The sequence below is a fragment of the Grus americana genome, chromosome 2 (genome assembly GCF_028858705.1).
Source record: "Grus americana isolate bGruAme1 chromosome 2, bGruAme1.mat, whole genome shotgun sequence".
Classification (NCBI taxonomy): Eukaryota; Metazoa; Chordata; class Aves; order Gruiformes; family Gruidae; genus Grus; species Grus americana.
Genome location: NC_072853.1, coordinates 115977917 through 116122095, shown reverse-complemented (window position 1 = coordinate 116122095; position 144179 = coordinate 115977917). Strand labels below are relative to the sequence as shown.

At 40.2% G+C, this 144179-nt stretch overlaps 2 protein-coding genes across 3 annotated transcripts in view; one reads left to right on the top strand and one right to left on the bottom strand.

Annotated features, from left to right (window-relative positions):
- DPY19L1 (dpy-19 like C-mannosyltransferase 1) overlaps positions 1 to 42443 on the top strand; it is a 50536-nt gene extending 8093 nt beyond the window's left edge. For both annotated transcript variants that reach the window (XM_054816812.1, XM_054816813.1), the window contains 19 exons: positions 543 to 680; positions 5537 to 5657; positions 7352 to 7445; positions 11464 to 11521; positions 15129 to 15220; positions 17269 to 17368; positions 18653 to 18730; positions 20709 to 20795; positions 22676 to 22735; positions 25108 to 25188; positions 25967 to 26068; positions 26813 to 26884; positions 28319 to 28368; positions 29446 to 29470; positions 30620 to 30739; positions 37093 to 37267; positions 38085 to 38184; positions 39359 to 39484; positions 40478 to 42443. In XM_054816812.1, coding sequence (XP_054672787.1) covers positions 543 to 680; positions 5537 to 5657; positions 7352 to 7445; positions 11464 to 11521; positions 15129 to 15220; positions 17269 to 17368; positions 18653 to 18730; positions 20709 to 20795; positions 22676 to 22735; positions 25108 to 25188; positions 25967 to 26068; positions 26813 to 26884; positions 28319 to 28368; positions 29446 to 29470; positions 30620 to 30739; positions 37093 to 37267; positions 38085 to 38184; positions 39359 to 39484; positions 40478 to 40634 — 1836 coding nt within the window. In that variant the 3' untranslated portion in view covers positions 40635 to 42443. The remainder of the gene's footprint in view (positions 1 to 542; positions 681 to 5536; positions 5658 to 7351; positions 7446 to 11463; positions 11522 to 15128; positions 15221 to 17268; positions 17369 to 18652; positions 18731 to 20708; positions 20796 to 22675; positions 22736 to 25107; positions 25189 to 25966; positions 26069 to 26812; positions 26885 to 28318; positions 28369 to 29445; positions 29471 to 30619; positions 30740 to 37092; positions 37268 to 38084; positions 38185 to 39358; positions 39485 to 40477) is intronic.
- Positions 42444 to 72281: 29838 nt separating this feature from the next.
- Positions 72282 to 132440, bottom strand: NPSR1 (neuropeptide S receptor 1). The gene is made up of 9 exons (XM_054815048.1): positions 132294 to 132440; positions 119352 to 119484; positions 91549 to 91652; positions 91125 to 91218; positions 85868 to 86069; positions 76789 to 76865; positions 74758 to 74847; positions 72499 to 72679; positions 72282 to 72375 (listed from the first exon to the last, which is right to left on the bottom strand). Exons 1-9 carry the CDS (start codon positions 132438 to 132440, stop codon positions 72282 to 72284), a joined length of 1122 nt encoding a protein of 373 aa, XP_054671023.1.
- Between the last annotated feature and the right edge of the window lie 11739 nt (positions 132441 to 144179).

Genomic DNA, 144179 nt, shown 5'->3' with positions numbered 1-144179 from the left:
ATAAGTAAACATACTGATATCTTGCAACTAACATGCATTAGACTTTTACACGCAGAGCTTTTTGTGTCTTGCAGCTGATCACTATGAATGTATCTCTTCACAGTTCACTTAAAATACAATTTAAAAATACGATTCTAGAGGACCTAAAATATAAAACTACAAGAACCTTTTACCATACTTTCAATTACAATCTCGTTATGCATCTTTTTTTAAAAATATTTTTTTAATTAATAAATGTTTGCGTACATATACACCTTTTGGCTGCTTTAATTTTGAGAGTAGTGAAATACTATGCTAGTGCATAGTTACCAGCCCAAATGAGAGATTTCCAGATGTCCTGTGAAACAAGGTTGAAGGAAACCCATGTTGCCTGTTTCAGTGGCACTAATAGAAGAAATTTGAAAAACTGGATAGTCATCTTGCATAGTTTTGTCCTATTTGTTATATTAGAAGATTTGATTTAAAAATGAAGCTTGTATATGGCAGTTCATGAAGCAACAGTGACCTTTTTAATCATAAATAATGACTCTGCTCTCCTGTAGGGTCTTTATTATTCCTACTTCAAGATCATTATTGAGGCACCATCGTTTTGGAATGGAGTATGGGCAATTATGAATGACAGACTAACTGAATATCCTTTAGTGATTAACACCTTACAAAGGTTCAATCTTTACCCAGAGGTGAGCTATGTTTTAAAAATAATACCTTCTGATAAATCTTTGATTTCTTTAGATTTGACTATGAAAGTGTGAGAAATGTTACTCTGGAAAATGTGGTTGTAAAGATATAGTGACAAATGAATTGTTGCTTAAATACCTTATTTTAGTCCCAGATTTAAAATGAGAAAGTTATTTCGTACATTGTGATCAATTCTCAGACTTCAAGTACATCAAATCAAATGTGAATATTCTCTAGATCTTAGTATTTCATGCTCTGAAGTTGCAATCCAATTCTGTACTTCTTGTCATCTTTTATTCTTTTCACTGACAGCAAGTAAATTGCAGACGTTGTGTACTTCAGGAAGTATGATATGGGAAGTATCAGTAGTATGTGACAATAATGTCTGCAGTGATACAGCTACTGAGAGGTTATTTTTACTTGCGTTTTGTGTAGGACAATGTACTAACGAATCATGACAGTTCACTGTGGCCCTAAAATCCATGAATGGTAATAGCTTGCTTACATGTTGCAGAAGAAATTCCTTTGTAGAATACTGACTGTGGTTGTCTTGTACGTACTTGATGTTAGACTTGTTACCTGATTAGATTATGCTCCTACTCTGCTTTTTTGTCACTAAAAAGAACATGTCTTTAAGTACAGAAATGTTTGGTTTTCTCTCTCTCACGTTTTTGCCAGTGTCTCTCAAACATTTTGCAAAGGGAAAACTCCTTTGGTTAATGTATGTTTCGGTAACTCCAAGTGTCAGCAACAGTTTATTTTTTGGAGAACCAAGGACTAATAATGACTGTAATTGTTGGATACTAGCATTTATACTCATTTACCTGCTCTGTCGTAGCAGAGCTGCTTTATGGAACTACATGTGTTAAGAGTTCTCGGCATGCATGTATCTATACAACTCGCATGTAGTGGTTTCGTTTCTTAATTTCTTGCTCCAAATGCTATAGATGAGTGCTTTTTGTTACCCTCTTACTGATTTTGGGTTTTTTGGGGGTTTGGTGGCTTTGTTTTTTTAACTCCAAAGGGATTGCAGTTCAGTTCTAGAAATGCAACGTTAGGAGCGTGTGCCTTACTTAAATACTATAAAGATATTTTCTTTAGCTAAGAGATTTATTGACTTCAGCTGTAGTCTGACTTGCAAAAATCAAAGGTGACGGGTTAAGCGAATTTGCTCTTAGAGAATCATCAGTATCATCAGGAAAGATGACTTAAGTAAACTGGATGATGAAATCAAAACAAGAGTAATCAGATATAGTAGATGACTTCTGTAAGAACATTAGGTAGATTACTCTGCAAAATGTGTAGGCTTGTCTGTTCATTCACAGTTTTCTAGGATCTTACTGGCTCATAGAACTTGGTGCTAAGGTATGAATTCATTCATCTTTTCTGTGCCTGTGTGGGCATGCAAAGCATACAGTCTACTCCTTTCAGTCATTTACTGCTTGGTGTTTAGCCATCCTGTAAATAGTTGGGGTTTTTAAAGTGTATTTCTTGAATAATCTTGTTTTCACATAACTGCATCTATAAAACTGTCAATAGGTGCAACTTTACATTTGAAGTATGTTCTCCAAATTTATCTAATTTTACTTAAGATTATACTGGGGCTGGGTGGTGGGAAGATGCTTGTGGATTTATTTGTTGGCAGTGAAATTTTTTCTTCTGATACTCAATATCCAGTTGTGTTTTCTGAAAGTGTTTCATTTCCTCTTTCAGCCCAATAGTAGCATTAAGGCTGAATTCTAATAAAATTTTTGTTTGTTTAGTGGATTTAAAAATTAATTGCATCAAAAATAGCCTTGAAATGCAGTTACTAAACAGGATGTTAAACCCATTAAGAAAAGTAGAACAATTCACCTTCATGTGCAGCTGGTACTAGTCATGAAAACTTCAAAAGAAAGAAAAAAAACAGGTAAAGAGAGTCTATAGAAATCATTACATCGTCTGTGTAAATTGTAAATATAAGTAGGAAAAAAAAATCAGAAGCAGCAAGTCAGTCTTTGTAGTTGTACAACATTATAGTCCCAATAAAGTCTTGATTTTCCAGGTATTTACTGCATAGTCAGGCTGTTCCAGTAGTTGTGGTGTTTTCATCTGTGATCCCTGACGCAAAATGGCAGAGAGATAATGTGTTAAGTTTACACTCTGGCTGTTCATCGTTACAGAACAGTTGATACTTCTCTGTGTGGCAGCGATGATGAAAATTTGAGTTGGAGTGATGAGTGGTGGGCATTAAAGTGCTTACTCAAAGGCAACTAGTAAAAGAGATTGACTTCTCTGTATGTTCTTTTACAGCAAAGAACTGGCCCAGCCCACACAGATCTCCTGAGTCTGACAGCCAGTCCTCTGGTTTTTAAGTTTTTGCCTGTACTGCCTGATCTGATATGGGACAGTCGAAATGCTGAAAATGCCATTATGCTCTAATTGACCCTGCAATTTAGTACTACCGATTTGAACTGTTTCATGTAAAGTAGCTTTTGGCAAAAATTGTTTGTGTTTTGCATGAAATACCTAACCTGGTACCTTTTTAGGGAGTATTCATGTGTGGTAACATCTGCAGCAGGCAAACACTTGTGACGTAAAAAGGTTAAGTGGATAAATCAATAACATTTTTTTGTGCAACATTAGTTCAGCAAGAATGTTTTATGTGCTTAGGCTAATGTCAGCTTCAGGGCTGGTGATGCAAATATGCTAGATAGATGTCTGTAAGCTGCCATATGCATTCTTTTGGCAGCGTGCAAACCACATTCAGGTGATAAGAGGAAAGATGTGAATTTAGTTCCCTGGTCCTATTGCTGCCTATTTGGAGATGGGGCAAGTGTCTGGTTCATGTATGCACGCATGCACAGTAAGACGTGCCAGGGCACAGGTGTTCGGAAAGTCTCCAGGAATTCAGGATAGTGTACTATGCAGGACAGAATATTGAGGCAGGGAGTCTTGGTCTAGAAAGATGTAGTTGTATTTTAAAGGTGTGAGATTTACATTGTGAGAGTGTGAAGGCCACAGATGAAGAGACCCACGATGATTGGAGCCCTGGTATTAAAAATTAATGAATTACAGAATCACAGAGCAATTGAGGTTGGAAAGAATGTCTGAAGATCATCTAGTCTCAACACTCTGCTTGAAGCAGGGTGAAGTAGCGCAGGTTGTTCAAGGCCATCTCCAGTTTCGTTTTGAAGATCTCCACCTCTGGGCAATGTGTTCCAATGTTTGACCATCCTCAAAGTAAAAGATTTTTTTCATATGAATTTCCTGTATTTCAATTTGTACTTCTTGTCAACCGAAAAGAGTCTGTCTCAGTTATCTTTACTTTCTGTCATTCTTGTCTTGGGCAGCCCAGAGCTGGACTCAGCACTGGAGGTAGGTCTTAGCAGTGCGGAGTAGAGGGAAAGAATCCGCCTCTCTTGTCCTGGTGACACTGAGACAAGGATACATACATCTGGCTTTCTTTGCAACGGGCTTATCGCTGGTTCAAATACCACTTGTCCACCAGGACTCACACATCCTTTTCTGCAAAACTGCTTTCTAGCTGGCCAACTCCAGTCTGTACTGGTGCATGGTGGTGCTCCTCTCCAGTGCAGGACTTTGCATTTCTCTTTTGTGAGATTCCTGTTGGCCCGTTTATCTAGCCTGTTGAGAGCCTTCCAAAGGGCAACACAAGCATCACCCTCTCCTTCTGATTTTGTACTGTGTGCAGACTTGCTGAGGATGTTCTCTTATGTCATCATCTAGTCTGAATAAAGACATAGAACGGAAGGGACACCAGATAAAAAAAAAAAATACATCACTGTCCCCTCATCTACCAAGACAGTAATTTTGGAAGGTTGTGAAGTTGGGCAGGTGTGATTTCCCCTTTTTAAATCCATGCTAACTGCTTCCAATCCATTTTTTTGTCCTTAGTATGGTTGGAAGTGGTTTCCAGGCATATTTACTCCATCATGTTCTCAGAGATCGAGGTGTAATTTCCTGTGTTTCCTTCTTGCCCTTCTTGGAGATAGAAGTGACATAAGGAGTTTTATTAATTGTATGAGGAAAGAAAAGAGGGAATCATCCTTCTTGTACATGTCTTCTGTGACCCAGGGCTGAGACAGCTAATACTGCAGTGGTGAAACATATTTTCAGTCTGGAAACCCCTGGGTTATAACTTTCAAAGCAGCTCAACTGGAATGGTCACATTACTCATTTATGAACTCTATAAAGTCAGTTATATCCTCACAGAATAGCTTGGTAATGTTAACTAGTGACTTTGCTGTGAGGCGATTCGTCATTCTTCTGTGTAAAATACTGATGTTTTTTGTGTCAAGTGTTGAAGATTTAATTTGGTGGTTGTTATAAGAACATTACGACCTTGCATCAAAAATGGAAATGCTGTCTTACATTGCATCTGGAAGCCCTTTCTAATGCATGCTTAAATTTAACCTATTAAAGTCTATCTGAGTAAAAAACCTTAAGATTTGGTCCATCAATATTCTTGCCAGGTGGAAAAAAATTAATTAGTTTTAATGGATTTGATTTGACTAACTGTCCTCTGTCAACACAATCTGGGATTTTAATATCTGATAAACAAAAATAGTTAAATGGGGAACCTTCCAGACAATATTGAAATATGTAACTTTTTCAAATATTGTAGTTTGATGCATGAAAATATTTTTGTTCTAAAGCAGGCATAATTTTAGTCTATTAATGAACACTTGGTGTTGGATGCCTTTAGGAAATCATGGTCAAAAATGCTAAGTAGTTGAGAAATTCCGAGTTGAAAAAAAGTCCTGCATGAGGGCCAGTTGTTGTGAGAGGTTGCCTTGGGCATTGAGCTAATTTCAGAGTTCCTTTTCAGCAACTTCAAATCCTGTTTTCCACCTAGGTGGTCCTCGCCAGCTGGTACCGCATGTATACTGCCACTATGGATTTCCTTGGTGTACCGACAAAGACGTGTTGGACTGTAAACAGAGGAAAAGGTCTTAGTCCTGTTGAGAGCTGCGAGGGTGAGTTGTGGTTTATTCTAGTTTCTTCCTGGAAGCATATAGTTGTGGCTTTACATATCTCAGAAGTAAAATATTCCTGTGTCTTTATCACTGACATGCTTTCATTTGGCTAAGCCTGTGTTTTTTGGCAGATTCACAACATAAGTGAGAAGCATGAAAAAAAGATACTTTTAAGAACACCAGGGGTGAGAATTTGGGCTTTGCTTATTAGATAGCTCCTCCCACCTAGGTTGAATTCCTATACTGCACTTCAAAACTTCACAGTTGTAGTCTGAGCCTTCATAACGTTGGACTGTTATAAAGAATAAGATGTCCTAAATGTAATTGGAGGCCACTGTACATGTATTAAATTTTCATAGCTTCTGTAGAATCCCCGATACATTCCAAGTTCCTACATTTCAAAAACTTACCCTCTGTATTTGCTCCCCTAACTACAACTTGAGGAGTGGGGAGGAAGGGGAAAAGGTAACCACAGGGCTCCCTTCTGGAGAAATCTTGTGCTGTGATTCTGCTGGGAAGAATCCTCTTCCTCTTGTGACCTACTATTCAGCATAAGAATTTCATTCTTATACCTTGATTTTGATACCAAAGCTTGGACGCTGCCACTTCTTTGCATATTTTTTCCACGCTTAAAATATTGGCTTGTCAAGTAGGTATTATATGATAAAACTGCCTTGCTGAGAAGTGCTTTTGAGATGTTCTGTAGTCAGTTAAAGCTGAATGATAGACGGTAGCTTGTGAAGTTGTTTCATTTTATCATTTAAAATGTCTTTGTGTGGTGACAAGTTAGTATTTTTCCTTTGCACAAAGGCTATAAGAACTTTCTTCAGAGCTTGAATGATTCGCTTTCTCTAATTTTGTCAGAAGCAATAAACAGTGAATAAATGTATAACTTTTCACTCCTGTTTTTTGTAAAAACAAAACCAAACTGAACCATCAAAACCACCAACTATTGAGACTACCATGTTTGGTGAGCATATCATTTTACTTTGGAGAACTGTCTTGCTGTATTTTCAGCAATGGTGAATAATCATTTCTGCGTACAAAACTATGAAGTTTTGCTACCTTCTCTATAATGAATAAGGCTTTTTATGCTGTACTGCTGAAATGAATAGAGCCAGGAGGGTTTAAAGAAATAATGGGAAAGAGAATAACAACAGAAGTGTGAACACACAGAGGTGTTTGTGAATGAATAGATTGAAAGACTTGCATTATTGGAAAATCTCTTGGCTTCTAATGAAACAAAGAAAGCAAAGAGCATTGTGTGTGATATGTTTAGTGATGGATTTACTCCTGCAAGAGATGGAAAGTGAGAGTATAGGGAGCACAAACCTGTTCTAAAAAGCTCTATGAAGTCAAAAACGTAGTCTGTAGAGAACATTCATAGTGATGCTTATGCCTTCTATGTATTGCAGGCTTTTTCTTCACAGGTAATGCTTGCCTCTTGGCTTATTCTGTTGCTGACTGCTCCAATTCTGTGTCCACCCCCTCCTTTTTTTTTTTTTGTCCCCAGAAGTGTAGTCTTCCAATTGAATCACCACAATAATCTTGGTGATGTTAACGTTTTTTTTGTTGTTTCTTTCTATAGATATATTAAGGTAGTATGCTGTGTGCTGTATTATACTGATTGTGTGGTGAATTATAAGCAACATGATCTTCTATATTTGACAACATGTTAACTGTTTGTTTGTTAGGTTTGGGAGACCCTGCTTCCTTTTATGTTGCTGTGATTTTTCTTTTGAATGGATTAATGATGACACTGTTCTTCATATATGGTACATACCTCAGGTAAGGCAGTTAAGACTGAGCTATTTAGTTAGTACTAGCTGTCAGGTTTTATACGAAATTTGAAAAAGTGAATGCTAAAATATTTTTATGGGATATTGCTTATTTGTTTGTACAGTAGTAGTGCTTTTTGTTACATATACATTGTCACTAAAAATTACTGGAGCAGAGAAGCATTTTGCTTAAAATAAATGATGATGGTGGAAAAAGTTGTGGAAAATTTCAGTGAAGTGGTATTTCATTTATACCACTGAGTTGTGGATAAAACTAAATGCCGTACAGGTTTTAAACAGTTTTTGACAAGCTTCTGCTCTTAAAATTGTCAGTGTAACTCATTTTTAAACAAAGTTTGAACTTTTAACCAAGATTTGAGTTTTCCCGATGTTTTGCATCAAATCACCTTGCATGTCTTTCAGTTTTAACTGAGATAATGTATTCTTTTGGAGATATGTATACACTTCCCTTTTTCTATGAATTTCTGTTTTCTGTATCTGTCATTAAATTTCAGGAACTGTAATACTTTCATTCAAAAATAGACTCCACATTCAGCAGAAAAACAGAAATGGAAGTATTTTTCTGTTTACTTCTATTTTAATTTGTCAGTGTTGTAAGAAAGCAAAAGGCTGCTACGTTTTCCTCAGAGATGTGATTATTTTTCCCTCCTCATTCCCTGGGTTCACTGTCTTGTGGTTTTTTTTTTTCTTGTTCTCTCTGAAGAATGTGCTGGTAGTTCAAATAAAGAATAGCGCAGGGCAGGGGCTGACAGTGAAAAGAGGAAGTTGCCTAGAGTAACTATTAAGTGTTTGGGGGTAAAGCGTATATGTTTGTATGCCTTAACATAGGAAATTTAATGTCTCATGTTTTGAGGAAGTAGATAACCTTTGAATATTTGTGTCATTAACTTGTAATGTTTCTCTTATGGGAGGTGTGTGGAAACCCATATTTTATATATTAATGTCATTGGAAAATCAGTAAGGTCTTACTTTCTCAGTACTTTCCTTAGACTTGGGCTGTGTTGAATGTGAATAACTATAAAGTATTGATAGCAATTCAGTTTTTAATATAAATGATCTACAGTGTAGGTAGTCAAGATGACTAGAATATAAATGCAGTTCTTTCCAGGTGTAAGCCAGTAGCTGTCTGGGGTTATGAAAAATAACAAGTGACTATGAAATTTCCTGCAGTTAGGATTTTGGTCTTACTTATTTATTCTGGATAATATTCATAGTAGGATACCAGATCGAGATGACTGCTTAGTCATTATGGCTGTTCCAAGGTTCCTCTTAGTCAAATCAAACCAGAACATTTAGGCTTTTCCATAAGGTGTGAAAAATAAAAGAACTGAGTCTGCAGTAGTGCAGTTCTACTACACTGAAGTAGGTAATCTTGTGAATTGGCATAAGTCTCCTTCATAAAGCCAATTTGTTTCTGCTATGCATTTTGAAAGGCTTTTTCATAGCCCGACTTGTTTGATGGTGGGAAACCATGCTCTAATATTTTCTCTATCTTTTCATTCCTGAATTTCTTAGCAGTAATCATCTCAAGCTTATGCACTTGTTTTTTTCCTAGGGTGTTCAGAATGTGTAATCTTTTTATTTCAGCCTTTATTTGCTTTTAGTCTCTTTGCAACTTTGACTAGTGATGGCAGGTGATAAGATAGTGGAAGACCACTTTCTTATCATTATTTCACAAGCTAGTATGTATTCTCACATCTGTACTTTCTGTATTCTATAATGAGCTTGTTCGGAGTTAAGCTAGCAGAATGCTAGTTGCTATTGTAAGACTGGTTTTTGCTGTTTAGTTCCCTTTACCAGTATCCCCACATGGTTAGAAGATTGCCAGATGTAGTATGTCCCTGCCGTAGCGCTCTGTGTATGGTCCCTGGTTATGCAAACACACTTGGGAATCTTCTTATATGATGCAAGTTACTCTCAAGCTCTGGAGCATTCTCTGTTAACTGAAGTGATATGGTGAGAACTCGTGCCATTTTTAGGGGTTTTTTTAAGGACAACGGAGTGGCATTTGGATGATAAGTACTTTATGCAATTGTAAGATTCTGCCTTCCTCCAGCCTTCCACGCCTCTGTTCTTGTAGTCAAGGGACAGAATACTTAAGCTGATTGTCAAAGACTGTGTCTTGAGGAGCTACCAGTAAATTTCCCATATCTCCTTCTGACAGTACTTTTTCAGTATTTTGTTTCTTGCATATTAATCAACAATGAATTACAGCATTTCCCCAGATGACTTTAAGCTTCAGCTTATTGTACCCAGGGAGTCAAAAGATTAGATATTTTTTTTATTATTCCAGAGATGAGTCTACCAGGGAAAGTATAACTGTTTGGGTCATCTGCAGTTCTTTAAAAATTACTTATTATTTATTAAATTTAGATTATACTATATTAAACATGGGAAAAGTAGGTTCCAACTGAAGGGCATGTACTTTACCAATTGTAGTATGGTATGGGAATTTCAGTGGAAAGAGTTACCCTTTATTTTTTATATTGGCATAGAAAGGCTTAACTATTGTATCTCCCATGTGATAGCATTGCATTGTTAGAAGATAACCAGTCTAACTCAACACTATACATAACCCTGTGTGAAGTAGGGTCTGTTCACTTCCTTTTCCAGAAAAGATGCTGATAAAGGTACATTTCCCTATTCTGTGCTACAGATTTAATGATCTTTTCTCATGTGGTAAAATAGTGATCTCTTATAGAGACTGATAGCTCTAAAGCATTCATAATACAATTAAGACCTTTATATTCTAGACTTTAAGGTTTTATCATAATGTTAACCTTTAGCATAGACCTTGATTTTTTTTTTTTCTTTCTTCTGGTTTTGGGTGTGGTTTTTGCAAATTTTTAGTTTGCTTTGTTTCTAAGACTAACACTTTTAAATATTAAGCACATTCTTTTAGACATTTTGGGTTTCAGTTTTGATGCTTTTAGAATTTATGGAATGAAAGGTTGAGTTTTATGTGCAAGAATGCACAATTCCTGGAGATTGTTTTAGCACTCAGTTGGTATCTTTAATCCTCAGATTTTGTAGCCAGAACTCACTGATTTTGTTCGACTCGTGTATTAGTGATGGGTGGAGGATCTGAGGTTTGTTTGGTTTTGTTTTTTTTAAAAGAATCTTAACAGCTGGCTTTTGCTTTTGCTTAGTAGCAAAAATGGTATATTCTGTCATTCGTAGTAGTGCATTTGCGTGCACAAAGATGTTCTTTGCTTTATATCACAGGACATGAGAAATTAGAAATCTAATTAAACAAATAGGTACCTTATCTATTGCTGTTTTGAGATGGGATAAATCTAAGTAATATTCTTGGGTTTAGTGTTGACTCTATGGTGCTAATTATTCCATAGATGAATTTGGTTTAGAAACGTATAAAAATCCTTAAAGTCAAGGGCTTAAAAAAACTTTCTCATGTTAACATCACAGTATTTCACGTAAGAATTAAATTGTATCTTGCATTGACCATGTCACAAATTCATTTCTAAATATGGTTTTTGAACGTGCTTGATTTGATTACCCTAACATAGTCTTAGATTGAGATCAAAATTACCTGTTTGGTGATTGAACATGCAATGTTTCTGATCAACAGCCTAGGGAAGAAATACTCCATTTATATTGCCTGGTGTCTTTCTTTTTAAAAGAAAAAAAAAAAAGTTTGGCACTTCTAAAGACCAAGCTCTGGGTACAGCAGGTGAAGCACCAGATGTCACGATCGAAACTGAAGTTTGTGAGGAGTGGAATAACTGTTTTCCAAGTTATTTATGTTAAAATTGGTGTTCTGCAGAAAAAAGCTGATAGATAAAGAGTGGTCTGCTCTGAAAAAAACATGAGCCGACTAACTTGTATTTTACTATTTTATGTACACTGTAGATTGCTTTCCCTTGATGCTTGAAAGCATTCCCCCCCCCCCCCCAAACTGAGCTGTACATGAGTGCTGTTTCACATTTTTTAAGCAGCATTGACCATTATGAGATTCTGTTGTACCCATTTCTTCCTGTTCTTTTCAGTGGGAGCCGTCTAGGAGGCCTTGTTACCGTGATGTGTTTCTTTTTCAACCATGGAGAGGTAGGTCTCCCTCCCCCCCCCCCTTTTTTTTTTTTTTTACAGTTTAGGCTAATTCTCATTTCATTAAAGATAGTGATGTTGCTTATCTATTAGGGGATGGATTTAAAGGGAATAAGACATTATTGAAAGCAAAATTCTGTGACTTGAAAACATATAGCACAATCTAATGTTTCACCTTTGACATTAAAAAAAAAATTGTAAAGTGGACCTGAGATTGAAATCTTAGTAGCACAATGACTTCAAGTTTCAAAACATAAAAATATTCTATTTCTGTGCCCATTGCAGCCATAACTGGGCTATGTGTATCATACGAACAATCTTCAGAAGTGGAGGAAGTTTTCTTTAAATTGATATGTATTTTACTGGAAATTCATGAATACACATACACACACAAAAAAAAAAGGCAAAGAAACCTCTGTTATACTGATATGCTATAGCCAGGATACGCAGAATTCAGAAACTGTCTATGTATGTAGAGAATTCCAATGCTAAACTTCTTCAGTAAGCTGCACTACAGAAAAGAAAGAAGGAAAAGAAAAAAAAAAAACAAACCAAAAACTGTCACTTAAAACATCTCCCTGTGTCCCCAGGTAATGCTGTTTATGTCATTGTTTCATGTTTCGGAAGAAAACTCATGGCTTTTATTCTGATTCCCTTGGGCAGTGTTTCTGGTTTTTAATGTTCATTTTATGCATATAAATATATATAAATATTTGTTTTATTTTACTTAAAATGCAGCTGTACTGTAAAGATTTTCTAAATGGAATGATTTTGTTAAGGGTTAAAGTTATGTTTTGTTTTCTTATTGTACTGAGCTGAACTTGATAGAAAACTCTGAGTAGTAAGAATATGTGGTTGCACATAACACAATCAAAGATGCTTCTATTCATAGTGAGCTTTGATAGTTTTCTTAAAAATAAAACAGCTATTTCATCACACAGATTTTTGTTTTATAAGTTTCATTTGACATGTTTTTCTCTAAATATACGCCATGAAGAATTTTCACCCATGGATGTTAAGTGCCTGGTCCAGACCTGGTAAATGTTACAGACTTTCTAAACTTTTTTTGGTGCTATAAGAGGCTAAATACAAAGTTTTGTGTAGGTTTCCATTCTTCTTAATGGTGCTCTGAAGTGAAGTGAATGTTTAATCTTTTGCTAGAAAATACTGATAAGAGTACGCACTATTTTGCCAAGTCTGTGGAGGTAATGAAGTGTAACTTCAGAAAGGAACAAGTTGAAAACTTCAAAGACAGTAATAGCAATAATGAAAAGAAGCATTTATTTCACTATGGCAAAGGCAGTTGACCTATCTATAGGAGACTGTAGGAGAGCTCATCTCTCTACGTGGATGATTTGTCTTGGGGGAAAAACACAGATAATGTGTGTATATTGGAGAATGACATGAAATTAGGTCTGCAATAGCTCTACACAGACGTAGTCTCGGCTTAGGTACAGCTTAAGTAGGGTGACCTTGATTCAGGCTCAACTGTATGGATTTCTGGAGAGCTATAGGACTGACTTACAGAGGTGCAGTGTTAGATCTCAGCTGGCTCTTTGTGTTTGTACTGTACTTAATGAAATAACTGAGATTTGATACTGTTGTGTATATAGAGTTATGGTATTATATATAGTTACATGTATGTAGGTCATCTAGCTTCACTGTGTGTACTGTTGAGTCACATGCAAGGGGTGTGCACGCACGTGTGTGTGTGTAAAAAAAAAAAAAAAAAAAAAAAAAAAGGCAAAAACCCCCCCTTTTATTTAACTCTGATGTGCCTTTGTTTCTCTGGAAGTCATCTTGCATGTGGTTCAAAAGTACATACAGTGGAGCTAGAACAGTTGCTAAAAATCTGCTTTCCTTTTCCGGAAGGATAGGGACTGAGCTACCTGAGTAAGCCTGATCTGCAAGTCTTGGTACCTCAGATCTAATGCTGTGTAAAAGTGGTTAGCCTGCTGGCACTGAGCTGAGGATCTCAAGGCAGTATGTTTTTATTTGTGCTGTGCTTGTGCTCCTATGTTTTAATGATTTCAAGCTTAGACAGATCTGATTAATTTATACCTGCAGCAAAGTTAGTTTACAGCGTTGATAAGTCATCCACAGATGACTGAGTTTAGTATTACATTCCAAATATAGAAAAATAGCATGAACTACATTAGTCAATCCACTTTTAAGGTAATGCTTCTTTTTTATGGTTGTATATGCTCATCATTTTGTTCCTATCTTTATCTCCTCCGGTATCAAAAGATTTGGTAAATCAAATGTTGCTGTAGTGTTGAAAAATAATCAAAAAGACTATACTGCCTTAGAATAATCATGATTATATTTATTGCTAATAATTTTAAATAATCACATCTGTGCAGTCAGCTGAAGACAACACATTACTGTGTATATATATTTCTGAAAGGTTTATTTTACTGGTAATCAGGGTGCAGCTTTTACAGAGAGTGCTTTTAGACAGCAAGTGCTGTGTTTCATTAATGTGATCGGCTTCTGTACTTTGCATTTATTTTACACTATTTCTACACATTTATTTTACACTATTAATTTAACATATTTGTGAAATGGCAAGATAATAAGCAAGGAATTGTATAATGTTGATTCTAGTGACTTCCTTGGTAAAACAGTATTTTAAAAAACAGTTTTAAGATCCTAGGAAGCGAAGGAGAAGGAACATCCTGGCATCAACATCCTTTAAGCTTTCATAGATTCATTATGGTCCATGTTAAGATGAACTATATTTTTCTCCTGTAGTTGTAAAGAACTGACTTGTAATTTTTTGTGCAAATCTATTGATAGCCATTTTGAACTCATTTGTTTTTATGTCAAAGTTGTCCTGTAAAGTTGTAATTATTTTTTGATGGTCAGTGCCATCTGCAAGCACTTTATAAAGAGCTGAATATAAACATTGGAGATGAAGGTTATAGCTGAGCCATTTGCCATGAACCCCAAGAAATGAATAAAAAAGCTATTCAGTTGACTTCATTGTATTATGCTTTGCTTTATTAGGGTTAAAGAGCGAAGTACATAAGTTAGCATAAGCTCTGTAAGAGCTTGATTCCATGTGTTCAATTTTACTGGCCTGTTTTGGAGGGCAGCTTTGGATTTTATACTTTCTGTGCTGTTGCTAGTAGAAATGTGAAATGTTTATAACCTAGAGAACTCTAGCATAATGAAGAGTATGTTGGTTTATCCTTCAGATTCTCTCCCCACACACATTCTCCATCTAAATGTGGCAAGTCACTGCCTGAATTTGAGAACGGGTTTAGTTACCCGAATGAGTTCTTAATTTCAGCAGAAGCAGGGACAAGCAGCTGCTGTCCTGGCTTTTTTTCTTGGATGTTCTCTAGCTGCCACATTTAATTTTGGAAAAGCAGTGATCTATTTTAATTAAACAGTTTATCATAGACCTCAAGTCTGAAAGCCGCTTCCTTTTTCTTCCTCTTTTCTGCTTCCTGGCTTATTTTTTTTTGTTTGTGAGTAACTCGATATAGCTTGGTTTTTGCTTTATTGAAGTATCTGTGGTTATTCATTTTGAAATACAAATTTATTGTTTTATGGAAATGTAGCAGCAAATGTTATCATCTAACCCAGTTCTTATTTTTAGTGCACGCGTGTCATGTGGACTCCACCTCTTCGTGAAAGTTTCTCATACCCATTCCTTGTGCTTCAGATGTTGCTTTTGACCTATATTCTCAGGTACCTCTCAATTTATACTTAATTCTTTACAATGAATTTAAAAAACTGACTGTAACAGGACATTTATTTAAATGCATTTATTTATTTCAGTGCCTCTGCTGTAGTGATGATATCATTAACATAGAAACTTTCCTGTGGCTGTTACATTGCAGACGCTGCACCAGTAGAACTGCAGTCATATTACTTATTAAAAAGAAAAAATTTGCAACTTGAAGACATGATTAAAATAAAAATCAGAATTACTGTGTTGGCAAATACATATCTAAACTAAAAAAATCAGAATTTTTGGTTGATGTCATTTCCTTCCCATGAGAAACAAGCTGATGCTCCATCAATTGGTTTTGTCCCTCTTGGAGAGTGGTATGTTGGTTGCACTTAGACTAAGCCTATGCTATGCAACAGAGGATGCTATAGGCACCCATAAGCTAGTATGTTCTTGCAGTTTTCTATGACTAATTAACTAGTCTAATTAACCAGTTCAATGATTTAGAGCAGTGTAATTACATTAATGCAGGGATGTTCTTGAGTTCATTAGCCCTGCTTTTCAGTGGTTGTTTCTGGCTTGCAACTTGATTGCGTTACTGTCTTGCCTCTGTTTTGAAAAATAAGCATGATCATTAATACTTGAGGGCTTTTCTATCAACTCCATTGCATCAGATTTGCAGTCATTTATGATTTAGCTGAACTTTGTGCTTGTAACCCCAGATTTTCCTTTACTAGGTCATACTGATTTGTAGCTATTGATGATTAAACCAAAAATGTTTTGTGCTCATCACTAGGTTGTGGGTTTTAGGTGAGGAGAAGATACATACTGTCTAGAAAAGTATTTTGAAGATTAGTTTGTAGAGTCATTGCTAGATTTCATATTAGAAAGACACCTGTTCATTTAATGCTAAATTGTGAAGTCAAACAAAAACCGAGGAAATTACACTTTAAGTTACGGTGATCAGAGCACATGTATTCTGTACCTATAATTATGACGCTTCTTGATTAGATAGATTCACTCCTGTTCTTCAGATCTTGGTACATAAAATAGTACTTGAGCTTGCTTGCAATGAGAAGTAGGTATTTAATGTAAGCATTTCAGAGCAAGGTTCCAGAAAGAGGATAAAACATTTTAACTTTCTGTGTCTCAGTTATAGTTCCTGCTTCAAGAGCAGCTCTGTTTTATGTATAGCAATATTCCAATGAAATATAGGAACCATTTGAAATGGAGACTAGAACTTAAATTCTCCATTATTTGTATTGCTTGTATCACATTTGTATAATATATTACTTAATACATTTGACTCATGCTCAGCATGACTTCCAATAGAAGTTAATCTTAAGGCTTTGTAAAAGAAGCTGAAGAAAATTTTACAGAATTTGGTGAGACTGCTGTAATCTGTTGGGTTTGGGTTTTACAGCAGAATATTTATGGTGTCTTCATGTGTTGGAGGCCACAGTGAAATTTGAAACATGACATGTTTCTGAAGTGAGCTCGAAGCTAACACAGGATTAAATAAATAACACTTACAGCAGGGCATAGAGAATGGGCAGATTTCAGTTAAAGATGTTTCGTGTCTCCTGCCCTGAAAATTCTATTGGGATTGCTAGCAAAAAGTTACAGAAAGTAATTGTGGAAGAAATGTGAGAGAAGAGTGAAACCACCTTCAAATGCTGACTGTTTTGAGAATAGTTGTGATCCCAGCTGAAATGGAAATGGTTGTGACCTGACTGTAGAGTTGTTACAAGGAGGTGAACCACTGCAAGTGACATCGGTTTGCCTGCTATGTGTATTACATGTTGCCAGGAGAAGACTTGTTTGGTAATGAGTGACTCATCAAATAGTTAAGAAACATTAAGCATCAGAACTATTAGTTTTGGAAACTGATGGAAAATGGATATTAAATTTACTTGAGCAATGTTATCTGTAGTTGATCAATATTGCTAGCTAACTTCCAAGGTAACTTTTGTTTTTTATTGCATTCTCTATTGTACTTTTCAATAATATGCAAGCACTGGTATAATTTTACTTACTGATGCCTATTCTGTTTCTTTTTCCCAAGGATTCCGAATATTAATACAGGAAGCTTGATTGCACTGTGTGTTTCTAATATCTTTTTCATGCTTCCCTGGCAGTTTGCTCAGTTTGTTCTTCTAACGCAGGTAAGACCATATTAATCTCTAAATAGCCTCTTTGTCTTATCTAGGCAAATTGACTGCTTTGTGTAGGCAGCCACTGAATTCACAGCTATGCCAATCCTTTCCTTTTAGCTAGATTTCACTCTTGCTCTCAGGAAAGATTCACACCATTTATCACATAAATATTTTTCTAGTTTTAAATTTAAAAGTTGACCATTTACACCATGCAGTCTTCTGTTTCCAGGACTAAAAAAATTACTTTTCTCTTAAAAGCAGCCCCTAGCCTAAGATCAGTACATTACAACAAGTGCAGAACAAGAAAAAAAGCCTTTGTATATTGAAGTAAAAAACAAAAGAGGCATTGATCTTGCATCTCTTTAGGCTATTCCAGATTTTAAATGGAGCAATGTTTGCATGGCATGAAATATCTGGCATGATTTTGCATGAATTCTTATTTAATTTTGATGAGCCTGTGAGTAGTGGCATAATCTTACTGTCTGAGAGTTTGGACAGTTAAGGTAACTTTTACTAGTGTTGAAATATAGTAAATGCTAATGTGAGCAATAGGATGCTGTCACACAGCATACTTTCTTAGTGTTTTACCTGATTGAATTGTAGCCTATTGATTGAAATCCATCTATGTCTCCATACCTTTTCACTTGTCTGTCCTACTTGAAGCAGATATTGCTTGGTTTGAGTTGATAGTTTTGAACAATCGATATATGCTGTGATATGCAAATTTTCTAACTGCAGAAGAGGAAGCCATTAAATTCTGTAAAATATTGTGAGAAACTCATTGCTATAACCTGTTTAAGATGCTGGGCCTGAAATTTGAAATTACAGGTTCAATTCGTAATTTCATTAATTTCCCATGTGACTTTTAGGAAGCTGCCTGATCAATGAATCTCACTTTCCTCAGCGGCAAATTATGGATGTTCCCATACTTTGCTGAAAAGTTAAGGTTAAATAATGTTAATGAATGATTTTTTTGTTGTTTTTTTGTTTGTTTTAAAAATCTGAGGGTGAAAGATGATGTGTTAGTCTTATGTTTTGATGACTTGCGTTTCTGTAAAGCTGAATACGTATTTCTTAAATATTTGAATTTGTTTGATAATTGCTATTCAGAGCACCATGATAGGTTTTTTGAAAGAAACCATTATGAAATGACTAAGTATTTACTTAGCAAAAAAAGTAGCAATAAAAGTTAGTTTATGATTGAGTTACCAGTTTTTTGTATGAATGTGTATTCTGCTGGAAAGAGTACACCACTACAAATTGTTTTAACTTATCTTTCACTTTTGATTCTAGATAGCTTCATTATTTGCTGTGTGTATTATGGGTTATATTGACTCCTGCAAATTACAGAAGATACTCACTGCTCATATGGTAATACTTTTTTTAAAAAAAAAATTAAATCCCCTCAAACAGGTCAGAACATAAAAAGAGGCCATTTGTCTGAAGTGTTTTCCTTAGTTGCAAGATGGTTGAAAAGGTGGAATAATAAGGGATGGAGGGACCTGGATTTGAATATTTGTTCTTATGTATATTTATATCACAGTGTCAGAAACTAGGATCCCTCTGGCGCACAAGAATTTCTGAACTGCAGAAAATTTATCAACCTAAAGATTTGTAGAAATATTTGCCTCTCCTTTCTGTCACTACTCATTCCATGGACTTGAAGATACTGTCTCAAACAACAGACTAGAAAACATACCAAGTAATAGAGGATGAGCAATAAAAAGTTGAAAAGGCAGCATTCATCTCATGCCATAGGTTAGTAGAAACAAAAAAAAAAAGAGATGTTAGTGAGTCAAAACTTACTGTTAGTAAGTCTAACTGAAGGAGAAGAACCCCAACTAAAATTGAGTTTTGAAGACTACAGTAGTCTTCAGTGTGCAAAGATGTTGTGGTTGAACTATTTGGGGAGATAGTTAGAAAGGAGGACAAAGAAAATAAATTATTAGTCTGAGGAAAAACTACTTTTTCAATAATGGTTGAGAAAGTCAACAAAGGAAGGAGATGATATATATCAAAGACATGTAAATTTCTGCTTAATATATCTGATTTTAATTTTTAAAGTTAAGATAATGATGAAGTTTTGCTCCCAAGAGTTTTGCTCTTTGAAGCGAGATTACAGTTTTAGATACACAGGAAGATGTAAACAACTGTTTTGAAGAAATACGGTTGTCTTCAAAAATACATTTTTGCTCAAAGCGTGCCATGCAAACTCAGTGGGCAAAAAGAGAATGTTTACCACAGGAAAGAAGCTTTGAGCTAAATTGTGTTTCATATGTTTTCAAACATATTTTGAAATACTGTAAACAATAAATTAAAGACAGTAGTAAGTTCTATGCAGCTCATTTCTGATATAAACCCAGGACACCAAATGCTTGTTCCCAGTCAGATTTACAGGAAAATTTGCAAATAAGCATCTTGGTTCAGTAATTTCTTGACAGAAGTAGGATAAAATACTTAAGCCTTTTGGCTTATGTCAATAGCTTTATCATAATTTTGGTGCCAAAGTGTCATAAAAAGCTTATTTTCAGATAGATAATCAATCATGTTCTATTACAGAGAAAGCTTAATGAGGCTGGCTAAACTGCCAGTCTTTTTTTTGCAGTGTTTCAATTTGTGCTCCCCGCTACTTTTCTGTGAAAGTCTGTGTGAGGGTGGAGTACAAAAGTCTGCATATTTTAAAAATGACTACTTTATTTTTCCTCATTCCTGTGTATAGAAGGCGGCAGAGATTGATCATTAATTTAGCTCTCCAAGTTAGAGTATGTAATTCAGTTTGCTTTCTATTAAAAACAAAGCACAGCAGGAGATCAGGATGGTGGATAAAAGTTACATTTCAGCCTTGACTTTCAACCTCATGTAGTTAAGTGCATATGATCAAACAATTAGAGTTCTGCTTCCTTGACTTTAGTGATGATTTTATTTTAAATATATACTTCTCAGTTTGGAAGAAAGAAGACAACAAACATCTTAGTTTTTATGTTTGTCCAGGATTCTGAAAGATAATGCATATGGAGAAATAATACAATAATTTGGGGGAAAAAAATGTTAGGAATAACTTCAAAAATGTACCTAGTATATCATGTAACATGAGTTAGTCCTATGATCAAGTTTATTTCTCTGCAAGTACTTTTAAAATATAAATTAACATAATAACACTTGGCTACCTGTTGCTATTAAGTCCTTAACAGTCAGTGTTTTCAGAACAATTCTGTAAGCTGAGTAGCAAGCTTGCACTCGCTGTGAAGTAGGTGTCTTTTAAATTTAAAGCTCTTGATACAAGGTAATTTCTATACTTGGGCAATTCTTTTCTATTTCAAATTAAATTACTTTTATTTTCTTCTTTCAGGTATCTCTTGTAGTGTGTTTTATTCTGATGTTTGGTAATTCAATGTTATTGACATCATATTATGCTGCATCTTTAGTAGTTATCTGGGTAAGTAATTTAAGAAAACAAAAAGACATCACATGCTAAGACTAATGCTGTACTGTTATATATGTATTGATGTAAAATGTGAAACTGCTGTATTACCAGATAGTTGAGAAGTCTTTCACGTGACAAACAGAATTAGACCTTAAAGATATTTGGAGAATGGGTAAATAGTAATTTAAAAAATTCATGTTGTTAACACCAGGACCTCTTCATAAGAGAAATTCAGTTAATGCTCAGTTCTCTTGTTTTTATAAAAATACAAGATTTACCACGTATGTTTTTTTGACAAGAATAATTGTAAAACAAGAACATGAGCAAGGAGGAGTTTGTTTTAAATGCCTCTCTATTGATTGTGAAACTGCAAATGCAGAACAAATGACTAAAACATATGTAACAATAGGCTTAGACTATTTGAACCTGCTGAGTCATGCTGCCATGTTAGTGAAAGTATTCACTGAAGACTCATTGTCTCATCATTCACTATCTTAATTTTTCCTTAAATAGGAAAAACAACCACCAACTTCTTTCAGTTTCATACAATTTCTCTTAAGGGAATTATGTACATAAGAAATAGGAGATAAGATTGTGTGAGCAGATCTAGTTTAGCATACTACAAATCATCTCAATTTCTGATTCTTTTTGCCTCTCCCAGAAGCTTGGGGCAGGCTCAGTGATTTTTTTGTGTGCATGTGTGTTTATATTTTGTCCATTAGTAAAAGAGTGGTAATCTCCCACTTAACACAAAGAATAAGCTGCCTTGGCTACTGCTATTTGCTACAATATAGTTTGCTTGTTATAAGCCCACTCTAGTTTCTTGTAGCAGCTTTTGTAATTACATAGTTAGTAAAGGTACATTAAATTTCTTGCCTGTTTTCTGCTTTGGAAGAAATATTTATTATTTGTCTGTTATTTGGGTGCTTATAGTGGCCTCAGTCTTAGTGTCACATACTGACTGGGTTTCTGAAAGCTTTTAAGTTTACTCTCAGTTTGTCTTAATTACTTTGTTCATCAAAGTAGCTTAAAGTGAGGCTTCCTTTTGTCAGAATATGAGGAACATAATGTGAAACAGAAAAATACTAGTAACATGCACCCACCTCCCTCCCACGCTCCCCAGTATTCTGTTGCCTTGTTTGAAAATTATTTGTATTATGCTGTCAGTAATTTATTTATTGCCTCAGATGTGTATTGTCATTTGTGGAAGCAGAAGTAATTCAGTTTCCCATTGGTTTTGATTTAAAGAAGCTTAGAACTGTATAATACAGTTTCTTACTTATTAAGGAGAAGAGTAGTCTTCCATTAATTGTATATAAACTGAAAAGAAGGCTCCGGGGAGATCTAATTGCGGCCTTCCAGTACCTGAAGGGACCTACAGGAAAGCTGGTGAGGGACTGTTTATCAGGGAGTGTAGTGACAGGACAAGGGGTAATGGGTTTAAGCTGAAGGAGGGTCGATTTAGATTAGATGTTAGGAAGAAATTCTTTGCTGTGAGGGTGATGAGGCACTGGAACAGGTTGCCCAGAGAGGCTGTGGATGCCCCATCCCTGGAAGTGTTTAAGACCAGGTTGGATGAGGCTTTGGGCAATGTGGTCTAGTGGAGAGTGTCCCTGCCCATGGCAGGGGGGTTGGAACTAGATGATCTTTGAGGTCCCTTCCAACCCAAACCATTCTGTGATTCTATGATTCTACGTTTTCCCAGTGCAGGATGAAATCACAATATTATACAATCATTCATATTTCAGGTTGTATTAATTATGGAGTGTTTTTTAATAAATAGCTGTGTGGTACAATAGGCGCTTGCCAAAAGAACAAAAAACCCTCATCTAGGGTACTGGAATATCTTGTTACTATATGTTACTGAAAATATATATTCATTTTATTATTAGGGAATTCTTGAATTGAGTCCAAAAGTCTTGAAAAGCATCAGAAGAGAAGTCTATCTATGGGTAAGGAATTTAATATATTTTGATCTTCACAAAAGAACTATGACTTTTTTTTCTGCTTATTTGTTTTAATGAAATACAGAAATAACTTCTGGTTTACTTTCTAATAGTTGAAAATCAAGAAATATAGCTGCACTACTCTCTTTCAGTAAATTGTCCATATTCCTAGAAATTAATCTTAAATTACTGAAGGAAGAAAAGGGGCATAAGCATACATTTATATCAGAAAATTGAAATAGCCTTCAAGTGGCAACACATTTCATTTTAAATTATCAACTTATACATATTGCAGGTTTTGTAAACATGTTTAAAAATCCATTTAAAATAAAGGACAATTTAGAAAATGCAAGTGAAAAGCTAACAGTGCTTGCAGAAGTGGAGATTAAGGTACTGCATTAGATACTCACTAAAATGTGTCCTATATAATTTTTTTAGGATAATTTTTATAACAGCAAGCAACTTATAAACTAAGTAAGGGAAGCAAGTCAGAGTAAAACACTGTCAGGTGGGTGGGTGGGGTTTGAGGGCAGTAGAGGCCATGTCCAAACATGGAGGATACCCCCAAAACTACAACAAATAAAATATAACAGTGTAGAAGACATGAGAAGCAACTTGCTGCTTACAACATAACATTAGCTTGTAAAAACACCTGAAATCAGAGCCTACCAAGACTTAAGTGTGGCTTAATTCTTAAATGAAGGGTGGCCTGTTAGCAAAACTGGATAGAATTCATACAAAGGAATTAGAATATAAAGGAGTTAAAAAATATATTTATAACAAAGCGTAGTGCATGTATAACCTGCCAGTGTAGTTAGCTGTGGTACCAGGGAAAATGGGAGTGTAGGCAAATCTCATGTCAGTTTTTAAAAAGGAGATCCAATGCATTTGTGGAACTGAAGACCAATAAGTCTTAACTTTCGTAAAAGAATAAAAACTTCAACAGTGATGAAGTTAGGGTTATATGTACATGCAATATAATGAGATAGGTCTGATACAGCCTCTATGAAAGGAAGTCATGCCTTGCAGATAGATTTGAAGGATGTAGATAAGGGTGTGTGGGTGAAAGTAATGCACTTAAATTTCAGAAGTCTTTTTGGGAAGATATCTAACTGGAATTATAAAAGAAACTAAGCTCCATGGGATAAGGTGTGAATGTTTGAAGGTAAGAAGCAAAGGGTGGGATTAAATGGTAAGTTTTCTAAAGAAAACCACCACCACCCTAAGTATGTTATGTAAAATAATTGATCCTAAATAAGTCCTTGCCACTCAGCAGAGAAATCTTGGTATTCTTATGAAAAGTTCTCTGAACACATCAATTCATTACTGAGCAGGCATCAAATAGGAAAATACAGAATGCTTCCCTGAAAAAGTACTACCATCAAATTTAAGTAGAAAGAGTATGAAGTTAATTATTAATGTATAATTGCTAAATACCTGAGATTTTAAAATAGGGAAGAGTTCCACATCTTGTAAAGTAAAGGTAAATATGACAAAGCCAGTGAATAGAAGTAGGATATAATTATAGTTTATTTAGTGCCCCTTATGCTAGTAGCAATAAGCTTATAAGAGAGCAAGATACTGTGGAAGAAAAAAAAAAAAGGCATTCAGAAAAGGATTAGGTGCCTTCTAGGTATTTAGGCTTCATTGCAGCCATTAAATGGGATGATTGACTGCAACCCATGGTCATATAAAAATCCTGGTTACATTAGAGATCAATTTGTATTTTGCTATTACATTCTCTCTGAAAGCAGCTGCTGCTGGTCCCATATACAAGCTACTGAGCCAGGTTGTCCTATTCAGTTGATCAGGTTTTATAAAGAATTAGATAGATTAAGCTAGATAGCCAATAATTTAATCTTTCTGGTACAGGGATAAACATATGTAACTAAAAGGAGTAATTGTACATACTTTCTTTGTATTTCCTTCAGTTCTAATTTGAGATTATCTTGAGAAGGTACTATAAATCAGCAAATTCTTCCAAAGATTTGAATTATGAGAGTAGTACAACCTGATAACATGAAGAGGCTGTTGGTGGGAAATAATCACTACACACTGGTGTATGCAGAACAGATGGAATCGGCAGTGAGGCTGCCCCTGTTTAAAGTTAACTTTGGTACCTCAGCCACAATGTCATCTGCAGCCATAATAAACATCACATCAAGTTATTTCAGCTGTAATAGAAAATAGAAAAATACTTAAAACACCCCAGTGTACTGAAATTTGGGAAGTGTAATTGGTTAGAAATTACTGTACTTACTGGTGATAATGTAGGAGAGTTTGTAACTACTAGCTAAATTTAATAAGCCTTTTAAAAAAGAAAAGGTTTCTTTAAAAATTTGTTAAAACGTGTTTAATTCTGAATATATTTTTTTAAGGTCATTGAAGGATGTGCCTGGTTATTTGGGACAGTCACCTTGAAATACCTAACTTCTTTAGTGTTTGGAATAGCTGATGATGTAAGTTCTCTTGTCTGAGTATCTGGTTGGTGTCTTTCAAATTTTTTTAAATTTTTAATATTTTGATTTTTGGCATCTTACTGATATACTTCCCTGAAATTCCAAGTTTTGTTTTGCAGAAGTGGGAGAGGGATTGCATATTTGCTTTCTCATTCATTATGTGTTATCACTTTGAGGTATTATTACTGAAGTTTGTGAAAAGACAAATGTTTTTGCTATTGAGTTAGTAAATGCTCTATGTGTTTGTTTTTAAATGTGGATTTATATATCTTTGTTTATTTTGGTTATCTTCTACCTACATCTTTTCTTTATTTACTCAATTGCTTAATTCACTTTCCTCTGAAGCTAATTTTTAAGATGGTTTTGAAATGCTTGTTGTAACTAGGACTCCTTGCTTCACTTCAGACCCTTTATTGTCAGATTCTACTGTTAAAGGCCTATCTGCAGATGTGCATCAAGGAGAAAAAGATGGGAAGTTCATATGTTAAAATATGAGTATGCAAAACTATACTCTTGTTAAACCCAATTGCAATGGTAACACCCTTTCTCTGCTGCTTTTTGCTTTTTATTTAACACAGTCCAATCTGTGTTACACTCAAAGATGTCATTTAATATACCTGAAATAGATTTTTGATTTTTTTTTTGTGCTCTTGTCGTAAATCATATAAACTTCTGTTCTAATTAAAAATATTGCTCATATACATTTAAACTACTTTGATGTGAAAACCAGGACAGTTTTTGCTTACTACACCTTTTTTTCCCCTGTATATCCTACCAGGCTCATATAGGAAATATATTAAAATCTAAATTTATTGGCTACAAGGATTTTGATACATTAATGTATACCTGTGCTGCAGAGTTTGACTTCATGGAAAAAGAGGTAATTTGATCACATTAGATGATTACGGAAAATGGCACTTTTTGGTTTATCTTAATTTATAATTTAAAACATCTGGGAGCCATAACCTCCTACTGTTATGATAAATTCAAGTGCTTACTCATGAAGTTAGACACATTAATGAACTTAAGCTAAATCTAACTGGTTTTATTGCTTTTAAATTAACTAAAAACAAAACAGTGTTTTGATTTTGGATCTAAGAAATGTGCTTGCTTGAATGAAAGAAGTGCTTGCTCAGGGATAAATGAAAGATTACAGTTCTGTAAACTTAAGATTTTATGTGGCTGTGAGTAACTGGTTTTGCGTATATGGAAAATGTACTGAGAGCTGTAAAAGTCTTGTGTGGTAGATTTAGACCACAGAAGAGCATCTAAGTGTCTTAATGTGGTGTTAGTAGACTTTTTTTAGTTCATCAGTATCTAGATATGCATTTAGGTTACTCAACCCATAGTACTCAAATTCAGATTAGATTCAATCTAATTTTAGTCTTTGGGTGGCTTGCCAAAGAACTGGGAATAATTTACTGATGACCCTAATATGATAACCTCTGGTGTGATTGCTGGGTGTGGTTTTCAATTCGAGTTTGTTTGTTTGCTTTGTTCTTGTTGAATGTTTAAATTTACATTTTACTCAAGGAAGAACTGTTTATATTGTTGTCTTTAAAATGATCATTGAAGTAATTATAGGTGAATGGAAAGCAATTAATGCAGTTTATTTCCATTGTAGACTCCAGTAAGATACACAAAGACTCTGCTATTACCAGTTGTTCTGGTGGTTTTTGGGGTAATCATCAAAAGGGTAAGTGATTGATTTAGTGAATCACCTTTACCTTTTTAGTTTTTTTGAAGGGATCACTATTTATTTTGAGGTGGGAAGAAGTTAGTGTTGTGGGTTAATCGCGGGTTAACCTTGGCTGGTTGCCAGGCACCTGGCAAAGCCATGCTCTCATTCCCTGTCCTCAGCGGGACAGAGTGGATAGAGTTGAAAACTCTGATGAGTCAACATAAGGACAGGGAGATCACTCACCAATTTACTGTCATGAGCAAAACAGACTTGAATTGGGGAAGATTAATTTAATTTGTTGTCAATTAAAAATAGAGTAGGATTGTGAGAAACAAAAACAAAACTAAAACCATCTTCCCTTCATCCCCACCACCTTCTTTCCAGGCTCAATGGGTCCCTCCCACAGGCTGCAGTTCTTCAAGAACTGCTCCAGCATGGATCCTTTCCATGGGGTACAGTCCTTCAAGGTCACAGATCATGCCAGAAAACCTGCTCTGTGGGTTCCTCTCCACGAGCTGCATTTCCTGCCAGGGGCTTGCTCCTGTGTGAGCTCTCCATGGACTGCAGCTTCCTTCAGGGCATGTCCACCTGCTCTGGCATGGGTCCTCCGTGGGTTGATATCTGCTCCACCATGCTCCTCCATGGGCTATAGAGGGAAAACCTACATCACCATGGTCTTCTCCACAAGCACAAGGGGAATCTCTCTGCTCCAGTACCTGGAGTGCCTCTTCCCCCTCCTTCACTGACCTTAGTGTCTGCAGAGTTGTTCCTCTCCCACTTTTCTCACTACTCTCTCTTAAAATTGCTGCACACTCTTTTTTACCTTTTCTTAAACATGTTATCAACAGGGGCACCACCGTCATCACTGATGTGCTCAGCTTTGGCCAGTGGTAGATCTGTTTGGAGCTGGCTGGAACTGGCTCTGTCTGACATGGGGGCAGCCCCTGGTGTCTTCTCACAGAAGCCACCCCTGCAGCCCCCCCCCCCCCCGCCTGCTGCCAGAACCTTGCCACATAAAAGTTAGATAAAACACAAGTTTTCAAAAATATTTGCTTAAAATTCTGTATTCTACTTACATAGATTTTTGCAAAGGTCCAGTCCTGAGTCAGTGGTAAAACTTGCTTTGATGTTAAGCACCAAAAAAATTTCTGTCACTTAGCTGATAAGTACTATAACTGAAGTTTATAACTGTTTTCGTAAATTTGATTATGTATAATTTGTGTAAAAACAACTTACAGTTTACACAGGAACAGATGGGATTACTGCTAACTGCCTGGCTAATTAAACATCCTCAAAAAAAATTTTTAGCTAAAACATTTCATGTCTTTATCTTAGCATTATCTCAAAATGATATTACCCAGGTGTAATTTAATCTAGCAAATGTTAAAAATGCTTTAGAATGCTTTTGAAAGTTTATTCATGCTTTTTGTTGGCTCTTGTTTTCTTCAGGCAATTAAATATCTTATATGGGCCTTATCTCAGGCAGGCCAATATGAAAGGTAAATATTGTTGTCTTTTTTAATGTAAAACTGACTTTTCTGCTGGAAGTTTATTTGATTTGCTATATGCTAAATAATTCAGAATTCTACTTTGTATTGGCCCTTTTTGATAGGTAAATTAGTTCAGTAACTGAATGACTTGGATGTACTATATGTGGTATTTTTATAGGATGTCTAAAACTAAGTTTAGCTGCTTTTAACCCTCTTACCCCCAAATTTTCTATTTAATCATTTATTTTTCTGCTCTGTTCCTAAACCAATATTTATTTATGTGTCTATTTGCTTTTCACCTATGAATAGTGAATGCAAATTCTTTCTTCCCCATTATGTTTTTTCTAGGTTATAAAGATACTTGAGTTTTTCATCTTTAGGAAGGGATCCTAACTGTATTAATTTTGTTTTCTAAATATCTGTAATACATACTCTACCTGTCACAGCCATTTGGCATCACTTTTTGATGCTGTGCTCCAGAGCAGTCAGTTTGTCCAATTGAATATTGTCATTTCCCTAACATATCTTTTTGTTTTTGCCCCCTGCTTTTTTTTTTTTTTTTTTTTCAATTTACCACTAAACATTTCAGTGATCTCTACTAATGGCTGTTATCGAAATTTCAACAGATGTGAGCAGGATTCAGCATCCTGTCTTCGCAAATGTTTTTGGAGAGCAACAAGTATACATGACTTTCACTCTTTTCACATTTGTATTTCCTTCTGAGAATCCAAAGCCAATCTATGCAGTACCTGAGTAAATTACTGCCCTTCCCCCCCCTTTTTTTGCCTTTTACGTTACTGAAGTTTCATTCTCTGAATAAGCTGTTCTATATATGAAATAATTCATGGAAGTAATCAAAAAACTGCTAAAATTAACTTTCAGATTTCCAAATAGATATAGAGATTGAGTAGGATAGTTACTGATTTGCCATATATTTCAAAGCTTGTTATAGAGGGGGAAAAAAATCTGTGCAGGAGCACTGTATTAGTTCAGTTGTCTAGAGCCACTATAGATGACTTCAAAGTAAAACCAGTGCTTCTGTAGTACATAAACAAACAATGTAATTTTCTGGGTTTTTTTATGCAGAGAGGAACGTTTTAACCATGGTGAGGTAAGATTCTTTTTCTGTGCAATTTTATTTGTATGTTAATGTGAATACTCAATATTGAAGCAGAGGTTGCAATGTTCTGATCCTGATACGTGTTTTATCTGAAGGTAAGTATTTGCATCTTTTATTCCCTCGCCTTTAAATTGGGTCCTGTACATCACCAGAATAACTCTGGAATGTTGAACAAAAAAAATATGCTAGCTATTGGTGGGGTTGCAGTGCAAGAGAGGAGTCTTCGGGGCTTTTGCTGTAGCAGTACAGAAAAACACTGAAATTATGCTGGACCTTCCATTTTCCCTGTATAGACTGAGAAGGAGACTGGTTCCTTTACTGGGGCTTCACATGACAGATAATGTTAAAATTCTGATTTGAAATACGCCATAATGAAAGTAATTCTATGTGTCATTCTTTTATTAAAATTATGCAAAAATTATAATTGAATGGCAGCTTTCTTACGTGATTTCTTTATTTGCTGTAAAGTCAGCAAGGACAGTGCAAAACTTTCTTAACAGCAATTTATTTGTGATTTGTGCTATGAGAGAAATCTCATGCCATTCAAAATATGATATTCAATCAGTTAGATAAAAGCACTGATTGCAAAAATGCCTCTATGGTTTACCAGAGCACTTCCACAGGTAACATAGATTCAATGTTATGAGTGGTGAGTGATATATCTGCTTTTTAACCTTTTCTGAGAATACTGAAGCAAGCCGTCTGTGGTTGTGTGAATACCAAGGATGACTTTATTTGCTTCTTTCATTTTACGCTCAGGTATTTTAGGTATTAAATAGCAAGGTCTCAGATCTCCTTACTTCTCTAAAGAGGTTATACAAGAACTTTTATTACGTATGTTATTGCCTGTTTATGTTTCAGGATCTCTTACATAGCTCGACATTTCTCCAGCTCTTTTTGATTTTATTGTTAATGTTTGTCCTTCCTGTTGTTCTATACCTTAGCATAATACATACACTTTAGGAAAAAAGATAACAATGTCCTTATCACTATCTGAAATGTGAAGATCTTTACTTTGACTTCAACTCTCTTTCAGACAAGCTCGTCATTTAACCTATACTAAAAATGAATTCGTATGTTTAAGCCACAAATGAAAATGCAAATAGTATGCTCTTGTATGGTGGTTTGTTTCTTTTGCAGCTGGTATACCATGCGTTGCAGCTGTTGGCATACAGTGTCCTAGCGATTTTAATTATGAGACTAAAACTGTTTTTGACACCACATCTATGTGTTATGGCTTCCTTGGTGTGTTCAAAACAGGTAAGAGGTTTTTTTAATCCTGTAGCTATCATGTCAGTACTTACAGTATTGCCCAGATATTTGTTCTAAAGCAGTTTTCTCTGTGTGTGTAATTGCTGAATCTGAGTGTACCAGTTAAAAATAAACTAGATTATATTTCCTGTTGAAAGTAAATGAAAAATATGGTTACACAAGTTCCATTCTCCCCTCCTCCCAAATAAAGCAAGTGTCTTGTTTTATGTGACTTGTCCATTTGCATTATTATACGAGATTATATGCTGTGTATTGAGTTTGAGCATAGGGAGACATGCACTGGATTTTACTGTGTTCACGCACTTATATGCCATTGCAGGTTTTCTATTGGCTACTGATTTTATCCAAACAGTGTTTGACTTTGTTTTAGAGCTTATTGCCTTGCATATTTTTTGTGTATTAATTCTTTCCAGAAGTATAGTTTTGAAGTCTTGCATTTTGAAAAGATTTCAGCCTTTAAAGTCAAAAGTCATATGCCTAACTCAGATTTAATTTTCCTAGCTTGAAATCATCCATAGCATAAAATGTTCCTAGATTTTCTCCAGATATAAAAGATCTTAGAATTGGCTTTTCATGTTTCGTTATCTGTATTTTTGAGAAGTGAACTTGATTGAATCTCTATCTAAACAGCTGTTTTAGAAGCTTTGCAGTTGCAGCAAAAGTAGGATAAGCAGTCCTTTGGCTGGGAAGCAGACAGGGGGGTAGATTGAAAGATGGCCGAACAGCTGGGACCAGAGAGAGGCGATCAATGGTACGAAGTCTGATTGAAGGCCAGTAACTAATGATGTGCCCCAGGGGTCAATACTGGGTCCAGTCCTGTTCCAACATCTTTGTTAATAGTCTGGATGATGGGGCAGAGTGTACCCTCAGCAAGTTTGCTGATGCTACAAAACTGGGAGGAGTGGCTGGTACACCAGATGGGTGTGCTGACATCCAGAAGGAGCTCAACAGGCTGGAGAAATGGCCTGACAGGAACCTCATGCAGTTCAACAAAGGAAAGTCCTGCACCTGGGGAGGAACAACTGCAGGCACTAGTACATGGTGGGGGCTGACCAGCCGGAAAGCTGCTTTGCAGAAAAGGACCAGGGCTTCTGATGGGCGCCAAGTTGAACATGAGGCAGCAATGTGCCCTTGCTACAAAGAAGGCCAATGGTATCCTGGGCTGCATTAGGAGTGCTGCCAGCAGGTCAAGGGAGGTGATACTTCCCCTCTATTCAGCACTGTTGAGGCCACAGCTGGAGTGCTGGGTTACGTACTGGGCTCCCCAGGACAAGAGAGGCATGGACATACTGGAGAGAGTCCAGGAGAGACCTGTGAGGGTGATGTAAGTAGCATCTCCTATGAGGAAAGGCTAAGAGAGCTGGGACTGTGCAGACTGCAGAAGTCTCAGGGGAATCTTAGCAATTTGTACAAATATCTGAAGGGAGAGTGTAAAGAGGACAGAGCCAGGCTCTTTTCAGTGGTGCCCGGTGACAGGACAGGCAATGTGCACACACTGAAACACAGGAGGTTCCCTCTGAACATCAGGAAACTTTTTTTTTATTTCCCCTCTGTGAAGGTGACCAAGCCCTGGCACAGGCTGCCCAGGTAGGTTGCGGAGTCTCTATCCTTGGAGATACTCAAAAGCCATCTGGACATGGTCCTGGGCAACTGGCTCTAGGTGGCCCTGCTTGAGCAGGGGGGCTGGACCAGATGACCTTCAGAGGTCCCTTCCAACCTCAACCCGTCTGTGATTTTGTAGAAAGCGTTATTTACATCACACAAAGTAACCCACCTTGAGAGAGTGAAAGATGGTGATTAATAGCAAGCTGGGCTTAGTAAGAAGAAAACAAATTGGGAAGGTGAGATGGGGAACTCATGAAAATGTCTATATGGAGAACATCACCATGAGGATGAGTGGGAGAAAGAATCCAGTGCTAAGAACTGTTGCAGACATGATACAGAAGAAGGAAAAGAGAAAAATGTTTGACAGAGTGGGGAAACTAGCAATGGCTGGGGAAGAAAATCAGGATTTTAGTAAGAAACGTGAGTTATTAGGTTTGCTGTTCTTGAAAATTAAATAAATACAAGAATAACATTACAAAGTTCAGTATTTCAAAATCTGGAGTGCCACTACTGATGGTGTACGTACAACCTTTTTCTGGCTGCCTTGTGCATATGCATGTGATACAGACTATAATGCCTTATAGACATTGTTTTTCCCACAGTATCTGTGGTTGGAGCCTGTCCTAAGAGTGAATTAGGGTTGTATGGTGAAGGCAGTTACTGTCTGCGGAACATCTGATGCATGTCTCATACAAGTGAAAGATGAGTGAATGAGACAGAATTATGGAAAGAGGAGAAAGCTGTCCCTTGTTAAGGCAGCTGAACAAAGGATTGTTTCCCAGAAAACAGGATTGCTTCCCTGGATGTTCTTTCAGGGAAGGACAGTTTTTGATAATGTTGGACAAGCTACATAGTATCAGTCTGCTTAAATGTTGTGCTCATTACTTTCTTGATGCCTGTTTTGTTACTTGTCATAGGTAAAAGTGCTGAGTGTTCGGCAACATCACATGAATATGTACAGTGAACATATAGAATGCTAAAAATGTGTCAAAAACTCTTTAAAAAAGTAACTTTATCCACCTTGTAACTGAGTATTGGGACTTAAGAGAAATTTAATTTCCTCTGCACTTTTGCTATTCTGTAAGGTTCACAGGTGTTCTTACGATATTTCCCAGCTTTTAGCTAGTTGTTGTTGAAGTACTGGTATCCTCTTAGGTGGTCTGGTTGTATAAGTAATAACAGTTACACTGTGGTTAAATTTTTCTAAATGAAATTTCAGGAGGTGTTTCTGAGTAATTTGAAATGAAGTTGCTATTCACAGGTCAAAAAAGAAAAAATAGCGTATTTTCTTATAGCATATGATTTCTAGAGAGCAATTACAATATAAATGAATTCTGTCCAAAGTTAATTTGTTCTTAATTCTTCTTGTTTTAACTGTGTGTTCCTAGAATAAAATTAATGGGCTTTACTGCCCTGTTATTGAAAAATTTTTGTAGAATTTTCCAGTGGGTGAAGTTCAGAACTAGAAATATTTCTGTATTTTGTGTCACAGGAAAAGGCCTCTCAGCCTTCTGAGGATTGAAAAACAAAAAAATCTGAACTGTAATTTGTTTGTTTGTTTCTGTATGGAGAGAAGTATTCTCTGAAAGACAGGAAAAAGTACCTTGTAACTGGTAATGACTGAAAGATGAGCTGCTAGGAATGGTTTCTATTAATATGTAGCCTCATTTGCTTTTTTCCACATATTAAGTTAGCCGCTGCACAGCAAATTAGTAAAAGTGATCTGCTAGTGATCTTATTATTATTTTTTTAAGTCACCTGAGTAATGGCACTGTGGTAATTCATCCTGGATTGCTGTGATTTTTGTTTTAGTACTGCAGCTAAGGTCATCAGGCCAGTTAATGTGCATTTGGTAGTCATTGCATTTTGGTTCTTAGAGGATGCCACACATTAAGACTGTGTAAATATTGGCAGAAGAACAGGTTCAGAGTATTTCATCAATATGTTCTTTTGTCTGCTTCCAACTGCGTTTTGGCCCTTTGGTTGTTTTGCTGTTTCCTATGGTTGTAGAGCACGAGTAAGCTTCCCGGGAAGCTACAAATACAGATGATAACCTATTCTGGGAGCTGCCCCTGTTGGACCAGATGGCTCAGGTCCAGTGACTTTTTCTTCCTCCTTTGCAAAATCATGGAGTCGTAGTTAGCTTGAAAGAAATACATCTTGAATGCTAGGGAAGATAAGACTTTAGATGATTGCAGTTTGGACAGTTGTTCTGTGCAGAAGATGATAAATGAGCAGCTAACCCATAGAATAAGGCCTGTGATTATTCTGGCCCTGGCTTGGGCCTTAGGAGAAATATGTACCCGTGTTCAAGAGTGCCCAACTTTAGGTGAACAATGTAAGTAAAAATAAAATTAATTCCCTTGTATTATCAGAAGAGGTTCTTTTGCCTGTTTGGCGTGTTCCCGAGGTTGATGCTGATGGATGCCTGTAAAAGACAAGCCAGATTTTTCTGGTCTGATTGATGTACACTTTCTTTAGTAGGGAGCAGCTGGTAATCTTCCAGGTAATATGACTGGCTTCAGCATGAGAGAGAAACACTGGCCCATAAGGCTGTTGAGCCGCTATCAATCAGACCATTTCTAAGACTGCTGTGGCTTAAGCAAGCGAAGGGATAAGAAAACTTTTTTTTTTTTTGGTAGGGTCAGGAAAATATCAAGTGGGTTCTAGTGAGCTTTTTCTGTCCTACTGGCTGCTGAGCAGAAGTAGTATTTTGAGGTTGAAAATACTTTTTAATATCGATTCAGAAGAATTGCTGCAATGGAGGGAGATGAGAAGGGGAAGATGGGACTTGTGACCAAATGATTGATTAACAGTACATTTATCATTATATAGAGTTTTAGATGTTTGCATAAAGGATAAGTTAATAAGCAACAATTTGTTTTTATAGATGAAAGAAAAAATAAGCAAATTTAATATATGTAATTATCTCATTGTAATTGAGGTCAACACTATCCTTTCCTCTAGCAGACTATGAAAGTTTACCTGCAGTGGTATGTTAGTAGAACTAATTATTTTTGAGGCTGTAGATAGATAACTTGTTAATCAGCTGCCTTTCAAAATATATCCTTTTATTAGTGAACAGTCAGCCTGAGATGGACATTTGTAACATAAACCAAAAACGAACAAACAGGCAAAAGACATACTACAATTATTATTATGCAAATGGCAAAGTAATTTTGTATGTTGTGTTCTTTCAGCCCATTGCATGAATCTGTGTACTTTCAGTTTACCTCAGTGTTGCAGCTTCTGGCACCTGATAGACAATAAAAATGATAACTGTTTACATCCACACATTTCTTCTTTCTGGGGGGGGGGGAACTATACTATCCTGAGTGAAACTTTTGAAAACAAAGGAAAATAGCTGGAGAAAGACTTAGTGTATTCATTTGACAAAAACAAATTAAAACCCTTGACTCTATAAAAACCACATGAGAAACAGCATCCCATCAAAGAAATGCTTCTTTTGCATTGCATATATGTTCAACTGTTCTAGGCTCTTTATGTAAAGAAAATAGTGGTAAATTTAGATACTTTGAACATTAATGAGGTTTTTTATAAAAACATGATAGGAATATGATTTTCTTTGGTTTGAAAAAAGCCATGTAACTCAATAAAGAATTCCAAAGTTCTAAGATGTTCTTGAAGTGAGATTTTTGTGACTGTGGGTAAAAAGGTTTGCTCATGTAGAGCAGCATACAAATCAGTTCATTTCCCTTCATCCTTCCAGACCTACACAGTGGTCAGGCATATTTGGTATATTGTTTCCCTGGATTTTATTGCTGCTCTTGCTAGAGTGTTTAGCAAGTCTTTGAGGATGAGAGTACACTGTATTTTTGGAGAGGTGACTTGAGAGTTTTAATAATCTAAAGTAGTTTACGGTTAGTTTATAACAAAGATAACATACACTACCTTGTTGGTGTAGTCAGCCTAGTGGGAGGTTTTACTGTGAAACTTTATTTTATCATTTCATGATTTAATTAAAAAAAAAAAGGGTAAAGATACTCTGAATGAAATGTATTTTTAGTGCAGGTTTGATGGTTTTTGAAATGCAAAGCCTTACTTCTAATTAACAATAGCTTGAAAAAAAATTAAAATTCATACTTTGTCTTATTTAAGGTTTAGGTCAGATATGGATGAGATGGTGTTCTTGCTCAAACTAAACTTCAGCATAACAAATTTGGTACTTCTTTTTTCTTAACTACCAATTTCACTTATGAGTATTTGCTTAGAGCCTCTGGCAATCTATCTTTAGGAAAAATGCAAGGGCCATCTTTTTCAGTTCAAGAAAGGGAAGAGTAGGATATAAAGCTAATATTAACCTTATATCCAAAGTCTGCTGCTCTTATATGTTTTCAGAAGTTTGCAGTACAATCTCTAAGCCATATACAACAGCTAGAAACTCTTGATGTAAATAGGAGACAAAACACTGTAAAAAGTGCAGTTAGCATTATTGAATCATCTTTACTTGCAGAATTTGACATTTGTACTACAACTTTAAAAGCTGCATTAATGTCAATTTTCTTTTTATTGTAGAAATACCAATATAATGCCCTACATGTGGTAAACATGAATACTACTTATGAGGTCTCACTGAAGTTTAGCAGAGAAGCAATAGCAGAGATGTTTCATATTGTAATATATGTTAGGCTTCTTACAGAGAAATAAAAATGAATTGTGCTGCATACAACATTACAGAATTGTTGTCTAGAAATTAATTGATTCTTGCATTTCAGTTGTTTGGATGGCTCTTCTGTAAAATCCAGCCCAAAACATTGGTGTTTGCTATTTTAGCATTGATGGCAATAGAGGGATCAGCAAACCTTCAAACTCAGTGGAACATCATGGGAGAATTTAGCAATTTGCCACAGGAGGAACTTTTAGAGTGGATAAAAGTCAATACCAGACAAGGTAAACTATTTAATAATGTATAGTGTTCCCCATTACTGTGAGATGTAACTGTAGAACTTGGTATGAATGACTGCAGAGGTATTGCTACTATCAGTGGTTTTGTCTTGGGACTATCCTAACGCCATGGTTTAGTCACATATACTTACCCATACAGAAGCTATCTCAAATGAAAAAAACACTGAAAGCTTGCTTTGTTAGACTAGCAGTCTGGAGGTTCTAGCCACTGGTGTAGAATTTCTACAACTAAAGTGGTTTTTTTGCAAAGTCCAATTAAAATAGTTTTTTACTTAAATGACACAGGGTCCTGTATGTGAGTCCATGATCATCATTTTGCTCATAAAGAATTTGTGTGTGTGTTGTGGTTGCGGCTGTCCTTTTACTAAAATGAGTAAAAGTGATCAGAAAACTAGCTGGAAGCAAAGAAGTTACCTTTTTAGCAAGAAAATACTTTCAAGCTGAAGTGGACTGAGGTTTTATTGCTCATTTAACAGTGGTGTAAGAAGTGACAAATACAAAATTCTTGTCATAATGAACATGTTATTCTACTTATTCAAGAAAAATAAGATGTATTAAGTCTCCATTATTAGATGTTTCATTATTTAATGACTTCTATTGAGTTGAAGGGTTTTTTCTTTTTTAAAAAGAAAAAATGATTTTGTGCATCTGCTGTTCGTGCTATGTAAGGCCTTTTCAAGAAGAGTACCCTACCTTCTTTATGTTTTTCTGCAGGATGACTGTTTAGGTATTTGAAGATTGCTTCTCTGCTTTTACTGCTTGATTCTTCATTTCAAACATGCCTTTCATTTTGGTGTTTCAGATGCAGTTTTTGCAGGAGCAATGCCTACAATGGCAAGTGTTAAATTGTCTACGCTTCGTCCTATTGTAAATCATCCTCACTATGAAGATGCAGGATTAAGGTAAATTTTGAAGTTGAGGATTTATTTGTATTTGCTACTACTTCTCTTAATGTTGGTAATGTACAGTAGGAATGGCATCACATTACGTTGTAAAATTTGTTAAAACCCTGTAGGACTTGATTTGTTATTTTAGATTAAAAACATATGCAGGATTTCTTCAGGACTTGTGTTTATTAGAAAGGATATAATATTAAAGACTAGTTGAGACTGAATTTTCAGTTCCAATTTCAGTAATGGAATTACTGAGTTGTGTACTTTGTTATTTTCAAAATCAGGATATTTTTCTAAACTGAAATGATGTATCTGAAAAGGTCTTTAATTTCCTTTTTTTAATTTTAATATCATAGCATCATTTTTTTTGTAATTTGGTAAAACTGTTTGAAAAAAAAAAAAACAAACCATGAGAAGAAAGCAACAAGATAGAGAGGGATAAAGGAGAAAAGGAGGGGATTCATTTTACATGCCTTATGTCCTTAGTTCTGTTTCAGAACTTTTGGTCAGCCCTGAATTGGTCAGGCAGTTGGTCTAGATGATTATTGTAGTTCCTTTCCAACTGAAATGTTCTAGCCTATCTACAAAAAGACAGGACAGGGCATGTTTGGGGAAAATAAGCTAGAGATGATTCAGTATCAGAAAATGAACAGGAGTTAACAAAGTCATGCTTTGCACAAACAAAGGAGGATATTACTGCGTAATATAAACAGGATCATGGTTTACACATGATGATTTTGCTTTATTTGGCATAGAAAGACATGAGGTCTTGCACTCCGCATTTTAAAGAGTCTGAACGAGGGCAATGAGTATGACCTTTTGCAGAGAGACTGGGCAGGTGATTTCTTCTGATCACCTCCAGTCCAAGCAAGGTCATTTCTAGCCTTCAGTATGATGTGGTGAATGCATTGCTTTGACATCTTTACATTTTCTGTTCACAGTAGCCATGGAGCTTATTACAAAGTTGTCTCCTGCTACAGAAAAATCAAAGGGCTCTATACATTGGTCTTGGAATCATTATATTTGTGAAGAAATAATCACATGAAAGCAAATGGTACTATTAATTTAAACTTTGTTTTAGCCAGGTTGTCTCATGAAAGAAAAAGCCTTCCTGTCCAGTCTAAAGTAAAGCTTACATTTTCATGCTATGTTGCTAGCTAACATTTATATTTCTCTTTTGAAGGGCCAGAACTAAAGTAGTGTATTCCATGTACAGTCGAAAACCTGCAAAAGAAGTAAAAAGAGAATTGATAAAACTAGGAGTGAATTACTACATTCTGGAAGAGTCATTGTGTGTAAGCAGAAAAAAGTGAGTAATCTCTCACAAGAATGATATGCTGCTCAAATATGTAGTCTAAGATTCATATCAAGTTGTAATTTTAAAATGTTGATCTGCGCTTTATTAAAAGTGTCCAAAATACATTTTTGTCCAGTGTCTCCACATATTAATAAGTATAATTAACTTTACCGACATTACCAACTTTGTGGTCTTTGTGTGCACCTGAAAAGCTGTGTTGTATGTATTTTTAAAAATCACTGTAAAATACAGAAGAGATTTACAAAGGAAACAAGTCATTATTCTGTGATGGCAAGAACAGGTGTGTGTGTATAATGAAAGGCTAGTATGAATAAAAGGTGCAGAGAAAAAGATAGTTTGAGTGCCAAAATATTATGATATGCTGCTTTTTTCTTTCCCTCTTCTCTCTTCTTAGCCTTTAGAACATGATTAGTTTGGGATTTTTTAATTTTATTTTCTTTGCATTTAGAATAAAATTAAATTAATCTGTTCTATTTCTTTGCTATTATCTTTGACAAAATTAAGAAATTCTAAGTAATTTCAGCTTTGAAAGATAACTGTACAGGGAATTGATGTTGGTTATGTGCCTTAGTAAAAAAGCAAGGAGTGACTACTTTTTTTTTTTAAAACATGTTTTATTTCCTGAGTTTTCTTTAGAAATGCTAGGACTGTGAACATCACCCTCTATTTTATAGGAAGTTTTATAGGTAGGGTCCCTGGTAATGTATATTGTATAATTTGAGTTGGTTTATATGCTTCCTCCTCCAAATTAGTTTTTATTAATTATGTAATCACAAAACCGGACAAATTTTACACATTCTCAATACTATTTTTTAAATTACTACTATATTTATTCGTTATCTGATAGAATTTCTAGTGTAAAGACAAACTTAAAAAAATATAGATGGCACAATTCATAGGGGGGTTATAAAACTGAGTTCAACAAGCTGTATGTTTTTTGGTGGCATTTCTTAATTTCTCTTTTTGTATTCATATGTTTTCTAGGCCTGGTTGCAGTATGCCTGAAATTTGGGATGTTGAAGATCCCGCTAATAGCGGCAAAATTCCTTTATGTACCCTTATGAGCAAGGATTCCAGGCCATATTTCATCACAGTATTTGAAAATAGCAATTACAGAGTCTTGAAGATTCCAAAGGAATAACATTTCAATGCAAAGAACCATCAGTCTTTCAACTTTTTAAACTAATAACCATAAGAATTCTAAATCAGAAATACATTTTCTACTAGACTTAAAATGGAAATGTGTATTTTATTTTTTACCATTTTAAGTGAATTCTGATTATAGAAATATCTTAAACCTAACAGTTTGGATTTCTATTTCAGGGTCAGTCCCTTGAGATTTGCTATGCAAATGATTATATGTTTGCACATTTTATTTAACACTGATCCAAAAAGAGTTAAAAGTAGCTATGGAAAGTAACTCCATTCTCAGAACCAATGATGATGTGAAATGGGACTGTCAGAATGTCTTAGCAAAGCAAGTTTGTTTAAAGCTTTGGTGCTAGCAGCTAGGAACAAAGGAATGGTGCTATAGCATCTGGCATCACGTTTCTCATGTCACTTTCATTACCCACCTCCTTTCTGGACAAGATGATAATAGAAATTCTCTTAAAAGTCACGTAGTTTCACTAGTCATGTCTGAGAGAAATAATTTTTTTCTTTGAGAGGATTAAGAGCATTCGTCATTTTGGATCACTTAACACATACTTTTAAGCTTGCTTTTGAAATGGAAAAGTGTGTAGACAGACTTGAAACTTCATTATTTAGGTGCATGTTCTTGGAATCTTACTGATATTAAAAAAGAAGACTAATAAGGGTAATATTTGCAGTGAGCAATAGTTTAGCTTCTCAGTGTCCAAGGATTTTTAGCATTCTTATGCATTCAGTATGAGCTGGCATAATATACATTAAATTTTTAAGGGGAAATGCTTTATTCAGGAAAAATCTGTCATAGCCTTAGAAAGATACTAAAACAAATCCTTCACTGCCTTAACTAGACCTTCAGCGCCTAACTTGATAAGAAATTCCTTTCAAAATTTATGCCCTATTTTCTTTCCCCATGTATTAGATCCTGCCTGGATTTTATCATCAGCATTAAACAAAAATGAAATTTAACCCAATTGTGATATGGCTATAGTCAGTTGTGTGGATATAATTGCTCCAACAATATTAGACTGGTTCTGCAATTTTTTTCTGTCATCTTGATGTCACACCAATATTACAGGTAATAAAGAATTTAGAGAATTCGCTTTCCGAGATACCCAGTGCAAGGCGACCCTTTGGTCATTTAACTGACTTGATAGAATTATTGTATGTCTATTGCCATTGGGAAGCATCACAATGTGATTCTACAGCATAAGACTTCTGAAGTCTGATGTTTCTCTGTGTATCATTCATGTTTTGTTTTTGTTTAGGGTTGGTTGTTGGGTTTGGGGTTTTTTTGGTTTCGTTGTTTTGTTTGTTTTTTTTTTTTGGGGGGGGGGGGGAATATAGTTGTTCAGGCATCAGTCTATTGATATGACTGGTCTTTTTAGCCCTAATAGCATCTAGCAATATTAGATGCTATAGGAATAGCATCCATCACGCCTATAACAGTATCAATTAAATGGGAACCTATGATAAAGTAGTAGTGTAACAACTGGTCAGTATTCTAAGACTTCTTATTTTTTTAAAATCTGTTTTATTGAGAGGGTGAGGGAGAATGGCTGAAAATGCATTAGCTTTTTAACTTTTACAGAATAGATTTTGGAAAAATTTCTATAAGGAAACTATCACAAAAAGGGCTTTTGGGAAGTCACTTTTTAAAATGTTAATTGAATTCAAGGAAGCAGGAAAAAAATCTTTATATAAACATTGTGACTAGTGTTACAGCACAAAAAGGTACTGTATTTTTATGAAGTTTATGCCAACTGTTGACATGTACTTATGTGGTTAAATAAAAAAGAAAAAAGATGAAAATTGTTCTCGTGTTTCTGAAGGATGTTACATTTCTGCTCTTACGTTTATTAAACTCAAGTTTAATACAGTTGCCACAGCAGATGTGATTGAAGCTGAACTCTCAACTAAAAAATGCACGGAAGTGCTTCAGATAATTAAGCCAAACTCACGCACCTCTTTCCGGCCTCCTTTTTATTTGGAATATCAATGCAGGAATATGTGAAAAGACAGAAAATGTTAAATATCTATTTACAAGCAAATTGGACTTGGAAGGCAGTTCAAAATTACTCTTTTTGTTCTTAGTTTCTACACTCAGGTAATCAAGAGTGAAGCCCAAATACTAGCAGAATGAAGAAATATTTGAAAATTAAAGTTGAATGATGTAATTTAATAAAAGCGTTCCTCATTTGATGAGGAGGCTGTTGTTACTGACTACATGGCCAGACACTCTTTGTAAATGTTCAGCTTATGTTGAGGGATACGATACTGTCCCTCTCTCTGAACTGGCCTTAAACCCAAATAATTATTGTCATCTAATGTTAAGATGATAAAATCTAGTAATGGAAAAATATGAAATAAAAAAATGCAGTATATGATTGTGGGGAAAAAACATGGGAATACTTGAAATGGGTGTATCATGTTATGAATTTCTTCTCATCTCAGTAATTTGCTTTCAATTCCAAAGGAAAGAATTTGAGTTTAAATAATACATCATCTTACACATAGGAGCACCATGTTAACATTATGCTTATCACTGCAGCTTGAAACAGAGTATGACAGTTTGAGATTTCTTAGCTCTCACTGAAGTTGTTTTTCCCTTTGCAAGATCCTAATCAATAAATCTGTAACTCAAGGAAATTAAATTTTAAAGATGGGCCGGCCTTGATGTAATTTAGGCACAGGACTGGTATACTTCAGTACCTGAAAACAGTTTCTATTACATTCTGGTAATATTGGACCATATAGATTTGTCTGTTGGAATCTGAAATATTGCTAGCTTTGAATGCAATAAATTTCTTCAGTACAATTGCAATTCGGTATCAAACTTTTGATAATTGTGCAAACTGTGATATTTAGTACGGAGACCAAATGAGGCTCCTTTGTGAAACAAAGATGCTAAGCCCTATTCGGTACTGCCTTGCACTTCGTCATTCTCATGTACTGTTTAAAAAAATGCCTTTGCTTTTGTCCTTTTTTGCAAGTCAGCTTAAACAGTGAAACTAAATCCGGCAGTGTCTCTTGGAATTTTAAGACACTGAGTTTCACAACACAGGACTTGCTGCAAGTGAAGTAAAGAAAACTTCGGCAAAAGCAACTATGTACGGATGAGTATAAACACGGGGTTGTCAGAAATCAGCATTGTTGAAAGCAATTACGCAATGCTAATTATGGCTTGGGACTTGTGTTTTCAGATTGCATTGTTGTGTAGTTTATAGAAATGCTGTTTCACCCAAGTTACATAACATGAAGGACTGCACTAAAAGAACATGGTATTTTTTAAACCCAAAAGAATAAGGTGCTGCTCAGTCGTTTCAGCAGCTGGACAAAGGGATCCAAATCCTAAGGGATAGTAGTGCTTTTCTGTGTAAGCTTTATTGTACTACAAGGAAAGAGTAGGATGGCAGATGGGGTGTCAAAGGAAGACTTTACTGTTTGAATATTAATAGAGTTTAGATGTTAAGGAATAATTATACTTTGAAATTAAGACTGGGGACACAAAATGGCGTGCAGAACTTCTGCGAACTGGTCAGCTGTGCAGGAATCGCTTGGGCAGTGAAACCTCACGGTGCCATGATAAATTCTCAGCTGTAGCTATATGACATAAGCACTTCTATTTCAGTACAAAGTTAAACGTTATGATAAACTGTCTGTAGCAGAGCTTTAAGCTGATGTGTTGGGTTAGAGCAGAGGAGTAGAAGGATTTACAAGGTTAGGCAGAATCTCCTTCCTTCCTCAGCAAATTGGCTTGTTTCTGATCTTGTGCTGTAATTCTCCATTATTGAAAAAAAATTCATATAGTGTCTGAAACCGTCAGTTGTTTGAGTGGGTTCATCATGTAGTTCAGCAACTTTATTACTTCCTCTTACAGCATGTATAGAACATTTATTGCCAGTAGATCATGAGATATGGATAGAACACACGGAGTGAATGAATAGTATTGGTTTCATACCTGGCTGAGGACTTGGGCAGGATTGCTGTGGCCAGTCTTCCACCCTATCAAGATTATTGATGTATTAATTGATTCTTAAGTGCAAGCAGCACTTGTTTTGCCTGTTTGGCAGGAAGGATGAGATCTAGCTTTTAGCCTGAAGAATATGAAAACGCTTACCGAATCTCATTTAAAGGTGATAGTAGGCCTGAAACAGGACAACTTCTAAAGGGAAAACCTCTGTGCTTTTGATGTTCATCTGAAAGGAAACAAGTCACTTGAGTTCATTCTTCAGGCCTGACCAAGCTGACTTTCAAAGCCAGTGCATGCAATTCTTAGTTTCATTACTAATTATTGCTGTGTTTAGACACCTGAGCAGTATCATCTTCATGTTACTGCGCAACTGGTTGCTCAGCTTCTCTGACGACAAGTCCCTAGAGTGCCTTAGGATGCAGTTAGCAAACCTTATTTGCAAGCAGTTAGTGTTTTGCTGTAGATATCTCTGCATGAGTTCTGAAAAAAAAAAAAAAAAGAAAAACAAAAATACCTTAGTGTCTTCTTAAGTATTGGCTTTTATAATTTAACTATTTCTAAAAATCCAGCATTTTCTTTCTCTTAACTAAAGAAAGGTAACAAAGGCTGAAAATACCCCAGAGTAGGATGTCTCCTTTTTTTTTTTTTTTCCTGAATTAGCTTTATGATGGTGCTTGAATTACTGCCTTGCTTTTCTTTGATTTTGATTATGACAATATAATGCATCTGTATTTGGAGAAGTTTATCTTCCACTGCTCATAAAAATAAGCTAAAGTTAGAATCAGGCTTAGTAGCTGGGCAGAGTAGAAATTTTCATATTCCTGAAGTATTTCAAAGGCCATTCAACTCAAAACACGAGTTGCATAAAAGTGCTAGGAGTAGATGTTTTCCTTAACCTTAGTTTTCTTTGGTTTAGATCCTTGCTGGATTTAGCTGCAGTTATGCTACAGGCTGCTGCATACAGGATCTTTGATTTTATACATTTTGGCTACTTTTGTGTTATTACATAATTTAAAAGGAATAAATATTTTGAGAAGGGAGAACTAGTAACAAGATCAAAAGTAAGTTGTGTGCCACGACTTCTTTATTCAGTGCTTAAAATCAATCAAATGTTACTCAGCAAGTGGTGCTGCAGAATCTAATTTTTAAACTAATGAGGTCTTGGCTATTTACTTGAATAGTTGCAGGTTTGTTTCATCCAGTAGGTTTTTGCCCAAATTAAAAAGGGATTGTAAAAATGCCTTTGAATTGGAAGTCTGTGACATGTATTCCCTTCCTTTGAACCCTCCATGTGCAACTGAACTGATAATTCAATTTAGAAAGAAACCTGTCAGCACTGATGGTTTGTTTTGTAAGATTGTCCTTACACACGAGGAAGTAGTGAAACAATAAAGTCTGAATTGAAATAAATTGAAAAGCGTAAATATTTGCAATGTCAAGGTGCAGCAGGATTGCCGAAAGGAAACATGGTTTCAATAAAGTCAGAGTGTATTTGGAATGTGGTTTTCTGGGTTTTTTTCTGTGTTCTATTTCATCTTATTCTGTTTCACTTCAATGTTGGGAAAGGGGATAAAACTGAACAGAATAGAATTGAGCAAAATTGAATAGCTGTCAAACCGAGAAGGTGCTTGTGTCTTCCAAATGTGACCTGTTTTTTTCTAAACCTTGTCAAAATGCTCGGCCAGGGTAGTCTGTCATCACTCTCCATTGTTCTGCAATTCATTTATTCATGAGTTAAAAAGTGCCTGGTCCTTTTACAAGGCTAAACCCGGAGTACGCATCATCATCGGGACCTCACAGAAAGGGTAACAAGCACAGTTGGAGAAACCCCCCCACACACATCATTTGCGTTTGTTTATATGGTCTGAAAATAACTTTCTTGGCTACAAGTTCCATATGTAGCAGATCTCAACTCATTTCTGTGACACAGGTGCTCACCACAGTAAACCACCAAGAGCAGGCTCTGCTGTGCTCTAATGATGGGAACTGACGTGGATGTATTGTGGCTATGATCAGACCATGTTGTCTTCTGTGTGGTCTTGAACTAGTTAGTGACCTAGTAGAGGCTGGTTTAATTTTAGTGAAGACTAAGCTTGTCACTACTGAACTAATCAGTAAATCCAGAAGTGTATTTTACTGAAGAATTAATTCAAGCTACTATGAATCAGAATGACATCCGTGTTACGTCGGGGTGGTGATTTAATCAAGTTTCCCATACTTTGCCTGCAACTTCAGAGCCCTTTGGACAAATGTCATATACTGTATCATGGTGTAATCCTTTGAAAGGAGTGTAATCTGTCTAATGTATTTAGCCAAGTAGAAGAGCACAGAAGAGGCACACTAGAGATCAAGGAACTTTCTGTCATAATACTCAAAATACTCTTATTTATTACCAATTTTATAGAAACTAGAATTGGGATGCTTCTCGAGGTTACAGCAGAAAAATGAGGGATTATCGGGATTGCTAATCACTGGGAACATAACAAATTTAAGCACAAAAGAGGTGAAGGACTGGCTTTTCAAAAGTAGTGAATCAGTTTGTGTACCTTCATTCTAGGGTGTGCAGTCCTGGCACAACTTCCAGAAAGAAATGTTGGTTGGGTCAGTCACTCAGAATTGGCTACTTAAAGGAAAACTTTAACCCCCAGATCTTGTTTAAAAGAAAGGGAGAGAAACTGATAGCCTGGAGTAAGCCACTAGCAGGATATTTGTATAACTGTAGTTACAGTAAATTTTGGAAGTGTTTCAAAGAAATAAATTCTTAGTTTTAAAAAAGATTGTCTGATCCTCAATGAGCACTTTTTCAAGCTGCTCTTCTTTGAATGTAGGACTAGAGCTTGTTAATTGTTTTTTGCTGCCACACGAAGAATTACACAGTCCTGTTCTGAGGCCTTTTTTTTTTTTTCTTTCAAAGACTGATGTTAAAGCACATTGAGACAAGTCACAAGAAGAAACAGGAGGATGTTGTTCTGCTATGCTAAGTAGTTCAGTTAGAAAGCTTTCATGAAGAGCTGTGCTTAATGAACATGTTACATATGCAGTCACCCCTCCTGGTCTCAGAGTTTTTGAAGCAGAAGATTACATGTCTGGAGTGCTTAAAACCACAAAATTTGAGTTATTTGTGGTTGGTGATGTTATTTAATGGCACTGTTGTTTGCCAGTTTAACAGTTTCATTTATCTTTGCACTGGTGTGCTTTCTGAATTGTTTCAAATCATTTGGACCCTCCTAGGCAGCACATGGGTGCCATCATCTTTGTTGTCAGTGTGGTGAGACCTTGGTGTTCCCTATTACCTCACACTGTGTTCCCCCCCTTTTTTCATTACCTTATTACCATCATGCTTCATCGAATGCCTTGGTGTTGTAGATATCACTCCACTCTGTGCGACTGAAGGGATTTAAACACCATCTGTGCAGAGCAATCAACTACAACGGAAAGTTATCTGCTCTGTGCTCCCCTATTTACGTTCCACAAATAGATAACAACAGTGATGTACTTTTGGATGCTGATGCTGCTGCCACTCTGTAAATGTCTACATTTCCTTCTGAAACTTGCTCCTGCAAATTCAGTACAACTTGCATCTATATTTTCTGTAAGTTTCACAAATCAAGACGATTTCCTCTGCTAAAGTGTCCAAAGAGCCAAACGATGTTGTCTGACAATGCTACAGAATCACACCGATCTGGTTTTGATGGGTCATATTGCACTCGGTAAGAACCAAGGATGAGGGAAGCACACAATTTGGAACTGCAGCTCAGGGTGAGCAGTACAGACTCTCTTCATCGGTTTCTGGTCTCTTGGTACTGTTTCATATTTTTTTCCTTATGGCACAGGGTGACTGCAGGCTGCCCTTGGCTTTTGCCAACTGAGCTGATAGCAGAGGGTAAGTGAGCAGCGAGACCATTTTAAGATAAAAAGTGAAGGAGCCAAATTCTCTTACTGGCTCACACTTATTGAACTTGCTGTATCTATTATTTCTGTGCAGTCAGTGGCAGATGTCCATTGCGGCAAATCCTTCTGAACGTTACTTGTATTCTTGGAAGCAGATGCTGTAAATGAACTTCATTGATTCCCGTGTGACTACCTGACTCACAGCTGTGAGAAAAAGATGGGTGTCAAGGAACAACCAGTAAGGCCCATCCAAAAGACACACTCAAAGCTGGGAAGATCACCTACTATGCTGTGGGCCATCACCATGGAGCACGCTGACCTGCATATCAATCAGATTTCATCTACAGCAGGTATCACTGCTGGGTAAGATGCCATACACGTGCCACTCCAGTGACTTTGGGGAGCTTACCCTTGGTTTTAGTCCACTTTTCCAGCAGCCAGGAGCCCATTTTCCTCAGGCTTTGTTTTGTGAATGGTTAAATTTAGTCTCATCACTGGGTGGCACTTTGTTGTCCATGTACTAGCACGTGTTTGATTTTGGAAGAATTTAGAGGAACATAAATTAAACTTTCCCTGAGGTAGAAATTTTCTAATTCCCCAGGATTACTGAAGCCTAAATCCCGTAATTTGTACAAGCTGAGAAAGATTGAAAGACTGGGGGGAAACAGTGATCACATTCACTTAAAGAAAACATTCATAAATTATTCTTTTTTATAAACTCAATGAAAAAGAAAAATAAAATTAATGGCAAACATTTGAAGGAAAAAAATTTAATTTAACTCCAAGGGAATGGCTAATGCAAAATACAGGTATGAGAATGTTAAATACAATCTTCTTCTGAAGGCTTTTCCCGCTCAATGATTTTAAAATAGTGGAAGGATTTAGTCTGGCTAAAGCTGTAATTCCACATATGTGGCAGACCAGCATAAACTAGAGTGCCACTGAAGAAGTCATTCTCTTCCAGACAGCTCACATGCTAGCATGAACTTCCATGCAGTCAATGCAGTAAACCAGATCAGGAATTGGTCCAGATGAAACTCATGTGGCAAAATAAATTGGTTTTTATGTCAGCTGAGTACGTAATCTCATTCATCACACAGCTACAGGAAACCTTGGAATGACCAAGGAGAAAAAGCATCGTGCAGAAAGACACAGACAGTCAACATCAACTTTTTTCAGGGGCTGGGTCACCCTATACTGGTTGAAGGTGCCTGTGATGCTGGACTTTCAGGAGGGCCCCCTCTCTGTCAGTCCCTACCCAAAAGCTTTTGAGCTCCTGCTTAAGTTCAATGACATTTGATGGGGAGGTAGAGCTCCCAGAGATAATTTTTTACAGGCTTTGATGAAACTGGTAGACAGGAGGAGGAAGGCAAGAGAGATCAGCATTATCTCCCCACTGCAAAACCTGCAGAACCTGGCTGCCTGAGTACCTCTGCCCCAACCGCAATGCTACTACTGTCTCTTGCCTGTGCGGGTGTAGTGAGGCTACATGGAAAAGGGGGTTATCATAGTAAAGAAAAGGGGAGGGGAAGCTAAGGAGAACAGGCTTCACTGTGCATAGGGATACCAGGCTTTTCCTTTAGCAAGTGCTTGTATTTCAGAGCTTTTACCCACAGCTCTACACATAGGAAGAAGAGAGAGATCTTTCATCAGAAGGTATCAAGATGCCTACAAGGTATCCATACGGCATAATTGTTGCACTAGCCTAAACTGGAGATGATACTATACCCCTCCAGAAAAAAGGCCTTCTCCTGCCTTATATCCACAGGCCATGCTGGAGAAATGGATGCATCCCCCTGCCCCTTCCATGGCATCCACCATGCCTCAGGGGCTCGGAGGTAATTGCTGCAGCTGCAGCCCTTGCAGAGCACACCCATCCCTTGCTGAGCAGTGCTGAGTCAGCACAGGTGGGGTGAGCACCTGCTGCAGGGAGGTCCAAGACAGTGACAACGTTACTTGAAGAGCTGTGGAAAACTCTGGCAAATCATCATCTGGCTTGTGGGGACTGCAGTTCTCCCTTCACGGGCACAGCAGAAAACCAGAGGTGACTGCAGGTAGGTCTAGCCCCAGGTCCTGCAATCGGTGGCTTTCCTCTGGGCTGGCTGAGGGTGGGGAGCAAGACTGGTCAATGGGGCAGGAGGCACTCGGAGGGAGCTGTGGGATTTGCAGCCACGTGTCAAGCCATAGGCCTCGTTACAGGATTGAAAGGCAAGCTGTGGAGCCGAGGGATTTCTGTGGGTCTTGTGTGGTGCACAGGTTCAAGGGGACTGGGCTGGGGACAGTGAGGATGTGAGGTGTGGGGCTGTGTCTGCATTTGTGTCCCCATTTGACCTGAGGAGTCCCACAGTTCTGGGGGAGACAGCAATGCGTGCTTCTGTAACGTAGCAGGTTATCTCCTAAGATGTAGAGCTGCTGATAGTTTAACTAAGTCAACCAAAGGGGTTAACAAGGCTTCTCCAGCCTTGACCCCCTTCACCAATGCAAGTGGAATCTGCTTTAAACAGTGCTGAGCACTCACAGCTGCCTGTCAAGCCATTAGGAGGTTTGGTTTGAAAATATAAATTTAGACCAGATGATGCAAAACTCCTCTTCTGTGTCCATAGGGCTGGAAGGATGGGCTTCCTCACAAGGGTGTCACGGAGATAATTTCATGGATGCCTCTGATGCAAGCTCATGGTGCAATGGTGGGTATGAAATAAAAACCTAAGGCAGCACATCTGAAAAGCATGGGGTAAAGAAGGTATGTGTGGCCACACACTGAACACTTGGGATAAGGAAAACTAATGAAATAGAATTAATCAGAATAGCCTATTCCATGTACTATATAAAACAAATATACTTTGTGGTAGTAATTCTGTTCTATATTGTGTTATATCCACATGCAGGAAGAAAAAGTAAATTAACTGTCACACACAACCTTAATTTTGACTTGTGCTAGTTTTGGAGGGATTAACTTTGACACGTTAGTGGGTTTTCCGGTGTCTAGACATGCATCCAACTGCATTCACGTGCTGTGCAGAGTGTGTGTGTGTATCTAAATAGTGGGTCACTGCCAGACATAACACTGGCTCAGACTTTTCATCCATAGTACCCTCGCATGCTTTGTCCTCAGAGTACATTCCACCAGACAATTATTTTGTAAGGCTTTGACAATTTGTGCCTGCTTTCTGGGTACAAAGCCAACATCAGGGGTCCACAAGCAGCTCCATGAGCTGCTGTTGCTGCCAGAAAGCACGGTCTGCTGGCTCTCCCCTTCCACTGCCCTCTCCTCTGGTTAGCTGAGATGTTCGTGCAGCCACACTGGGAAATGGACACAGGAACTGACCGAGATAATACTTACTGTGTTGCCGAAAGTAAAGAGAACTTAAAGTGGTTGTGCAACGCAAGCACAGGAGTGGACACGTGCAGCCAACAGCTGAGAGCTGAGGGAAACGTGAGTGCTGGAAACCTTTAGCAAGCCCTCTGATGAGATTGCTGTACATTACAAAGTCACACCGTAAAGCCTGAAGTGTTAGACTTGTTGTGAAACGTGAGGTCTGGTTTTGGTGTCGAAGTTGAGCATCTGTGAGACTAAGCAGTGCGAGGTTCTGAAGGTCTCCTGGGTAGAGAACTGACCATGGCTGAATACCTCCCCCACCAGAACCTGAGAGGTCTCCTGTTGCAGAGAGAGAAATTCCACATTAAAGCTGCAGAATTTTTTTTTCCATCATCATTTAAAAAATGATGAATGTTTCATGACAACTGTTCAAGCTTATATTCAGATTTTCTTGATTAAGAGGGGAAGGGGAAGTGCATGCTAAACATGATAAATATGGGTACACATGATAAATAAGGTACGTGATAACTAAAGGTCATCACCTGAGCTGTCACTAGCTTTGTGTGTGCATGTACGGGGGCGGGGGGGGAGTGTATGACATGACCTTGTTTTGTAGGGTGAAGCTGTAACTGTGTCTGAGATACTATGTGTGCTGTAAAAGTTTTGTTAGTTTTATTTAGCCTCCTCCCACACTCTTCCTCAGATATGAAGATAATATAACAATTGTATGATATGTTAAGGAAAACCTCAGAGTGCACAAATGGCTCAAAAGAGTGAGAACAAAGGTATCCCATCTCGTGTGTTGCCAACAGTTAACAGTGATGCAGCTCTGAAAATCCAGGAGGAAAAAAAAAAAGCAGAGTGGTTGAGTGGTGCCAAATAGAAGAAGAGCAAAGTTCTCTCGCTGAGTTAGCTCGTCTTCACCCTGAACAGCCAGAGATTTGGAGAGAGTTCAGGATAAAATTGCTAGGAACTATAGGTCTCGATTGTAGTATCTAGTTGCATCTGGCAATCAAAGCAAGCAGGCTTTGCACTGCTGTAGGCAGGTGGCACCTATATCACCCAGGGGGACAGATACTGGATCCAGACTGTCCTCCCTGGCACTGCTCAGCAATGTCTATCCTGGGACAAAAAGTTTTTTAACTCAATCCCAGAGCTTGTAGGCTTTTAGCAGTTGTTGTCTTGGGCATTGAAGTGCTGAAGAGTTAACAGGCGATGCATTGAGCACGGCTCAGTACCCAACAGCAGCCCATATCGAGGGGGCCAGATCCAGCACCCTCCTGTTTCGTTGGAGGGACACAGGGAGCCGAAGGAGCCTTGCGCATCCAGGACACTTGGCACCTAGATATCCTGAATTGCAGTGGTCTGGCTGAAAGATCGTGTAGATGCTAACTGAGATCAGTTTGCTGTCTGGCAGCACAGCGTAGTATCTGCTAATCGATCGGGAGTGAAGCTCAGCCCAACAAGGAATTCGGAAATACTGGATTGACTGAACGCACATTGTCAGCTTCAATCAAAAGGTAGTCAGTCACAGTCCAAAATGGCTGGGGTTGGCTTTCAGTTCAATGTTTGATATGCTGTTATCTCTATAAATTGTGCATGCTGGAGCTCTAGAAAATTACGCTCAGCTTTTCTTGCCTTTTCGTATTCTCTATATGGTTTTTCCCGAGGTAGACTTCAGAAACGTAGCTCATTTAAGTGTAAAAGTTCCTGTGTCAAAATACTGTACTTTTTATGCTGTATCACTAAATGAGATGCTAATATATAACCCAGAAAAGAATTCTTACTTTAAATGGAAATGCAAAAATAATAGATTTCTATAGTCTACTTTGGGGTTAGGCTTATTTTAAATCTTTTCTCTCTCTGATTTTTAAATGCTTACTATAAGGAACTACATAACTTAAAAGCTAGCTATAAGGAATTTTTTTGTCTATAGTTTTGAGTAAGCAACTCTTCCTGTATCCATTCTATTGCACATACCATTTAACTTGGATACCGACAGTGAGTCACAGCCTCAGCTGATAGATAAGCAAATAGCAAAACAGGAGTTTTCTTTAGAGAAAAAAAATTAAAACACACACACACACATACATTCCCCCAATTATTTCCACAGGGTTTTGAACGGAAATTCGGTACACTTACAGTTTTTGTCCATAGTCCAGAAAAACCTCTTCTTTTCTCAAGCACTGGCTTACAGGTTGGAACAAGGGGGTCTTTCAGGGGTAAGCCTGAAACCTGCAGCACTACAGTGGCCCTTGGCACAATGTTACTGCCTATGTACAAAGGAGGATGGGGTGGTTAAAAGGTTGAGAGCGTATCGACTCTGCAGTCAGGGATTTAAAGATTGTAGCTAGTGTAAAAGCAGAGATGCAAAGGTTTTGTCTCAATATCACAGATGACAAAAGCAAAGTAGCTGCATCGGCTCTGGTCCTGAATGTTTAGGCAGATATGCCTCCGAGTAGGGGAGGTCTTGGGATCCTGCCCGGTCAGATGAAAAGCCACCTTGCGTGCATCTGCGCAGCCGTATTTGTATCCGTGATATTGCACCGTCAGTGCGCTGGAGAGCAGACAGACACCCAGGCACGGCTAAGCTGTGCCATGACAACCTGCAGCCCAGAGGATGCCTGGGGACATTGTGGGACCGTGGTGCTCTCATCTGAATTGCGAGAGGGCTGGGAAGCACAGCCCTGACTCCTACCTCCAGACAGCTATATTTCAAAGAAGGTAAAGAAACAGTCTCAGAGACCTGCAGCAAACTTGGTGCAGTGTGAAGTCTTGCAGCAATGCAATTAAAGAGGAATTCAAAGTGTAGTCAAAGGTTACACACTTTGCTTTCAGTAATACAGTAAAATAGAATTAACAAGAGGCATATAAATAAAAAATGTGTGCCTCGATGAATATAACGGCATTTTGAAAAGGGCAAAGGATTCTTCTGAATAATATTTAAAATTTAGTATTGCAAATTGCTTGAATGAATAAAAATGACATTTTTAAAAGGTCAGAAATTGCTTCAGAAAGGTATCTAATATTTAAAGTTGAGTAAAGGAATCCGCTTCTTACAGCCACGCTTCTGCTGGTGTTGCCTGGAACTCGCTTCCAGCTGAGGTCGGGGCGGTGGGACCGACCCTCTTGCTCTGTGGGTTCAGGTGCACCAACCTGGATGATGGCCCTTTTTGTATGCTTCTCACTAACGTGTATGACTGTGTGAGCTACTTGGCGAGCTGAACAAGCCTCTGGGAAAATCCATCACTGCCCCAAGGAAAAGCAAGAGGGAAAATCTGAGCATCCCATGTGAATCTCAGTCTATATTTTCTGTAGACATCTGGTTGGCATCCTTTTTTCTTCAGACCTACATGGAGCCTCTTAATGAGGTGCCTGGCATTTCCCTCCCCCTGCTTTTATGCTTGTGGTCTCAGATTAGGGTTTTCCCTTGCTTTCTGGGGGCTGTTTTGCATGGGTGCAGGGCCACGCTGCAGCTGTGGGGCTGGCAGGGCGCAGGAGAAACAGAGGCTGCCCCAGCGCAGGTGGCTCAGTGTCCTGTGCCTGGAACTGATGGGCTGAACGGGCATCTCGGCGCTCAGCCTGTCTCCATTCAAATGCTCGCACGTTTAAACATGGTTTTGGTATCGATGGTGTTATAGACAGCTCAGTTAATCGCATGCCACCACATTAAGGTAGCTTCCCTGTGTTTCTGCTCTTAAAGCTTTTCCCCCTGAAGCAAATGTCCCGGGAATGCAGGAGGATGGGGTCTCAGAGATGGTAGCACAACCTTTTGTAGAAAGGGTAATTGGTGGGATAAAGTTGTATTTTGAAGCACCCCTCTGAATTAGAGCTCTGGTGGTGGTGGAGATTGACCTGATGTTCAGAGGGGCAATGTCTGGCTCGCTTTGCAGAATGCAAACAGTGAGAAGCAATGTTGTCCTCTTGGAAATGTGCTCACGCTCTTTCCTCCTCTCCCTCCTTGCCTGGCAGCTGAGGAGAGCAGGAGAGCGGGGGATCAACCACATTGCCATCGTTTGTACCAGGTCAGACAAGGTCCATGGGAGTTTTGAGCTGCCAAACTCAAACTCAGAGTTTCCAACCCGGGAGAGGAGCAGCCAAGTAGTTGTGGCACAGACCCACGTCCTCTGGGGTACAACCTCCCCATGGCAAATTCTCCAACTTTCTTGGACCGTCATATTAGTCTTGCACAGTAAGGGACTATGTCGTCTGGAAACTGCATATGTTGCAATGACCCTTTACTTGGTGTTTTCTTTTTATCAGTTTTCTGAAATTCCAAGGCACAGTTACAGTGAGGGCTGAATAATTATGTTGCTGCTTTAAGTGCCTATTAAGTAATTATAGTTACAGAGACAATATCAGCCTCTTTTCCTCTAAAGCTGTTACCCTGGTAAGGCTGTTTTATCGCTATCGTATTTTTGTTAATAGACTTGGTCTTCTTAGGTCAGTGCTGACTTTAAAAAAAAAAAATAATTTTTTTTTTCTATGCTATCACAAGAGAGGAGCAGGCATCATCTACATGCTTGTCCTTCAGCAGAGAGTCCCTGAGGAACATATATGGATGGAACAAGCTACGGTGATATGCGTGGTTAGCACTAGACCAAGGAACTGAGTGAACAGGAAGGCTTTGCCTGAGCTCATCGGCAAATTAGATAAAATAGCCTTTGCAGGCTGATTGAAACACTAGTTGTCACGGTGTCAATGAACCCTCATTCGTGAGCTGATTGGAAAATTGCGGTTTTCCTTCTGGTAACTTTGAATGCCTTCCCCCCTCCTCCCGCCTCCTGCTATTGTTTCATTCCAGTATTTCAGAGCTCACTTATTGTGGCTGGTATTTCCAAATAAAACAAAGTCACATTCTGCAACAAAAGAAATATTGTTTGGAAATTTGCTGTGGGAAGAGTTGTCAGAATCGAGTTTTTCTGGAAAATATGTAAATAACTGAAACTTGGAGCTTGACTGACTCTCCTCATCTGTTTCAGGCGGGCTGACTTGGGTACGCCCTTGGATGGATCCTGACAATGTGTCAGGGAGGTGACTCCATTTCGCTCTTCTCCCCACTCCGTGCTGAGTAAGAAGTCAGCTTGAGGTCACCATATAACCTGGTGTCCCGTCCCACTCAGGGGGTGAGGGTGAGGTTAACTTGTTAATTCTACGCGGTAATCAGAAGTAACGACAATTAGAGGTTCAAACCAATCATAAATCTACTTAAAACTCAGTGGAACTACAAAAGATAGAGGCTTGGCAAAAGTCATAACAATGCTCAAAGCTTAGCAGAACTATGAAAGGTAAGGGTTTAGCAAAATGTGTGACAATATTACCCTAATGTGCCGAAAATTAAGTTAGAGACAAAGAGAGCGATAGGGAGGAAAAGAAAGAGAGAAAGAAAAGAGAGAGAGAGAAAAAAGATATCACCACCCTTGGATCCAGCGATGTTCTCTGCTCATAGTTGTCGTCTTCAGGTGGTGGGCGTGTGCCGACAACTTGTTTTCCCTTTTTATAACCCGATGTGCCCGCCCGATAGGCGGGGGTCTGTCATCACTGAGCAGGCACAGTATGTGCTCAGGAACGTTCAGAAATGTTCTAGAAATGAGCTGGTGGGTTGTGGGGGTCCTGGGGGTCTCACTGTCGTCGTCCCCCCCCCGCCCTTCAGGGCTGACCAAGTGAGTGGTGATCTGTCACAGGCACATGGTGCACAGGGCACAGATGGTCTTTGTTTACGTGTTTCAGGAATAGAGGAGTGGTCTCACAAGACGTTATCCTGCCTCCGCAGGCTCCGTTCTTGGTCAACACTCCCTGGTCATCATCAGCGCATCCCTGCCCATGTCAAGACGGGTGTTTGCGACATTCACTTGTTATCAGGGCCTTACACCTGGTAAGGCTGGCACTTTTTTTTTTTTTTCCCTCTTGTAATGGCGATAACCTGCCGTTGTTTGACTATGAAAGGTGTAAAATGGCAAGCATGGTAACAGTTGAATTGTGGGGCACAGAGGTTTCACAAACCTCTGGACCAAACCATCCTCAGTGGTGGTTCATCAGCAGTGAATTCGTTCTTCAGGGTTCACAGTGGGAAGTTCTGGTTAGGTCAAAGCAGTAAAGCCACCAGCTAATTTGATGTCTTGTGCACTGGTCCGGTAACAGATGCACACTGTGCAAAGTGAGATGGCTCACTCTGGGGAAATGTGAAGTGGCTTTGGGGCCTGACTCTGCCTCTGTTTTGCAAGTTAGCCAGGGACAGATCTTACCTGGAGCACCCATGTCTTGGTGCATTTTGTGTCTCTAACAGGTTGAGGCCTTGGCAGGATACCCCTGACATGTGAGGGGGGCAGGAATTTGGGTAGCGTGAAGAGTTTGCTCCTGGTGCCTCCAGTTTTGTGTTAGGTGGAGGTGTCATTGGGCTTGCCAGGGTGCAGGCAATTTCGCACAGGGATTTGTGCACTTTTGCAGTGATCCTGGTGCAGATTTGATCTGTCAGGGCTGCTGCAGTTTGGACTCCCACCGTCCTCCACAGCGTGTCCACACCACGTCCCCGCGTGCTAACGCTAGCAGTTCTCAGAAATGATCTGGCTAGGAACAACCCTAATAAAAGTAAATAGTTATTTTTCTGCCAGCCTGGTGGCCGTGGCACCTCAGATTCAGATCGGCTTCAGCAGCTGTGAGAAAATCTATTGGCTTTAAACCCCATGGAGTGTTGCTACCCAAAGGACCTAACAAGCCGTCAGCCTAAAAGCTATGTTACAGGGTGCCCAACCCTTCTTTATCAGCGTCCTTGCCTGGTAAGTGCATGGAAGTGTAGGTGGAATTGGCTGCCCTGTTGCTGTCTTCTGTGGAAATAACGAAGCTGAAGAAACCAAAGAAACCCGAGGAAGTGGGATTTATTCTAGCATGACCAAGACCTCAGCTCGTGCTTTCAGATGCTTTCCGTTTGTAGAGATTATGGCCCAGAGAATTGTTAAGTGAGTACATTGCTAACAGTTTGTTGTGACAGAGGATGAAAAAGAAATTAGATAAACTTTATCATTCAGAGTTTGGGTGACATTTGAGAAATGCTAAATTAACCTTCAAAATGTCTCCAAATGTCTTGTTTAGGGGGAAAAAAAAAAAAAAAAAAAAAAGGAAAGTCAAAGACATTCAGTCTGGTTAACACTGACAATGAATGAGTGCATGTAAACAAATTCCCTCAAGCATTCGTGAATGCATTTCCTTAGCTGCTAGTATTTCACCAGGTAATGAATAATTTCCACATATGTCTTATTGAACTAAAAAATACCATCGTCTGAGCTTGAAGGTGAAGAGGGAGTGATATATTTAAACTAAGCCTGGATGCGGTTGGACACAGAGAGGTTATTAAAAAAAAAAAAACCAAACCCAAACCAAAACCCCAGGGTGCTCACAATATTACCTTCCTGTTCAAATTAGAAGAAATGAAAACAGCCTTCATTCTGGTTTTTTGTTGATAGTACAACTTTGCCATTAGTTTGTGGGATTCCAATTTCAGGCCTTAAAAAAGTGAAATGAAAATTGAATGAAAAAATGGCATAGGTTACCTGCTGTGAAGACCCTTACCAGCCTGTCTTGTGCTTGTAGGTCCTGTGCTTGCACTCCCATGGGCGAGATGCTGATGCACATATTTGTCCTTTCAAAGACAGACTGTCTCTTGAGGATGGCTCAAGTACGTTGAAGTCCCAGCGTCGCTGGTGGAGCCATAGAAGGAATGGATTTTTCTTTGCTGCCCAGGGTCCCGCGTGCTGAGGTTCTCCCAAGGGGCAGCCTGGCCCATTGCTGCTTGGCTACGGGCATCCTGGTATTTAGACAAGGGCAGTTGTCAAGTTTCTCTGAAGCAGAACATCTCAATAGTCACAGTGGACGATGCGTCCCATGGGAATCTGCTGAATATACTGCCTTCAGGAAGGATTAATGCCCACTAATCCTCCATTCAGGAGGAAAAGACTCTGGTGTTTGCCAAGCACCAACAAGCCAGTTTAGTCTTTTTTTTTTTTCCCCCTCCCTTGCTGCTTTTTTTTTTTTTAATAAATCCTTCTCAAAATTAGAAACACAGATCCAAGCCATCACAGTGACTCAGCTGTAGAGCTATAAGCAGTCCACATTGCAGATTAAATTTGCAATTGGTAATATCTTTGTGCTGCACTGTGAAAATGAAAAATTACTCTCTTTCTACTTGCTACATGCAAAGTACCACATGCAAAGATTTACATCAAGCCGGAACAGTTGCTAGAAGAGGAAAGGGGGGAACTGACATTCTCAAACAGGTTAGAGACCATTCCCCCAGTGTTCTGTTTTACCAGTAGAGTGATTTTTGGCTGTGTTGGTTTATCAGCAGAGGAAAAAGAGATGACCCAAAAGCAATATATTCACAGCTATATGTTACAGGGAATGGAAGTTTATTTCTGGTCCCACCAGTGATATTTTTTTATCTGCAAATACAGCAATCATGATATTTTTAAGCTGAAACCCACCCAGAGCTACAGTAACTGCAGGTGCTGCCCTTTTCAGTCAAGCATTGAAGAGTTTACAAAGATTTAAACTGATTAAGTGTTAGCATGGAGTAATGAATTCCAAATACCGATGTGCTAATTATAATATTGCATTTACAGTGATTGCTTACAAGTGTGATTGCCTTCCTAATTGAATCTAATGCTCACTCTTTTTTTTGGTTATGGGGCAAAATAGATAGAAGCATCCAGTCTGTTCTATATCTCTGTTTTAGATACCATATTCCTATCCTTTTAAGGCAACTGTCCCAGCAGTCCATAAATGACATCACATTGTCCAGATTCTGACTCTTTCCCAGATAAACTAAGCAATGCTTGCATGCAATCCCGGTTTATGTTTTGAACTCAAAGGCGGAATTTCCATTGACGGCAGTAGGGCCAGGAGATCTTGTTCACAGTCCTGCAAGTTCCTTCCTGCTACCCAGCTGTGGTCTTGTTCACCCCTTGCTCTGTTTTTCCTGTGTCCTGCTGGGATGAGGTTAGGAGTCTGCTTTACCCAGGCTGAAAGTCCATTCTGCTGGTTTCCCTGTGATGCTTCAACGTGTTCTAAAAGATACCTGGGCATTTTATTCCTTTTGATTAGATATAAACAATTCAATGTTTTGAGTTCGCTCCTATCCAAAACCAAGGATGCAAAAATCAGGTTGGAAGCTGGCCAACCAATTTAACTTGAGTTATTACATTACCCAATATGGCTAACTATTGCTAGAAGAGATGATGCAAAGCCATGCAGAAGATTTCAAAGATTTTTAAACTGTTGAATTGTGTTTATAAAAGATAAACTTCTCAACTTTGATTAGAAGACAACAAAGATAAAAAATCCAGTATTTCTCATGGTAATACCCTCCACTAGTTAAGCATTTTCACTGTTAAAATGTGATGCTAATGTCTGACTTGATTTGTAGTCCAGCTTTATACCACTGATGTGTAATGTCTTGCTCCACTAAACTTAATTTTTTGGCACTGTGCTTTTTCTCCGCATGAGAGTTCTTAGGTGCTTTTATTGGTAATTTTGTTCTAAGCAAAAGAGATTGATCTTTACTTTCTCACTGTAGGAGATTTCCTTCCATCCTCAGATTCATTTATGGTTCTTTTCTGGCAGAGTACCCAAGTTTTGTGAATGTTTTTTGAAAAAGGTTTGATGTCCACGTCTGACATTCCCATCGGGTGTGGAAGGGTATCGAACAACCTGACGTGGTTTAGCCCCAGCCCCAGCTGAGCACCACGCGCCGCTCGCTCACCCCTCCCCCCGGCGGGCTGGGGAGGAGAACGGAGAAACAACGGCAAAGCCTCGAGGGTTGGGGTAAGGGCAGGTTACTGGGACGGCAAGGGAGAGGGGAACAACCAACAACAGTACTGATAACAGATATTCACAATGGGTGATAACAGACAACAATTTACCGATCCAACCACCGACCAACCAGACGCTCAGCCCATCCCGAAACTGCGCTAAACCCACCCCTGCCCGACCAGCCCCCTTTTACGCTGAGCATGACGTCACATGGTCTGGAATAGCCCCCGGCCAGCTTGGCTCACCTGTCCTGGCTCCTTGTGAAATTAACTCTGTCCTCACCAGAACCAGGACACAAGCCCATGTTTCTTTTCCCAGATCTCCTTTGATGCCCTGATCACACTGGGAGCTCATGTCATGTTGTTTATTCATTATTATTCTCTAGTTCCTTTCTAGTCTTGGGCTTTCCAGCCACAGCACCGCTCTCTGTAGATAGAGGTGACTTTTTTTTTTTTTCCCCTCTCGATGGATAGCTTGGTGTTTGACTGTTCTAATACTCCTTTTGTGTAGGACTAATTACTGAATGTCCTTGTCCTGCTTTTGCGAACACTCAACCCTCATCCACGTTTATCTGTTTGCCATCTGCACAGTTTAGCAGAAGTTATTTCCTTTATGTTTCCAAATCGGTGATAAGCGTACTGACTCAGACCAATACGATATTACTCCACACTCTTTTTGGTCTGCCTACAGGCTTCAGACTGTATAACGCTTGGTAGCAAAGTGATTGCAAGAGCCCTGGCGAAAGGACCTTCAGTGGAAGGCGATTACTCAAAGCCATCTTTGCCTGCACCGTTCTGGCAGAGGGCACCTGCTGCCAGCCCTGCCTGTCCCCCGCTAATCCCCGCATTTCCTCCCGTCCCTTGCCCGCATAGCGAGTGGAGCTGAAGGATTAGATGGAAAGGGGATCCTGCCATCAGTAGGATATTGTGCGCTCCGGGTTTCCAATACACTGCAACATGGTGATGGGAGGGTTTCTCATGCACCGTAAGGGATTTAAGGGGCTGCAACAAGGTGGCAGGAGAAAGCCCTAAATGAGGGGGTTTGCTACGCCGAAATGCCATGCTGCTGTTCTGATGGTAGCTGTGGGTTGCAGTAAACAAACTTTCCTGAGAGTGACTCTCTGCTAGAAAAGTCTTCTCCCCCCCCCCCCACCTCCCCACCCCCTTCAGCAATGCTTTAAAGGACGTAAAAGCAGCTTTAGAGCAGAAGTGCCACTTCTGTCTCTGCGGGTATGCCACCTGAAATAGTATGAACCATAAATCACTCTAATAGATAGCAGCAGAAGCTTCACAAATCCTTGTGATTCAAACTTCAGAGGAGGCTAATGTAGCCATTCAGAAGAGGAGAGCTGGGAAACTGCAGTCACGCGTGTTGTGCTGGTGACTGATTGAGAAGATCATGAACTGAATTCCGCTGATCACATAAAGATTGTCAGTCAATAGAGCAATGGTTATATGTTTAAAGGGTTTAATGATTCTGCTGGTGAATGTCCTGTAGCTTGATAATCATTTGTCCTTGAGTTAATTATCTGAGTCATATTAGCTTTGTGAAGCAGAGATGGAGTGGTGGGTGGGTTTTATACACCATAAAAATATTAAAATCAGATTGCTATATCATGAATCTTAAAAAAGAATGTCTTTGCAGGGCAAACACTTTTACTCTGAAGCTCACCTTTTGCTTGTGTCTCTTGGACAAACAGCAAAGCAATCAGGCATGCTGAGTCTTTTATCCAAAAGCCTTTACTTCTTTATTAGAAAGACAGCTGTCAGATTTGGTGTGGCTGTGCCCTAGACATAAGGGTGGCACGTATGCAGAGGCAGTGTCCAAGGATGCAGCTGGCTGCGGCAGCATACAGAGGTGTCCAGCCCTGCTCTGAGTACGAAGCAGAGTGATCAGGGTGCTGTGGCCCCTGACTTCTTGCCCATAACCCCACACGGGCACAGGAGTGCCACGCGGAGGGCTACTCAAATGATGGGCTTGCACGTGGCTTTTGACTGCAAGGAAATTTTTCCTGGACTTTTTCCAACCTGATGCCTTCACCCTCCAGCATGGGGTTCAGGCTGCAGCCACTGGCACGTGTTACCAGTTACCTTGCAGACAGCAGGGTTTCCCCAGGGTGCAAAGAGAAGATGACAGTGACTCCCCAAACTCTTTGTGAAGACGCCTGCACCTGTGAAATACTCCAGACCCGATTTTGAAAGTCTGTGAATTTTGGTCACACTCTGAGGGCAGGGTAGCAAATTTTATTGAGTATAAGATTTTTTTTTTTTTTTTGGTCTATCAGGACCTCTGAAATAGGTACCATGGACTTTTGTGCTGCTTAATCCCAGTTTGGGGTGGGAAGGACTGAAATTCAGCAGAGTTCTGATCTCAAGTAGGGAGAGGCTTACGTTATCCCTTAGATTACCTTTAGTTCCTATAGATGTGACTCTAAACGTACCCAGTGATCCAGAAAATATGGTATACCACCACTGAGCCCATAAAAATAACAAGAACATATTTGAGGTTCATGCAATGTTCTTGCAGAGATTTGTGCCCCAATATGTCATCAAATGCACTCTGTTTCGAGACTGTTGGTATTCTGTGATTTTCCTGTCTGTGGTGTAATTTGAATCCACTAAACTTCAGCTGGGTATCAGGGCAATCTTTCAAGAAATAGGAATGACCTGTGATTCTAGGAAGCATGTGTTTGGGTGGAGGTTTTTTTTGTTTCCCCCGCTCTGTCACCATTTAAGTGATTCTTCCCATCCTATTTCTTAGGTAATTCTGTGTCAATGATGTGCGCTGTTTTCTCTTAGCGTTTTTCTTGGCTGACCTGAAAAAGTCTCTGTGACCTGTTTTTTAAATGTCAGTTTGATTTGGTGTGGCAATTAAATCAGTTCATTCCTGCCTGAAATAGTAAATGTAAATATGTTAAAAGAGTCTTGCGTTCTTGAACAGAGCCTGATCAACTTCCTCTGAAACCAGCAAGAAAAATCTTCCTGACTTGTGACAGGGCTGAGCTGATCTACCACTAACATTTATTCATCACCCAACAGACCTCCTCTGACAATGCGAACTGAAGTTCATGCTACTTTATCTAAGAAAAGAAATAAATTGACTAGATACTTTCAAAATATAGCAGCTTAATTGCCTTCCGGCTTTTGTAAAGTCTCCAGCTGGGTAGACTGCTAATCTTTTGCAATTATTCTCATAATTATAAAACTATAATTATACCTGTTTTCTGATGATTGATCATGGTTCAGAATGGCTCACACGTATATTCCTTGATACATGGATGTAGGCCTGATCTAAAAACCACTGTATCTTCAACAGAAGGTGATAAAGCCCTGCTGAGATACATGAATGGATAATCTTGCTCGGAATATTAAACAGGTTCACCCATGTAATGCTGGGTTCCCAACAGGCCCCTTCTGGTATCTTACTAAGCCCCTGTATGAGCCATATCAGCAGCGTGCCTCCGTACATTGTTAATTAGGTATGTCATCCACACCTTCAGGATAGCACAAAGTGTTGCAATGATTCTTGCCTACCAAGTAACGCTCTCTAAGAAAACTGAGACAGAGTAACGTTACCCTCTTGACTCTTAGTTTAAACTCACTTGCGTGAAATTCCATTTTTTCTCCCCCTTAAGAATGCAAGCAATTTTCCAGACTCAATAACAAGTCCCAAACCACATAAAAATCTTGGCGCGGGAGGGAAGATGGACTGAGAAAGAGGGGAACAACTGCAGAGGGGTGCAAAAGCAATGGCAGCCCCAGCGTACTTCTCTGTGGTGGGTCTTCCCTCTTGAATGGGGAGTTGTAAGATGAGTCTGAGGGGTTCACCACTGCAGGGTTGATGCTGGGCACCATGTGGGAGAAGTCACTGGGAAGCCTGTCCTTACCTCTCTTGTTGGAGCTGTTCTCATCCAAATGAGTGAATATTTATTTAGTACCTGGCTGTATAGCCCTGGGATTTTCAGATCTGAGAAGCTACCTCAAGACCTTGCTTAAACACGTTCCTTAAGCCCATGGCCATACTGAGGTGCTTCTCTCCTCTGTTTAATCCAGAAGATGTTCTTTGCATACAAAACCCTTCAAAATCAAAGTTTTCTCAAAAATATTAATTTCCTGCGGGTGTTTGTTTGACAATAAATATTCCCAAATGATGCTACATCCTGTCCCATGGGAGTAACCACATTAACAGCCTGTTCTCTGAGGGATGTTCAGGGAATTGCCAAGTATTGCTGAATGAGTGACTGCATTTGACTTTCCTCTATGAATTATCCTACATCCATGGCATCTTTCAAACAGAGCAAAGCAGAGTCACCTTTAGCTTGTTATTTTGGTGCCATATCAAAATTGAGCATGCTTCTTCCACCTACCTGATGTCTTTGCAAATCACTAATTCCCCTGTCTAGGTTTTTAAAAACTCTCTTGGAGTAATCCTTCTCTCCCAAATGAGAAGATTAAGCCATGGGTTCCAAATGGGAGTTGGTGATATTTTCCTACTTGATCACTTTAAAGTCTTTTCTCACTCTATGTTAGCTTCATAAAGCACCTTTTAGCTTTTAGCATGATCAAGGGAGTGTGACTTCTCTTTAATTTTCTGAGTAATGCATTTAAGGGACCCAAATCCTTTAAGTCAAGGACACTTTATTAATATACGGCTACAAGAATTTTTCCCTTTGGCATTAGTCTGTACTGCCCAGGAGGTGCAGTTTTCCAGTCATGCCATGCATAAATGTATGCCTGATTACAGGCTCTTAATCACCTCTTTGTAAAACCAGGGGCACATTTGAAAGTAGTTGAGGGGCAACCCAGCTACCAGGTGAGTAGACCCAGGTTGTCCACAAGCCGCCAGCATGGCTATAGGCTGCTGCTCCAACACGAGGTCGTCATGTGAGACCAAACAGTGCGAGCCACGGTGCCTTGGGCAAAGAGGGGACAGGATTATACTTCAAAGAGTAGTACTTGTCCTCACCAGTATTGGTCTCAACCTGAAAGCCTGAACACAAGCAAAAAGGCCAACTGCTACCTTGCACTTTTCTGAAATCTGTGATGTGAGTTGGTAGGGCAGGGATGGGGAGGGCATGCTCGTGTCTGAAAGTTCATTCGCTTTTCCAGCTCAATCACCTTGGATAAAGAAAATATTATCTCTTCAAATAAATGTCGCCCACTGATATTCTTCATATCAGATCTCCTTGCTGCACCATTGCAAAGGCATGGCCATTAGTGTGATTCGAAATGAGAGGAACCTTGGATAAAGAAAATATTATCTCTTCAAATAAATGTCGCCCACTGATATTCTTCATATCAGATCTCCTTGCTGCACCATTGCAAAGGCATGGCCATTAGTGTGATTCGAAATGAGAGGAACCGTCCCCTTGAAAAGTTTGCACAGAAAGTCTTGCCTTGCCATGCATTTAGATCTCAATAAACAGCCATAGCACGAACTAGGTGCGCGCAGTCTTATTCCCAAAAAGCTTGTTCCTGACCCATGCAATAAGGTCTGAGCAAGCTGATTGTTGTGTCTGCTGAATTTATTCAAATTTATTCATGGTGAGTTTATTCCAGGGGGCAGGGTTTGTTGCAGATTTATCATGTATTTTAAGTACTTCTCTCCTCTCCCTCCTTTTCCCATTGGCATCCTTGTATTAACAGGCAGCAAAAATACCCCTTTTTCAGCTTTCCATTTTACCAGCCCCAACAAGCCGAAATCTCAGGTTGTTCCTTTCCGTGTGTTTTCTTTCTCTAGTTTTGCACAGTGTTCTCAACAGGGGTAACAGTGACACTATCACAGCCTTCTCTAGCATAGCTCTTCTGACAAATGCTTCACCAGATACGTGTGGGGATCACGTTAGACCCCTGACCCCACTGGCCACGTTGTTGTCAGTAACTGGGCATCATCTGGCCAATGAACACACTCAAGGCTTTCTTCTCTTCAGATATTTTTAGCTGATGAGCTCCCAATTTATAACAGAATTTCTCGTAACTGATGTAATTGATTATTAGCACACAGCGTGGTACATTTCACCACATTTCTGCTATTCAGGTTCTGAAGATCATCCAGTTCTTTCTATGTGATGCCTCAGACTCTGTTCATTTTTATTGAATTTATTAAAGCTGTTGAATTTTAGCCCATGTTCATTTTTTTTTGCTTGAGTCTAAATTAACAGTTAAGCTTCTAATTATGTACCACTATAACCAGCTCCTCAGTCTGAGGAATCAGCAATGTCTCTTTGTAAATTCATGCCTGTGTTTCTATGCCTAACCCTCTACCCCCATATTTTATGCGTACGCAGAATAAGATGCCATCAAACATGACAAAAGATTATCTGATGAACCATTCAGCTATAATACTTATCTAAATTGAACGCTGTGTAAAATAAATTACAGTTTGCTAAAGAAAATGAAATATATTTTACCTTGCACTAAAAATTGCATTTACTCCCCAAATCAATCATGTTTCCCAAGGTTGATGAATAAACTAAAATCTCTGCTCCAGTAAGCACCAGGCTGTGGGTTGGAAGGTAGAGACAGATAGCTCCTGTGCTAGTTTATTTTTATCTGTGGAATGATTCCTCTGTTGAAAGAAGGTGCTTGTGCCCACGGCGTTTATATACTGTTTTTGCTGCGCTTTCCGCAATTTCTTTCTTTTGTAGTTGTTCTGTTTTCATCGAGTATTTCTGAAGACTACATGCAGTCCTTGTGAGGGGTAAGGTGAAGTGGCAGGTAGCGTGATGCCTTCTGGGTTCTTGTCTGAATCAAATCTGCATAAGCAGCAAGGTAGAGCTTAATGAAGGGACGTGTAACTTGAAGCATCTTGCCAGCATGTTCCTTGTATGGAGAGTGCCAAGAGACTTTTCTTAGTTATCTCAGGTCAGTGTCACCCCAAAGCGCTTGGCTCTTGAGAAATTCTCTGCCAAAGTCACTTTGCAAATGTTCTCTTTTTTTTGTTGAGTCATTTATTCCTATGGTTTGAATAGGGGCCTGTGGTTTAAGAGAGGATTTTCCTGATTTGCTGCATCTAGTAGTGTCAAGAAAATATGAAATCTTAATAGACACAAAGCTTTCTGGTATTCAAATGCCAGGGCTTGAACTAAAATAAGGACTGGACTTGCTTTTACTTCTCCTGCTTATGTGTCCTTCTTAGAGACTGCTATCAGTAGGGCTCTGATGCTTGTAATAGCCAGTACTCTAGAAACATATAGTGTAAGTCCACTTCTGTAATGACATTTATGTGCCTGATTCCCACTAAAACAATTCATATTTAAATGTCTAGGTAACTTGTAGAATACGGATCGTAATTCATTCATGCCTTGCAAGTCTTAGAGATGTGTAATAATTATTTTTCTTTTGTCCTGCAGAAGACAAATCATCCTGTATCATATCAAAATGTCTAATTATTTTTCCATGAAAGACATCTTTCAAAAAACCCACCAAACCTACAAACAACCAGGCAGTGGCTAGTTTGTTTCTGTGGGGTTTTTTTTGGTTTGGGTTTTTTTTTTTTTTGACTGATAATGTCCGCACCTCTAAGTGCATGCAGGAGGATGCAAAATGCTTCTAGGTAGCCTTTTACTTTGCCATTCTTCCATAATTGCAATGTGGAATATTGCAGTCTGTTATTAAAGTATACCTACCCAGTGATTTGGATGTTAAATTTTTCTGTCTTGCATTAATTTTTTCAAAGTAAAAATAAAAAAGGAGACAGAAATTTCAAAGCCAAAACCAAGATGAAAGACAAAATACTGCTTTACACTTTTAGCAACAGATGGAAATCTGGACTAAGAGAACTGAACTTTAAATTACATCAAATATGTCCAAGAGCAAGTTAAATAGCTTTCTCATTCAGATTTTATTTGAACGTGTCACATAAAGCACGCATTTTCTATTCTCTTGAATTAATGTATTAGTTTGAAAAGTATTCTAGTCCTATGCTGTTTGATGTGACTTCTCTGAGGGACGAGTATCTGATTTTTCATGCTTCCTGGGAATCTATAATCATACAAGGCTTTATCATCACACAGGATTTTTATGTCCTAATAGTCATGCATACAAATATTTCTGGTTGCTGTGGGAATGTCAAAAGGATCTCACAGATGCATCTTGAAGTGTTACAGGTGATGAAAAAACACAGCTCCTCGTGGGCCATCACGGACAAACCAGCTGGGTTCCCTCTTCTTCCTGTGTTCAGGCTCTCTCGCTGGGCATTCGGACCTTGACACCGACTTTTGCTACCTCTCCTCATAGCTGTGGGGTCTTTCGTAAGAGCTCTGTCACCGTTAAGCAACTAAACAGTCAACAGATGTAGAGCAAGTTGCAGACATGGAGTAAGAAACCTACTGGAGTCAGATGAAGTTCCCTAAATTGCTCTACCAAGAGACAAAGGAAGGCCATGCAAGGGTTTTCCAGACTAATGGAAAAAACCTCAGCTTTTTCTGTTTCTTTACAACAAACGGTTTTGGAGAATATAAAAAGGTAGTAAAATGCCATCTCCTGCACAGTAAGAAAGCAGGAGAGAAAATGAGATGATAAATTATTTATTTCTGTGTTTAAGCACTTGGCAGGGATGCAGACAAACATGGTGTGAGGCCATTTAAACTGAAAGATCCTCATATGAGGAAGGGCATCACAATCATGTCCTAAGGAAAAAGGATATGAACAACATGTAAATGGTACATAATACAATAATAAATGGAATATAAAGAGGTAATGACTTCATTTAAGGCCGGAGTCCTACATTTACTCGTGCGTATGCTTAATTTAGATGGCATAATTCCTGTGGTGACCCTAGTGAATAATATGTAAATTTTAGTGAGATTGAGTCATGTTAAATTTGCAAATCAAAGTACTGCTCAGAAATGTTATCTGATTTCCAGGTATTAAGTCTACAAACTCCATTAATTGTTCAAAAGTAGGTACCTAGTGTATATGTATCAGATGCAAAAGTTAAAAACCAGAATCTATATCACTATGAGGCTTAAACCGAGCAGTCCACTTTTGGGAAAGTTATAACAAGAAAAAACATTGTCTAGTTCTTATATACAGTCTATCCAAGGTAGCTGCTGTAAAGGCTGGTGTAGATTCATGGTTTTAATTAAGCTGTTACCAAATTTTAGACATAACGGAACTTCATAATAATAAAAAGTGAAACCTTATTCATTTTTCTGAGAACATAAAGCCCCACGATTTTATGTATGATGTCCTACTTAGGAAAAAAGAATTTTGTAATATAGGTAATTATAAATAAATTTTATTCAGTTCTTGTTTTGCAGGGAACAAACTCATTGCAAAGGATCATAATAATAAAAAAAACCCCCTGTTTAAACTGACTCCACTTAAGTAAGAATGCAATTTTTTTACCGAGAGGAAAGAAACACACTTGCCATGCAGCTGGTTAGAGTGTATTATCATGCAAACACCTTAAGCTGCCTTGTGGTAAAATGAACATTGAAGTCAATATCATCCACCCACCTGCTGAACCTGCAAGAGAACGTTTCTCCTTAAATTTGAGAACAGGGTGGCGGGAGGATGCCCCGAGGGCTGGGGGAAGGGGATGCCCAACTGCATGGGTGCCGCACAGCAAAGCTCTGCCTGACAGCCGGTGCTCTATGGACCCTACAATGAGTTTACAAGACAGGACCAACAACAGATAACTTTTTCTAAATGTAATTTGAGTTTTATGGTTTCACTCAGGTCTTTTTCCAGCTCTGAGGTTGTCTAAAGATGTGTATGGTTCCCCACTTGATTTAAGCGACGTGGATGATTTACATAGGGCACAAGTCAGGGAAATGCTGCTGTGTGGGTGGCGAGATTGATCTGCCCTGATGAAGTGCCCCGTACGGCGGCTCCCCATAGGGTCCCCGAAAGACTGCTCAGGGCCTTTGCCACAGAAGTGCGTGAAGATCCGCGCACGTGATGCACCATGGGGTCTGGGAAGGGCTGGCAAACACTTTGCTAATACAGTCGCCCAAAATAAATGACTGTCCAGATGTGTGGTGTGGGAGCCCTGCAGGGACCCTGGGGTGCCACCGACGTGCCAAGGTAGGACAGTGGGGAGATACCGCACGGGAAGGGGAGGACGAGGTGCAGGAACGGTGTGGCTGGGAGGACTGGTGTGAACGGAGCAGAGGGGCCAGGAGAGGTGGGAGGCAGTAACCCAGCCCTTCAGCCCCCTTCTCTCTCGGTATCACTTTGTAAGTGTTTGCGAAACTCAGATATAATTATAATGAGTGATGGTGGTGTGTTCTTGTTGGAAAAGTGCCAGTGTTTTCATTGTAAGTAGGGTCCCTGCTCTGTAATTACTTGTAAATACTCTTTATCAGTTATGTGAGCCATACGGTAGAGTAGATAGCTTTTAGCAGCTCCTGAAAAATAGAGAGAAGACTCTGACTAGACACCATTTACATTGATTTTTGCCATTCGGAATACATATATATTACAGCTTGCTTGAAAACAGAGGGCCAAGGTGAGCCCTCACAACAGTGGCATGCAAACCCCTTGGACTGTGTTTGGCACCGGCAGCGTGTGATCAGAGCTGATCCAAAATACATGTGCTGCTCAACAGAAGCGTGGAGTGGGCTATTTCCAGTTGGCATCCATCAGTTCACGGTGCTTGGGGCTCGTGGGGGACCTCTGCTTTCCTTGGTTTGGGTCCACGCGTCGCCCGCACTAGATGTATTCTGGTTTGGACAGGACCTGCATCTCCTGCCCTCCATCACTCCTGTCTCGGAAAGTTCCCCCCAGCCTTCGTGTTCTTCTTTCCCTACAGAAAATAAGGAATGGTCAGAATTAAAACAGGTGAAAACAGGTAGTCATTTTAGGGTCTGCGTTTATGTGTTCCCTCCCTTCTTAGGGGGTAGTCAGAGTGAGAGTAAAGGAGCGATACTCGAAAGGGGGGCAGAGGCGGTTGCTGAAGAGGCAGTAGATGAGGGGGTTGATGGCACTGTTCAAGGCTGGCAGGTTCTGAATGATCACGGATGCGTAGAAGCGCTCTTTGGTCTCAGGGAGTATGTTGAAGTTGTCCAGGATATCGAAAAGAAAGTAAGGGCTCCAGCAGAGAACAAATGCTGAAAGAGAGATAGAGAGAGGAAGAGCTTGATGTTAGATAGTTTGCTATTTAGGGAGGTAATAACACACGTGTAGAGAGACTGTCATAACACATAAATATTTGTTCATGAAAAAAAAAATCTCTCCCATTCAGGGTCTTATTTAAGAGAATAGTTATTAGATTGTGCTTTTATTTATCTTTATTTTTATTTTAATGCCCGTGAAATATATTATGTGTGCTCCTCTAAGTGTTTAGAGTGCTCCTTCTAGACATATTGAGGCACTTCTGAACACTACACAACACATAAAGGGTGAATAGGTAGCCAGTTAAAGCATCATAAGTTACAGTGAAGTGCTTTTTTAATGGCCCCCTGAGTGAGCAGCCGATCTAAATGTACACACCACCGAAGTGCTGCTCCGTGAGAGCGCTGCCTGTCACAGCCACGTGTTAAAAAAGGGTTCTTAGACACCCAGGAGCAAGGAATGACACCCTTTTGCACCACATTATGTCAGACCAACATGTCATTTGGCATGCTGGTCGGAGGTGCTGTGTATATGGAGGGTGCAGGAAGACACTCTAATTTCCGTACTGCTGTTTGAGAGTTGAATTTGGGAAAGGGAAGGGGAGGACTGCATTGTTGATGGCCCCTGCTTTTGTTCAGAGGTGGTAGAAATAAAAAGGCCATAGGTTTACCTTTATTTGCAGACACAGGGAATGAATCTGTCCCTCACAAGTTTCTGTCATCTCCTTTCACAAAGGCTATTGATTAAAGATTTACACAGACACACTGGTACAGGCAGTTCACTCAGCTAAGCCATAAATACCCGAGTCACAAATACACGGGTATCTGAAATCAGACACATGATCTCTCCCTGACCCGAATGAGACAGCAGAGTGACCCCATGCTTGCTTTCTTGTTGCTGAAAATCAGCATTTCTTAGTTGGCAGTTAGCCGAGGGCTCACCGAATGTGCGAGGAAGAGGTAAACTCCCCTCCTCTTTTCTGAACCAGCAGTGCCTATGCACAGATACCAGCAAAACAGTGATATGCATTGTCAGCGTATGGATCATAGCTGACTATGTAGAACTTTAAGTGGCTTTAAAGAAGTCCGTGAATATTAGGTGCCTTAATCTACATGTCAAGAAATGCTGGGTGCCTAATATTATCAAGGTCCTTTGAAATACTGAGCATCCGGGTGAATTCTTGACATCTGATGGCATTGCGATAGCAGTTGTTTCTGACAAAAGCTTTCTCCAATTGCCACGCAGAAAAGTTCAGACACAGAGAAGCTGTTCTTGGACTTCTGAATCACACCGGCCTCTCTCATGTCTGCAGACGCTACCGCTAAACAGTGAGCTAAGCACCTCAGTAGTAGCTGTTATCACAGTATCATCCAATCTGAATTTTGTGTAGCATTGGAAAGAGGAGTGATCTCCTTTTCAGTGGTAGGGGATGGCTGTCAGCCCTTGGGAGTAAATAGTTTCGGTCGCCTTCCTGCCCGTCTCTGGCAGCTAATCACAAGCCCTGTGTGACGCTGCCTTTATTTATTGAGATAGAATGTCAGCCTCCTAATTCCATCAGAATAATGTCATCTCCCTGGGAGACGGAAGACACCTGCACTGAGTCATATGCTGCCCAGTCGGGAAAGGAGAGTTCGTTCTTCCCACCTCGCCAGGCAGCACGCTTCTGAAATCAAATTCAATCGCTCTGCATCCCTTACCTCTCCTTCCTCTCCCTGGCACCACCCCAGCACCTAACATGCCGTACATAGTCTCTAAAAGACATCTCAGTTGCAAGTCTTTTGGCAGCCTGGATGGGAAGGAGATCACCCCTTCCTTTGTTCCTTTTAGGCACTTTACTTTATGCACACAAGGGGCATTTCATTTGAAGCTTATGTCAGATGCCTAAAATAGGAGCTTATCAGCCAGAGGAGAGGGGAAGGAACAAGGTCAGAAGGCGAGTCAGGTGGTCTAAGCAAAGCTCCTTCTCTGAGCCATCTACTGCATTTTATCTGCTGATGACGAAGGGAGCTGCGGAAGACCAGCTTCCAAATGTCAGCATCCTCCCTAGCTACCAGCTGTGGGGCTTTTCACTTACCAAGGATAATTACGATGCTGTACTTAATCGCTTTCACTTTTGCCCTGGATATGAACCCACGACTGGTGTAGCCAGCAGAGGTTTTGCCACCTGGGGAAAGAACAGTTCAGCTAGTAAAAAAGAGCAGGGCTGGTGCATGGATGTGCCAGTGTGTACCTCCACAGGCAGGACAGCAATACATAGCCCACCATTCCCTGGTGTCAGGCAGGGGCTCAGTAGTTCCTGAAATATGGACAAGCCTGCTCAGGTTGGACCCTCAAAACCTGAGGCATCCAAAATCAAAAGGGGAAATGTAAGCAGAAGAGATCTTCCTGAAGCATCGTGGCAGCTGGGTATTCCTGATCCTCAACACTTAGTCAGGAGAACCACTGCCTGTGTGCCCAACTGCATCAGTCTAATGAAGACCATGCACCATCACAGCTACAAAAATGCAACCAGATTGGTCTTATAGGAGACATTTTCTGAAAGGAACTGGCTGCTGTAATTAAGAAAAGAGAAGAAACAACCTGGTAAAACAGACTACCTCTTCACTTTTAACTGCATTTCGGTCAGAGGGATTTTAAAAGTTACATACTCTGTTCTGTTAACCTCTTACTCTTTTTGATGCTTTGAATAATCAGTCATGCATTTTACTCTCCATGTTGTCTCAGTAATGAAATACGAAATGTTCTTACGCTAGCTTTTCAGAAATGAAGTGTGGCTTGAATTGAGAAGCAAATTCTATTCAGTCTCACACCAAGGCTGGTTGATCTCATTTCCTCTGAAGTCACACTAATGTCTCTGGGAATCAAGTTCTGTATTTGAATAACAGTACCAGCATGATTGCAATAATATGCCTGATTTCATTATTAATGTCAATTTGCTCTTCATGTTGCTGGGTCAGAATAATTAGGTTCACCATAGTGAATACACAAGAAAGTAATTTTTATCAAAACATCTGTAAACTCTTGTAGTCCAAACTTAGGACTGGAATTGTGACTAATGTAATCGGCGATAACTCTGTGCATACAACTTCTTGCACCCCTTATAAAAACAGCATATCAAGGCTGTGTAATTTGTAAAGAAAAATAAATAGATAATGTGGGTTTGTTATCAGTGAAGCATCCCAGGTAGAAGCTTGAAATTAGTCCATACGTAACATTACTGGAAATCACTTGGTGACTTATAGAGAAGAATATGGATGAGGAGAATGACATTTTTTTCAAGACTAGTTAATACTGATTGTGTCATGAATGCAGGATCATTAGAAATCAGTCCTGCTCAGGCTTTTCAAAGGATGAGTAAATCCTAGATTATAGTTGACGTCAGGTTATAACATAAGGATATCTGAATATGTACAACATCACATTAGGACAGTTCCTCCTGTACCAGACGTGATCCATGATCCTGCTTCAGGCAAGTATCAGCAACTTGGTCCCTGCAGTTTGATGTGCGTCCACTCACCACTGGGCTGCACTAGCTGGCTGTGTGCTCTTATGGTTGTGTGGGAAAACACATTCGCGCAAATTAACATGCTTGTCTTCATAACTAATAGGAAAGGCAGCTGACGAGTAAGGATCTTGAAATGATTTGTGCTTTTTGCCAAAATAGCTCAGAACAGTAAAAAAAATTTTTATGGTATTGGGGTGGAAAGCTCAGCTCACTTTATGGCTTTCTGTAGCCAGGAATTTCTGAGCTTGACCAAAATCCAGACTTGCGAGGGCATGTGAAAACACAGCAAAAGTGTTATCTAAGTATATGCTAGAAAAAATTATTCTTGAAATGGGCAGAGTTCTAGGAATAGGGATTTTAAGTTTTGGAATAAGGATTTTTTACTTTTTAATTCTTTTCTCGCAGATGTTTTCTATAATTTCTCTAAAGAGGATTTAGTGTCAATTGATAGAAGGTAAATAATCTAGAAAAGAGTTATTAACGAACAATTACAGATGCCCCATTCCCACCGCAGTAATGGGGGCCCAATGTGACACCGCATGTCCAGGCATTGCTGGATTTGGGAATCGAGGCTGGAGACACGTGTGTGCTGGGACTCACCAGGGCAGCTGGAAAGGATGACAGCCTGAGCTTTGCTCTTCATCCAGATGGTTCGAATCACGATTGAGTATATGACGCTACAGAAGGGAAAGAATCATTGATATTATGAGGCACAGTAAATTTAACTGACATCCTAGTCATTTGTGCTCTGTGTGTAAGGAGCTCATAGAGATGACAGGACTGCGTAGGAATAATAATAATGATGATGACAACAACAACAATAAATAAAACATGAGTCTCCTGTAGTACTTTCCAGAAGCAGATCTGAAAAGTTTTCACCATGGAAGTCGTTATCATTATCTTGGTTTTGCAGATGTCAGATCTGAGGCTCAGAGGAATGCAATGATGTGGCCAAATCTCGCAGGCGAGATCTCATTGGGGATTTTGAGTTAGTCGAGGCCAAATCTGCCTAGGTACCAGCCCCAGGTCACTAGCCCTGAAATGGGGGAGGCAAGGGGAGGGACCTGGTTTTGCTGCAAGTACACTTCTGGTTTGGTGTTACTTTGTGAGTATGAAGCTGACAAATAAAATGGTATCCTGGGGAATTTGACAGGGGCAAGATCCATGAGAAATGCAGTTAAGTATCGTGGTGCTCACTTTCAGATCTCAAGGTCCTGGGACAGAAATTGAGGAGGACAGAGGTATCAGGTAGATGGGAAGAGTTAGATGATCCAAACCCAAATCCATCACAAGTTGCATATTTAGAGGGGGATATGCATATACTTTTAATGGGAAAGATGAAAAGTGCCGTGGTTCACAATGACCTCAGATAATTATGACCCTTTCCTACATGATAACAAATCTGGAATTCTATTTATTTAATATAGAATAGGTAAAATAATTCCTTCAAGCTGAATAGCTGTTTGAACCCGCATCCTGGATGAGCAGCTTACATAAAAAAAATATGAGGCCAATGCTCTGTCTGCCTTTTCTCCTGCAAGCATGCATAACGTGCAGTTAAAATCACTAAGCAACAGCTTAGTTTTGACTGGTGTTTTCCTTTTTAGTCTGCTAAGGAAGACAAAAATAATTTAAAAATATTTCAGCTAATGCACTCAAGTTGCCATGTTTTCCTGATGTGAAAACCTAGCAGAAGTCGTCACGTGCTGTTTGCAATACGCCGCAGTGCTTGGAGGGGCCCGGGGCAGACTGACCGTTCATTGCTATAAACCTTAGTGGTGACTCTGTGAAAAAGGTGCAAGTAGGGAGATTATTTCAGGGTGTTTTATAGAAAGAAAAATGTGTCTTACTATCATGTGGTTTATTTTTATGATCAGAAGAGACATTATTCTTATTAGAGCTTTCAGACTGATATACGAGCCTTTCCTACAGCACCCTCAATTCCTAGACACGCTTGCAAAGGCAGTATTTGTGTGCCTTGGAGGTTTCCTTTCTGTGGAAGTTTGAGCCATCTGGTTTGCAGACTCAGTAGGTGAGAGCTGGAAATTCAACATGCAGTCCGGGCTTGCAGCAGAGCAGCGGTGTACTTGCCCAGTGAGGGTTTTGCATGCATCTGCTGCAGACACCAGCTTGCCCTCCGTAATCCCTTCAAAGGTCCAGCATGGCTCCCAGCTGACTTGAACATTTTCCTTTTATCTCCTGGCTTTTCAAGAACCTATTTATTTATCAGCTGGTGCACTTGAGAGTTCCTTTGTAATTTGTACTGACAATGGTGGAAAAATTCATGTATCATTTCTCCTTTGATTGTTCCAATGAATAAGAATGTATTATAATGATAATTGTTGTCATCTCAAGAAAATTTGCAGGCAGCGCCTAAAAGTCCTGTTTCTATTTTCTCCCTAGCCTGCTGTCTCTAGCCTGACCTTTATATTTGCCGTTGAAACAATCTCCCCTCTGATGCAGACCTGCGTGCGTCCCGCAGGATGCATTCAGAGTTGCCTAAGCATCAGGCCGAAGGACCCTCACTTCATAGCCAAAATACTCAGACTCCCTGCTTCCAGCCAAGTGCCACAAGGTTTGAATTACAAAGTCAGGCTCCTCACTTGCTTTCCCTCTGACCACAGAAATCCTGCCCTCTTGGCTGCAGAGGCTGGTAGGAGCATCCCTTTCACCAGATGCAGTTATGGCAGCTGTCGTCTTCACTTGGCATTTTATGTATGAGATTATGTGCTGTTTCATTTGAATCCTTAATTTTTAGAAGTCCAGGGAAAAGTTTAATTCCCAGTTTAATCCAGTGGCTTCTAAAGTGCTGCCAACATCGTGGATTTGTGCTGGTGTTTTTGCCTCTGTTCATCTTTCTTTTCTCTATAGCTGGATCTACTGGAGCCTTCCGTATCGGGAGGGGACCAGAGGTGTGTAAAGCTGCTCAGGGTGGGTGTCAGAGAGACGAGTCACTTGTCATGCTAGGTACACTTCCCAGCAGCTGTTTTGCCAGCCACATTTATGGCTTTACGCTTTGATCTCTCTCTCTGTGACTACAGATCTTACTAGTGCTTAATCTTTTTTTTTTTTTTTTTTTCTCCGCCAGCTATGCTGGCATGGAGCTAAGAAACCAGAGTTTCCAGAAATGTGTCACCCAAAGCTTAAGATCAGAAAAAGCATCTGTGTGTGTGTTTCAAAGTCACAACAATAAAAAGACAGCACTTATGGAACAGAAGTTGTATTTTTGTTACAAGGGAAAAGTAGGGGTTTTTTCAGAATGCGTTTGTAGCTTCTTTCTTTCTTTCTGTAAAAGGAGGCTGGAGGAGGACGTGGACATTGGTGACATCTCAAAGGGTGGGAAGAAATTCCCACTCGATGGAAAATGAAGTGGCAGATGAGCAAAGACTAGCGTGGGATGGATGACAACTGGCATTCAGATGGGCGGGAGGGTGTTTGGCAATGGTCCGTACCATTCTGACCGTATTGTAATCCCTGGTTCCTTCCTCGTGACATTAAGCTACTCAGCCTTCACTGCCGAGATGTAAAAGCACGCCGTACACGTTGCCACAAACCTCGTTTTCCAACACGTGTAACATGCCTGCATGCTGCTTGCTCCTGTCTCCACTGAGAGCACCAGGAGATGTGATGTACAGTTCGTTAGGTCCAGATGTTGTCAGGTTTCTTTGTGCCTGTGAGTGCACGGTGCGCTGGTCTTCCAGCCCTCACTGGGCATTCTTGGGGGCTATACAAACATGTGCGGTGGTCAGTTTAATGTATACTATGATATTAAAATACTATATGGGTCGTTGTGGCCCGTTATTTGCAAGTGAGAGACTAAAGAAACGGAAGAAAGAGCTCAGGTGGAGTAGTCAATCCCGGATGGAAAAATAATCCAAGGCTTTTTGAGAAGGAGCTGCTCAGGCCGCTCAGACCACAGGGTAGGAAGGATATGTTGTTGATCTGAAAATGCGGTGATTTTTCTAGCCCTGATAACATGCATATCTGTAGACGTGGCAGGAAAATACAAGAATATGGTTCAGACAATGGATGTAACTCAGCAAATTAAATTTATTGCATCCCCAGAAGCAATTTAGCTTGATCCAGATTCTGAAGGACTAAGATGCATGTTCATTGTAGCGTGTTATTAGTTAACGGTGGTGTTTAATTTGACCCCATTGGTAATTACAGCACTCTTTGTCCATGTCAATAACTAACTTATGGTTAGTCATACAAATACTACTGTGAATAGTCCCATTCCATCTTTATTTTTAATTCCTAGATCAATTTTGTTTTGGAAAATAAAATGTCTACTGGTAAAGGTATGTATTGATATTAACAATCGTAAGAGTTATTAATCTGCCCACTCTTTAAACACAGATTTTTATTTTTTTTTAAATAAATGATTGCAATATGATAGCATCCCACCTGGCCTCAGTATTTACTGGTAAAATGAGCCTTTACCATGGCAAAAAGTACACCTAAGCTCCCTGCTAATTGCTTGTGTTTATCATCCAGCATTGCCTATTGTTCCTTGTATTTTATTTGTGCAAAGTGATGCAGCTGTGTTATGTTTTATGGTAGCTAATTTATCCAAAGCACTATTTATCCAAAGACAAAAGGCATATGTAAATTCATCTGAACAAACCATTGTAGGCATGTGTAATGGGTAAGTGAATAGATGGGCAGATATTAGAACATATGTGTAAGATCTAGGCTTTTTTATTTAGAAATGGAAATTGCAGGCAAAAATGATTGTGCTTGTTGAATCAAGCTCCAAAAATGACCTTTGGTATTTTTATTAATGGTATTTTTATTCCCTTTATTTGATTTAATTCAGACAAATACCTTTTATTTAATCTATTTTTTTTATTTCATTGCAATGCCTTGTTTTTAGTTCCATATTTTCCCTTTTAGCTGATTCTGGTTTTTTCCTTCTAATTATTTTTCTGCTGCTCCAAAGCAAATGTTCTCTTTGGAGTTTTGATTTTAAACAGCAGATGGATATTTTTTCCTCTGTGCTTCAAGAGGAACTTTTGCTATTTTTTTTAACCTGAATTTGAAAGTATATTAGACAAATGTCTACGTATTACATTTATCAGTTAAAATACAGAAAATATATTTGGCAATCATGAATAGCAGCTAAAAAGACTCTGAATTGCTGGATACTCAAGTGCCAGAATATAATTATGGTTTGGCACAGAGTAGTGATACAGAATAGAAATCCAATAGCTCTCCTGTCTCCCTGTCACAGGACCTGAGGGGGCCAGGCGCAAATATTTGCAGGAGAGCAGTCTGTAATCTTGACTTGACCCATATTTCACCTCTGTTCAGCAATGCCCCAGAGGTATTCAGCTATCACAGATACCGTTTGAGCTTTGCTTGGCATATCTTGGCATAGGAGAAATGGCTTTGGTTATAGCTGAGGACACTTGTCCCAGAATAAGAGAGAACTAATTACTGCAGGTTGCCTAATTAATTCTTCTGAATTTTATGGGTTTTGGTAGGATGACAATATCCACTGCAGAAAAAGTGGTGATTAGTCTAAATAAGAGGGAAGAACCGGCCAAATTTTTAATCTCTGTAAAGAAGAACCTGATGCAGGATCTGTGGCTCTCCCTGACCAACACTGAGATAGTGGCGAGAAGGCGAGCTTTTACATGAAAAGAACAAATATTCTTCCTTTTTTCTCAGCTCTCAAAGATAACCACGCACTTGTGTTAAAAATCTAATCACAGCTTTTCGTTCTCTTTTCATTATTCAGGTCTTGTTCGTTTGTATTATAATCAGATAAAAAACTTGCCACAAAATCACAAGCTGTTTGATAACTGATTGCTGATTCTCCAGTTGTGAAGAAGTGGTGGGAACAGACCTCCCAAGTATTTAAATCTTACAGGGCTGTTGCAGTTTTGTTCATAGATTGCCTTTTTATATATACGTTTAGAAAAAAAAAAAAATGTTGTTTTCTTCTGGTTTGTGTTTTGACTTGGAATCTATAGGGTTTGCTCACACCATGTCTGGGGGATTATCTCGTCGGTGGAAGAGTTTTCCAGACTGAGCATGAGGTTACCAGCTAAATAATTCATTCCATGGGCTGTGGCGTTATGAATAACACAACTCCTGTGAGTTAGTTGAAGGCTATGTCAGGAACATGCGAAATCAGCTCTGCTGAGAGAGCTGAGGGATGGATGAGAGAAGCTTAAAAGATGATGGTACCTGGACTGTAGCAAGTAAAAAACCGCTCAGCCAAAATGGCATATCTAGTATGGAATTAAGTCCTGCACCTGAAAAGTAAAATTTTATCTTTTGTATGCACTTCGGATGAACTGCACCAGAAAAAGTGCTGTCATCAGTGAACTGCTTTGCTCCAGAGGTTAGGTTTTCAGCAGATTCAGGCAGCAGAACTAATTAAGAATTAACTCTGCCAGCCAGTGTCCCACATTGCATCAGGCACCTGCCATGCAGCTAGATCAGAGTACTTTAGCAGAAAAAAATAAAGTAGCTGTGCAAACAAAATGAATTATTGCAGAAAAAGTCTTATTCTTTCCTCAGTAAGTGTGGTGTGTGCCTTGGCTTCTGGTTTATTCATTTTCCCAGCTTCTTAGATACTGATCCTTGACTTTTCAGTTGCACATTTATGGATTGTCTCTCCATCATTATGTTATGGACTTTCTTTAATAACATCTTCAGTGAAAAGCTATAAAATTAAAAACCCACAAAATGCCTTCCTTCATTTACTAAATAACACCTCTCATTTTTATAATTAATCTTTCGACAGAGTAATACACAACTGCATGATCTCTCTCACTCACCCTTCTGAAACAGTCTCATTTGTCATCAAACCTGCTGTGCATCTGAAACTATTCAGTGGAACAAAACTTTTGCAGAGAAATTGAGTCCCTGAAAATGTTAACAGCCATTCCTGCCATTCTTTAGCTGCAAACTGCTTACCAGAGTATTTATATGCTGCAACCACGTTAGGTGGATTAGCTTTAAATTCCTGGACTGCCAAGAAATTTTAAAGGAAGAGCTATCATGCCTCGAGGCTATGTTGGCAGATGTTTTACAGATGCATCAGCTGGGAAGTTGCAACCTTCAGTTGTACGCCTGAAACTTGAAAAAATATTCTGAAAAAATAACCAGTTCTTTCCAAACTGCATGGCATTTGTTCATAATGTCTCTGCTGACCTTGCCCTGATGGTAATCCACTCTTTATGAGGTTTTAGATAATCTTTTCTATTCTGAAGAAAATAGTACAACTTACAACTAGAAACAAATGGGCACAAAAAAAATTCCTTCCCTCGCTTACCCCACTTCCTTCCACCCGGTGCCCAGTACCACTTAGGATCTGTCAAGAATTTGACTTCTGCTGGCAAGGATGTGGGAGCATTTGTGTTAGCGCACACCGAAACCAGGAACGTGTTTGGGCAGGCAATGGGCACCGCTCTGCTCTGTGGCTCCAAGGCCGGTGTTTTAAGTTCCTCTCCTGCCACAAACTTCTTGTGTGAAAGTCACTTAAGGTTAAAGCCACAAAAATTTTAGGATGCTTTATTGAAGTCTCCCCTGTCAGGGCAATCTCATGAAATGCCAGTTTCACTGACTTTCCCTTTCCCTCATGTCTTCATTGCCTTCTTGCTTCTGGGGATTTACTATAAAGCAAGTCACAGACCTGATCTGGTTTGAATATCTTCCTTTGGCAGGGAGGAGGGGAGCATAATGTCAGCAGCTCTGAAAAATTTGTTGCTATGTAGCTTGCTTTTTCTTGCCGAACAAGTATATATGCCATGTAAAAAGGAGTGGCTGATCTGTAATAGAAGGCGTGGAAATCTGTAAGTTTGAGTGTGAAAGAGACGTTTCACACACCTGTGGAATGACTGATAACTGGACAGGCCATGGGCCTTTTTCCTGTAACACTTAAGATGCTTACTAGAATTTCCTGATTGCTAGCCACTTGAGAAAATTCTTAACAAAACTCCTCTCATAGTAACAGCCAGCCTCAAAGCTTTCTAGTGCCATTTCTTTTGCACAGTTAAATTATTTTTTGTCTCCTCTGTGTGTTTATTCTTTTTGCTGCTAGTGCTGGGCTGCAGATCCACATTTTTATTTACATATCGCCAAGCATATTTTTTGGTTTCTTTAAAGCTTGGCTGATTTTAAGATACAGGAAAACGCACAAGGAGAAATTATCTTGTTTAGGAATGAAGAGCAATCGGATAATCTGGGAGTAGTTTTTCTCTATTGCTGTCATGTCCTTTCTCCAAGGAGAATTTCTCATGATTTTGTTTGTATATCTGTGCAATCTGGCACAAAAATGGAAGGATTAGCAAACTGATATGTTATGAGCAAAATATAAATATTGTCCCTCTCTCTAGGAACCAACACTGGTCAATGTTGAATCTGTCTCAAAAAGTCAGCTAGATGAGTTCGAGCACCACAGTTTCCATGCTCCTGTGGTTTGGGTTCCATCAGAGATAAACTTATTTCCATCAGAAGCTGCAGAACCTAATCTCTGTGATTAAACAGTAAGAAACTTCAAGGCACAACTCAACTGGAAGAGAACAAAACCCACCACATGGTCTTTATTATTAAGCTTATGTAGCCAGTCCTGTCATCATCTAGAAAAGGTCAGCACTGCCCCCAGCTCGCACTTGGGATGCTAATGAGGTGGAAGCTAACTAAGACTCATGGCTCATCACCTGCTGGAAAAGCAGATGGACCATGGGAGATGTCCAAGGGATGTGCAAACATAGCTCCTTTCTCACAGCCCAGACAGCATGTCGCCAAATTATGGGGAACAGAAGGATTCCCAGCAAGTCTTCTGTGCCACTAAGATGGGCACCAAGAAATCTGATTGTAACCGTGCTACTGAAAGAGAATAAAAGGGAAAGAAAAGAATGGAATACAATTGGGCTCCGAGAACAAGTTACTGCCACCGGCAGCCTTTCAAAGTAGTTAAGAAGCCTTGCTCCTTTTCCACATCAGTTTTTGACTGCTCCTTTGCATTATCAGCTCCTCATGGCTAGATAATTTTTGTTTAATAGTGGCTAATGGCAGCACCCCTGAGGCAGGCAATGAAAGTCACTGATCACCAAGCACAGTCTGGCATATTGATTGACCTCAGTTTAAAAGCAGATTCTCTTGCTGATTGTCTTTGTGATTTGGGGCAAATCAGTCTCAGATATTTGCAGCTCAGGTTTCCCATTACAAAATGGGAAGAATTTTATTTGTTTATATTTTCGGAGTGGTTGGCAGCTTCAAATGCTTGGAGATTTCTTTCCCATCCTGGTGAAGCAACACTCTTCTAGTACTATGAAGCTTGAGAGCACTTTAAGTTAATTTTACCTTAATTAGCATTAAGTGTGGTTTCCTGTTCTTTTATTAAAACTATGTTTTGTCATAGTAGCTAGACATTCTTACTGGATTTATAAAGATATGTTTCAAGCCTGAAGCTGCAGAGATAAGTGGACACACTTAGAGATTCAGTCCTTTTTTTTCAGATAAAATGTTTCTGGCTATTAATACCACGTGGAGAACACCCAGGGCAAGTACAGCGACCTGTGCATTATGTGATAAAAACCAAAGCAGCTATAAGGCAGGTGTGGAAATGAAATCGTAATGAATGAGTAGAAATTACAGCATTAAGCTGACTGCACGCTTGACAGCTTTCGCCACACACTTGCTGACTGCGTTTCAGGCTTACCTGATAATGATGAGAGGAATGAAGTATACCAGGAAAGCCACCACCGTCATGTAGGGTATCCAGTAAGAATCATCAGGCCAGAGAGCCCAGCATTGCACTTCCCCGTTGGAGAGCTGCCGTTTCCCAAAAATAATCAGAGTCGGTATGGAAAACAGGAAAGAGAGGCTCCAGGCCACTCCAATAAGAACTTTCGCCTGTCTTTCTGTGCAACAGAGTCAAACAGACGGTGTTAATGGGGGTGCTGGTGCCATTGGCCCCTTGTAGCAGTACTGATAGAAACCGGGTGAAGAAAGGGAATTTTGGGCTGCAGCTGGCTGGTGCTGAAAGGACTGCAAAGGAGAAAGGGGATTTAATTTCTTTCTCATGATAAAAAGTCATGTCTTTATGGGCTTGTAATTTACAAATGGTCTCAAGTTGTGTCAGGGGAGGTTTAGACTAGATATTAGGAAAAATTTCTTCACCGAAAGAGTGGTCAGGCATTGGAACAGGCTGCCCGGAGAGGTGGTGGAGTCACCATCCCTGGACGTGTTCAAAAAACACGTGGCACTTTGGGACATGGTTTAGTAGACATGGTGGTGTTGGGTAAATGGTTGGACTTGATGATCTTAGAGGTCTTTTCCAACCTTAAGATTCTATGTTTCTATGATTCTGTGTTTTATTTAAAGAAGCTAAGGGCTCAGTGAGTCTGAAACGCTACGAGAAAGGCACCACTCAGGGTCAGCCAGTCAGAAACATGAGATTTAAATGGTTCCTCTATGCCACCAAGACGGCATCATGAATGAATGCAAAGGACTGCAGACCTGCCCTACTGCACGCTCTTACCCTGGCACAGCAAAGCGGCGGGCGGGTGGAGGACACAGACACAGAAAAGTAGAAGGATCCCTTGTGCTACAGATAACAGAGGGAGGCTGAGACTGGGAAGGGTTACTTAAAAAGGTTGGAGCATACTGGATGTACCGACAGGGGAAATGTCCTCCTTGGAATGGAAAATAAACATTTTGATGCACCTTGAAGTGAGAAAGCTCACAAAACATTTCCTATCAGGAAAGAGATAATGCCTCAGTCCAGGATCAGAACAAGACTACACAACCAGCTGCCTTTAACTGCAGCTGCAACTTTACTGCCCCAAAGAACCATGGTACTGGAGAGCCTGGGCATCTCCTGCAGTTCTCTGCTTTACGGCGAGGACCAAACCCAGCTCCTGTTGATGGGCATGTGCTGAAGCCATGCCAAGAGTGGGCTGCTAACCATGAGACAGGGCAGATGATGGTGGGCTGGTGCTCAAGTGCTCAGCCCTGTTTCTTCTGCCACAACAGACTTCAACTAGGAGATCCTGCTGGACCTCATGGTGAAGATCAGGAGCTGAAGGACCTCAGAACACCTGGCAGGTTTGGGCTACTGCTTCCCCTTGATTTCTGGCCTCCTCCGCTGCCAAGTGGGGAAAACTGGTGGGAAACCAAATGATGCCTGGTGGCACCCATGGGATTTCATAAAAATCAAATGGATTGGAGCAAACCTGAAGGGTTTTGTTTTCACAAATCTGCATCTTCTGGCTAAAATCCAGGTAGCTCCAGCTGAACGGTGTGGGGGGAAAGGGCTGATCTGTGGAGTACCAGTGATTCTCAGCAGCAGTTATTCCTCCTGAGTCAGATTGTGAGAGGAACAGATGGGGACAGATTTTTTGATCTGGGAAGCTTTGGTGTCGAAATACTTTATTGTCCTACAAAATACCCGAGGTAGTGTGTGAAATAGAAAATCACTTTAAATTATGCATATCAAGAAGAATGTCTTCCCTCCTTGAAGCTCAAAAAGCAATACGAAAGCGTGTGGGAGAAACATTCAAAAAGTAATTTTATATTTTATAAAACATCAGTTGCAAATATTCACTTATCCTGCTCATTTTTAAATGCTACCCACATTCAGCAAAATATGGTCTTGCTAATCTAGGGCTTAAGGGAACTGTGATGACATCTACATAAGCGAGAGGGTTAGATTAACTCTATAAATATTGCACAGGCAAAGGAGACCTGTAAAGTTTCCCAAAGCATAACAGAATAAACTTAGCAAAAGGAATATTAAGAGTAAGTTTCACAAAATATTTCCTGACAGAAAGAGCTTTTCACTTGTGAGCTAGCTACTTAAACTACATAGATACAAGCCTCAGTGGGGCCCACGTGTCTATTTCTAAGGGGAAAAGATCATACTTGGATAATATACTTTATTTTTTGTACTGTGTAGCAACACCCTTAATTTGAAGAGAAGTGAGCAATTTGAGTTGGGCAAGAGCGGTATTTTATCTTTGTGTTTTATAAAACGTTACATGCAATGTTCATTTAATCTTGTTTTTAAATGTCCCTTGTGTTTGGTAGAATATGGCCTTGCTAGTCTAAAGGGCTTTACAGGGCACTGATAACATCTAGGTAAGTAGATTTTTATTTTATCAGACTAATGTTAATTGGCTGCCTCACAAGCAGGGGGGTTTTATGTTGGGTTTTGGGGTTTTTTTTTTTGGTAAATGCTCTAATATGCTCTAAATGCCAGCAAATCATATAACTAGAACTATATAAATTATAAATGGAATCAAATAAGTAAGAGCTTTTGAAATATGATATTCTATTCAGCCAGTCTCAGTATTTTCCTTCAAAAACAATACTGCTCTTTAAATGGAGAGTTTTTCATACGGGGTTGGTCAAGACTAACACGTAGGGTTGGAGCGGGAATCCCAGTCGTGAGCTCTGGCGCTGACTCTCCTAAAGGACGTTTTCATGTCACCGTCCCCTTTGCTCCGCTTCCGCCATCCGTGCGCTGCAGCAGTGGTTTTGTGCACATCTGCTTGCTCCCAGCAACACGTGGCAGGGAGGCACCTCTCCAGAGGAGTTTTCATCCGTTCTACCATGAACAGCAGTGCTATGCAATCCTTCTATAAAGCGAGTGCCATTTCAAAATGAGGTTTTAAATCCAGAGAGAGAGCTTTTCCAGAATCTCATTGATCTGATCGATCTCAGCGTCGTTTGCAGCCCAACCCCATGCAAGGGACAATTTACACCTACTTGGGTTTTGTCTTTTACTTAAGCAGTTGTATTGTTGCCTGCTGCTTAGTTGGTACGCTGCTTGCATATATCTTTTCAATATGGTGAAATATTTATGAAATGTCTCCGGCTATAACTTCCCAGGTTTTTTTTTTTGATCTTTATTTTATGATTTTTTTAATGACCCCTTTAATTATTGAATTAGGTGCCTCATGCAGTAAAAACATTGGGATTAGAATGCATAATTCTTCCACATACTGCATTTTCTGTGGTCATTTATGTATTCGCATAGTGAGTATAAAACGTTTAAGTGTTGAAGTTTGTTTTCTTAGACGCCATGCAAATGTTTTTTAACATGACTTGAGGTTAGTAACTAAACCACAATTTTTTAAAAAATATATTGTTTGACATTTTCAAAGCAAAATATTTGATTTTTTTTCCAACATAATATTTCAAAGCTACATGGAAACATAATTTTGAAAAGCGGTGAGGAGAAACAACTCTTGTCTCATGATTGAAGGATTTTGGGAGGATGAGTGTTTCATTTTGGAAAGAAAAAAACAGTACTATTTGCCACAGATTGACTCAGAACTGGCTTTAAGGTTTCTCTGTGTCATCACCACTGACAAAGTTTCATAAACCTCTTTGTTCTCTGCCTGCAAAATAGCTAAGAGGGCATTTCAAAAGCCCCACACGTGATACCCCTGCTAGGAATAGCTGGGTGCAAAAGTTGAATATTTTTGTATATTCCAGGAAATTGTTATGGTAAATATACCTCTCTAGATCCTTCTTTTGGATTTACAGCTGCGTCCTTTTTCCCTCTGAACATGGTCTTTGCTTGCCCATCAGCGCACGGCCAGCCCTTGCCGGGGCGGGTGGGCTTTGCCAGCATTATCTCTGCTCCTGGCTTGTTCCCCCCCTGCTCCCGCCCAGGGCTGCATCCAGCTGATGGCTCTGCTGCCCCTTGGCTGGGTGCAATGTCCACTCTTCTCCATCTTAATGAGGAGAGAAATATCTTTATGGTATAGGTATAGGAAATGGGACTGAGCTATAAAAAAGGCTTTTATAAAGATTTGAGGTGGTTTGGTGGAGGTTTTTTTTTCAACTTCAAAGTGGTTTGCAAAGATTAACCACCAAAATCTTTACTAAGCCCAGGCAGTAATTTAACAAGTGCTGCTTTTCCTGCACCATATATGAAGAAGAAAAGTCAGTGGGTCTGTCTCGCAGCTCGCCCTGCTCAGCTGGCAGTCGAGGCTTCAGGTGGTTTATGAGCCCTCCCTAGCCCGGCTGAACGTCGGCAGGAGCTGCAGAGCGCGCCGTGCCTCCAAAAGCCCGCTGAGAGAACCTTGATATCAATTCCCCTGGTCTGAAAAAAAAGTTGGTCTGCAAGCTGGGGAATATCAGGCTAAATTTCACACAAGTATTTGAAGTTTTCAGACCTTAACATCTGCCAAAGCTGCACCATTACCTGAGCTGTGATTGATTCATAGGCTTTTAAGGCCAGAAAGGACCATTAATCTGGTCCCCTGAATAGAGCAGGCTGTCAAAAGACATCATTACGCCAAAACAAGAATGATATTTGCGTCTTCGCAATTCTCGTAATCGTTCCCCTTCCTCCCCACCTGCTATTTCTGTTTATTCACTCAGTGCAACATACTTAATGTCCCACTTTAGGCTCTGTAGGAAAGAAATCATGTTCTTTAAATTGTACTGCTAAGCAGTCAGGATATATTTGTGTGCTGTAAAAATAACAAATAGAAGAAATTGTAAGAAACAATAGATATCCAAACATTGCTATAGTTTTGAAGTTCTCTTATCAAACTATTGTATGAATTCTCAGTACTGCACTCTTTATCCAAGACAATTTTTAGTGTGAATAAATAGACAATATAGCTCTTGCTGCTCCTAGAGTCAGTATAGTTGTACACGGGATAGCTTTTGTCCACAATAACCTTCTCAAAATGCTGGAAGATAATGAAAACCTCTATACTTTTTAAAATGTCATTTCATTCTTTGCTAACACAATACTTATAAAAACTGCTGAGGGCTAAGTGCAGCTTAATAAATCTCAAAACCACAGCTCCTTTGCCATTTGGAAAACTATAACAGAGTCCAAATGTTGCTCCAGCAGGAATGAATAATTCATGGCAAAAAAGGTTAACAATTTTGAAACTAGAAAACTATCCAATAATATCCATAGGAATAACAAGGTACAGGAATTCTCCTACCTCCTTGCAAGAACTTCATTGGGTAAACTATGGCATGATACCGGTCTATGCTTAGTGACACAAGGACGTAAGTCGAGGCGTACAGAAGGACCACCTGGGGCAGAAGGTATATGAGGCAGCAATTGAGACACATTTATTGCAGAAAATAATGTCAGTGAGAATACTGAACTAAGAATACTTCAAAACTTTTACTGAAAAAAAAAAAAAGAAAAAGAAAAAACCCCTTGTATTTTTCACCCGGATCCTTTTTCTTTATCTTGTCCACAGAATTTAAGATTTAATATGCTTTAGTTAAAAGTGTTTCAACTTTAAATGAACACTTTCAGCATTTAGCACTTCTGATACTAGAAAAATGTCTATACAGCATTTTTATTGGGGTTTATCGCTGTGGGGACACATACAGGGGAGTACAAGGTTTCTATACCTGAAAGTAGCGAACGACTCTGCAAACGATATCAGGAGCCATGAAATCTCCAGTGTAGCGCCAGATGATGTCAGTCATTATGTTTATGAGTCCCGTGAACGAATCTGCAAAGAAAATTAACTGAAGCAGCATTAAAAGAAACAAACACAGGACTGCAGGTGAGCCACAGAGGCAGGTACGACCCTCAGGATGCACCAGTTCCCCCAGTCTTGAGGGCAGCCACACCATCATGGTCAGCCCAGGATGCTAGAGGAGCTGAGAAAGCCTCAGAACACAAAGTTTTGTGTATTTATTTTCTCGTTCTATTAATTTAACACCAATCCATTCAGACAGACAAGGCAAGATTCCTCTGGGCGTTGGAGCAGGTTTCTCATGAGCAGGACTCGCTGCTGCCCTCTGGGCTGTGGTTCAGCCTGGCTGTCGTTGCAAACGGATCGGATGAGCTGCACCCTCAAAGTGCCTTTTTCTCTCCTTTGCTTACAAAGGGATGTGAGGTGACCAGCTGAGATGGCCACGTCAGCCCTAGGCTGGATGCAGGTCCTGGTCTATACCTGCATCTATACCAAAGATGCCTGAAATCAACTGAGATCAATTCCTCTTCAAATAACAACTTGCTTTTTTTGTGGGTAGAGCTGCATAAAAGAAGTCACGGGTGGGTGTTAATCCCACCTACACCTAAACGTTTCAGGCTTGTCGACGAGAGAAGCGGAGAGGACTGCCTGGTGGGTCTGATCCTGCAGCATGCCGGGCTCACTGCCGCCTGCTAAGGGCCCCCAGGTTTTCCATGAGCTGTGGATGAAATATAGCATTGGAGAAGCTGTATGTTGGTGTTTCAGTGCATCAGCTTGATCCCAGCTGTGCCAAATATTGAACTATTTAATGTCCTTTTTTCTTTGTCTTTTATTTCACTGTAAAAAGAAATATGTCTCCTGCAAAAGCACCTGGGGTGATATCCAAAAGCTACCGAAGTCACTGGAAATTTTGTCAGCTTTTTATTCGCAAACTTAATTATTTAACGACTAACCCTGCCCTGTCAGCTTAAAGTTAACCTACTTATGCCTGTACTTTTGCATTCACCAAAATAAATACATGTCAGGCCAGCTTTTTTTTTTTTTTTGGTGAGAACATCTAAGAAGATATTCCAGCCCTTGTTCTGCTTCTTATTGAACAAATGAGTGCTCACAGCAATGCAAGTTTTACAAAGGAATTGCAAAAGCTGGTACTGCTGTTGTACATATGGGCGATACTAAGTTTTGTCTTTAAAACCAAGATAATAAAAAAGTTCTCTCCTGTAGGGCAGGATAAATGTTTTAAGAGCTGTCCGTGGAAGAAAGTGTGCGTCAATCCAGTGTTCTGCCACTTCAAGTAGCACAGCATGTTGCTTTTCTTGCACAGATTACCACAAAAGGAGAGAGCAGGTTGGGAAAACATTTTGTGCGATTTGTCAGGAGAAAAACAAGTAATACAAAGAAATAGCTTCAATCCATATTTAAGAAATTTAGAGTGGTGAGGTAAAATGTTTCATTTCGATACCATCATTTTACACCACGAAAACCATCTCTATAGTTTACTATGATAAAGGCATCCTAATCCCCACCTCAGACCATTTTGGTTTGAAATGGAAACTTTGGAAACAACATATTTCAAGAATTTCAAAGCATAATTTTTTGAGCGACAAACAGTTTGAACCAGTATTTCCAAGCAAACAGGTACGGGTTTGGCAAAATTAGTTTCTTCTAAGCCCTTTGAAATTACAGAACTTCCAGATACTTCTAGCTGGAAACTGAGATCTCAGCTTAATTCTTTAGAAGCAGCATCGTGTTTTGCTTCACTGGAAAACTAGGATTATTTTTTCTGTATCAGTAATCCTTTATCTCCTCTTTTTCTTCAATCCTTTATCTCTTCTTTTTCTTCAAGGTTCAGTTCAAAATGAAATTAGAGCAGAAATATCATTGCTGGTGTGCATAACTACATTGCCTCCCTCCTTAGGACTTTACCGTTCAATTAATTCTGGTTTGCTCTTTCCTCTCCTGGTGTTTCCCAAACCCATTTTCTCTCTTCCCCTGCCTCCGGAGGGAGGCTGGATCACAGATGATCTCCAGAAGGCCATTCCAACCAGCACTGCTGTGGTCTCTGCTCTCACACCTGCCCAAGGCAGCAGAAAATCATGGTCTGAAACCTGATGTTAAATGTTGCTCATTGATTAGAGTGATGGGGCAAGGGATGATTGTTCCTCTGATGAGTATAGTGGCTTTAAGACTTTATTGAAAAGATTGTAGGTGCATATAATTAAGGTGGTCTTTGAAGAAACCACAGAGTTTAAGTGTTTCAAAAAGTGAAACACATCCTCCAGCAGTGGTTCAAACCCATCCCTTCCCCTTTCCTTACTCCTGAATTATTGATTCATATTCTCTCTCTCTCCAGTAATGAAATATTCATTGGTTCAAAGTAATACACATCAATAGAGCTTCACCTCAGGGTATCCTCCAGCTTTTGATGGTCTGAGCATCTGCCAAGCAGGTGGTAAATGGGGGTTCAGCTTCTCTCCGGAGGAGGAGGGTGCAGGGGCTGCCCTCCTACCCATCTCAGTGCTCTCTAGAGAAAAGGGAGGGAGAGGGAAGGCACCTCAGCTGTCCCCTCATTTACCTCTTCTCACCACCATTTTGCCATCCCTTTCCAACGCATTAGGAGAGTGCTTTGGAGGTGCATCCTGCAGGTGAGGTGAGAGATGGGCCAGTGTCCCGGTGGTCTCCAGGACACCAGGTGCAGAGCTGCCTGTATTGTGAAAGCAATTCAGGCAGGCCCAGAAGCACACTTTCAGCACATGCCCACATCAGGTTTTTAGTTTGCACTGGGGGTGTGGTTTTTTAACCCATGGATGGCCCCCATTTCACTGGCTCATGTGATGGAGAAGCTGCAGGGGAATGAGCCTTCACTTCAGCTGATGCTTGACCCAAAGGTGCTCTCCAGGGGTGGCCCTCATGCACCCCACACGGCTGCCAGCCAGTGCTCAGGCTGAGGGACCATGGGGGGGTTTACTCGGCTGAAGCAGACCATTCCCCCCAAACACACACTGTGGATATCAGCTCCGTCTTCGTCATGCTACAGGTCTGTTCCTGCTGCAGGGCATCACCTACCAATATAGCTATAGCCTTAAGTACTTCAGGAGCTTTAAAGATAGCTTGAAAGCCTTTGAGTAAAGTTTTTCAGGTGACTGCGGAGGCTTTTAAGCAAGGTTTAAACTTCACAGCTTCTTTGTGCTGGCAGCCTCAGCTCCTCTCCCCCAGAGGTACATTTTAAGACCTCTTTGTGCTGAGTTTCTGAATTGCTGTGAAGGGCTCAGCATGCGCTCCTCTGAGCGTGTGCCCCTAAGCACAACACACGTGTGTGTGCCAAAGCAGATGCAGCCAGCTGTGCACGCACACCAAATTAGCCAGATTTCTCAATACCTTTTAATTATGGAAACAATCTCCCACACAATGTCCTCCTGCCCTCTGCAGGTTTCAGAAATCTCTCTTGTCTTTTCGATCCTGCCAGGTACCAGACCAACTTTTTTCACTCCTTTTCTTTTCTACTGCCTGCTCCAGAGGATGTTTCTTATCCCATCTCTTCAAAGGACCAGACTCTCTCAGTCTGACCCAACTGCACACCTTTAGAGGACGTGTCATGCAGATACAGGTTACTTAGCATAGGGCCACCAAGCAAATAATGTGCCTCATGAAGGTGATCAGACGGCATGCAGGAAAAATGCAGCAACCCTACAAATTACAATCGAGAATTTTTGCTACTGCTCCCTGCTCTATACACTCTAATCTGTTGTTTCTGTGCATCATTTTCTGCTACACATCTATTATTCACTCTCTAGTCAGCAAACTGGTTACCCCTGCGCTAAGCATACATGCAAGCTCCACCGATTAGCAGCACTTCTCGCTCTGAATGTCCCATCTGGCCATTTCTTGATTTGTGTCCTCCAGTGGCACAAGTACCTGGTGCAAACCTTTATTAGTGATTTAGACAATGAATGTGCTGCTCATTATTCTGTTATCTTACTGCCACAATAATTAGACTACACGTTTTTCACACCTTCACAACATTGCTCTAGCCTATGAGCCCCCTTTCATGTGAAACCCAAATGTGCCAGTGCTATAAATCTGATACACAGATCATGAATTACCAGCAGAGCTTTAGTCACTGGTAGATGAATCCTCCTCACCCACATATCATCTCAGATATGCCACGATCACAGTGCCTTGAAATCCTCATTTGTCATGTAATTTGTATTGCTGTGATAGAGGTTAGTGTTTAGAAGTCAGCTGATTTCAGCGATGTGATCTCAGCAGATCACACGGTCCCTGGTTGCTTTTGGCAAGCCTACACCTCGATGTGTGTCACTGGATTGCATCATTGACATCTTATGTGGTAAATGTCAGGTATAGGAAACGAACGTAGCCAATACATCACTCTCAACCTCGGTGTCCTCATTACTGCTGGTATCCTCACTACTCCTTACTAAGCTGGTGACTTGCATATTAGATACTTGTGTTCTTTCACTGATGAATGTTCCTGGGCCAAATGGCCAAATGGCACCAAGCTTGTTCCTGAAAACAGTGCTAATCAACCTTTACTCATAACTGTTTATTGCCACTGCTTTCTTAGTACTGGTTTTTTTGTTTGTTTTTTTTTTTTTTTTTTTTTTTTTTACCAAGAAGTGGTGTGTGTACTGTAGTTCTGTGTCTGCATTGCTAGGCAACTGTGTGGTTATAGGCTCATTTAATTCCTCAGAAAAATAGGCAGAAAATCAATTAATGACATATATTCTCTTTTGATAGAAAATAAAAATACCAGCAAGTGATAGTTTGTGACTTTTAACATAAGCCAAATGTATATTCATAAAATGATGCAGAAAAAACAATTTCTTGTTGAAGAGAAGACATGGCACTAGTGCGATGGGGATGGTAGCAGCTTGCTCTTGAGGGGAGGTGGAGTTTCTGTAAACTAACTTAACAGAAAAATTCCATGAGACTTCAATAATAAGGAAAAGTAGAGAGAGGTAGGGAGGAATGATGACTTTGCCTGGGGTGCAGAGGGAGGGAAAACAGCCTGTAGGGATTTTCACAACTTGGAGCTGCATGAACTGGGCAAGTCTGCAATCCTTCAGCTGCCTCCTCCCTGTTGCCACCATGGCCGCAGCCAGTCCGCAAAGGCAGAGCTAGTATCTGCCCTTTACAACCCTGGCAGCATTTCAAAATGCAGAATTTTTAAACAGCATTTATCAAAAACACCAAGAAAACGACTGAGAAGGAGAAGGAGCCTGTTGTTCCTAGAGGAGACCGAAACATGCTGAATATAGTGCTACAGCATCTGTGGCTGGGAAATACAGCAGGTACTGAAACAACCTGTGAAAATCCTGGGCCCTAAAGACCAATTTTACCCAAGTCTCCTTCATGCTCAACAAAATCCCTTTGGATATTTTATGGGCATGACTGAGTGCAGGCATTGCCTCTGTGCGTTGGAGCACAGGAGCCGCTCGGTTCAGGAGGTGATTGCAGCAACTTGGGTGGTGCTGCCTTGTGTGACCGAGGAGCACAAAAATGTGAAAAAGTCAACACTGCCCTTGGAGGGACAAACCTGAATGCAGGCTTGCTTTTGCTGTGAGTGAGACAAATTTTTGTGGCAAAAAGCCCTCCACAGAGATAGAAGTTCATTATAGAAAACAAATGGAGGTAATTAGCAATCTAGCATGGGAATAGAGACAGGTTACAACCATCTCAGTTAATCTGTTCACAGAAATTCATTGACTTGATGGCATTGCCAAAGGGATGTACCTTGTGCAGACTTCAGGATATTTCTTTCATTACAACTAAGGAGGTTAAGACAGAAATCTGTGCTAGCAAGTCTGCAAGAAAATATCTCTACATTTGATTATTAGTACTGACACCGCTCTTCCCTTAAGACACTTACCCTAAAGATGCTGAAAGTCTTTTCTGTCAGAAGTGGAAAGCAGATTGCTGGTAAACTGCGGTAGGTTAAAAAGCTCCACATATCATCCCAGCTGCAGTTTGATCATTTTTTCCCCTGATGAGAACAGTCCTGTTAAGTTGGATGTGGTGAGCCATGACTTTTTGGTGAAGCTGTGCTTCTTACTGAAATTTCATCCCTCTTTTCATGTTGCTTACAGAGTGATTCCGTTTTAATGAGGGATGTTTTGTTCTGCTTTGTTGACGACAACAAGCTGCACAAGGCACCACAGCAGCAGCAACATTTGTAAGGCAAGACGGGGTGCGAGTTCTTCATCAGGGCTGAGCATTTCACATGACCCTTTTTTTTTTTTTTTGGACCTCACCATTCCCATCACCCACCACTCCCCAAAGAGTACACCCTCTGGAACCATCAGAAGCAGCAGTTTACTGAGACCTGCATGCAACAGAGCGATAGACTCTTAAAAACAAAAGTCACATCACTGCCCTAATACAGCAATAAGGTCCTGTCCACGATTTTTGAAGTGATGAGGCAGCCATCGTTGCTCTGCCATTGCTTGATGTGCTGCCAGCTAGTAAGTGTCAGTGCTGTGAACTTGCCTTGCAAGTTAGTCAAACCCCTAGCTGATTTTGTTACAGAAATGAGGGTGCCAGCAATTTAAAGTGTACTTAGGGCTCCTGAAGTGGCAGGTTGGCTCAGGGACAGGCACAAGGGAGAGAGAGCAGGAGAAGCTGCCCTGCCTCCCGCAGACACCCCTGCAGCTCATTTCGTTACGTACTTACCCCCATTCTTCCCTTTGTGCTTTCCACGGAAAACACCACACATGGCCTTGCAAGTATTTGCTGCACTAGAAATAATTTTGTGATTATGTTAGCTAGAAAATGTACCCAGCCCTCTGCTCTCATTCAGCAGCTGAAGGTGAAATAGGTTATGTACCAGCTCTGGGCACCTGTAGGACAAGGTACTTGCAAGGTACCTAGAAGATGCCTTTTAAAATGATTGCGTTTTAGCTCTTAAAACACTGAGCCCCCAGAAGCCTGGCGCAGTGCCTCTCCGTGCAGCCGCGGTGCAGCGAGGGGCTGCACGTGGGGCACGGGTGGGTGCTGAGGGCCCAGGGGTGAGAGCTGCCCTCATGCTTTCACCCTTCAGTAGCCCATTCATCCTCTTCGCAAGCCCTCCGGGTGTGTTCGTCCGAGTTTGTGGTTGTTTGCAGCCCCTCGCTCCAGCGTTACAGTGCATCTGGACACGATGTTGGAGATGAGGCCAATGGGAGGGATGGCTGGCACCCCCAAGGGCTGCTGTGAACCCTCCCACCCTGAATTTAATTCTTTTAGAAGTGTTGATGTGGAGCAGGTGTCGTTGTGCTTAGGCGGTGCAAGGATCCCAGCTCTCTGCCAGAGAATCCCTGGCAAACGGCGGGGAGAAGCGTGAGCCAAAATTCGGGGTGTGCTAAGCTTTCGTGGGGAATCAGCAAGCACACCCACATGCACGCTGCCCTGCTGCGGTGCCTGCGCTGGAGCACGCGTGAGGCAGTAGGTTTGCCACATGTACCAACGGTGCGTGCTATGCCACTCTTGTGTGTTTTCTCCTTCAGGCCTGGCAGCCTGGAGCAGAACACAAAATGTAACGGATGAAACAAAACCCACTTGAAAATTTTCAAGAGGAAACCTCTTCAGTTCCCCTGCTAAAGCTGTACGGATTTTTTTCAGTGGCAGAAGTGATGCTTTTTTTTCTCTTTCTGGCTCATAGGAAGTAACAGGGAATTTTGTTGCACTGGGTGAGCATTTTATTTATTTATTGCATTTCTTACATTTCTGCTCTGAGGTCACCCTCCTCCTGAGATGAGGCAGGCCCTGTTAGGCTAGATGTTTGTAAAGGGTGGATGCAGTGAGGCTCCAGACTCACTCTAGAGCTCATCCAGGTTAAAAGATGAAGGGCTGAGAAAAGTATGTACTACACAGTGTTAACCTCTTAAGAAGTGCTTACAAGAAAGCTGGAGAGCAGGTCCCTACGAATTAAAATTCAACATGCCCTGCCACTGTGAAAGGCATTAAGGTTTTCTTACTTTGTCTTTATTAATAAATCTCTTCCTACGATTCATTCCCACCCCACCCTTCCTGGAGGGGCACAGTGGGCTCGACTGAGCCAGCAGTGCTGCAGGAGGGAGCACAGCAGCCGCCAAAACAGGGCAGGACAACTGGAACAGCAGAGGGAAGGCAAATGCAGAGGAGGGCGAGCAAGGAGGAGGACTTGTCTTATAATACCAGGCCGTCCATATCAGTGGTGGTTTCCATCATTCAGAAAAAAACTGGTCTCTCCTGCAAAGGTGAAGAACTGATTGGAGAACTGTTTTCTTGTAAAGCCAGGATGTATCATGAACCAGTCAGGAAAGTAAAGGCAAATTATTTCCATTCAAATGCCCCCTTCTTCAGACCTCTGCCAATACCATGGTTTGGGATTGGCAGTTCCCCTTAGGGGGGATGTGCCAGGGCAGATGAAGTTGGTGATAATTCTGAATGTTAGGACAAAGTTCCCATTTCCCATCTTCTGTTACTTACACGTAGATGAGACCATGGTCTACTAGATCAAACATTATTTTGTTGCATGTGGTTGCTCAGTGGGAGGTTCTGTGTAAGGAGAGAAAATTTTTTTGAACAGACTGTATAGAATCAGCTGAATAGAGTTTCACACGGGGATTTGAAGAGTAGACAAAGAGTTTCAGCAGCTGTTTACGCAACAGGTAACAGCAAATCTGTGAAAGCCATAGTCAAAGTTCCTGTTTTATTGAGTCCTGTGGCTGTAGGTTTTGAAATAGGAATCAAGCTTCTCTGGGTATACCAACATATGAGTTATGCATGCCTGAATATTTAAGTCAAAGTTAAGCAAGAACAAGTGTTCGATCACTATTAGGTAACTGTTAGGAAAGTATATTTCAAATGCAGCTCATTAATTTAACTCCCCTTCTCTCCTTTGGGCAAAGCAGAACAGGTAGAATGAATAAAAGCAGTGGGGGGAAAGAACCTGCATAGGGGAGGTTGGCCTCAGTTAGTGTAAATGCAGAAGATAAGCTCCTATGGATCGGCTTGTCTTACCTACACACTGGAAAACAAGGACATGCCTCCTCAAAGGACATAGAAATCTCTCCATTTGTAGTTCATTGCCTCTTAATTTATTTCAAGTGGTGCCTGTACTTCTAGCATTTTCCAGAAGAAATATACCTTTAAGACACCAAGTACCAAACAAGTCCATTTAAATTCTGTCCTTCCCCAACATCTTGTACATAGTTTCTTTCGTTATTTCCTCTGAATCCTTTACTGATCCTTTCTAACTACTCTTTACCTCAAGTATTTTAAGGACTGTATGTTCATATCTTGGTCACAACAGCAGCTGCGTGATTATTTTCACCTAAAAAATGTGGACTACCCTGCGAATAATTTCTGTTGGTGTAGTTCAGACATCGTGGTCATTATAGTCACCTGCACTTCTTACAGTCCTGTCTTGGTAGACTCATATATTGTTGATGTAGATACTTTAGTTTAAGTAGGAATAGCAAGAATAAAGCCTGCTTTCCTCCCTCACGGCAAACTGTAAATCAGATTCCCATGATGCCCAAGCAGTGCTATTGCATGCTGCAGCTCAATTTTTGTCCAACCTTAGACTTGCAATTACAGAACAGTAGAACAATGTTCATTCCCATTTTTGTACCTGCTTTGTCTACCCTGGTGTTTGCTGATAGCATGAACAAAAGCATACTGGTAAGACTCATTGGAGAATTGCTTTGTAAAATCATCATGTGGAAAAGGTTGCACATGCAAATGTATACTGAGCTGCTTTCCATTAAATATATTGCAATGACAGAACAGGCTGAAGATTTCATTATATATGGTCTGGATCTCAGTCCTATAATTGGGCTGAACTTGGCCAAAATGGACTTCTAAGCATTTGGTCTTATTAGAACAACTAAGTGGCTGTAGCGCCATATGTGATATCATTGACCTGAATTCCATAAATCCTGTTAAACCTTTGTAGGCATTTGGTAACCAGCAACGGAGTTAAAGGAAGTGGCTCTCCACAGAAAACCTGTAAAGCATGTGAATGTGAGTCATACAGATTGGCAGGTAAGGAAGTACCGCATGAAAATGCTGGCTGTTTTGTCCTGCAGCCCTCTGGAAAGATGGAAAAAAGAAAAAGTGGTTTATTGTTGGTGGCACAAAGAAAACGTAACTCAGAATAAATATCACTGCTTTAATATGCAAGAAGGGAATAGAAAAAAATCCCCTGCCTTCTTAACGCAGTTTTTGTTTCAGCGCTTTTTAGTGCATGCAAAGGCTATTTCCAGCATAATTTCCATTTGATTGCAATTAGAAATGCTGCAGTACGGATGATGGACTAAAAGGTGTTAACGATGTATTTGTACATCTACTGTCAAAAGTTTAATGTAATGTCCTTTAAAGGGAGCTAATGAGATCCTAAATGATTATTCCGAGTAAATCGTAGCCACGGCCATGCTGCTGGCAGCACCGTGCTCCTGCAGTCCCGTCTCTCAGTGTTTACCGCCAGCGTACGAAGAGGTCAGGCAGGAAACTCCGTGCACCTACCTTCATTTATCCATGGAAGTCAAACTGTCACGTAGAGTAACCGTAAAATAAGAGCCCTCTCTGTCAGATGACAATCCTGCCTGTGCTTTCAGCAGGGAATCAAAGCAGAATCCGTATAATTTAGAGGCAACATGTTTTCCAAGCAATTCAGGAAGAAGTCTGCTTCCCCCCTTAATGCTGAAATGTTGGACCCAAAGGATTATACAGCTTGGCTGCCAAGCACCTTTTATTAAAAACAAAAACAAACGTAGCACAACTGTCATTAGGATTTGAATGTCTGAAACGGGCTGAAGGTAGGAAAACCATAATCAGTCCTTCCGGACCACAGAACAATTCTGTAGCTGTCAAAACAAGAATTAAGCCTTCCTATAAACTGGCATAAATTGACATAGCAAAAGCCGACTGCTGCCGATGTAAAAAATACGTAGTTCAGTCTGTTGGCTGCCAAGTGTACCTACAAAGCATATTCAGGGCAACCACGGGGACACGGGAAAGGTTATCAACGTATCAGCCATCCTAATGTCTGCTTTTGCTTTGGGGCCCCAAAGAAAACCCCGAGTTCACCTCTTGCCCTTCACGTTTCCATGTGCCGCTCTGTGTGCGCCGAGTGTGATAGGAATATAAAACCAACTGTTGTTCTTGCACTTTGCCGTGTCCAAAAAATGGGTTGCTTTGAAGAAAATAATTTATGGACAGATACATTAAACAGGACCAATGTTTTTTCAGCCAGACTTAGAGATTCTGCTGCTCTGTTTCCCCAAAGCATGTTACTAATATGAATAAAGGGTGTGCTTATGCCACCCACGACACCGTGTCCGTGGCCTGTGGCCGAGCACGGACCTGGTGCATCAAATGTTTGTTGGCGTGGCCAAGTCAGACCCTTCTGATGGCACTGGATGTGCGCACTCCTTCCCCGAGGTCTCAAAGAGACTGATATGAGGGCACACAGAGCCCCTGAGACCTGCACAGAGCTTTGCTAAAATGGAGTCAAAGTTTCCCACCAGCGTCAAGAGTCTTTGGATGAAATGTGGTTTTTTTGGTTCCAGGGCTAAGCCAGCCAGCAGCTGCTTCGAGGTTGCAATCCCAGCCCAAAACTGAAATCATGGCATGCTAAAATGATAAAGGAAATCAGTTTTTTAAAATGTCTGGCTTCTCTTATGGACCAAAAAGGTCTGGGTGTCTTTGAGATTAATTACCAGAAATTTCGATTTTCCCTGCAGGTAATTCAGTAAGATTGATGAGTGTAAAGAGTGTAAACTACAACTCTTGTTTAAAAGCTAAAATCAATTTACTTATGCCTTTTCCACATCCCCTCAGTTAGCATCCTAGCAAAGTTCTTCTGAAATTGGAATGTCTTCCAAAATAGTGAATGAGTATAAACTTTTGTATTTATTTACAACTCACACCAAAAATGTAACTCTGTGGGAAAAGCTTCATGCAGATCAAAGTGTCTTTCTCCACTTCTGGAGCAATGAATGGTCAACCAAGAAGGGATGTGAATATTTTTAGCAACCTCTTAGGAGAAATAGATAACATAAGCCACAGACTGTATAAATCCAGCAATCTGATGAATTTACAACATCACTATCTTTTCAAGAACATAAATGCATTGTGGAAACATTGTTTGCTGAAAACAATTCTAACCTGCCAAAGCACTTATTTGAAAATGTATTTGATATACTAATGAGTGGGTGTTTAAGGATTTGTAAATACAATTGAAAATGCATAATGCTATCTTGCAAGAGTAGGTAGTCCATTTGCTTGTGACATTCCAGGATGATCAAATTAGTCCTGAGCAAGAGCAAAATTTATTTTTTTTTTTTGGTGACATTATCTGCACACAAAGAGGTCCAATAAAAGAACTCGAAAACATTTCCTTTTCCAGATCCTTTCAGATTTACATTGACATTATAAACCATATAAGTGAAGCACAGAGTTATTTAAAAACCTACCTGTAAGGGGTATGGTTTTGGAAGCACTGCTTTGTTTTTCTGATGGATCTTACTGAATCAATTTTTTCCAGTCTATTTGTATTAGCGGGGTAGAGCGTTCACAGAAATGCAATTGTGTATTGTAATTTCACTTTGATCACAGTCATTTTCTTTCTTGTGTTTCCCAAGCAGTCTTCTAGAAAATACAGCAGTAATGGTATGCAGCAGTGGATATTGAACTGCTTCAGAACCACTCAGGCAGCTCATAAAAACATTATTAAAAGGCAAATGCCCTTTGTGCTCATAACTTCTAAACTACGCAAGCTGAAGTGTTTTAATACTTCTAATGCATTGTAATATATTGAGATATGCTCTGTTGGAGTTAGTACCGTCACTTTCCAGCTGACAGCTTGTGCTCTCCTGTCAATCACCGGTTCGATTTGACTCTGACTCTCCCTCTGGTTCAAGACGACGGTGTCTGAGCGTTGTTTGCTGGGGAGTGCCGTGACAGGCAGGTGGCAGATATATTCTTCCTGAATACAAAAGGATCTTTTTCAGAGTGTGATGAAGCATCTCCCTGGTACCCATGAGTGGCCTCCTCCCAAACCTTGGGTGCTCTGGAGGTGCCCAGTCCTGTGAAGGTTCTCTGGCTCACCTGCTAATGTGAGTCTGTCCCCAAAATTGGGGCTCTGGGAGAGCTGTGAAGGCCATTGGAGGAAAAGAGGGCTTTCTGTGCCCATGTGCTGTGAGCACTTCACTCAGTAAAATAATGATGGAGCTATTTTAAAGACATCATTGGTGTTCACTGAGGAAGTGGCATATGGCTTTGGTTTCTGGATGTATTAAACAGCCATCTTCCCCTCTCCTAAGTCATCCCTTGCTCAGGGATGAATGTAATGTTCAGACCTGTGAGTTTACTCCTTTACCTAAAGAACTGGGAGTTCATCTAAGGATGTGCTTTCTCTCAAAACCAGACCCTGTGCAGGTGGCCTGCAGCTTTCCCCAGGTAGAGGAGAGTACCGATACTTGCTGTAGCATTTAGGAGCTGAATGAGTATTGCCAATCCTCGTAGCACGCTGGGGACACTTTGCATCATGGCAGCTGCCCTGGGTTCGGTGTATTCTTTTCTCATTGTAGATTTTGTTTGCTGTAAAGTTTGCTGTAATTCTCTTTGCCTTTTGCCTATCTTGTCTATTTCTGCTGTAAACTAGGCATTAACTATATACTGTCTACAGACTCCAGGTTTTGTAGCCTAAGAAGTCTTTCTGTAAATCACAGTTATAAAAGATGCAGAATATACTGGAATATCTCAGACCTATACACAGACAACAGGCACCAATCTAGCCAGTATCAAATTGTCAACATATTATTTATTTTTTCAGTTGGCCTTCAGATCTTTATCCCAAATAGCAATTTCTCTATTGGCATATGATTTCACCCAAAAGGGAAATTGTTTTTCCCTTTCATGATAAGTAAACTGTACTGCCTTATTTTCCTCCTCTCCACTGCTCTCTTCCCCATCCTCCACTCCCAACTCTAATTGTTGATATTTGATAATTTGATAGCTTTGGTCTAGATAGGAGAGTGAGTGTTCCTCCCAGAAATAACCCTTAAAAGTTATAGTCAAAGGTAGAGTTTATGTTTCCAAGAAGAAGGTAGTAGGCAATGAGCTGAAGTCTAATTTTAAGCACACTAGCTGCTCCGTGCTACATGCCTTTGGAGGTGGTAGGCACTTAGAGTAAGCTAGCTTCAGAGTGCAATACGTGTTTCTAATGCCATCGCTGACAGAAAATCCATACTTGAGGTAGCACACACTTATATTCCCCTGCCCCAGACACAGTGCAAAACACTTTCATGCTGATTTCCGTCAACCACCTGTTTGCTCCAAGGCCTCAGAAGATGGCCAACATTGAACCTCTGTCTTGTCCATTCTACAACCAGATCCCTGTTATCTGAGGTGCTACATGCCCACACAACTCAAAACTTCTGTTTGAACAAGTTTTTGCTGTAGAAGAGACAATAACTGCTTTCAGGAAACACCTGAGGGGTGCAAAGGATGCCGTATTTTGAACAAAACCAATTGGTTTACTGCCTGCATGGAAGGCAACCTGGGCATTTGGGAGGTACTTGAAGAAAACCATGTTTGTGGTGTTAACTTGTCAAGCTATAAGTGCTAACATACCCATACAGGGAGACTTACAGACAGTCTTCACTTACAGCCAGGTTGCAAAAGTACAGAACTCATTACAGATTTGTTTGTTGAGGAAGCTTCAGTGTTTAAGAGAGGTAAGATTTTGCAGCATAATATTATGAGAGGACCCTTCAGAGAAACTGGGTTGATGTGCAATTGATGTGGTTGACATGTATTAATATTAGATTAGATACCTTTGCAAAGCAAAGATTTCAGGTGGGTAGTTTTATCGCAGTGTTGTCTTTTGTGCATTAAAATTTCATGAGATTTTCTGACATAGAGCATTGAGATTTGCCACTAATAACTCTTTGACACAAAGAAACTTATTTGATGCTTCATAGGGAGTTTGAGTGTCATGTTGCTGTAAAAACTCATCAGAGAAGATGATCAGAGGTTGGAAATGCATACACTGCATGAGTGGATCAGTGTTGTAGTACAGTTTTCACAGGTCCCATGCAGCTGGTACTGAGAGGCTTACTCCAAATTTACTGTGCCATCTAACAAGCCCAGTATTTAAAACACATCAGTCTTGCTGTGTGCCTGCATCTGCTTCTGTCAGGGAAATCCAGGAACTTATATTTAAATTGGTTCTGTAAATGAAAGATGGAAGAAGTAACATGGCATCCTCCTTTCAGAGAGTTGAACAAAGCACTGAAAGACCCTCATTTTTCCTGGGTTATGTAAAAAGATGGCCTCAGAAGTGGTGATACCGGATTCTGTGTTAGGGCTGACAGAAAAAGCCACTTTTGCTCTTCAGCCCTTTTAGAGGGGATCTGCTACTGACTTCCATGAGCAAATGTCCATGGTCTTGCAGTTCTTGAGTAAAGACCTTAAATAAGAGAGAACGTCTCCTTGACTTTTAAATATTTTGCGTGTTTTGTTAAAACAAAGAAGAATGAGTAACTAATGACATTTCTTGTATTTCAGCTGACTGATCAGATATCACTGTAGAGACAATTTCCTAAGGAGCAGTATGAAATTACCATATTTAGTATATCCTAAATTGTTTTTCTGGTCTTGGTAGTAACATAGCAGTAACTCCAGCAATCCCATAACACATTAGAAAACCAATGTTTATACAATCCCTATCTCTGTAGCATGGGAAAGCCATTTTCTAAGAAGGCTCATGCCCACATGTGGCATCAGTTCCTGGTTTTCTTCCTGCCTATGTGAGCTGGAAAGTGAAAATGGATAGAAATCAGTCCTTCCATTCAAGACTAGAAAATACTCATCCGTAGAACACCACCATCTATAAATGTAGAAGTGTGCTATACATCTCCACAGTTAAGGTTATACTAAAAACCCAGCAGATGATAGAAAGCTGTCCTGGCGTATCCAGTGGATGGGATCTGATTTTTGCTGTTAACATTATTTCTTCAGTTGATAAATGACTTCGTAAAAATATTTACACATACACACACACAGAGACATAAAATACTGGGGTTTTGGGGTCTTTTTAGGAAATAGTTAAACTTCTCTTTTTGTCGTGTTTCTTCAGGTTCCTACAGCTTCAAAGCAAACCATTTCCTAGTGCTGAAAACTCCATATTCCCCACTTCTAGTCTGCAGGCTTCTGTCGTGTTTGGGTTAATATTTTGTCTATGGTTCCCTTTTGCTAGTTTACAATGAAAGTACAAACATCTTGCAAGAAAAAAATGCTTCTGTTCATTATCAGTAACCTCTCAGTCTAAGAAATCGGCGTGGTCAATCAACTGCTGCCACTTTTCAGTGCTGTTGTCCCTGTTTATTAAGAAAATACCGAAAAGTCTGACTTGGAAGTGAAATGTTTGGGAGTTTGTCCAGGTGTAATTTCCATCCCATTTTGACTGTTCCTGTTCTTGCTAAGCAGGTCTTTGCCCTTCTCTCTTTCTTGCTACTGCCTGCCTAACTTAATAGGAGTGGAGAAATGTATAACTTACCTGCAAGTTTCTTTTGGATTTCAAAGTTTGGGCTATGGAGTTTAGCCACCTCAGTTTAACACTGACAAAGGTTTTTTTGGTTTTAGTTTTGGGGGGGTTTTGTGTCTGTATATTAAATGTGTGCAGAAACAGAATGAGCTGCTAAAAAGCATCCATATCCACATTGAATCCTTCAGTAATTTCAGATTGTTCTTTCCGTTAATGCAGCGGGGCACAGCAGTTATCTGCGGTGCGAAGGCTCTCCTTTAAGGTTCATCACGCAGCCGTAGTGTTACTGCACAGGTTTGATATAACATTTGTCATTTAAGCTACACTTTTTTTCCAGACGCCACTCGAATAAATTGTCTTTTGGGCAGAGCCCAGAAAGGTTTGGACAAGTTCCAGATGGCCGTTTAGAAACAGAGCTGAGCACAAAAGAAATAATAATGCATTTTCGATCAGGTAACATGTTGCTACACTTCGCTGTGCTTAAAAATAAATAAATAAAAAAGTACCAAGAAATACCTTCTCTGTACAACTTTGTATTTGCGGGTGCGTTTTGAGTCAGAGCCTTCTGAGGTCTGACTGAAACGGTGGAAGATTAGGTTCCTAGTTGTCAAAGACCAGTAGTAATCCTGAGATATCTGGTGACGTACGAACACCGGAGGGATTTATATAGCCAACTTTAGGGATCTAAATTAGGAATTGAATTCTTCTGTACAAGTCAGTGAAACTTAAAGGCAGCTCAGAGTGTTTTCCTCTATTGGCTATAAATGGAGCACAGGGAGAGTGACATCCTATCTTACTTACCTACAGTGAGGTGCCTAAAATAGATGGCACGAATAATCCCTAAAACGAATACCAGTGTGCAAGAAGGCAGTCATGAAACTTAATCCAATTATCCCTATGACAGTTATGTCCCATTCTGCTTCCCAGGACTGATGTCAAGCTGTATGCTTTCTTTAGACTTACTTCTATACACATGGCAGGAAGCTAACAGAGCATTTTTCCCTCTACCCTCCCTGCTAATAGTGATGCTGTATAAAGCAAAAGGTGTAATGCCTCAAATAACAGTAACTTCCTCAGGTGAAGAAGGTCACAGATTAAAATCCCTTTGGCTCAAAGACCTGCAGATGTAGGTTGCCTCCAAAGTACTCAAACGCCTAGCTAGAAGAGAAAGAGGGTGTCTGAAGATATTTGCCTAAACTGCGTTTCACAAGGCTAACTAGAAAAGTTACTAAGATTAGAATTTAGTTGCTCTTTTTGCTGTTTCTCTCAAATACTGAATGGTCACTCTAGTGTACAGACTCAGACCACATTGCACTTTTGTCTTACAGCCCTCAAAAGTGCTGTAGTCGGCCAGGCAAACCTTTATAATCTCTACGCAGCCGTACTGGTATCAGCAGAGCTGTAATGGCGCAGTAATTTAGCTGCACAGTGCGGGTCTCAGCACAGGGTTAGAGAAATTACATTGAAGGTGAAAGGGGGAAAAAAAGGTACTAGCAAAAACCGGCTGAAAGGAAATGCTTTCATTTTAGTCACACGGATATCTGGTCAGGAAAAGCATTTGTATGCAAAGATCTGAAATAATGACAGCTCATTTTAAAATAATAGGGAAGGTAAATGTAGATCTCCTATGTGGAAATCTGTAGGTGGGGAAGTGGAATAGAGTTTAGGCTGTGTGTGTGTGTGTCTGTTGAAATGAGAAGACGGTGCATTTCTATAAAGATAGGACATCTGAGGTCCATTCATCATTTTTTAATCCTTTCAGAAATAACTTATTACCCAGGAAAAGCAAACAGAGCAACTGATTCCATTTTAGTTTAAAAATATATGGTCCGGGGTGAATTTTGGGTGATAAGATTGTCACAAGATGTTCCACTAATATTATTATTTCCATTGTGGGAGTGTCCAGGGGCCAAAGCCTTAGGGATGGCATTCAAAGGCACTCCTGGGTGACTTACTTAGGAACAGAAGTTTGATGCCTGCTTGTGATTTTAAATATACATATACACTGCAAAGGAATAATCATTGCATACTGTATTAAATATTTATAGGCATACTGAAGCTAGTTTTTCTCTGCTTTAGAAGCAGGGGGATTTGTGAACTAAGGCCTACTAAGTCCCTAAAGGTTATATAAGGAAAGACTCAAATTCTTTGTACAGAAATCCACACCTCTACTGAAACTATTTTATGGCTCCACAAAATTAAAGTTAAAAAAGATTTCTCTGGCTTAAGAGTGCTATAGTGACTGAGATGCAGATGAAATGAGGGCGTCTTGTCTTTGTTGCTAAATTCTCAGGGTCCCAGGTAGTCCTGTGCAATGTGAAAAAACCCACATCACCATATCCTACACCAAAATTGGTACTGGAGCTATTGGCAAGCTGGGAGAGTGTGTCTGCTGTTTTGCAGTTGCAGAGGGGGTATGGTTTCTACCACTAGGCTCTTTGAAAATCCCACTCTGAGCACCTATGGATGATGAACACACAAGCTGTCCCTTTCCGGAACAATTTAGTACAGTATTTAGATGTCGTACATTGAGGAAAGAAGAAGGGTTTTTTTCATGAGTTCTCCTTGCCTGCTGGGACCTCAGCTCTATACTTGGAGCTATGCTGCAGAGAGTTTTTTTGCTACCTGTAGGAGATCTGAAGACCAATGCTCAGAGACAACAGGCTGAAAAATCCTGGTTTAAGATTGTCTGCCTAGTGGGTTGTGATTGCATTAATTACAAACCATGAATCACGGACATCTTGTTCCTGCATTTGTAAGATTAAAGTAGGCTATATAAATAACAGTCATTACAGGGTTTTTAAGTAGATGACCATTCTTGCTTCCAGTAGCAAATTTGGAGAGCTCATTATCTTTATATATCCACTAATGGCAGGGACATTGCATTCTACTGTTACAGATACAGCACTTCAGCTTTTTTTGCCTTTGTGCCAGTGCTACTGTTTCCTACCGCAGTGAGCTACAATGGATAGAATCACAGCAAACACGAATACTGTGTCCAACCCTGGACTTTCTAGTGAGCCCTTAAGAAGGCATCTAAAAATACATGAGTATTAGGCAAAATACAGAGTACACAAACTTGGGTGCAGGCTGGTTAAAAACACTTTGAATTCAGTTTGGAATTGGAAACTAAAGCAGAAGAGGTAGTTGTCAGCAAACCTACAGCTCATCTCTACACTCGTGGAGTGTCCAACCTCTACAAGAGCTCCCTGGTGGGGCACTAACCAGCCTGCTTTTTGGGGTACCATATTCTAGACTAAAATTCTCTGGCCACTGCATCAAGATGGGCTCCATCGCTGTTTCTTTGCCTTTCCTAGCATACATCCTTGACTCCAATTCTCTTACCCATGTACATAGAAGGCAAAGGCAATCCAACTGCCTTAGACCACGGGATTACTGCCAGCCCTCCAAGGTCACCTTTTTTCTTAGAGCCCATCTTGTGGGAGCATAACTTTATCCTTTCAAGGAGAGTTCATTTTGCAGCAGAAGTAGTTTCTTTTACATTAAACCTCACAAGGAAGTTGTGTAACTAGACCAAATGTTTGTGTGCTAGTCCCAGTTTCACTGTTGCTACGCTACTAGACTGGATTGGAGCAATGTATTTTCAGGATGCCAAGTTCTCTGTGTCAGACCTCTAGCTTTGTGATTTCACCTCCAAAACATGAAATCTACTTTGTTTTCCATTACAATTTTCTTTTGGCTGCACGACCAAAGACTGTCCTGATAGCCCCAAAAGAGGCTATTTCTCCTCTTTTGCGTAAAACTTCCTTCTGTCACTCAGTTTTGAGGCTAATGCTCACTCTTGGTTTCCTTGCCTAACTTCTGAGGATATTCCACTTTTTACCCCATCTACTTCAGGCTTGGTTTTGGAGAAAATGCATTTTAAGAAGGATGCATGTATTGGGTATTTTTCTCGGGAAAGATTGAGTCTTGTGTTGACTAACCATCTATACAGACAAGAATGATTATATATAGACATACAGAAATATTCCTGGCTGTTCACGTAAGAAACCTAAGAGTATAGTAAAACATGATTCACAATATCAAACTGGAATCATATAGTGTCAGTGTCCAAGTTACTTATTACAATCTAAGGTACTATGATTCATCTTCAAATCTGAGTTAAAGTTCAACAGAGAGTTTGAGTTTCTGCTAGGTGGTATTAAATTGCCAGAAATGGCAATGGATATCAAATCTGTTTTGCCACATGCTACCATGGGGTATTGCAGGCAGTGAGCAAACACATTTATCTTATCCTACATTATGTCTCAGTTTTGGGGGAGTAGACTAATACGTACCTAACTTAAAGTAAGTCCCATGTTGTTTTCCAGTTACTGAATTAGTCTTCTTGGCAGAATCAGGATGGAAAATTATTGCTGCTTCTCCAGGCAACTAATGCAGCCATGCAATGAATTTTCTTATTCACTCCCAGTCCAGAAAATTCAACATGGTTTCATGGGATGCACTGAATAAGTAATGTTAATATTGCTGTGTTTACTCCTGGATACCATTTTTGTTCTTGGTAAATTGATTCTCATTTATTCTGTGAATGCAAAATGAAAAGTTGTACTAAATGCTATAGTTTCTCTAGCCTGCAGAGGAAAGGTGGATATAATCTATTTCTTTACTTGCTTTTCAAGCCATGTGTACACTCAGGTGATTTGCAGAGTTGTTGGACTTTCAGCTAGGTGTTTGGGAATCAGGCTGCTTCCAAAGTTGGGGGATTTAGATGCCATTGAGTACTACGGCAAATTTCAGTGTCTGTGTCTGAGGTAATATTAACAAATTACACTATTCCTTCCCAGTTTTGACATATCATTTTCAGTAGTGACAGCAACATGTAGTGTAGATGATCCATTAGCAGAGACTCTTTCCTTACTTTAATTACACTTTCAAGAGGTTTTAGGACATTATGAACATAAGAAATGCAGATATGCTTCTTTCAATTTTATCAATGAACTATGCAGTACAATTGTAAATTCATCCAATTCTTCTTTTCTGCAGGTAGGATAATGATGCCTTTCACCTTTCCTCAGCCTTCATTTTTTTCCCACAAATTAGCAGAAAATAGAGATGTGGAAAGGGGAGAAAGCCACAGATTTCTGGGAATTGTTGAAATAAACTCTGTTTCAGTTCTGCATTAGGTTTCTCTGGCTTGGGTGGGCAATCATGTAAATCCGATGGCAAGTTCCAGCCAAGACCCAGCTAACAAGGTTTTCTATTACAACTGGGAACTCTATGGGCTCTTTGGCTGCCAACAGTCCACCTCCATTAAGGTGACTTGCTGAGTTAGCTGCTAATTGGCTCTACACAATTAACTTCCAATGCTCATAATCACTGTGATGTCTAAGGTACTTGTAAAACTGATTAATTCGTATTTCTCTGAAGTGCAGAAATATTACAAGTACCATTTTCCAGATGAAAAACTGGAACAGAGACAATTATCTGTTAATATTGTTCTACATGTTAATTTTGGTAATGGTATTGTTATATTAAGCTTTTGTACAGATCAGGGAGCAACAAGTCATCTTCATTCCTTCAAGTCACATAGACAAGGAAGAAAATTATTGAAGGACAGGCAGAGTCCATTAAAGGAGTCAATGACATAATGGTTTTGGTGTAGGAAAAAAAAAAAAGAAGAAGAAGAAGAAAGGAAGGACAACTTCTAAGGTCTTTGTACATGTTTAGCAGTTGTAGTAGTACAGTTAGATGCACCTATTTAATGCATTTAACTGGCAGATTAGTTGGCAGACTCTCCCTTCAGTCATCTTAACCAAAGCCATCCCAGAAATCAGTGGCCGAGCCCAGCTGGTTTTAGCCCCACAATCATGCTCTCTCTGGGCAGAAGCAGCACAGAAAAGGAACACTCCTTGCTTTAGCAGGGTTCGTTTCCACCTATTATTTGCTTACATACTCCTCTCATAGCAAGATTTCTGTGTATTAGCTTTTTACTAAACACTGAACAAAACGAGGCAGTTGCTTAAGGACCAAGGCCTCCTGTGGTCCAGCTTTGTGGGAGCAACTGAAGAAGATGGCAACAATATAAAGAGACATTTTTAAAAATACCTTCTTGTCTTTTTAATGTCATTCTCAAGTCATCCCTTAGGATTTGGTATTTATATTACAATATAGACTGTAGCTAAATACTTTTACAGGTTATCTTTTGGGTTTTTGTTTATATGTAAGCTACCATAGAAGTTAGCTGACGTTTTCATTTTCTCGCTTCATTACAACCACAGCAATGCCTAAGTGACCATGTATTTCCAACCAAGTCTGTCAGCCTATGGCTTAAAATTGGGCGTGCGGTAAAGTGCCTACATGTGTTTCTACTCCTAACAATGAAGTTCTTAAAGTTCTGATTTCTGCTAAATGTTGGAATAGAAAGAGAAACTCACAGAGCTAATGGTCATGATATTTCTAACTCCAACTTTTCAGATGTTAATGTCGGAGAAAAATACCTCAATAAACTATGCACTTTTTGATCATTAAAAGGAACTTAAATATGTTCCTCTATCAGTAGTAGTTGAAGTAAAATACTTTTCAGCAGATTTTTTTAATGTATTGCTTGATTGGCTTTAAAATTGGTCAAATATTAACAGTTTTTATTGAATGGAGTGTTTAGCCTTGTCCAATGCTACTCAAATAATTTTGTTTTAGATATGCTCATGTCTGCTGCTTTTACATTTTGAGAGTTAAGAAGGCTTTCCTTTGGTAGGGCTGGGTAAAGTGATCTAAATGTATATAAATGTGTGGATAAACCATCTTTTCTGAAAACAACCATATTTCACTTGAAAATTTCCAGGGTGATACAGCGCCTGTGAACTCGCTGGTCTGTCAGACCCCACTCTTTGATCTTGAACCACTTGGTGAATTCAGTCAGAGACAAAGATCTTAAAGACACCAAGACTCTGAAGTTCTGTGAAATGGCATCAGGCAGGGGGAGATGTGAGAGTTTTCCTGCCAGGAGAGGTAGCTACGCCATACGCATAACTTGTGCTAAACTCAGAAGAAATCTATTTGGGGAAAAGTATTTAGAAATACCCTCCTCACAGACTAATCTTCAGAGCTTATACTTTCTGAGAAACTAAATTGCCTTGGAGATAGAAATCTGTAGGAAACCTAGCTTTAGTTTCAGTTTTCACAGACGAGCTTGTTTCTAAGAAAAACATTTTTTTTAAAAAAAAAGCCTGAAAGCAAACTGAACACAATGCAAACATGGCAATATTACTCTTTGTTACATTAGCTGATGCTGAGTGATTAGTACCATTGTTCAACTCAGCTGTTAACTCTTAGCTGATTTTCTAGTGCTTAATTCCCAGATAATTTCAGAGAGATTTATGCATGAACTGAGAGTTAAACATAGACTTAAATGCTGTACTGACATAGGCATTGTATAGTGTCCTGGTTTCAGCTGAGCTAAAGTTAATTTTCTTCATAGTAGCTAGTATGGGGCTATGTTTCGGATTTGTGCTGAAAATAGTGTTGGTAACATAGAGATGTTTTTGTTACAGCTGAACAGTGCTTACACAGAGCCAAGGACTTTTCTGCCAGGACACAACACCCCACCAGCGGGATGGCTGGGGGTGCACAAGGAGTTGGGAGGGGACACAGCTGGGACAGCTGACCCCGTCTGACCAGAGGGATAGTCCATACCATATGGCATCATGCTCAGCGTATAAGGGGCAAGGGGAAGAGGAAGGAGGGGGGTAACACATTTGGAATGATGGTGTTTATCTTCCCAAGTCACCTTTATGTGTAATGGACCCCTGCTGTCCTGGGGATGGCTGAACACCTGCCTGCCCATGGGAAGTGGTGAACGAATTCCTTGTTTTGCTTTGCTTGTGTGCACGGCTTTTGCTTTACCTATTAAACTGTCTTTATCTCAACCCACGAGTTTTCTCACTTTTACTCTTCCGACTCTCTCCCCCATCCCGACATGGGAGAGTGAGCGTGTAGCTGTGTGGTGCTTGGCTGCCAGCTGGGGCAAACCCACAACATATAGGCATGTATTTAATACGAAATATTCTGAATCCAGGCTTCAGCAACATCTTTAAGCACACTGAAGCCAAACGGATTACTCGCATTCCTATAGATCCCTGCAGCCTTGAGCACCAAGTTGAATTCTGATGTAGTACGGGATCAGTACGAGTCATATCTCTGAATTTGCCGAGTGGGTTGAACGAGTGAATTCTGGCGGTGTTGAAAGAAGCCTCAATCAGTTTACTTCTCTCCTGCATCTGGCTTGGCAACCAGTCAAGGAGAACAACAGTGCTCATTTCCTATTCATGTATTATGCACAATTTGCTTTGAATACCTTGTTTATTCTAACACGAAGGCTATATTTTCATTTCATTTTGGTACTACGTTAGTGGGAAGACGTGAGAATTGAGGGCAGTACTCAACTATCAAGCTACAGATCAATAGAGAGAAAGTTTTTAAATGGCTTTGAAATGCCTGCATTGATAAAGCTATATCCATTATTCTTCTCTCTGCTACTGGGGTAGAAATAATAAATATTTTAAGAATCCCAAAATAGATGGAAGTAGTAATATTGACTAAGCAGAAACTGTTTGCCAGGAGATTAGGCTTTAGTTGGTAGGATTTAAATATGCCTGGCATGTCAAAGCAATGTGACAAGCCAGTGTTTTCATAATGTTCTGCGTCTACCTCATAACTTGTTGTGAAAGGATAATGACTGTTGCCAGCTTGCTTTGTTCTTATTAATATTTTTGAAGATAAGAAAGTGAAATGGCTCCATTTCAGGAATTAAGTCATTTCTTTGTGCCAAAATACTGACAGGAACTCTTGGTGCGGGAAGATAAATTAGAGTTCTGACTCCTGCATCGCAAAAAAGAAGTCAACTTTGCTTGAAAGGAGCCTTGCTGTTCAAGCTGGTGTTACTTCTTTTAACATTGCAGATGTGAATGTCAAGTGAGTTTTGAATGTGAATTTCTATGATGTGAAATGGAACAGACTGTTGAATTCAGGCACTTTGAAGATCTGATTTTAAAAGTCAGGGACAATTTTAAGGAAGGGGAGGTCAGAAGAATCAGCAAGTGGATCATGTGGACCTCAGTCAATATTGTAATGTCAGCTGTACAGCACTATTTGCAGCCCACGTCTAATGGGATATTTGCCGCCTTGTCTTTGACACTGATTATTCCAATTCACTGAAAACTGCGCTTGCAATGCCTTCCCTTCATGTACATGGTATTTGAACCTCTAGTGAATAACTCGCTGTCCACCTCCATTCTAATCCAAAAAGTTAGCCTTTTCTATGGATCTAAAATGGCAAAACTCCCACCCAGGTCCTTACCCAGCACAGCAACAGCAGTAGCCTCCTCCTACACCTCATGTGGACCAGCCTTCTCCTGAGCTATCCTGGTCCAGACACTTCTGTCTCCTTCTTGCTTTATTCCTTTGACCTGGACACCCACATCCTTACGCTGTTTTTTTTCTCTGCTGCAGTAAATACATTTGTTTTCTTACTAGGCCAAGACCGTTCGCTGTTTAGTTGAGCTCTTCTTATTAGGGCTCATCTTCTATTACCATGCTGGTGTATGTGTTACCTGTACATTTGCTCTGGCAGCAAGCCCAGCCCTTGTGCCCTCTGTGCCAGATGGACACACAACACCATCTTCCACCCTCCTCTCTTCCAAAGCCCTTCTCATGATGGTTGCCCCAGTACTCTGCTCACTGATGATGATAGGTAGAAAATGGACAGTGTCCATCTGGGGCTTCAGTTGCTCTTCTGCTCTTTGTCCATACTACTGCTTGGTTGCTTACGTTTTGCCATCTTCCATATATTCATCGGGAACTGGGAGCTCTTTGAGCAGAGACTGGCTATTTTGAAACCCCTGAGAGCACTGTAATGCTTGATGTGTGACTGATGCTTCCAAACTGTGCAGTGAGGCTGTATCAACACATCTTACCTGATGGAAAATACCCCTGGCACACAAAGGAAGCGACATGAAAGCCATGACGGAGATAAGAAGTGAAACCATTTATTACAGATGACTCACAGGTGAAAAGGAAAACCAGCTGTCAGCACTTCAGAAGAGGAGTCACTGCAAACCTTCACCTCCTCACTTTGCAATAATTTTTACATCACCTGTAGTTACAGGCCAATCCCTTTGCATCACTGCACACCTTGGTCTAACTGTTTCAACTGAAAGTATTTCTTCAAGTGGGACAAGCTCCTGGGCAGACATGGCTGACACCATGAGCAGGAGTTCATTTACTGGCAAAGAATGCATGTTGACAATTGGAGATTCCAGTTTAAGCAGATACAACAGACATCAAAGAAGGATGCAATATTGCTGGGAAATCACATATTAAATACCTCTTCAGTGGAAAAGTGCTGTAATTCCTACCATATCTTACAAAAAAAAAAAAAAAAGAAAAAAAAAACAACAGAAAGCATGTAAATATATCCTATATATACACAAACAATACAACATAGCTGTCTTCTGAGCAGGGATTAGTGGCAGGACATTGTTATAGTAACAGTACATATTTTCCCTTGGGAAACTTAAACCCCCACAAATTCAGTCCTTTCAAGGCCACAGAGAAACAATATGCTGCTTATACTCTTGTTTCCATTCCTAGTTGCTGAGATATCAACATTTTTACAAATGAGCTTTCTGTACATTTTCCATTTTGTTTAAAAATTACAAAGTTCTTGGATCAACATCCTTTTTTTCTATTCAAAAAAATTAACCCAAAGCATTCCTCCCCACATTTACATTTTTATATCTCCCTTACTTGTTTAAACCAGACAATATGAAGTTATTTTCACTCTTCAATGTAAGAGCATAATTGATGGAGCAATACCATTACGAAGTACTTTTAGAAAGGGTTTTAGTAGAAAAACACAAAAGATTAATCTTAAAATAGTTTAATTTACAGTTCCACAACAACAGCTGGGGACATAACTTCTGGTGAATGTGGATGCAAATTCAGTCTGGAAGATAAGATTCAGTGAAATCAATGAGTTGCAGCTGCTGCATCTGACACAGACACTACTACATCTAGCAACATCTTTTTAGATCGGAGGCAGACTGAGCCCTAAGATAAGCAGCCATCCATCTGTCTTATGACAACTGACTTCTTCACCACTCAACTTGCATTTTTCTTATTTGTCATTTTGATACTGACTCCTGTGCAGTTCAGATGCCCTTTCCCCTCCCATACACTACCTGTGATTGCCAACTGTGTAACGAAGAAGGTCATTCGAGATTTCCGCTTCCTCCTCCAAGTAGAGAAGAGCACGATGGCATTTCCAGCAATTGTGACAACAAAGAGAATCCAAAGAGTCACCAGCTGCTCTGTCTGCATTAGAGAGAAGGAAAAAATGTGTATTGGTAGGTGGGTGGGTAGTGACTTGGGCTAAACCAGTCACTTATCCTAGAACAAATGAGGTGAGAATGGAAAAAAAGGAGTGAAATATGAATTTTGCCAATTGATTTCTAATTATTTAGTCTAAAAGATGATCTTTCAGAAAATACTTAACATGCACCACTGCTGGTGATGTTCATTCCAGTTTGATTTGCAGTGGCTGTGTATTACTTCTATCTTCACAAAACAACTAGCGGTGTACGTGTTCAGCACTTAACACTAAAATGAGAGGCAGCCCTCAGTTTTCTCGTGTTGCTCCAGCAAGCTGTGAAATAACCAGCTGCCTCACTTTGCAAGGAATATTGATAGATGGGCTCCTTTGAAGAAATGGGTGAAATAAATACTTCTCTCCTTCCCAGCTCCAGTGAGTCTGGGTCATCCACAAGCCCTACAAAATTCAGACATCCACTCCATGATCTAGATGTGCACCAAGATTGAAAAGAAAGCATGACCCACTGTAAGGAAAAGTAAAATTGTGTGGTGAGCGATACGTGATGACAAAACGTCCCCTAGTGGTAGTGTGTACAAAGAAAAGAAAGAAAGAAAAACATTATTCGGCTCTCAAAGCATCAGGATCCTCTGGCTGCAAGAACGAGGGCGTACATATCCACGTTTGCTTGTTTTGTGAGTGCACGCCCAATCTTCTCCCTCCTTTTGGCCTACCAAAACCCACTTGGTCCTCTCTAGGCTCAGGATAGTTGTTTTTCAGTGGCCATTCTGCAGGTTTCCCCTTGCCATGTGAGAGCGTGAAGAGGGATCCGAGCTGCTGGCCCTACAGAAGCGACCCCAAGGCACTGCCCTGAGCAGGTGGGGGGAAGGAGGCTCTCAGTGAGACCCATGCCTGCCTGGCTGGGCTGATGATGGAGCAGAAGGAAGGGACAGCACTCATTAAAATCATTTGGCAGCCACTAACCCATGACTTTGTCATGGATGAGCAGAAAGCAGGGCTCCTGCTGCCCGCAAAGAGAAAACGGCTCAGCCGTGAGCGCGGGGAGGGAAGGTGAAATGGCAGGTAAGGAGTAGGGGCAAGGAGCTTCTTTCTCTGCCACGGGCTTTCGTGCCTCCTCAGCTCTTAGCTCCCTTCTCACCAGCAGCCACGGTCCCTCCTCCACTGGGGAGCCACTTGTGGCAACCTGCCTCAGCTTTGCTCCCGGTAGGTAGCCACGCTACCCTGCGGGTTATGCCAGCATGCAGGAAAGGCAAGACTTGGGGCATGAGCAATTTGAGGCTGCACTCTCTGCCTGAACCCTGAGATTAGCTTAAGCATACAGTGAAGGCTGTGTTTAGATGGTTTCACTTTTCCCAGCATGATAACTTTTGCCAGTGTAATCTACCATCTGGGTCATCTCACCTAACTTTAAAGCTCTAAAAAGAGACAACTACTCCAAATTGTCATAGTGTAGTCTAGATAATAGCAGTATCTCAGAGATGAGTCACCATTCATCTCACCTACCTTGGGAAGGATGACCTGTCTCTACTGATCATAGAGTGACCTAGATAAGACAACTTGTGTGGGCTGGATGCTTAGCTTTTAGACAAAAAAAAAAAAACCACCTTCTTTGGGTGTCTGCAAATCTCTTGAATTTCTTTGAAGAAAATTCCCTTCACAATGTGTGGCAGAGACATGATGGAACTACTTGTATGGGGATGGTTTGCTTTGTACAGGAATTGGAAGGAAGCGTCCTTTTGGAAGGTAATTAAAATTAAAAAGGTAAGATTTCACATCACTATTGTCCTTGAAATCAGTGGGTTCTCCTCAGCATTTGGTTTGTCTTTTCCATTTCAGAAAAGATCTTTCACACATGAAGAAAACTGAGGGGCAAGACTTGTTCCCATTTTCTCTGGTATAAAATCAGGAGAGGATTTTCTCGAAAGAAATTCTGCATTGCTATATTATACTGATATGGGTACAAAGAGAACAAGGATCTGACACTCAAACCTTCTTATGATTCCTGCAGAAGAAATAGCTATGGAGCAACAGAGACTGTGTTAGAGGGGTGTTTCCCCACCGTAGGGGCGTAGCACATACGGTCAGTTTAAATTCCCCCCTGCCAAGTTAAAAAGCAGTGCTTAACAGTTAAGCAATTTTAGGCTAAGCCTCTATGGAAATATACAATTAAACCAGACTACAAAGATAACCTGAAAAGTGCAAAAGCTGAGTACAGGAGAGGTAAGTTTGAAATGCCATAGACAAAGGAATAAAGCCAAAGTTTCTATTAATCTATTTGTGGTAGCTGCCATTCAGAGAGAAGAGAAAAAGATCTCATTCTTGGGGATTAAGGAGCTATAATAACAGGCAACTTAAATCACTGCAGCCTCTCTCAGTCTGTTACCTTGCAGAACGAAAACTTCTGTGGTTATTAATGGGATGCCCACCGTGATAAAGGCCTTCATGGAGGCTAGGATTAGAATTCAAAATGATCTTGATGAATTGGAAACATGCACTGGAAAAAAAATAACCCAAGAAGATGCTGTTCCACAAAGGAGAAGTGCAGGACTCTACAGTGCAGTGGGTGTAATCACATTGGGTTGGGTGAGCCTTCAAAACATCCCCCCCCCGCGTGCAGCACGTAAAGTGCCCCACAGGTAGAGCATGATTTAGTAATGTCACTCTACCATAAGAGTGACAACCACCATCATGGGATTGACACTGGTCTCATGTGCCTCTGCTCTAATCCTTCCGCTGTACTATGCCCACTCCTGGGCACCACACGTCCAGAGAGACACAGAGCAATGAGTAGACAGCAGCGTAGAGACTATTGCCAGGTGAAAAGAATGTATAAATTAAGTTAATCTAGCAAAAAGCAGACTGCAGGAAAATATGAACATAGCCTTGAAGATACAAAAAGACTGATGTAAAAAAGGAAAGGAATAATCTCTTCTTCAGATCCACTGCAGACTGGCCAAAAATCAGTGAACCAAAATTACAGCACAGAATTCAGGTTGATCATTTTAAAAAAATTGACTTAAAAATATACCATATATAGAGAGATTGATTGAGTCAATGAAACCTCCATCTGTGAAGGTCTTAAAAATAGCTATTTAGATTAGAGAGATAGTTGATTGATCCTTGAACTTCCCTCCAGCTGCATTTTCTATAATTTTGTTTTATTCATCCCTTAAGATTGCTTAGACATAGAGGTATTTCATTTCATTTCATTTCATGTCTTGTTTGTTCATCAAGCAAAAATCCATTTTTTGTAACAAACCTCAGCAAGGTGATTTACAAAAAAACATTGTTTAATAACATGTTGCACAGACATCAGAGGCATTCTGGATAAAAAGAAAGATAATAACAACTCCCAAACCCCTGTGTAGAGGCTTTTGGTGGTTGCTTTTGCAAGGGACATTGCTAACTATGTTACATGAGAATGCCATGAGACTAGTGTCATACACCAGTTCTTTTAGATTAGAAAAACTAAAGATGCTGGTGACTTAATTAAGGTTACAGAACAAATCAAAGTCAAGAGGATTTCCTCAGCTTGACTACAACCATTGCATGTGCTGCTGTTCCACAAGGCTGCTGTGTTTGGAGCATGGAAGTGCTTGACATCTGGAGCGCATATTCATGTTTTGCTAATTTGCTTTAAGATTAAAACCAGCTTTAGTCAATTAAGCAAGCCTCTTGATGGGTGAAATTTAAGCCAGAAAACCCCTGTGAAGATTGTGTGCACTTTCATTTGCTTGTAGAAGAGGCTTGTTATTTTGTCTCTCTGACTGAATTGCTGAATCCATAGGCTGCGATGTCTAGCAAGAGGTGTATTCTGCTTTATATTTGAGACAAAGATCATCCCTGTGAGCAACTTTAATCAAGACTGTTGTTAAATCCTTTCTGAGCCATTGGGAGACATTTTGGTGCCATGATGCCATCCCTCCTTGCAGTTCTCCCCAAACAACTTCGTTGCTCACTCGTTTCTCAGGATTTGTATCCCCTCTGTTGGTGGGCACCAGCTATGGCCGTGGAACATGAATATACCTGATATCCCATCCCCATGGAGGTGCTGTTGCTCATGCCTTGAGGTGCAGAAGCCTTTGCCTTATATCAGAGCCGTAGCCTAATAGAAGGAGAGGTTCAGCTATCAATGGACAAAGCACGTTTGCACATGAAACAGTTTTGTTCTAGCCGCTGAAGCTGGTTGGGAAACAGCCTGGAAAAAATAGGTTGCCAGGTAAGAAATAAACAAATAAACAGCAAAGAAAGAGAGAGGTACTCCGTTCCTGATGTGACTGGCTGGCCTGTTAATGTGAAGAGAGGAGGCCTATAGTGGATTTGTGTCCTCACTGACCTGGTGTCTTCCTGCTCCATGTCCTTGGTCACCCGGGTGAAGAAGAGGCACTGATCCCTCATATCACAGGTCAGTAGTAGCTTAAGTCTCTGAACAACTTCTTCTTGCCGGCTGATTAAATTCTGGGAATATGCAAACGGTCTTACTGCTTGCCTTTTGTACATTTTAAAAATTATGTTTCTAGTGTAGCCTATTGCAGCAATTGAGATTGTAAGAGAGATGTAATCAGGGAACAAGCCAAACAATTTTGTAAGGATGTTCTTCTTAACACATAAGAAGAACACATAAATCTTCTTGCTAAATTGGGGAACTGTCATGCTCGTGGACAGGTTCACCACTAGTAGATTGCATTGCACTTTCTTAAGGGAGGGAAAAAAAAGAGAAAAATCTTTTCTCACTCTCTGAAATAATCTTTAATTGTTTAATAATCTTTAATAATCCTTTAATTGCAGGCCATACAAGAAAATTGAGAAGTTTAGATTTTGCATTTTTTTGACCCTGTTGTTTAAGATCTGGAGTCTTGAACTTTCAGTAATGAAAATGTTCAGGATAGATTTGCTATTTTAACAGCCCCCCTTTGGGATGGAACAAAAAGAACCACAACAAAACCAACAAAAACACAACAATCCAGGAAGATCAGTTTTCCTGAGGCAGACAGGTGCCATGCAGTTTGACTGACTCCAGTCAGGGATTTATAGTCAGTTTACCTCTAAGGCAAATTGCACTTTGGACTGCAACAATGAAAGAAATCAGAGAAAGACACTCATTGGCACAATTTAAAGCATCTTAAAGGTACTGGCACAACCTCTGACATAATTCATAAAGTTTTTAAAATAAATAAGCAAAGCAAAAATAAATAAACCCCCCTCTGCCTCATACTGCCAGATTCCTCCGCAGCAGAAGCCCTAGAGGAGCCTCGTAGGGTCTAATTGCTGCCTAGAATTATCTAACGGGAAGGTGCAGAGAAGACGAAGCCAGGTTCTTCTCAGAAGTGCACAAGGAAAGGACAAGAGTCCACAAATAAGAGTTGTAACATGGGACATTTGGATTAGATACTAGGAAAAAGTGTTCATGACAGTGGTCAAACACTGGGATGAGAGCCCAGAGAGACTGCGGGATCTCCATCCCTGGAGATAGTAAAAACTTGAGTGGACACTGCCCTGAGCAATCTGGCATAGTTTGAACTTGCTTTCAAGTGGTTGGTGCAGGTAACTTCAGAATACCCGAATTATTATGTACACACAAGTATGCATAAGACCTATTTTCTTAAGGAACATCCTTAAAAGTAAAAAGTACTTATACAGATGCAATCAGATGAGTACTTTGCACAAGTTGTATATTATTTATTGTATCACAGAAACATGAACAAGTCAGATCTTTGTGGGAATCTTTACATAAATTAAAATTCACCCTGCAAGTTAAGAGTATGGGTGTAAATGCTACTGGCATGGGAATGACACAAACATATTAGTCTTAGGAAAAAGCACTTAAAAAGAATAAGGTGGCATTTGTCTTATGCTTATGCGGAAGCCTGAGATGAAGAATTTCTGCCAGGGTGTGACCTGCTTAAACAATGAGCTGTCAGAAGTAAAGTGTGGTGCCACTGAAGTGATCATTATATTGATTAGTTTATCAGCTATAAAATAAAGGTTCTTTAATACATAAAAAAGAACAAATTTGGTTCAAGTGCCAACTGGAAGCATCCATACTTCTTGTGTTGAAACTTTCAACACAAGTTGGGTTGCAAAAAAACCAACAGAAATCTGTTTGTAGATAAGCTGTAGGTGCATTACACATACTTTAGTTGTAGATAGCATTTCTGACTGTCAAGAGAGAGCAAAGTAAAAGGCACCAAATATCTTACAAAAAGAGGGACAGCAGTGGGAGTACTTAGGCTAGAAGTAAGTTTCATACAGTAAATGTTAGGCACCTGAATGTGAAAGTTCAGGTGATTAATTCAAAGCACCTCCTAATGCTGAAGAAATACTAAAAAAACCCCAAAACCCAAACAAAACAAACAAACAAAAAAAAAAAACAAACCACGGAATGAACATTTGGGGAGGAAGAAAAACTGCAAAAATGGCTGGATCACTCTTCATTCATTTGCAGATAGTCCTTGTCTCAGTAAGAAAGAAACACGCTAACAACTGGGAAGATCACTTGAAATCTTATGCCCTACTTGTCACAAGGAGCAGAAATTGTACTGGCCATCCCTGTAATACAAGTGTGTTTTGAAAGAACATTTTCCATCTAGCAAGGCAAAGCCAAGAAGACATTACTATATAATGCTCACACAAGATGTGCCTGAAAATTTTGGGAAAGGAATTTGATTGACACCGAAAAGCTCTGGGAAAACTCCTGTGAAGATAAGAAAGACTGAGGAAAGAGAAAGTTCAAAGCTAAGATTTTTATTTCATCTTTGAAAGTGCTTCCATTATGATTGAATTTGAGAGAAACGCATTTGGGCAGTCAACAAGCCCTCTTGGAGTTGGGGTTTTTTGGTAGTTTGGCCCGGAATGGAGCCTGATTCAAACTGTGTAAATAATTGTGCAGCCTGAGGTCATGCCTGATAGTTTCATATCTCTGTTTCATATTTCTGCACAGCAGCTCCTTTACTGTGATGATTTCTCACAGGCTGGCCATGTTATCCTCCCAGCACAGGGCTACAGGCCATTCTGGTGATCCTCAGATGTGTTGTCTTCATAACACATCAGAGATGCTGGCAACAGTCACTTCCCCGCGTGTCCTTACGGGTGGAAGAAGGGCACAGCCAAAAGGGACCCGAGCTGATGTTTTCTATTCTGCCAAACTTGAGAAGCAGTTTTGCATGAGTTTGTGTCTATATGGTATTGCACTCATAGTCTATGAATGTTAATGTGTTATATAGAGGAAAATGTTATAATATTTTCTCACTTTTAGACTTGGGGAAACAGACAAGATGAGGAAGCCTATTCACTAAATCAGGACATTTTCTCATGGAAAAGGTCAATTATGTTATTAAGATTCCTTTCACTTCTTTCTGAAAACTAGCAAAACTGTATCTGTCTTTTTTGTGAATCCCCATTTTTAAAAAAAAATTTATTTCTTAGCTCTGACTTCACCATTACGGGTGTGGCAGGGTCCTTTCAGTGCACAACATTCAATGCATGTGAACTGCTGTGATTTTCCAAGCTCAAATAACTGCTAAACAAATCACCCTGAGCCTGCCCCTAAATCCTCCATGGGTGTGACTGGGATAGGGGGGGAAATTTTCTGGTCAATAACAAATGGTAACATTTCAATTTTACTAGTAGATAGTTCACATTTGCCATTTTGCTGTGTTTTGGTACAAGATGGATAATAAATGGGGACAGTACTGTTCAGTTATTGCAGGATTTTTTTTACCCATTGCACCCTAGGAAACTTCCACAGAAGTAGACAAACAGATAGCCCTGATTTGAACGTCATCAGGAAAGATATATTTTGCATGGTGTACCTATCTATTTTTTTCCCAGAATATTTTCAACATGAAGAGTTAATATTAGGTCACTCAATGGTCCATCCATAATTTTATGATTTTGATAGCTCTATTAAGAACTGTGAAATGCTGTTTTTTTCTTAATCACACAAAGGGGTAAAAAGATTAAGTATGCCTAATCTGTACAATTAAAACATCTCAAAAAAACCTGGAGAAATTAATACTTTCTAGGCATATTTATATAGGAGAGGCAGACAGATGCAAACCCTGTGGCTGTGTGGAGCATGGAGTCAGAAGTATGAGGGTTGCTAGTGTAAAACCACTCAAATCAGTTGGCTCAGAGCTATCCCCAGTCATGCTGTCATACAGCCAAATCACTTCTGTGTTGCATTTAAGCTACTAGATGAAGCCAGCCTGGCCAACAGCACTGCAGATTTGTTTCACAAGGAGATCAGCTATTACATTCTCAGTGCAGCATCTCAGGAATAGCAACAGTCATTACAGCATATTGCAGAGGCTGTGTTCAGGAGTTCCTGACACTGTATTTATGTAGACTTAATTGTCCTCCTCTCCCCCCGCCAAAAGATTGCAAAGTTACTTATGAATTATTTGATATGCCTGTTTTTCTAAACTGCATGATTGCACTTGCAGAGATTACTCCAGAAATTTGACAGCATCCATTATTATTTTTCTATTATGTATTCAACGATGGCGTGCTCTGTGAGGTTTGCTTGAAAATCAGAATGAGCAGTAACATAGGCAAATGCTTTCCAGAAGGTAAAGAGACTCCTGAATTCGGATGAATTGATAGGGACAACAGATTCTGACCTAAACAGGCTCTGAGAACACCTGGATCCAAATCCTTGTTGCCTGATAGTCCCACAAAACAAGTCTATGCAAATCTTTTCTCCACTTATTGGTCTTCTCAGCTCCCTGCTGGAGATGGTAAGCCCTGACCTTTGTAAAGAGCATTAGGCTCCGTGGGTAAGGAGCACATGCTCTTAGGTTTGTGCTGACTCTGGCATGGCTATGCAGTCCTGTTTAATATCTGAGCTACTTGGGCTAAAATATGCGGGTACAGGGAATACTACAGAGGGGATGGAGGACAATCACAGGCACAGAGTCAAACAGTCCTTCCTGAAACAAACTGGGAATTTAGATTATGTGTGTAAAAGCATTTGTGGTGGAGTCGATGTCCACGTTGTTTCTCCCGAGAGATCTAACGCTTCAGCGTCACTGCTATGGCTATGCTGCATGGCACAGGGACCAGGGCTTATGGGGCCAGAGGGAGAGGGACGTGAACGTGTGGACCAGTGGCTGGGATTCACACCTGGCAAGGAAGAGATTGGAGTTCCCAAACAATCTTGGGTGTAAACAACAAAACATTTGCATCCTGCTGCACAGGCGAGGGCTCAACTCTACACATCAGAAAACAAAGTAAGAAAATGTACTAGATGGTGGAAGTCAGCCCACTCTCCTGGGAGGCAGGAGATGATGGTGGGAACACAGTCCCACCAAGAAAGGAACAGCGGATGGGACTTTTCTCCTTTTGAGCACTCCAACCTTTATTGCATAAAGGTAGGGCATCCCGTTTCTCAGCAGACCTCTTATAAAAGAGATGAGTCCTACTGGATCCTCTCTGAGAACAAGCACATGCTCCTACCCTCGGGGAAGTTTTGGTGCTGTCGGGGGCCTGGCAAGGGGAGGTGCTTCCTCCAGCCTTGATGAAGACTCCCAGCCCTGTGGACAACTGGGGCAACCCTGTTCTGAGATTTCAGCTTTTCCCCAGGCTCTCCAGGCAGGTTTCTGGTTGGCACCTAGTCACGTACGATGAATTAAGGAGATCCTAAGGTGGAGGAAGGCCACAGGTGTTCAGACAATCTCCCTTCTTTTCAGATTACTGTATTTGGCAGAGGGCAGTTGACACTCGCTTAGAGCCCTTTTACACATAGATTAAATGCATATGGGGGAGGTTATAAAGGGATGTAATGAACTCTCCTTTGGCCTGGGAAGTTAGAACTGTAATTAATACCAATTTGCACATCTGTTTTGAATCTGGTGCTGGCACAGCCGACAGGACTTCTGATGCTTGTGGATTAAGACAGTAAACTACCTGGATGCCTCATGTAAAGGCACCCAGGAAGAAATACGGTCCAGGGACCATTTGCCATAACACAGAAGCAAGACCTGAACATAGATGGGGATGAGCTAGTGCCTTTGCTGTGGGAAGCACTAGCTCACCTTGCATGATGTGTGGTGGGTGGGCGCACCCCATCCTGCCCCAAAGGCTGCGACTCTGTGACCCAAGAGCCAGCCTAATTAGTACGCATGGCCGTGGGCCCAAAGGAGACTTCATGGGCAAAGCCTTGGTGAGCAGCCAGCCAAGGAGCTACAGTAATGACTACCAGAAGGGAAATGTGCATTCCTCCAAGTGGATGAAATGCTCCATTTCCCAGCCAAAAAAAAAAAAAAAAAAAAAAAAAAGAAACCTAATTGAACTGGCAAACTACTTTCTAATCTGAAGCGGTGCAGGATTTAGTTGTTAAGCTCTGAAGAGGAGTACGCAGAAAATCAAATGCTTCTGAAAGGGGGAGCAGGGAAACGCTCACAGCTCAGCCTGTAACAGGACTTTTTGGCACTGAAATGCTCTAAGGGATGGTATTTTACTTTTGTCACATTGCCACCACAGTATAGCACAGGCACTACCTTAGGTGGGTACAGCCTGTCCTTTTGAAGCATGGGAGGAAAAGAAGAAACCAACACCTGCTCCTGTAGTTCGAGCAGCATGTGAGATACCCTATGTAGCTGTCATTGGGTAAAGTCATTAAAAAGTCATTAACACAGGAACTGCTCCAGGTACTGGGTGAGTGTCACTCCCTTGTCTCCATTTATCGGCTTAGATCATGTTTTCCTATCACCGCTCTGGTAAGACAGGTTACACCTGCGTTTCCCAAGCAGAAATAACTTGTGTGCCCTGTGTTGGACTTCTGCATCCTGGCACGCAGGCTCTGGAGTCAACCTATGCTGTGGCCGTACATCCAGCCTGCCTTTACTGTCAGCCATGGGCTACAACATGTTTGAAAACCTCAATAAAATGCCAAAACCCCGTTTGTAGCTACATTTTGAGCACTGAGCTCTGGTTTTTAATCCATTCAGCCAATTCCAAAGTAAACCTTTTATTGCTTTAGCAGCTTAACTGTACCCTGGTGAAGAGGAAGGAGATGCTGCCTAGCTTGCTGGAAGGGGCAAGGACACGGCCACAACGTGGGCAGTGCTGGTGGAGGACAGCCAACTGAGTCAGCAGGCATCAGCAGCACCTTCCACATGTGAGCTTTTACAGAGAGCTGAAATTGCTGGCAGGGAGCCCTGTCTTCCCTGCACCGTAGTCATCAGAGCAGGTGCTTTATCCCTCCTTTCCTGCAGCAGCACCAGCTGCCACTTGTCTCCAGAGTCAAAATATTTCCATGCCTATCAACAGCTAGTAATTGATGTGAAATCAGTGAACCTACTTGCAAACTTCATGCTACATATGCCAGAGCTAGACACCCGACAGAGGAGTGCAAGTCTAATGAAAAGCTCTCAGCTAACAGAATCAAGTTTCCTTTAGCAGTGGATGAGCATGCATGACTATCCATGGTTTCCTAATTATTGTAATTTACTCAATCTCCCCTATTAAGGAGCATTTTTCTTCCTGGGGACTTTCTAATCATGGAATTAATTGTCACTTTTACCACTATAAAACACTGGTCCCATGACATTGTTAAGATATGCAGCCCTAACTGTGGAAAGAACAAAGGAGATAAAGAGAAAGTTGTTAAAAATATTTTGCTTGTCACTTCTGATTTTTTTCAAGAGCATTTTAGGAGTCTAATATGGAGGGGAAAAAAAAAGAGGGAAAAAAATTTTCATCTTTGAAATCCTAGATAAGAAAGTACTGTCTTATCAAGAAAAAAAATGTATCAGCAGCATGTTAAAAGAGACTCTCATTAATTAATTGTAGAACTACAGATCAACTTTTTCCTTAACAGTGGAAACCTGTTGTAATTCCACTGATTCCACTGGCATTGTGTCAGAGTGCTAACAATCTCACAGAAATTGGCTCTAAGCATATACCCTTTTACCTAACATATTGTCAAATGATGTACGTGCCTATATCTTTCCAGATGAAAGTTATCTCTTTGGTCCTGAGCTCCAGAAGGAATGGCAGGGTACTCCTTGTCAGACTTCTTAATAACTTGGACTTAACTTGTACAATGTGCCACAGCAGTAACGTGACACAACACATGCAGCATGAAATTAAGCAATGGCAACAGGCACAGAAATCTGAAGGAAAGATGAATTTCAGTATCTCCTTTCATCTTTTTCCTACGTGCACATGTTGCAAGGGCGATGTTTGTTTGGGGAGATGAATGAATACGCTTCCCATGTCATTCGACAGCATTCAGTACTGAATGATTCATCTGGTGCATTCTTAACAGCAGCCTTCAAGAGACACAGCATCCCCAATCAAGTTAAAAACAAACAAACAAACCAACTAATTAGAACCTGTCCCTCGTGATTAAAAAAAAACACAAAAACCAACAAAACAACAAAAAAATCCTTTCATTTGTGTACAATGTTGCAGCTGGAAAAGTGAAAAGAAATCCCCTTATGTCAAGATGATGTCTATTGGAAATTACATAAAAGATGTGTTAAACTAATACAAGCTTTAGATTAAAGATGCATGTATAATTACAATACCTCTACAGAAAGCAGTACCATCACCTGTTGGAAGGGGATACAATTGGCTGAGACCTGAAAGTATGAACTCCAATTCCTACAACTATTTTGTTTTTCAGTAAATACCTCACATGCTGTCTGCTATCTTTGCAGGGGAAAAAACCCACAAATATCTGAGTAAAAAAAGTTCAACAACCCTAGTTGCCTCCCCGCAAAGGTGCTGAAAATGCACCAAAGACACAAGCCATGTGAGAAAAGTAACGCACGACTTAAAAGAGTACCTTAAAAGAATAGTAAAAGGATCCCCACTCCTCTTCTGCCACCACTTCAGTGAAAGTCACCGTTTCAGTGCAGGTGACAAGGGTAAGATCCAGCCAGCCGGTGCCTCCCTGGGAGCTGCTGCTGGCCTCTGTGGAGACGACCTCCATTGCTGGATTTTGTTCAATTTGTCTAGGTGCTTGTTTTTGCAAGGGTTAACGCTGCCAAGCTTCTCCCGTAAAAACGCAGCAACAAACCAGCTTCTCACTGCTCCACCGCTGGCTACCGGAGGCATTGGGCTTCAGTGCAGCTGAGTGATAAAAAAAAAAAAAGCAAAAAAAAAAAAAAAAGTGCCAAGCTGGTGTCGTCCCTTTGAGCTTTCCTTCGGTACAACTCTGACGACAGCCATCCACATGCTCTTTCCAGCAGCAGGAGCAGCAGCCAGTAAGAAAGTCAGCACACGTGGAGCCAGCCATGTGCTGGGTCCTGTTGTGGATTCTGGATTGTCTTGCACCCCCAATTGCCAGGTCTGGAGACAGGCACACCTGTAAAAGCAGGTGTCCTCCCTGCATTAAGCTCAGGAGCCTGGCTATTCCACTCAGTATCTTTACTTACCTACCCTAGCTCAGCCTGCTTTGATTTTGATTACCTGCAGAATTACAGTATATCCATATACAAGCACCAACACACTCTCTTGTATTAACAAAACCCTATTAATTTTTTAGGCTTAAGCTATCACAATTTCCCTGTCAGTATCTAGCTGACTTCTGAAGTTGTCTTTACCAAGATAAAATTACCATAAATAGGCCTTCACACTTACCTTCGCAAAGAGCTCAAACCTGCTGCACACCCAGTACAGGCAACACTTTTTTTGCCATACGAGGAGCCTGTCTGCAAAGGTATGGCTCCTAGGGACTGCTGGTGTCACTTAGACAGAGGCTCGAGGACTCTTCAGAACAAGGCAATAAATTATCTTTCTACTCACCGATTTTCTGGGCACCGAGCTCGCTTACCTTCCATTGATTTGGATGTTTTTCCCCATCTCTGGTGGCATTACCCCAGGTTTACACCAAGCTGAGAGCGTGCACACCTTCTCTGACCGTAGCACAAAATCACATGTAAATCCACATCTTGTTCAGCTTTGTGGAGATGCTCTGCCTCGATACCAATGCAATCCTAAGCAGAACATGATGTATTTTCACAGCTGTATACCCCCCCCGCCAACTCAATTTCCCACGACCTGCTCACGGTAGAACCTAGTCCTGTGGTTATGCGTGTGCAAGCGTGGATGGCCATGTGGGAGCTCAGGAGGCATTCAGATGCATTCAACTCCTTGCTCAGGCCAGCACAGTAAGCCTTCTCCACAGCTGCTGGAGCAGGGGTCTCCACTACATGCCCACAGCATCCTCACCTGTGATCCAGGTGGGGCTGTGCCCATCCCCGCCTCTGTGAGCAGCAGGAGAGGGGTGGCTGTGGGGCCCTCCGGCTCCCAGGGCCAGTAATAGCAGGGGATGGGGGCACAAGCAGTGAAATTCAGGACTAGGTTTTGTCTTTGAACCCTCCCAAGTTGGGACTTGTTTGGATGTGGGGCTTTGGACCAGGCTGTTCTAGGGACCAGAGAAACCTCTGAGTGCCTGAGCAATATTCAGACCTGTTCAGGAGATGGTGGAGTCATTCAGAGGAGGGAATCAGCCCAGGCCCATACAGATTATTAGTAGCAGTCACGATGAGAAAGGATCAGCACTGATCCATATGCACCAGTGATCAATATTCAACAGCAGCAAATGATGCATAGTTTGGAATGTGATCAGATAAAAAGACATGTCCCAGAACCACAATGTTTTGCTGAAAACCATTGCAAAAATGTTCATTAATATATGATCCAAAAGACAGGAGGAAATATTTTTGAAGTTTTTTCTGACTGATCCTATACTCTGTTATGAACTATTTAGGTAGCATCCAGGCTTCTTGAAAGCATCCTACCAGGTTTTTTTGCTCTTCTTCCTTCTTCTTACCTTGTGTGGTGGGTTGACCTTGGCTGGACACCAAGTGCCCACCAAAGCTGCTCTGTCACTCCCCCTCCTCAGATGGACAGGGGAGAGAAAATAAGATAAGGACAGGGAGGGATCATTCAACAACTACTGTCATGGGCAAAACAGACTCAATGTAGAAAAAATAATCTAATTTATTACCAAACAAATCAGAGCAGAGTAATGAGAAATAAAACTAAATCTTAAAATACCTCCCTCCACCCCTCCCTTCTTCCCGGGCTTAACTTCATTCTTGATTTCTCTACCTCCTTCCCCTCAGCAGCACAGGGGGACAGGGAATGGGGGTTGTGGTCAGTTCATCACACGTTGTCTCTGCCGCTCCTTCCTCCTCAGGGGGGAGGACTCCTCTCATTCTTCCTCTGCTCCAGTGTGGGGTCCCTCTCACAGGAGACAGTCCTCCACCAACTTCTCCAACTTGACCCCTTCCAACGGGCTACAGTTCTTCACGAACTGCTCCAGCGTGGGGGTCTCCCACGGGGTGCAGACCTTCAGGAGCAAACTGCTCCAGCGTGGGTCCCCCACAGGGTCACAAGTCCTGCCAGCAAACCTGCTCCGGTGTGGGCTCCTCTCTCCACGGGTCCACAGGTCCTGCCAGGAGCTTGCTCCAGCGTGGGCTTCCCACAGGCCACAGCCTCCTTCAGGTGCTTCCACCTGCTCTGGCGTGGGGTCCTCCACGGGCTGCAGGTGGAATCTCTACACCCCCTCATCCTTCCTCCATGGGCTGCAGGGGGACAGCCTGCTTCACCATGGTCTTCACCACGGGCTGCAGGGGGATCTCTGCTCTGGTGCCTGGAGCTCCTCCTGTCCCTCCTTCTTCACTGACCCTGGTGTCGGTAAAGTAGTTTCTTACATCTTCTCACTCCTCTCTCTGGCTGAAAAAACTGCTCCTAGTTATTCCTTCCCCCCACTGCCCCCTTCCTATGTTACCCCAAAGGCACTACCACCATCGCTGATGCCATCGCTGCTTGGCCAGCAGCGGGTCTGTGTTGGAGCCGGCTGGCATTGGCTGTGTCGGACACAGGGGAAGCTTCTAGCAGCTTCTCACAGAAGCCACCCCTGTAGCCCCCTCAGCTACCAAAACCTTGCCACACAAACCCAATACACCTTGCTTTCCTATATTTACAGAATTCTCTTTCTTGAGTTAAAAGTTATTACACTGAATGCTGAGTTTTTCCTGCGCTCATTCCTGCAGAGCTGTTATGCTTGAGCATATTACAGGCACTATGAGGCTTTTCAGTAGTTACATCGCACGCCAGATCGTGCACAGCTCTCAGGACTATCCAAGAGTGACTTCTCTTGTGGCTTTGCCAGCTAGTTGCTCTAAGTAGTGCTTATGGTGCTATAAAGGGCTACACCGTGCCCCGGTCCAGCACTTTCCAGTCTACACAGGGGTAATTCAGGTCTTCCATTACTAATAGCCTTTCTGTCTTCAAGTATTTGTCAGTCACTGTCGCTGCACTTGTTTATTGATGGCTGGTTTTGCTGCATTGCTGTTTTCATTACATTTAGTCACAGAATTTGAAGCCGTGGGCTCTCTATGGTACCACACCTAGAATTAACCTAATTCTCTAGGATAAAACACTTTGTTTTTAAACCTCTGCAAAGCCATGCCAGCTCTCTGAAATTTGGTGTTTGGGATTTGTTTTCCCTCACTCCACTCCCCACCCTGAGATTAAACAAACTATTTGAATACCTCTGCAATGAATGGCAAAATAAAAGACTTTAATGATTGAATCTCAAAAGCCTATAAAAGGCAAGATCGAATCCTAGCAATTCTTCTGTGGAGAAAGAATAGCTGATTGACTGACTTTGTTGTTTTCCAAGCTGGGATGTTGAAAAGTCTCCGAGAACTTTCAATACTTGAAGAGATTTAGATAGTTTTACAGAGAGAAATTGAGTCTTCCCTCTGTTTTAATACAAAATGTTCTCAAATTATTATTCTAAACCAACATTTTTCTAACATATAATAAAATGTGATACTGCTATTTGAATGGCTTTTAAAAGTTAATTGCTTTTCTGTAAAAAAAAATTCTTATACAAATCCATACATGCTGGCCTTGGAAGAGGAAGGTCGGTCTACTCTTCCCAATGCACAGCCCTTCTCTCCAGAAGCTGAACATCTGGAGCAGCACAAAGGAGTTCAGCTGCTGACTCTGGCAGTGTGGGACCAGCGGTGAGCTGCATTCCCGCATCCCTGCTGCACAGAAATTGCACGTTAGTGACATAAGCTCTGACATAAGCTCGTTTTCCTTTAGTTTACAAGCTGCTTAGCATGCGCGTTGTTTTCTGTTGATGCTGTGCCTCGAGAGGAGTGCAGACCTGTTCATGGTGGGTAGGAGGAGATACCCAAACAGGCTGGTGTTGCCCTCAGAGCTGGGACTGACCCCGAGGCTGCAAGCGTCCCCGCAGCCTGGGCCGTGCCTGGGAAGGGATGCCCGTATTTCTGGGTTTTTGGAGGTCAGTGCTGGGTGTGAAGCAAGGGAGATCCATATGTGCCTCAGCTGGGATGTAACTATTCCCCCTGCATTTGCACTCAGATTTTTACACTTTTTTTAGCCCCTTCAGGTGGAGACGACATGGGGTTTCTAAATCTTCAAAGACTTGAAATAGCGGCAATCTTTTATGAGCTAAATATACAGTTACCAGGTTTTCTTGACAGAAACCTCTAACTCCCATTCTCCACCTTTCCGAATGAAAGGGCTGTAACTTAGGATTTGAAGATTCAGAGGACACAGCAAGATTTCAGAAGCTGGTTTCAACCTCATTCACAAGCATTTAATTTCAGGATCTGTGATGCCTGGGAGCCTGGCAGCAGCTTGCTGACACTGCCAGTCTCAGCCATGCCCAAGCTGCTCTTTGCAAGCCTGTGAATCTCAGCTACCAACTGCAGAGACTCCCAGGTTGTGACTCTGCCCCAGCTATGCCACACGGCTATGTCACCGTGGGCCATTGGGTCCGCAGCCTGCCGCGTTCACCGGTTCCCCAAATTTCTGAGTTTCTGAGTTCTGAAGTTAAAGGCTGGCAGCTGAAGATGAAGAGCCTTTCCCTTTTACGGAGAAATTTGTGTTTGATTTTCATCCAGAATCTGAACAAATTCAGTTGTGAAATATTAAAGCCTTCACAGAATGAGATGACTGCTCTCTGCTGGGCTCCAGTCTGGTCTGATCTGTCAGTGTCCATCCAGCTTTGAATCACATCCCCAAACTGCCAGCAAGTGGGTTCTTCGTATTATTTAAGTTTTGAATCAGATCTTTTGAAAAAAATAGATTTTACCCATAGTAAAGCACTGGAGTTGTAGAAATCACAGAACATTTTTTATAATAGTAATAATAAAACATGAGCATGTTGTTTCTCTTCCATAGATAACTTAAATTTAAAAAATGAGGAGATTTTTTCACATCTTCATTATCATTTGTAGTCTTAATTCAGATTTGTCCATTTTACAAAAAGTATACACAGGCATTTATCTGGTTTTGCTGAGAAACTCTTGCAGAATAATAAGCAATTCTTAAGGAATTACCTTTGAAAAGAAGCAAGTGGATGAAGAAAACACCTAGAGGAATGCCATTAAATATGAATGTCATGTTAGTAGAACTGTCAGACACCCTGAAATTTCAAATCCCTTCGGTCTGTTCCCCTCAGTCTAACCATCAAGAAAATCATATATTTCGCAAGGGCCTGATTCTCCATTTGTTCAGTCTGTTGCAGAGCAGGATTGCTTCCTGTTCAGTGACTGGAATTGCAAGTAGCTTTTGTGAAAAAGAGCCAAGCCCCATGAACTGAAACAGACACCTGATAAATGTGCATTCCTATAAGATATTGAGGCAATCAACATAGTCACTTGGAGTATTCCTACTTTTAAGGAGCTGAGCAGGTAGCCAACATGTGTGGCATCCATCAGGTTATGCATAGGGATGCCGGTAGGTAGGTAGAATAAATTCACAACTCGCATTGTCACCAGAAAGATTTTTTCCTTCAAAATCTTCCGCTTCCAATTGCCAAGGCACCGTCTGCCCTTCTCAAAGCGCTGCAGCTGGAAAGGGAAAACAGCTCAGAAAGAAAGCCGCACTGCCAAATGGGAAAAGTGGCTTCAGGTGAGCCCTGGCCGTTTCCCAGCACACTCGGCAAGCGCGCAGCCAGCCTGCCCGACTGCATCGCCCCGCAGACCGTACGCTCATTAACAGGGCAACCGCAGAGAACAAAACGCCAGCCATATGGATGTCGTGTCCTTCTCCTCCCTCTGCTTAAGGTCCCAGTTAACTACAAGGAGCACTAATGCACATTGAGAGGGGGGCCGAGAGGCTCTGCAGGCACAGGTACCGGTTCCCATTCTGTCTACAGCTGGCGTCAGCAGCTTGTTGTACCTTTACACCGTCTTCTCAGCTACAAGCCAGAGCCTCAGCAGGGCCAGAGCTCTGCTTCGCGCAGTACAGGAAGGCCACTGGAGGAAAATTGGGTTCCAGGTTTCCACAAGCCAACTTCTCGCAGTGTTTTAAACAGCCACCGTTGACACATATTGCCTTTAATACATATAAATAGGAATTCTTTTCAATGCAGTTTTCACATTATTGCTTAAAAACATTTTTCTTCCCTTTGCCCATGTTTAATTGAACTAAAACCAATTTAACAGGCAGTTTGGACTAGGTGATCATTGTAGGTCCCTTTCAGCTGAAAATATTCTATTCTGTTCTGTTCTAACCAATTCTTAGTCCATCTTAGGCTACAGTGTATGGATATCACATCACATCTGCTTTGGGAGAGAAATACTTCTCTCCTCCCACTCCGTAGCCCCCTGTCTCCTACCTCTAGTGGTTGCACACAAGATGTCATTTCCATTATTTCCATTCAAGCCCACAGTGTTTTAGGAGCTGCTCCCTCATTAAAAGTGCAGAGGATGCCTGGAGCTGATAAACCTCTCTCTTCCTCTGCAGGGGATGAAGAATAATCCAATGGCTAAAACACAGGCTTGGAGTTCAGGGAAGATCCTTGCTCCTCTGCACATTCCCGTTCTGACCTTGGCCAAGCGATTTCCTTTCCTGTAGGGAAGAGCTTTGCAAAGTGAAGGTGTGACACAAACTCACGCTCTTCTGGCCGATATCCACCTGGACTCTGCTGTCTGCAGAGTTATCCCCAACTCTGGGCACGCAGAGCACTTGGAGTATCCAGCTGAGCGTTCAACTATAATTTTTGACAGAACCTCTATAAACAGGGACCTAATCCTCTGTTTCAAGAAGGAACCTTGCAGCACCATGGTCCTTGAGTGCTGAATATGAACCGACGAAATCAGCAGTGAGCTAAAACTGTGCTGAGCCTCCTTTGCAAAGCAGGGGTAGGCAAACCCACACAATGAACGAGCTGTTCGTTTCACAGCAAACTGAACTTTTGCTATGAATTTGTGTTGGGCAGAAGATTTAAAAAAAAATACAATTTAAAGTTACAAGTTTAAAATTCAAGTTCCAAACATAGCAAAACCCAATAATTAATACATTAGAACATGTTTTAAGGCTATATCACCAGCATTAGTCTCAGATTAAATTGTACTACAGATGGTAGAGAGAGAAGAGGGTGATCTAGAGAAATTAGTCTAATCCATCAACACTAAAAGCTTGGGAAAACACCAGCACAAACCACAATGTAGGTCAAAATAATGGAGGAACTCTGTGCCCACAGGGCAGTAGGAGAATAACAGAAAATGTGGGAAGAAAGAATTTAAAATGCCTGCATCCCAGTTCTCCTTTCTATGGAAGAAGTTGTATCCGAAGTAATGAATACACTCTGTCTTTTGGCAATGAGCAGCAGAGTGGAAGCACAGATTTACAACGGAGGTGGAAAGCCGTTAGATGAATTGCAGGACTTTTTATTGCCAATTACAATTTCATGGCAGGGTTATTATTTATTAAATATAGAAGCAGCTAGTTGAATTCTAACTGCTCTTAGGCTTAATTCCACTTATAAAAAGGCTGAAGAAATTATAAAGAGCTAGAGGAAAAAACCTTTGCAGTAGCAGGTGTGCTTCTGACTGCCTGCACATGGACACGCTCACATACAGAGGAATAAAAAAAGCCACTGTATGGAAGGGGAACAAGTTACACCCAATTTCCCTTTAATAAAGCCTAAGGTAGAGTAAAATAAGTGTACCGCACTGCTACCACTAACAAGCACCTGACGAACAGTTTGAACAGTGTAACTTCCTCAATTATTGAAGCTCAGGTTTTTAGAATCTCCAGAAAAAGATACACTTCACCCACTGCTCTCCCCTCCAAAAGCAGTGTGCAGATAAAAAAAAAAAAAAAAAAAAAAAAAAGAAAAAAACCCCACAAACCAAAAATAAACCCCAAAAAACTTGTTAGCAGGTGAAATGTATCCCAGGTCAGAACTGGTATGTGGGGAGTCAGAAGATAATATTGGCTATAATATGCAATTAAGTCCCAGGCCATTTCCCTAAAGAAGGATGATATATAACTTTAGGCAGCAAAGGGATGAGTTATTCAAATCCCAGCAGCTTTGTGCCAGCACTTACTTTGAATTCACTGGATTGCAGAGCAGGGGAAAGGGAGAGAGACCAGAGAGAAGAAGAAAAGTACTCCCCAAAGAAACTGTCTCAGCTTCATCAGAGAGCTTGTGTGGATAAAGTCTTTATTCCTTTGTTCATGCCGATATATGTCACTGCATATTGCCACGAGTGGTGTGTTTAATAACATGCATTGGCAAGAACAACAATGAGGATCTGGTATGCTATACAACAACTTTTTTTTTTTAGTGTCAGAGAAATAATACAGAAAAACAGTCTTCTGCAAGCCAGCTCTTCCTAGACTAGAATATAGATGTAAATTACTCACTTTGGTGTGATTCAAAACTTCATTTCCAAAATACCATAGTCTTTTGCTAATACATTTTTTAGGCATGCTTCTTTGGATATTAACTGGAATTCTTTAGACTATCAACGGCAGTACATTAATGTTCCTGATCACATTATGAAATGTATTTTCATTAAAAAATGGGGAAATGGACTGCTATCATTTCCATTTCTGCACAAATAAAACCATTTGATTACGGTTCCGATCCAACGACGAAGAAAGAGGAGTAAAACAGGAGTGCTCCACATGCTGACTTGGGAGCAGAAAGGACAGTTCAAAGAAACAATGCTTTCTAAAGAAAAATAGAAAATTTAGCAACTGACATAAGGTTTTGAATACACTTGATGTAAGTATTCACATCCCCTAGTGACCTAACATGCAGCAAATGGTAACTAGGCAACTCACTAACTCAGTCCAGTGTTTTTATGCCCCACATCTTAACAGACTTTTGTGGCTCTTAGACCACCGGCATTTCGATAAGACGTGCACAATGATTTGGATAATCTTATGCTAACGATTCTTTGCTCGCCACTGTAAGTGTGAGTATTACGATACAAATGCTCAGAGAAATGTGAAATAGTTTCTTGTTTTCAGAACGGGTATAATTACCTAATGGATCTCATGACACCTAGGCAGCCTTTGCCAGCTAGCCGGGGATGACCGCTCTATTTGCAGTAAGTTATGGACAGGCGGTGCCAGATCTTCATGGAAATAAACGGGCTCAACTCTCTTCGGCTCACAGGTTGTGCCCAAGCATGTGAGCTGATGATCCAGCTTGCTGACTCCACTTGGGAGTAGGTTATTGTTTTCTTCACATTAGTGGTGATATGCTTATATGTATAAGCAGAGCTGATTGTTATACGGATGAAACAACATCTCCGTTAGTTAGGAAAGAAATTTCCAGTCCTTGTCCAAACATACCTCTGAAAGAGGTCATACTGTTCTTGTAATAAAGCTATGCAGGATAAAATAATAGGTATCATCTAGGAAACAGGAGTGCAAAAAGTTTCCAGTTCATTACAGTGGTGTGGGCAGACTACAAAAATAGCAAATATAATACCTAATTTGTAAAAGTAATGACAAACTTGAAATCAGTGTGGGAGATATGTGTTGCTCCTGCTGCCCAGAACCAAGTCTTCAGAACTTTTAATAAGACCAAAATTGCTGAAGAGTTCCTTAGTTTTTCTCTTTGGAACAGAAAGAAAATTTGAAGAAATAAAATTAATGTTGTGCATCCACATGCGTATCAAATCAGGGAGAGAGTAAATGAAAGAAAAGGAAAACATCTCTACACTTGAAGCATTCATAGTTTTTTTAGCACAATTTGCTTTAGGAGAAAATAATGTTTTCTGTGGTTATGAACATGCAAAATGATTCTAGACTTTATACGAACTGCTGCTTGGGGATTAGATGAGGATTTAATATCTTTCTCAGAGAAAGGATTAATTAAAGTCTCTCTTCTTTGGGAAGGTGATGAGCAAAACAATTTCATATGTATATAGAGCTTTTGATTTATTTCTCTACAGAAATAAAGCGTGTATGATGATTTGTCATTTCATATCTTTTTCTTTAAAAAAAAATCATTGTAGAATTTTTCATAGGAGCTGCTGAAGGGATTTTAACATGCTTTCGAAATGTCAAAAGAAATTGAATCATGGGAGTGTTCTTTAAAACACTTTGAAAATCTATTGTTAAGAGCTAAGCAAATGCTGATTGAACATCACTAAGAATCTGTCCTTTTGATTCATTTTTTTCCATGCTTAAGAGTGAAATTGGTTAGGAAGTCTACTGGCTGGTTGATTGATAGACCTAACTGTATTTCCCATTTCCATGATTGTCTCGTGGAAAGTTTTACTACTCTTTTCATGAAAGGCCTCAATCATCATCAAAAAGCTGAAGAGTACACGCACACAATCTTTTTTTTTTGTTGGTAAAAATTTTCAGGTTTTGACTTTTGTGATGCAATTTTTTTTTAATGCAAGCAGACATTTACCATGAAAAATAAGTGTTTTCAAAGAAATTCCAATGCTATATACAAAATATTTTCAGTATCTTTTTTCTTTTGTCCATCTTTACTTGCTAATTCTAGGAATCCACTGCTGGATTCTTTCAGACTCAAGTGCAATTTGGATTGTTTCATCATTAATGCACAGCTATTATTACCAGATCAAATTATTTGCTGAATCTAATGAGAATGATGACATAAGAACAATGTGATGGTTTTGGATATGGCTGTGATTTCATTTCATCTATAATAATGTGTGGGATTAACAATGTCCTATATTTAATAAACTCTGGAACAAGATTTGTACCTAACTTTATTTAACTCATTTATGTGCCCTGCACCTTTATAGTCTCTTCAGCAAACTGAAGACGATGGAAGCTCCTGATATTTGGACTGTAAAATTTGCCAAAAAAAAAAAAAAAGAAGAAACTTTTATCCAAATCCAAGTACATTATTAGTGTCTGCTTTAAAGCATGGCTCACAGGTGAATTGATATCTCCCTTGTTTGACAGTTCAAGTTTTTTGTGCTTATTTTTTAAGCAAACACCCCGGAAGGACCATCCAAAATCGGATATTCTAGATAGCTAGAGCTCATTTTCTGATGCTCAGATTTGGTCCACGCATTGATATTCAACTGCGATGACAATGTATTTACCATCAGTCAAAGCCCTGAGCAATTACAAGAATATCCACCTCTCATTTTCACAGTAGGATTTGTCTTAGCAAAGTACTGTTTACATACTCTCTCTATCTGAATTATATCCCCATTTGCAGGTTAACTGGAACACTTCTATATGAATCGCTGTGGCTGCCCTGAATGCACAGCTGCAAGGTTTCAGTTAACTGAAGGCACGTGCAAAGGATGCTTATCCCGAAATATCTACAATTTAAGGGAAGGCACAAATTAGGGATAGACACTGGTAGGCTGCTGAGTAGAGGTGCTTACTAATTTGCACTGATTTCTAGCATTTGTTGACTGTTCTTGTGGCACTCGTG

Bases quoted from the DNA above. Each gene is read 5' to 3' on its own strand.
- NPSR1 (XM_054815048.1), bottom strand. From the start codon at position 132,440: ATGGAGGTCGTCTCCACAGAGGCCAGCAGCAGCTCCCAGGGAGGCACC. The intron at 91,219-91,548 runs GTATAGAAACCT...CTTCTGCCCCAG, and splicing joins GAGTCGTTCGCTACTTTCAG to GTGGTCCTTCTGTACGCCTC. The intron at 72,680-74,757 runs GTAAGTGAAAAG...TCTCTCTTTCAG, and splicing joins CAGCATCGTAATTATCCTTG to CATTTGTTCTCTGCTGGAGC.